This window comes from Schistocerca piceifrons, chromosome X, assembly GCF_021461385.2.
Source record: "Schistocerca piceifrons isolate TAMUIC-IGC-003096 chromosome X, iqSchPice1.1, whole genome shotgun sequence".
Taxonomy (NCBI): domain Eukaryota; kingdom Metazoa; phylum Arthropoda; class Insecta; order Orthoptera; family Acrididae; genus Schistocerca; species Schistocerca piceifrons.
Genome location: NC_060149.1, coordinates 578,987,613 through 579,131,791, shown reverse-complemented (window position 1 = coordinate 579,131,791; position 144,179 = coordinate 578,987,613). Strand labels below are relative to the sequence as shown.

The window sequence follows — 144,179 nt, the reverse complement described above, 5'->3', positions numbered from 1 at the left end:
TTGAACAAATTAATTACAGTTTAGATACATTACATTATCAGATGTGCGCAATGCTGCTTCATTACCTTATTTAACAATATACCTCGTCCCGAACCTTGACCAGAGACCCATGTCGACGCCCGCCGACTCCTCGCACACTACTCCCGACTGAGTACAACTCGCAACTGAACTCTCGCGCGGTCAAGCGCAGACTAGCAACGATAAACAACTCTCTGGTCAGAGATTCTGTCATGCCTCGCCATCGCTGGTACTGAATACATACGCGTTTCAATGTTATGCCGACATTGCATGTACGGTCGATCTGAGACCAATTGAGTTCATAGCGTATCTCTTGGAACAGGAATGCTAAAGTGTTACGTGTCAGCTTGGATCCCACTGTATCACTGCCGTCGGTTTTCTTGAATGACTCCTCTAGACATATGAAACTCTTACGTGGAAGCGTGAGTGCGTCTTGGTGCTGGATGACAGTCCTGAATTCATCGTGCTTGTTAAATGTGGCTGAAGCGTAAGGTTTATGAGAGAAGTATTCCTGACGTATAATTCTCTCATCGTACTCTACTGGACTGGTTATATTGAGTGAGAAAGTCATTGTGTGGCTTCAGGCCAACTGATTTAAGAAACTCTTAGTTCACACGTGTAATCACTTTGCTATTCGATAGTGAAGTGGCACACTGTGGATTGCGTGCACTTGCTTTATACCGTACGCCAATCTTGCCTTAGATGTAATCGTACAATGATTTTCTCACCACGAAAGTCGATAAGATGATGATTCTGCTCCACAATACGCAGCTCCAAATAGTCCAATGTCTGAGCTGTCACTGGAAGGTATATTTCATTGGCAGAGGTTTCGACAACCTTATACCCATTACAACTGAGGGAAAGAATCCGTAAATAGTGTGAATCAGACTATCATTGAGATAGAAGTTCGTTGCAATGTCACACTCGACACGGATTGTGCTGACAGGGAGTATGTCCACATTCTGATCTGACGTGTAAAATTTACTTGGATCCTTCTTCAAAACCTGCTCTTTTGTGAAACCCAGCAGGAGCCCTGTTGAACGTTTCTGGTTAAAGTCAATCGTTGCATTTACAGACCTTATTTCAGATTTATGTGTATTGATGTTTGCAAGTAGTTCAACACCTTTTCCGGACTGTTTTAAGACTTCATTTAAATCGTCGATATCGTATGCACCCGGTTCTATTTCCACAATATCTTTTTCACCATTAATATCCAGATGCAGTTTATTGTTAGTCTCAGTGATATTTGGGATGCTGTTGTACGTCTCGAGTCCAATCAATGGATTACTCCATTCACCAACGCTCAAATCAATTGGTGGGAAGTAATCTGCACACTATACAGATGATCGTTCTTTAAACGTCAAAGTGTACGGCATTGCATCTGAACCTCAACTGGTGAATGAATGTTTAAACCTCCTCCTTATATAGCGCACTTCTTCTTCTTCTTTGTGAACGTTAAAAGAAACATGATGCATAGATGTGCACAGAGGTGTGTATTAAAGACCTGATAGCGTCGATAATTGTAGAGCACACGTCTTCTGTGAGTGAAATATCGTTGTTATTCTTCTGGCGGTTGCAGGTCACCAAATGAGTCGAAATAGTAGATAGAATATAGTATAGTATGTGCATTTTTCATAACATATGATTCCCAGTGGGTGCCGGGGCCTCCAGAAACATCTAAATTCACAATGCCGCATTCACCAGTTTTCCACATAGTCTTCTGTAATGTATCACGCATATAAAAAAAAAAAAAAAAAAAACACGGAATCTCGGTATCTTGAATCTGGCTCTAGCAAACTTAAGAAAATCTGTATTTGTGAGTGGTCGATCTGATAGGACCGCTAATGGGCTTTTTTTTTTTTTTAATCTGTTAACAGACCAAGCCCTGTCCTGTATGGTTTGAAGTATAGTCCTTTTCCGATGGCTGTGGCTTCCATCGTGCGACTATGTCTTCTTGCCTCTTCTAAATGTTCTTGGGAGTTTTGCGCGTTCTTGACCGTTCGAGCTATAGCTGCAGCACCACCAGCGAGGGAAACTACCGCCGAGAGAGCAGAGAAGGCAGGGATGAGAAATGGAATAAAACCGCCAGTTGTCTTGGGTATTGGTAGAACTCGAGGTGATTTAACCGATCCTCTTCTTTTCCTTCTTCTTCTTCTTCTTCTTCTTCCCGCATCTTTCTGATTCAGTGCGTTTTTAGCTGCATACATCACTGTAGGGATGCAGTTCTTCAAACAGCTCTGCTTTCCGCCCTTGTCCTTTTACTTGTTTAGTACACAACGTGCATCATTCATAACTCGCTTGAAATTCATCACTCCTAAACTGAACTTAATTTTTCCACGCATGGCTTTATCAACTGTAAATTCTGCGATGCGTTGACCTACACCAATATCCTTTCTTCTCCGTATCGCCTTAGCCTTATCAGCTAAAATCCTATCTGCAATGTGACGACTTGATAGATCTTTATTTACAGCGTATGCAATGTCGTGTTCCATACACGCTTCGTTGAGCAGATTAACCCCCTTATCACCTTGCGCCAAGCGTTTCTGAAGTTTTGTCACAGGTCCTCGGTAGTTATATCCAGGGATGTGTAATTCCATTGGCAGTTTGTCTAGAATACCACCACCTCCTCTAATGTGTCTCCTAGCACGCATGTTATGCTACTGTGGTGGTTGTGGACTATGCAGCCCATTATACAGCAAATCGTCGGCATCAATCCAGCTGTTTTGTGTAACAGGAAAACCAAGCCATTTGACTATACTCCATTCACCCGAAACAAGAGACGTACTGTAAACACGGCAAGGCGCGTGACCACAGCGCTGCCGTTGAGGGGTGTACAAGGGAGGGGCGTCAGAAATTAAAAAATGAAAGTCGTGTTTTTTATAATTTGGCACCTGAACATGATCCAAGTGATCCAAGAACTACCTTCCGACACATTTTATTACATTACATTAAAATTTATTGTCACCTAAAAAGAGAAATATTTAAGCTTTCAGAAAAAGTTTTTTTTTCACGTTACTCTATATTTATCGCGCCCTATCTCCTAAACTGTGCTTCGCACAGCAAAATAATTTTATAATTGCCTTCAGTACTATATGTTGGTGACGTCTGCAAATTTTCTGCCCAATAGTCAGTAATAGTGAAGTAACAAATTAAAATCTCACGTCTGATGCAGAACTTTTACCAAATCATCATCCGAAATATAGTAAGCGACAAACTTTTCCCCTTTAAATTTTTTTGTGGGGGTGTAAGCGAGAAAAGTTTCAGAAAGGTTTGAATTTAGTTTTGTAGTTTGTTCGAATGCGATGGGTGCAACCGTTTGTCTTTTATTAGCGATGCATTGCGGGGTTCGCAGGCGCGGCGCTCAGTCAGTGTGGCCGTCTCAGTTGCAGGTGTGAGCTCGTTAGTGGGTGTTGTACAGAGGCGATTTCAGGTTATCTTAAGTTCATCTGTAGAGACGCTTGAAAGATTAGTTGTTGATTATTAGAGTAAGTATATGTGTTTGTAGTCAAGCTGAGCATTCACTGTTTATGTGCGCATTCAATAGCATCGCATGGTTTCTTATTTTGTATATTCACTTATTTCATTAGCATCACATACGGCTGTCCTCATTATGTCATCCACGGATTCAGCGAGCGAGGTCGACGTGTCAGTTCTGAGTCCACCAAAGAAGCGAGCAATGAAGAAATCATTAAGTTCTTCTGAGAAGCACATGGTGCTTAATGTGTATAAAACGGAACTGTTACATTCAGAGCCGTCGATGAGTGACATTGTTTCGAAAACAGCTGCAGCTGCAGGTGTTGGACGTTCTTCAGTGTATCGTGTGATAAGTGAGTACAAGGCCACACACTCTTTGAAGTCTCCCAAGAAAGGAAAATTACGACAGAAACTTTCTGAAAGTGTTGATGACTTCGATAGAAATGTGATACGAAGGAAAGTACACGAATTTTCTTTTTCGTAACGAATTGCCAACAATTGACAAAGTGCTTACAGTCGTGAACGAAGATGCAGATCTGGGCAATTTTCGGGGAACTACATTTTATAAGTTATTGAGAGAAATGAATTTCAAATATGTCCGGCGTGGGCGCGATAGCATGCTAATAGACAGGGATGACATCATTTTATGGAGGCGGATTATCTTCGAACCATTAAACGGTTGAGAGATGAAGACAGACCCATTTACTATTTGGACGAGACGTGGGTGAACGCAGGACATACCCGAAGTTACGTCTGGGTAGATGACACTATAAATTCCTCAAAACAAGCGTTTCTGTCCGGATTATCCATCGGAACCAAGGGACCATCAGGTAAAGGGAAACGTCTGTTTATCGCACACATTGGCAGCAAAGCAGGGTTCGTTGAAGGATGTTTGTGGACTTTCGAATCCAAAAAAAGTGGAGATTATCATGAGGAGATGTGCGCCGAAACCTTCGAGATGTGGTTTCAAGATGTTCATTCTCAACTTCAGGAAAATGCAGCTGTTGTTCTTGATAACGCGCCGTACCATTCTCGGAGGAAAGGTGAAGTTCCCAATGCGAATTCCAATAAGCACGAAATATCAGATTGGCTAAAATCTAAAAACGTCGATTTCGAAGACGGTATGCTGAAGAAAGAACTTTTAGATATAGTTAAAAATCACAAAACAGCGCACAACGAATACGCAATACATGAAATGGCGAAGAATGCAGGGAAAACTGTTCTCAGAATTCCTCCGTACCACTGTGAATTAAACGGCATCGAGTTAGTGTGGACCAGAATCAAAGGTTATGTTGCAGCGAAAAACAAAACATACAAAATGCCGGAAGTTAAAGTACTGCTAGAAGAAGCAGTAAGAACAGTGACTGCAGAGGATTGGAACAAGTGCGTCCTCCATGTCGTAGAAAAAGTGGAAACTCAAATGTGGAAATTAGACTGCATTATAGAGGAGAGAGAGGAGCGGTTTGTTATAAACCTCAATGAAAGCAGTTCAAGTTCGACAGAGTGAACCTTGTTTCGTCCTTTATCATTATTATTACTGGTGTTGTTATTAAAATTAACAATTAATTGTGTTTGAATGGAGCGTTTTGTTAGCAACCTGAATGAAAATAAATCTGCTTCGACAGAGTGAACTCAGTTTAACATTATTTTAACATTATTGTTAAATTTATTTCGTACATTGTTGCCCAAGTCTCTCACGGTCCGCTGTGACAGCTCGGCAGCCTGCCGAAAGCCGCCAGCTGCAAAGCGTGCGCCAAGAATTTTCCACACCCCTTCGTATCACGTGAACACCGAATGCTTTCTCTGGAAACGAGCGTAGTCGGTCACGTGACACTGTTTATGTTTCGTCCCAGCTCTCGGTGAATAGACTTAAGTGCTTTATTTCCCCGGCGTCTTATGACTCTCTCCACGAGATAAACATCCGGTTCTGAACTTTTCTGCAACTCCTGCAGCCTGCAGTTTCTTCACCTTCACTATCCTTCAATATATAAGTTATAGGATTCGTTCGTTGCCCCTTTAAAACTGTAAATATCTCAGTTGACCAGTTCGGTAGGTATGATTTCTCTAATGTCGTCTTGTGTTTTGAGATACGTACATTAAATTTCTGTTTGCGTGGATCCAGCATCTTAATGCGATAGTACACCGCATCCATGAGTCCATTATCAAGAACATCGACCGGTATCATTTTTATTGTGCTATGTTTGGTTCGATTATATTGAACAGTTATTTCTGGGAGGATATTTGTCCATTTGTATGAGCCGCGAAAGTTAAAACGCACCCACATTCGACCTTTTATTGTTCTGTTCAGACGCTCCACGATACTTGCCTTCAGGTGAGTGAATGTTGAGTAGTGATGTACTCCGTACCGTTGAATCACGGTCTTGAAATACCTATTGTAGAACTCCCCACTGTGATCGGTTTGGAGGTTGTCCTGGCAGCGATTCGTCCCTGTCTGTAGCAAACGTTCAAAAACATCGGCGACATTTCTACCTGTTTTTGTTTTGACAGGTAATGCCCAGGCAGATTTGGAGTATGTATCAACAACCATTAAAATATATTTGAAACCATTATTCTCATGTGAATATTCCCTCATATCTACAAGATCAGCTTGTCACACGTCATTCAACCCTTTAATCATAACATGCCTAGGAGGTTATATTTTGTGTCCTGGTTTGTGCAGTTCTCGAACTACTGTCTCCATACTTATTCGATGATACTTGTCTCTCTAAGCTCCGAGATTACTGAAACAACCCCATTCGAATGGACTGTATTACCTGCAGTAGCTGATGCCATGAGCAGCCGTAGTCGATCTATTAGCTCGTTGGGGTCGTCACAATATATATGCTGCGGGATCGATTGTTCACTGCTTTATGCTCAGTGTCAGTATCATCACCGCTGCTGCTGCTGTTGTTGTTGTTTTCCACTTCAAGTATTTGTTTTATAATGGTTTTATATTTCTTGTTGCTCAGGCTTTTCGTGATCTTGTGTACACTAGTCATGTGCAGTAAGTATTTCACGGTATGTTTCCCTATCATTAACTGGATAATTTATATGTTTTTTGGTAGGTCTTAGGAAAATAAGATTATTAAGCCGGGTGTTTTCTCAAACCGTCTTTCACCAATCTGTATTGTGTTATCAGCTACAGTTATAGGATGCGTACCCAACAAGTGCAGTCTTCCCCTGCTAGCGCCAAATGTTCTATCTATCTGACCGGGGGTGTGACGGATAATGAATTCGTCAATGGCAACACCCTCGTTATCGTGTGTTTTTGTTTTTGTTGACAGCTGTCGGTGAGATTCAGTAACCGGCTTAAAGATCTCTCTTAGTGTTTGCTGTCGATCCATACGCCCTAACCTCAGCAATCGTAATTTCTCACGAACTGATTTCCGCGCTTGAATCACTTTCTGCTTCGTCGACATCTCGGTGTATACTAATCAGACATCTACGCAGCGTGAGGCTTTATATATCCCGTCATTTTCTTCTTCCTCTTACTATGTACTTGCTCCCCCTTCTCAACAACAAGGAACTCTACATCAGTGGCGTAGCGTGGTTGTAAAGTTTGGGGAGACTCTGCAGTTATTACGGGGAGATAAAATTGTACAATAAACAATAATTTAAACAAATGAAACAAAATGCATCAAATAAAACAACAACTACTACTAGCACTACCACCGCCACTAATAATAATAACTAACTGTTTCAAGAAACGATGACAAATTTGTAGAAATCCAGCAGCAAGAGAAGAAGCACTTATATTTTCTTGTACACAAGTGCAATGCGTCTGTCTTTTCCTTCAACGAATAAGTCTATAACTCGGTCTACAAAGATCTGATCACTGCTTAGATCTCCAAGTAGTGTCTTTTCTATTGCTAACGTGCTCAATCACTACTACCGGATGTTGGACATTTTTCTCACTCGTTTAAGAGTACTTATGATTCGTTCACTGCTTGCTGTAGTTGCGGGTAGGGTCAAAACCAAACGCAGGAACTTCGTTGATTCTTCATAAACGGAGTCTAAATCATTGCTGACAACGTACCTTAAGAGAATTCTTGGAGATGTTTTTTCTCATCAGTGTATATGTTACACAGTTCATTTTCAAGTTGTTCTTGTTTGAAAAAAGGGCACTGTTCTAATAATTAAAGCAGTTTCAACTTTGGGAATTCTTTTTGATAGTTCAGGAAACACTTTTCGTTCAGGAGTTCAACAAACTGAATTTGGGGAATGTCTTGAAACCTTCTTTTCATCTGAACAATTTGCAAATCCAGTATCTCGTAAGTTAGTGCCCTGAGAGATGTCTTTTTGACTGTCACAGAATGATAAGTTGCCATTCAAACACAAGCTGCATTTAATGCATTCATCAACGAATGTTTCCGTTCTTAATTGTCGTAAGTTTCTCAAAACAGTTCTTATTTCGTCGTGGCAAGCAGTTATACTGACAGATTTTGACCGAAGAACATTAAAGAGATTATCAACATAAACAAAGCACCCTCAATAGAAGCGAAGCAAGTAGACAAACGTAGGATCATCAATCCGTCGTTTCATTCACACAGCACAGGTCAAAGATTCTGGGTCCCACTGAGAGTCTGTATCATCAAATAGATAATTAAAAACACTATATACCCATGAGAAATGACTAAATGTTGTTGAAACTGCCCTGGAACGGAAGTTCCAGCGAGTGTTGCTTGCATGTGGCCATTTAAATCCTTTCTCAGTTAGCAATACAGTCCGTTTTGATGATTTGCTGAAAAACGAATGAAATGCAGTAAGATCACTTACAAACATGCGTACATGTCGTATGATTTTGGAGGCAAGTAACAGTACCAAATTCAGTTGGTGTGCGTAACAATGAATAAACAGTGCATAGGGACAGAACTGCTTCACCAATTGTACCGTAGTCCTCTTTCTCTGCCCGCCGGTACTGAAGCGCCATCATATGTTTGACTAACCAATTTTCCTTCAACATTCCATTCTTTCAATACTGCATGAATAATGTTTGACAAACCTTCAGCAGTTTTATCTCCAGAAACATAGTAAAATCCAACGAATCTTTCCCCAATTTTGTCTGCAGTACAGCACCTGAATATTACATTCATTTGACTCTTGCATGACACGTCTAATGTTTCATCAGACTGAATCGAAATGAAACTGCAGTTCTGAATTTCAAATTTTATTTTCTCATTAACTGTTCAAAAATGGCTCTGAGCACTATGGAACTTAACAGCTGTGGTCATCAGTCCCCTAGAACTTAGAACTACTTAAACCTAACTAACCTAAGGACATCACACACATCCATGCCCGAGGCAGGATTCGAACCTGCGACTGTAGCAGTCGCACTCATTAACTGTGAGAGTTATCATTTCTATTACATCATTCTGTATATCTGGAGAAGTTTCTTTAAAGGTTGAAGATGGTGATAGATGGTCTCGGATTACCTTCTCTCCTTGAGCTAGTAAATCCAACAATTCCAGATAGTTACATTTCTTGCTGGAGGATTCGTCTTCTCGATGGCCGCGAAAGGCTAGTTCTTGTTTACAAAGAAATACAATTGCCTGAATAAGACGAGCCAATACTCTCCTATTGGATGCACCTTGTTCGTTGTATTTTATTGCTGTCAGACGAGCGGCTTCAGAAAGGGCGTGCTCAACTCTACTTTTGCCCAATAACTGAAATGATTCTTTGTTCTGCCGGTGATGTTTTGATATTTGATGCTTTTGTGCTTTCCTGTCAAATTTCTTTATTGTAAAAATGACCTCATTGCACCATTCCTTTTCACCACCAAACAGAATATATGTATAACAATATGATATGTTATTAACTGCATTCGCAGTCAGCCAAGCATACTTTTCGTACCAGGCTGGCTGATAAGTGCGTTTTTGTTTGGCTTCACTTAAAACTACAGGAGGTCGTTTGTTCGATCAGCACTTTTTTTCGTGCATTAATGTAGAAAAAGGAGTTTTTAATAAAAGTTCTATAAGGCGTTCAGTTGCTGGCTCACTCATGTAGGCGACACAACGCAAATATGCACTAAAATCACTCAAGAATGACTATGAACACAAATCGCGCGACTGTTCACTTCCGCGTTACAGGCCAGCATAGAAGCGGCAGAGACTAGTCTCGATACCTGCTAGTAAGTGCAGCGCACAGACCTTCGTGGAAGAGGGGAAGTGGTGGGGAGCCTAGAACGCCACTAACACAGCCAGGTAAGGGAAGGGAGGCAGAGACTGAGAGCAGTCGAGTCTCAAGCAGGCAGACACAACAATACTCAGGGTGCGGCGGCGCGGGCTAGAAAACTGATGTCTTCGCACATTTAGTGCTCTTAGTAGAAAGTTGTTAATATTTTTATTATGAATTACTGTTGCATCTTTTTTAAGCACGAATACAGGGGAGACTAAGTCTCAAAGTCTCCCCACACGCTACGCCACTGCTCTACATCTATTTTCCCCTCAGTAGCCTCGACCTTTTCAGTTAAGTCGGGTACTTTGTTACTGACATCATTAACTAACTCATTTAAAGCATTCACCATTCTAAAAAGAGTCTGGCAATATGTCACTAGCTCCCTGCGCATACCTCCAACTTTATGTACAATAGCTTGAATAATAAGCTTCATCATTTGGACTGTCATACCATCATGTGCAGTCGATGCTGACCTGATATGCATGATAACTTTTAATGGTATTGTAAGTAAGATGCTTATTCAGAATTTTTCGTACCTACAGTCGTTTACGCTCATGAAGAAATCAATGAGTCTCTGTTTCATTAGTGGTTCAATTGCGGTTGTGGGTAATGTGAAGTACAGGTTCAGTTTGTCGGCTGGGACAGTTGAATCAGCAGGAGCTTTCACTTTGCCTGTACCAAGACCACATACGTTTTTATGCGACAATTTATGTATTTCTGTTGTCGGTTGGTGTATGGGCATCCTGACTTTTTCATTTCTCACTGACTGGGTGCCTCTGTTCCGCTTCTGCTTGTAAAAAATATGATCTTCAGGCATGGAGCGTAGTTGGCATGCACAATGTGCAGCGCCTCTAAGATTCATGAGCTGTCTTAGTTATTTGGTTAGCCAAGGTGCAGGCTTCCTTCTTACTTTTCCAATCTTTGAGCAAGCGTATTTGTCATATAGTTGAGTAAGTTTGTTAGTAAATGTATGAAGTTTTCAGTTTATTGCTAAGAAGGGAATAGAAGACATCCCCCAAAATATTTCTTGTGCCTCAGTTGTAAGTTCAGATAAATTAATTCATTTGAAGTCACAGTAATCAACTGGGGTTGGGTTTCTTTCTGAGACATTCTAGCGAGTACATCACGAAAATTATGCTATAGGTGGACATGTCAAGTGCAGGTATTTGAGACGTATGAATTACTCTCTTTGTGAATTCTGTTGCAAATATTTTGATGAGACTATGACTGCCGTTCACATGAAGGGTAGAAGCAAGCTGAAGTAACGACAAGTTTCAAGAAGCAAGCATTGGCTTAAATTTCAAGTTGGAAGGATTATTGTATATAAAATTTATGTTAGTGTCACCATTTATAATTATATGCTTGTACGTTGGTTCGAGACTTGAAAGAACAGTTTCAAAGCAGGCAAACCTACCTACTGTAGGGGTTTTGTAGAGAACACATATCAGGCGCTTTCTGTTAAGGGATTTGACCTGTGTTAACATATATGTCATTCGTTTATCTTCATTATTTTGGATATGTGGAGCACAGTAGGTGATAAATCAGAGCATATATACACCACTACTCTATCCCCTCATTGGTTACATCTGTCATGTCTTAGAAAGATGTAGCCGTCTAGATTTACTGAGCTTGTGAGACTACCAGGTTTGAACTCAGCCCTCTGACAGAACAATGCATAGTGGACTGCTCTGTGGTGGGGGAGCGCAGGTTCCCAGAAGCTGAAGTGGCAGGTATCTTCAGGTAGAAGGGAAGCTTTGTGACCAAGGCCTGTAGGCTCTGACAGCAGACATCAAAACAGTTGACTGGTGTCAGTAACAGAAACTTACTAACCAGAGCTAGAATAATCTGTGCACAACAGTACTGAAAGCAAGATAAACGGAATAGAAACAAAGGACGCTATTAATGGCTATAACGACGAGTAACAAGAGTAATATGATAATAAATTGCTAAATAAAAATGGAAGTAAGACAGTAGTGAATTAATCATCTGAATCAGAGCTCTGACAGAATTGTGAAGTAATAGTGAAATAATGAACTATACTGGTATGGAAAGAATGAAAAATGAGCAGAAATTTTTTTAATTAATACTAAAAGTAAAACCTAAACAAACGACTGATGATAACAGGAAACTGTTTCAAGGAAAGTATAAGAAAATAAACTGTATATTTACGAAATAAAGACAAAAAATAGCCACACAAACTAGGGGCAACAAAGCACAGCCATTCGACTTCATCTGCACTATAGACTGATCTTTTCCCATTCTCTGTCTTCACCATTATCCTACCATCGTTTTTCCACACCTTTTTGTGTCCCAAATCTCGAGATCACACTGTTCAAAATCTTTAGTCTTTCAGAGGTGAAAGCCATACGTATTGTCAGACTTGATTTCGTGGAGATTCTTGTTCACTCTGAAGATTTCAGATCTTTTCCTGTACGATACAGAGTTCGCTGTTATGGGTCTAGGATTTGAAGATCCTGGAGTCTATCTCATTCAGTGTCACCCGCAGGTCTAGTTTCTCTCGTATGAAACTGATCACTAAATCATGATTAATGATTCATAGTTATGTTATACAAATGATGCCTTCAATCTATTAGGTAACAAGGTGTACTCATATACGAGGGTTGGAACTTTAATAGTGGTAAATATTTATTCACAGCTCGTAAAAAATAGATACGTGTTTCAAAGTTTTACTGTCCTTCAAAGTAGTCACCAGCATTTTGTATAACCCGTTGCCAGCGACGTGGAAGTCGTAGGATATTCTTAGCAGTGCCAGTTGTGATGACAGTTCGAGCGGCGCGGTATATTGCCCGACGAATTTGTAGCAGTTCTGAAGCGAATGACGTGAAGTGTTTCCATCAGTTTAGAAAGCGTGTTGAACTTACGAGGGCTTAAGGCAGGGGAGTGCAGTAGGTGGTATGGACTATCAGACCAGTTGTGTGATTGTATTGAAGAGTTCCTAGATAACAGGACGCAGCATGTCATTCTCAATGTAGAGAAGTCTTCCGAAGTGAGAGTGATTTCAGGTGTGCCGGTGGGGAGTGTCATAGGATCGTTGATATTCACAGCATATATAAATGACCTTGTGGATAACATCGGAAGTTCACTGAGGCTTTTTGCGGATGATGCTGTAGTACATCGAAAGGTTGTAACAATGGAAAATTGAACTGAAATGCAGGAGGTTCTGCAACGAATTGACGCATGGTGCAGGGAATGGCAATTGAATCTCAATGTAGAAAAGTGTAATGTGCAGCGAATACATAGAAAGAAAGATGCTTTATCGTTTAGCTACAATATAGCAGGTCAGCAACTGGAAGCACTTAATTCCATAAATTATTTGAGTGTAGGCATTAGGAGTGATTTAAAATGGAATGACCATATATATTTAATCGTCGGTGAAGCAGATGCCAGACTGAGATTCATTGGAAGAACCCTAAAGAAATGCAGTCCGAAAACAAAGGAAGTAGGTTACAGGACACTTGTTCGCCCACTGCTTCAACACTGCTCACCGGTGTGGGGTCCGTACCAGATAGGGTTGATAGAAGAGATTGAGAAGATCCAACGGAGAGCAGCGTGCTTCGTTCCAGGATCATTTAGTAATCGCGAAAGCGTTACGGAGATGATAGATAAACTCCAGTGGAAGACTCTGCAAGAGAGACGCTCAGTAGCTTGGTAGGGGCTTTTGTCGAAGTTTCGAGAACATACCTTCACCGAGAAGTCAAGCAGTATATTGCTCCCTCCTACGTATATCTCGCGAAGAGACCATGAGGATAAAATCAGAGAGATTAGAGCCCACACAGAGGCATACCAACAATCTTTCTTTCCACGAACAATACGAGACTGGAATAGAAGGGAGAACCGGTAGAGGTACTCAAGATACCCTCCTCCACACACAGTCAGGTGGCTTGCGGAGTATTGATGTAGATGTAGATGTAGACGTAAATGTAACTAATGCTCACGACCATTACAGCTTGTATTTAAAGAAAACCTGATCTACATTCTCATAATGGCGCTACTAGAGCCACTCTTATGTGACTGGTGCTAAAGTTGAATAGATATCATCTTTTAGATTTTGGAACATGCCTACCAACTTTCATTTATGTTGCACAATTCCTTCTTGGTGCCGCGATTTTTTTTCCATCAGTGTATAATATGTGCTACATATTTAACTTCCCGCTTTCCAAAATTAGATTTGGATGCTTAATTGTGATTCCCATCTCTTTCATTATCATGAATACTTCCTTTGATAATGCTATATGCTAATTCCAGATCCAATCTGAGTGAAAACAGCAACCATAACAATAAAATCAAAGGGCAGCCCGTGAACTGGTAGGACTGCCATTCAAAAAGGAATGCCGTACACTCTTTTGAATCTGGATAAGAAGGCACCCACCAGGACCCTGTTGTCAGACCTACACTGAGGTGACAAAACTCATGGGACAGCGATGTGCACATATACAGATGGCGGTTAAGAAGAACAACAATCGAATGATTTTTATGCCCAATGGAGCTCCAGATTGATGGAGTTCGAAGCGTTTTTACGTAAATCAACCAAGCTATTAACTCCAAAGTATGGTTCTAGAGTCTAGGACCGGTTCCTGGAAGATATAAGAGAGAACATAAACACACGCACTCCTAAGGCTAGAACGTTCTGCACTTAAAACGGGCTGTAATGTTAGATCGCTTGCGTTTCCAACCTATCAGTCATGTGTAATGCAGCGCTGTTAATATTCCAATGTAAGAAAGATATTTCAAGCGCAGGACATACATCCTTCTTCCCGGTTTCTCTGTGATAAACTATGTTATCGAAACGTAACACGAAAAAACTATTTCCTTAAAACATTGTCTCTGTGTGATACGAGTACAATACAGCTTTCTGGAAATTTAGAGCCCCCCCTTTTTCCCATCCGATCACGGTTCGGAAATTATACTATGCCTGCATCTGCCCTGTATAAAATGATTGTTAGTAACGGCGAATACCTCGGACACGGAAACAGATAAATGCTTAGCAGCAGCGTCCGACACGTGAAAATTAACAGTAATTCCGTCACTAACTCTGTAAACAGCACACCTGTCAGGCAAATGTGTACATGGGATTGCAGTGTCTCACAAGCACCTATCGCTAACTTAGTTGTGACGCTGAAACCTCAGTTTTACACTCAAGATGCGACAGGGGTGATGGAGCACATCCCATAAATCAAAGTTAATCTAGAATGCATCATCACTCAACCATTAAGTCATACCTCGTTACAGCTCCATCTCAGATGATCACCCCATCCACTCTCTGTTATCCTTTAATGGAGATGCAAGTAAGTTTAGAGGCGGATGGTTCTCGGTCTTCCTGAAAAGCATCAAATACCGTAGTCAACTCGCGTGTATCACTGGTACCTCCATAGACATACACTATAATGCTTAGTCGACGGATAAAAATTGACTGCCTCCCTGATTCCCTTTATTTCGATGTCGACATTTTCTCGGATTCCTCTTGTTGCCGCATACTTGTTCCCATGTACAAATTATTGGGCGCGAACCAGAAGACACGCAAGTACTTCCTCAATTTCCCCGCATTTCGATGTATATTGGGTCAATTTATACCTATTCTCTCATCATTTTTCGCAATTCTAGTGATTTTATGTCAGATCTATCCATGCGATCATGACATAACCTCTCGTTCTGTGTTCTAAAATTGCTTGCAAATGTAGCACCGCCGCCAACACCTACCCCAAATGCGCTGATCGAGTCTGTACTCGACTGTATCCACATTTGGATAGCGTTTGCTCTGCTTTCTGTATGTCGGTGTATATGTATGCCTCACGGAAGGTCCCCAGGACCCTCAGTAGACCCGAGTTAGTGTTCGAATGTGGATCCGCCGCGCATTATATCCGGAGCTATGTTGAGATGTGGATCTACAATATGCCGCGCACGGGATAGGGTTTGAAGGTCGATCCGCCACGCGCAATGTACGAATCGGTGTTGGGATGCAGATCCACAATATACTGCATCCGAGTTAGTGTTCGAGTGTGGATCTGCCACGGACTATATATTGGGATCTATGTTCGGGGGCGTATCCACCACACGTCACATCTGCGATAGGGTTCGTGGGTGGACCAACCACACATTACATCAGGACACGTATTCTATGTTCGAAGTTTGGTCCAGCAGCAGAGAGGACTGGGTCCTGGGAGCCATAGGTACCGATCCTAGACTCTAGAACCATACTTTGGAGTTGATAGCTTGGTTGATTTACGTAAAAACGCTTCGAATTCCATCAATCTGGAGCTCCATTGAGCATAAAAATCATTCGATTCTTGTTCTTCTTAACCGTCTGCTATTACATCACGACACTTTGAAATCAGTTAGTATACATCGATAAGGAGTGCTAAGCTCCTCAACATGGGCGAATCTCGAGAAATCTCGTGCACTTGGATGGGTGAGAACTAGGGAAGCTCCATTCACTCACGAGACGTGGAGTGTAGCGGTCTTCTTCTGATCGGTTGCAGATTAATTCATTAACGGTGCTGCAGGGCGGATTGGTCAATGACAGTGTAATGAGTGTCTTTCACTCTCTAATTTTACCCTAAGACAGCGAGAATGCTTTGTGACTCTCATACGCAGTGAGACAAATCGTAAATTAAGCACTGTGCTCTAGGTGTTAGAAATATGTAGACCCCCAGGGGGCTCACGGGTCTTTCGTGATTACGTGCGTGGCGAGCACGGGGCCCCGAGCTTTTGCAGCCTTCCTTCTTTCCAGGGCTGCATTTCCTTGCCCTTCCCCTCCTTTCCTCTCCTTGCTCCTTCCCCTTCGCCCTCTCCTCTCCCTCTCTTGGTGTCCTTACTTTTGTTGGCCCTGCTATCCTCCTGGTTATGTTGGTTTTGCAATTTAGTTTTGTTGCGTAATCACCTCATCCTTTTGGCACTCCCTGGCCCCCCTCTGGGGTTTGACCTCCATTACTAAATTTATCTTCCGTAGTGTGAGCCATTTGGCGAAGAGCACCTTACCTAGTGTCTCTGACGTTTGCCCTCCCAGTTCATTCCACCTTTTCTTTCATGTCGTTGTCTAATGCTAGGGTGCATAGCCAGCACGGTAGCCAGCCCATGTGGTGGGGTCGCTATATACCCTTTTGGTTGAGCCCCCTGAACACACAGGGATCACACTTCTGATACCTGAGCTAGGAGTGGTTGGTTGTCATTCTGAAGCATCGGAACTCCCGGCAATGGCTGCCTTGCCAGACGGCCCTTGCTGTGGCTGGGTGGCACCTGTGAGGAGAGCCCCTGATCGAGGTGGGTGGTATCAGGGCGGATGCTATGCGAATGAAACGCATACGGGTCCAGACCTCTGGCCGTTCTTCTGCGGCCGTCTCTCTGCGTGGAATTGATTCTTCTAGTGCTGCTTCTCCTGCCCCTTCGGTTCTAGGCGCTCAGTCCGGAACCGCGCGACTGCTACGGTCGCAGGTTCGAATCCTGCCTCGGGCATGGATGTGTGTGATGTCCTTAGGTTAGTTAGGTTTAAGTAGTTCTAAGTTCTAGGGAACTGATGACCACGTATGTCTGGTTTGCACCAGGACTGATGGGGATACTTTCACCAATACCAAACCTTTATTCTTTGTGGAACACATTAAAGGCAAGTTTGGCGAAGTGCACTCCCTGAGCAAGATGCGGTCAGGTTCGTTGTTGATCAAAACTGCTTCAGCTGCCCAGTCTGCAGCCCTTCGCGCCTGTAACTATCTTGGCACAATTCCTGTTTCCATTACCCCCCCACCAGTCTCTAAATATGGTTCAAGGCGTGATTTTTCACAGGGACCTCATCCTTCAAATTGATGAGGAACTTTGTCCCAATCTCGGACGGCGGGGTATTCACTTTGTTCGGCGTGTTCAGAAGGGTCCGAAGGACAATCACATTGATACTGGTTCCTTTATCCTGGCCTTTGAAGGGGATACCCTCCCCGAGAAAGTAAAGATTATGGTTTATTGATGTGATGTGAAGCCGTACATCCCACCTCCTTTGAGATGTTTTAAGTGCTTGCGTTTTGGACACATGTCTTCCAGCTGTTTGCAGTCCCCTCTCTGTGGTGACTGTGGACGTCTACTCCATGAGGGGAGTTCCTGTGTTCCCTCTCCTGTGTGTGTAAATTGTCTTGGCAATCATTCTCCACGTTCGCCAGATTGCCCAGTAAATAAGAAGGAAAAGAAGATACACCTATATCTACATTTATACTCCGCAAGCCACCCAACAGTGTGTGGCGGAGGGCACTTCACGTGCCACTGTCATTACCTCCCTTTCCTGTTCCAGTCGCGTATGGTTCGCGGGAAGGACGACTGCCGGAAAGCCTCCGTGCGCGCTCGAATTTCTCTAATTTTACATTCGTGATCTCCTCGGGAGGTATAAGTAGGGGGAAGCAACATATTCGATATCTCATCCAGAAACATAGCTAACACTTGGTTCAAGAATCATAAAAGAATGTTGTATACATGGAAGAAGCCTGGAGATACTAACAGATTTCAGATAGATTATATAATGGTAGCACAGAGATTTAGGAACCAGATTTTAAATTGTAAGACATTTCCAGGAGCAGATGTGGACTCTGACCACAATCTATTGGTTATGAACTTTAGATTAAAACTGAAGAAACTGCAAAAAGGTGGGAATTTAGGGAGATGGAACCTGGATAAACCGACTAAACCAGAGATTGTACAGAGTTTCAGGGAGAGCATAAGGGAACAATTGACAGGAATGGGGGAAAGAAATACAATAGAAGAAGAATGGGTAGCTCTGAGGGACAAAGTAGTGAAGGCAGCAGAGGATCAAGTAGGTAAAAAGACGAGGGCTAGTAGAAATCCTTGGGTAACAGAAGAAATGTTGAATTTAATTGATGAAAGGAGAAAATATAAAAATGCAGTAAATGAAGCAGGCAAAAAGGAATACAAACGTCTCAAAAATGAGATCGACAGGAAGTGTAAAATGGCTAAGCAGGGATGGCTATAGGACAAATGTAAGGATGTAGAGGCTTATCTCTCTAGGGGTAAGATAGATACAGCCTACAGGAAAATTAAAGAGACCTTTGGAGAAAAGAGAGCCACTTGTATGAATATCAAGAGCTCAGGTGGAAACCCAGTTCTAAGTAAAGAAGAGAAAGCAGAAAGGTGGAAGGAGTATATAGAGGGTCTATACAAGGGTGATGTACTTGAGGACAATATTATGGAAATGGAAGAAGATGTAGATGAAGATGGAATGGGAGATACGATACTGCGTGAAGAGTTTGACAGAGCACTGAAAGACCTCGAAACAAGGCCCAGGGAGTAGACAACATTCCATTAGAACTACTGACGGCCTTGGGAGAGCCAGTCATGACTAAACTCTACCATATGGTGAGCAAGATGTATGAGACAGGGGAAATACCCTCAGACTTCAAGAAGAATATAATAATTCCAACCCCAAAGAAAGCAGGCGTTGACAGATGTGAAAATTACCGAACTATCAGTTTAATAAGTCACAGCTGCAAAATACTAATTCGAATTCTTTACAGACGAATGGAAAAACTAGTAGAAGCCGACCTCAGGGAAGATCAGTTTGGATTCCGTAGAAATGTTGGAACACATGAGGCAATACTCACCTTACGACTTATCTTAGAAGAAAGATCAAGGAAAGGCAAACCTACGTTTCTAGCATTTGTAGACTTAGAGAAAGCCTTTGACAACGTTGGCTGGAATACTCTCTTTCAAATTCTAAGAGTGGTAGGGGTAAAATACAGAGAGCGAAAGGCTATTTACAATTTGTACAGAAACCAGATGGCAATTATAAGCGTCGAGGGACATGAAAGTGAAGCAGTGGTTGGGAAGGGAGTGAGACAGGGTTGTAGCCACTCTCCAATGTTATTCAATCTGTATATTGAGTAAGCAGTAAAGGAACCAAAAGAAAAATTCGGAGTAGGTATTAAAAGCCATGGAGAAGAAATAAAAACTTTGAGGTTCGCTGATGACATTGTAATTCTGTCAGAGACAGCAAAGGCCTTGGAACAGCAGTTGAACGGTGTCATGAAACGAGGATATAAGATGAACATCAACAAAAGCAAAACGAAGATTATGGAATGTAGTCGAATTAAGTCGGGTGATGCTGAGGGAATTAGATTAGGAAATGAGACACTTAAAGTAGTAAAGGAGTTTTGCTATTTGGGGAGCAAAATAACTGATGATGGTCGAAGTAGAGAGGATATAAAACGTAGACTGGCAATGGCAAGGAAAGCGTTTTGAAGAAGAGAAATTTGTTAACATCGAGTATCGATTTAAGTGTCAGGAAGTCGTTTCTGAAAGTATTTGTATGGAGTGGAGCCATGTATGGAAGTGAAACATGGACGATAAATAGTTTGGACAAGAAGAGAATAGAAGCTTTCGAAATGTGGTGCTACAGAAGAATGCTGAAGATTCGATGGGTAGATCACATAACTAATGTGGAGGTACTGAATAGAATTGGGGAGAAGAGGAGTTTGTGGCACAACTTGACAAGAAGAAGGGACCGGTTGGTAGGACATGTTCTGAGGCATCAAGGGATCACAAATTTAGCATTGGAGGGCAGCGTGGAGGGTAAAAATCGTAGAGGGAGACCAAGAGATGAATACACTAAGCAGATTCAGAAGGATGTAGGTTGCAGTAGGTACAGGGAGATGAAGAAGCTTGCACAGGACAGGGTAGCATGGAGAGCTGCGACAAACCAGTCTCAGGACTGAAGACTACAACAACAACAACATCCAGAAACGCACCCTCTCGAAACCTGGACAACAAGCCACACCGCGATGCAGAGCGCCTCTCTTGCAGAGTCTGCCACTTGAGTTTGCTAAACATCTCCGTAACGCTATCACGCTTACCAAATAACCCTGTGACGAAACGCGCCGCTCTTCTTTGGATCTTCTCTATCTCCTCCGTCTACCCGACCTGGTACGGATCCCACACTGGAGCAATACTCAAGTATAGGTTAAACCAGTGTTTTGTAAGCCACCTCCTTTCTTGATGGACTACATTTTCTAAGGACTCTCCCACGGAATCTCAACATGGTAGCCGTCTTACCAACAAATAATTTTATATGATCATTCCACTTCAAATCGTTCCGCACGCATACTCCCAGATATTTTACAGAAGTAACTGCTACCAGTGTTTGTTCCGCTATCATATAATCATACAATAAAGGATCCCTCTTTCTATGTATTCGCAGTACATTACATTTGTCTATGTTAAGGGTCAGTTGCCACTCCCTGCACCAAGTGCCTATCCGCTGCAAATCTTCCTGCATTTCGCTGCAATTTTCTAATGCTGCAACTTCTCCGTATACTACAGCATCATCCGCGAAAAGCCGCATGGAACTTCTGACACTATCTACTAGGTCATTTATATATATCGTGAAAACAATGGTCCCATAACACTCCCCTGTGGCATGCCAGAGGTTACTTTAACGTCTGTAGATGTCTCTCCATTGAGAACAACATGCTGTGTTCTGTTTGCTAAAAACTCTTCAATCCAGCCACACAGCTGGTCTGATATTCCGTAGGCTCTTACTTTGTTTATCAGGCTACAGTGCGGAACTGACTCGAACGCATTCCGGAAGTCAAGGAAAATGGCATCTACCTGGGAGCCTGTATCTAATATTTTCTGGGTCTCATGAACAAATAAAGCGAGTTGGGTCTCACACGATCGCTGATTCCGGAATCCATGCTGATTCCTACAGAGTAGATTCTGGGTTTCCAGAAACGACATGATACGCGAGCAAAAAACGTGTTCTAAAATTCTACAACAGATCGACGTCAAAGATATAGGTCTATAGTTTTGCGCATCTGCTCGACGACCCTTCTTGATGGGACTACCTGTGCGCTTTTCCAATCATTTGGTACCTTCTGTTCCTCTAGAGACTTGCGGTACACGGCTGTTAGAAGGGGGGGCAAGTTCTTTCGCGTACTGAGTGTAGAATCGAATTGGTATCCCGTCAGGTCCAGTGGACTTTCCTCTGTTGAGTGATTCCAGTTGCTTTTCTATTCCTTGGACACTTATTTCGATGTCAGCCATTTTTTCGTTCGTGCGAGAATTTAGAGAAGGAACTGCAGTGCGGTCTTCCTCTGTGAAACAGCTTTGGAAAAAGGTGTTTAGTATTTCAGCTTTACGCGTGTCATCCTCTGTTTCAATGCCATCATCATCCCGGAGTGTCTGGATATGCTGTTTCGAGCCACTTACTGATTTAACATAAGACCAGAACTTCCTAGGATTTTCTGTCAAGTCCGTACACAGAATTTTACTTTCGAATTCACTGAACGCTTCACGCATAGCCCTCCATACGCTAATTTTGACATCGTTTAGCTTCTGTTTGTCTGAGAGGTTTTGGCTGCGTTTAAACTTGCAGTGAAGCTCTCTTTGGTTTCGCAGTAGTTTCCTAACTTTGGTGTTGAACCAGGGTCGGTTTTTCCCGTCCCTCACAGTTTTACTCGGCATGTACCTGTCTAAAACTTTACCAATGCAGCTTCGACAGTTTACAATTACAATACCGATTGCTGCTTGGTCCCCGCATGTCCTGACTTTGCCCAGCACCCTTTGAGGCTGTTGTCCTTTCTGTACTTGACCGAGGCCATCTAACCTAAAAAAACCGCCCAGTCCACGCCACACAACCCCTGCTACCCGTGTAGCCGCCTGCTGTGTGTAGTGGACTCCTGACCTATCCAGTGGATACAGGAGTGTAAGTCCCTTGATCGTCTACCCTACACTGAGGCTCGTAAGAAGTATGCACGTCTTCACCCTGTGTCCATGACGTCTAGTTATATGCTTTAGTTACATCGTCACCCCTTCTTCCCCCTTCCTTACCCCAGTCCTGGACCCCTCTCCTCCCCTCCCCTCCCCTGCGACTCCCACACCTTCTCCTCCGGGCGCTGCTGCTCCCCCCCCCCCCCCCCCCCCCCAGCTGGAGAAGTGTCCCACCTCTTCGGCGTCTGCCGGTCAAGGGCGTCCCTTTCAGGCCAATGGTCTGCTGCCACCTGCCACACGACGACCGCGAGAACCACGGTCTGTTGGCCCCCAGGTAGCCTGATCTCTTTCTGTTCCAGATCTTGCTGCAGCTGGCTCCTTCATGCCACACAGCCTTCCTCGATCTCAAACAGAAAAGAAGAAGAAATAAAAGTCCCAGGACAAGGAGCCTCTGTTGTCACCATAAGTCCCGTCCCCAGCTTCACAACCAGATTCTGACCTGTTGTTCATGGATAACGCCCCTTCCTTGTCGGTGACAGCTGGTGACCCGGCAGTATGAATGGCTTTAGCCCGTTCAACCCCCATTTGTATCATCGTTCTGTGCTTATCCAATGGAATTGTAATGGATATTGCTGTCACCTTCCTTAATTCAAATCGCATATTTCGTCTTACACTGCAGCTAGTGTGGTTCTACAGGAATCTCATTTTACTGATGATCACTCACCGACCCTCTGTGGGTTCCGTGTTTTCTGTCGAAATCGGGTCGGCCCCCTGCGGGCTTCTGGCGGCGTTTGTACGTTGGCCCGTACAGACATTGCTAGCATGTGGATTCCTCTTCAAACCACATTGGAAGCGGTTGCTGTTAGGGTCCACCTGGACACCGAGGTCATTGTTTGCAATCTTTATCTCCCTCCTGACAGGACTCTTATACCTGCTGCCTTAACTGCCCTTCTTCAGCAATATCCTCCACCCTTTCTCCTTCTCAGGGATTTTAATGCTCATCATCCCTTGTGGGGCAGTGCATTTCCATGTAGACGAGGTCTTCTCATAGACCAGTTTATTACAGACCACGACTTATGCCTTCTTAATGATGGCTCCCCTACTCATTTCAGTGCCAGTCATGGTACCTTTTCTGCCATTGATCTTTCTCTTTCTTCTCCCTCCCTGCTCCCTTCATTACACTGGTCGCCACACGACGACCTTTGTGATAGTGACCATTTCCCGTTGATTCTCACGCTCCCTTCCCGCTCCCAGATGGACAGGTTACCTCGTTGGTCTTTCCAACGCGCCGATTGGCCTCTATACACTGCATAGGTAGTGTTTTCTCCCTCTTTGTCGGGTTGTATTGATGACGTCCTACGTGACGTGTCTGACGCGATTGTTCGCGCTGCTAGCCTTGCTTTACCGCGCTCATCTGGACCATTTCGCCGCCGGCAAGTCCCGTGGTGGCGTATGGCCATTGCCATTGCCATCCGTGATCGCCGTAGAGCTTTGCAACACCTTAAGAGGCACCCATCCGTTGCAACCTTATTACTTTTAAACGCCTTCGCGCTAAAGCCCGTTATTTAATCAAACAGAGCAAACGGATATGTTGGGAGCGCTTTGTTTCTTCCCTCAGTTCTACTGCCCATATGTCACGGGTATGGTCTACACTTCACTCTCTCCAAGGTTGCCATCAGCAGTCCACCCTCCCAGGCCATCACCTCCCAGATGGCCTTTGTACTGACCCGTTGATTCTTGTGGAACATCTTGCAATCCAGTTTACAACGGCATCATCATCAGCCTCCTATCCTGCTGCTTTCCTTCACTGGAAACAGCAGGCCGAAGCTTCCACCTTATGTTTTACCCCTTGTAAGTCAGAATCTTACAGCGAACCTTTTACTGAGTGGGAATTTCTGTCTGCACTTTCTTCTTCTCATAATACGGCCCCTGGCCCTGACTCCATTCATAACCAACTGCTTCAACATCTCAGTGCTCCACAACGGTAACATCTTCTCCGGGTGTTTAACTGTATTTGGTTCCAGGAAGACTTCCCTTCTCAGTGGAGGGATAGCATCGTGGTTCCTGTCCTTAAGCCTGGTAAGAACCCCCTATATGTTGAAAGCTATCGGTCCATTAGTCTGACAAACGCTATTTGCAAGTGTCTTGAACAGATGGTTGCCCGTCGGCTCAATTGGGTCCTCGGATCTTGGGATCTATTGTCCCCTTACCAGTGTGGCTTCTGCGAGGGACGGTCTCCGATCGATCATTTACTTCGCTTAGAATCCGCAGTTTGGCAGGCTGTTTCCCAGCGCCACCATTTGGTTGCAGGGCCTACGACATCGCTTGGCGGCATCACATCTTACTTACACTTCATCAGTGGGTCTCCGGAGCCCACTCCCGATTTTTATCCGCCAGTTCCTGTTCCATCGATCGTTCAGGGTTCAGGTTGGTATTGTTTTTAGTTCTCCACAGACCCAGGAGACGGGCATCCCACAGGGTTCTGTATTTAGTGTACTTCTTTTCCTCATTGCTATCGATGGACTTGTGGCGTCTGTCGGTCCTTTGGTAGCCCCTGCTCTGTATGTGGATGATTTCTGCATTTGGGTTAGTTCCTCTTCGATGGCCTCTGCAGAGCGGCAGCTCCAGGGAGCTATACGGCGTGCCTCTACATGGACCCTCTCACACGGGTTTCAATTCTCTCCTTTAAAATCGCGTGTGGTCCACATCTGTCGCCGTACTACAATCCATCCTGATCCAGAGCTCTATCTCAATGCACAACGATTGCCTGTGGTCCCACAGTTTCGTTTCCTGGGTCTTCTTTTGGACAACAAGCTCACTTGGCTGCCCCATATCAGACTTCTGAAGATAGGATGTTTCTGTAAACTTAATGTTCTTCGCTTCCTTGCCCAAACCTCTTGGGGTGCAGACCGCTCCCTTCTTCTCCGCCTTTATCGTGCTTTAGTTCTGTCTCGCTTGGACTATGGTTGTCAAGTTTATGGTTTGGCTGCTCCTTCCACGCTGCATGTGCTGGATCGAGTCCACCATTGTGGTATCTGTTTGGCCACTGGTGCCTTCCCTACTAGCCCTGTTGATAGTCTCCTCGTTGAAGCTGGGATCCCCCCCCCTTTCTGTTTGGCAGTTTCAGTTTCTGGTGTCTTATGCAATCGCTGTCTGTTCCTCTCCCACTCATCCTTCCTATTCTCTCCTGTTCCAAGACCATGGACGTCGTCCACCTGATTCCCGCCCTCGGGCGGGTTTATCGGTTGGGCTCCGCCTTGCGTCTTTTCACCATGATTTTCAGCTTCCTTCTTTGTCCTGTCTTCCACGCTCCCTCCCCTCCAGCCCCCTTGGTTAGTTCCTCAGCCCCGAATTCGGATTGATCTCCACTGAGGTCCGAAAGATTCCATCCCCCCGATTGTGTTCATTCCTTTTTCTGCCGAATTTTATGGCAGTTTCGGGTTGCTGTTGTTTTTTACACTGACGACTCTTAATCTGCTGATCATGTGGGATATGCCTTCACGTCCTCTGTTGGAACGAAAAATCATCTGCTGCCACCTATATGTGGGGTGTTTACTGCAGAACTGATGGCACTTTCCCAGGCCCTTACCTTTATTAAACAGTCCCAACACAACCGCGTTTTGTTATGTATGGACTCAATGAGTGGCCTTCTCGCTACTGACCGGTGGTTTTCGCGCCATACCTTGGTTTCTGCCATGCAGGAACATCTTGCTGATCTTCACCGTGCTGCTTGTTCCGTTGACTTCCTTTTGGTCCCTGGCCGTGTGGGTATCCCAGATAATGAGCTTGCTGATCGTTTGGCTGGGGGAGCGGTCACTTACCCTCCGTTTTCTATAACCCCTCCTGCAGCGGATTTACAGCTTCACATCAAATCCCACTTCGCACACTCATGGGCCAACTCTTGGGAGGCTACCTCCCTGTCTAATAATCTTCGTGTGATTAAGGTGACACCAGGCCCGTGGCGTTCTGCCTTTTGCCTCTCCTGAAAGGACTCGACCACGCTGTGTCGTCTCCGTATCGGCCATACCAGGCTGGCCCATGGTTTTCTTTTGTGTGATGAGCCACCTCCACTTTGTGGTTGTGGAGCCTTCCAGTCAGTAGACCACATTTTCGTTGAATGTCCCCTTCTTTTGGCTCTGCGTGCTGAGTACAGACTCCCCAACACTTTACCTTTGATGTTGGCTGACGATTCCCGGATGGTCTAACTGGTTCTCGGTTTACTCCGGGAAAGTGGTTTTTATTCTCAGTTTAAGATTTTTAATCTCATTTTGGTGTTGGGGCAGGGCGGTGAGCGTTGGGGTATCTCCCACTGTAAGCTGTGTTTGGAGATTACCGACTCCCCTCCCTGGCCGAGATCCTCTTTTCTTCCCCTTTTACTCTGTTTTTATCACTTTTTAGGATTGGTTCGTCTCCTTTTCCCATACGCACTTCTACATTCTAGCGGTTGCACGCTTTTCAGTCGCAGGTGCTCTTCTTGCCTCTACTGCTTCAGAGGTGGGATATGTCCTGCCTCTAGCATAGCATTGGGGTCGCTCGTTTGCTGACTTACCTCATTTTGTTTTTACCATTGACGACATGACTGCACTTTAACGTTTTTTCTTTGTTTTTTTTCGCCTTTTCCCTTTTATCGCTCTGACTTTTCTGAGATGTCACACAATCTACATGGACCACATTTGAAACAAGGGGCTGATGACCTTGCTGTTTGGTCCCTTTAATCTCTATCAACCACCACCCAAATATGTAGAGCACCATCTGGTATACTTTGTTGATTTATGTGTTCGAGAATTAACCTTAAATAGATGTACTGAGCAGTCATCTATCTACATTCGCAATGATACTCGCAAAGTAGAGAAGGGACGATCTAGCTATGATACTGAAATTGGGGAAATATCCTGTCACATCATTGGCCAAGTGTTGAAGTTACTGTAAATTTGCTAAAACTGATTGCGCTGTCAACTGTGATGCTTGTTGTTACAGTACATTGGTGGTGTCTTTCCCATCCTACCCGTGCATTGGCGCGCTGTCGGTTACCACATAATGATTGACTGACAGCTCTTGTTTGAGTTCGGGAATGAGTTTTGTGGATGGGTGAAACCTTCTGGGGGTTTCTAGCTGCGAAACAGTGATTGCATACATGAGTGCAATATGAGGAATCAGTCGAAAGGGAACGCAGAGCCATCATCTATTCCGTCACTGTGGCAGATGAGTTTAAATGTAGAGGTCGTCAATCACTTTTGGACATCAGTTTGGAAACTCTCCACAATGCAGCCACTCTCTTCCAATTTCCTTATGTTGTAGCTCTGTCTTTTATTTAAAATCATCCAGTGTTATGGTGACAGATTGGCAGTGGGTGTGTGGCACCTTCCAGACATGTTGGGTAGCGGTACTCGTGTCATCAGCAGTCGTCATGGCACTCATCTTAAATGACATCAATCGCGTCATCAGCTGACGTCTTTGGTAACGGTACTTTGGGGTGATGTCCTTGCTGCCTGCGAGAGGCCACCGATCAGAATATTTTAATGAATGACGTCACAGCAGCTATCTCGAAGGAGTTCAATCGCGTCACAGTGCAACGTCTTGGATAACAGTAGTTTGGGATGATGTCCTTGCTGTCTGCGAGAGGCAGTGCACCAGAACGTCTTAATGTCAGTTTAGACCCTGACAGAGACCTCAAAGTCGTGGTAGAAAAACAAAGTGTTTGGCAGTGTACAAAGCGTGTTAGAATAGAAAGAAATAATGTTTCAAACAACGAGACAGGGTCACAGGGAGCGTCTCTTGCTGCTTACAGTATGGTCTGTTGGATACGGTCATCCTCCAACAGTACAGGTGATGGAACTTCAAACTGGCCTGTGCAGTTGGTCAAAACCTGTATATTTAATAGAATCGTCCCATGTGTTCGATGCCTGCACGCATGCGGTATTTGTTTTCGATATATGGGAGGAGGGAGATGCGGTAAAAATCTTATCTAGTTATCTATCGGATGAAGTTAGTTGAGCATTTATGCACCGTAATTTTTCTCTGATTTATGGTAAAGAATAACGAAGATAGCATGTTGGGGGGATAGATGTGAATGGACATGGATCTGTAGTATTTGTATGTTGTTTGGAGAAGCACCACAATGTAGTAGCAAAGTCCACGTCCTTCCCCCAGTTCCAGTACTGTCTTTTATACTACTTCATGGCGCAGTTCCGATTTACACTGGAATGATCACGTGAGCAGAGGTGCATGGATGGTAGCGTAGAGTCTGAGCAGGCATTTGCAGGATGCATAGGGGCTACCTAAAACGACGCGTTAATTTTACTGTAGCAGATAGATCCGAGAAAGGTGGATCGTTTAGAGGTATGAGAGTGCCAGAAATATGATTGAGTAGTGGTTGTAATCATTAAAGGACCCATTGCAGGTATGTGCTTGAATGGAAAGACTAGATTACAAATCCCAGGCGGCATTTCTTGTAGATAGCGTGGCATTAGAGTTCTGAAAAGCTTGTGTACATTTCTCACGACCTCAATCAAATGGTGCAAATGGCTCTGAGCACTATGGGACTCAACTGCTGTGGTTATCAGTCCCCTAGAACTTAGAACTACTTAAACCTAACTAACCTAAGGACATCACACACATCCATGCCCGAGGCAGGATTCGAACCTGCGACCGTAGCAGTCGCACGGTTCCGGACTGTGCGCCTAGAACCGCGAGACCACAGCGGCCGGCACGACCTCAATCATCACAACGTCTACTGCTGTTTGTGATCCTTCTCAATCAACCATTGCCTATATCCCAGTGGATATATCACCGACCCTCCAACATTGCATTGAGACAGGATACGTTACAATACTGTAGAATTATCTAGCTGGGGTGGTGTGAGGAAGTCGCAAAAACCGCTTACATACCACGTTCCTTAGCCGAATCACTTTCAAAATGCGGTAATTTTGTCACGAGTTTGCATTATAGGCTACGTGTTGGTCTGATAATACACATTCCTATGATCAACATCTCGGTATTTGTCCGGAAAACACTACCTCATTCAGAGGTAATGTCGTACCTCGGTTTATAAAGCCAGTATAACTTTTATCATGGATACTTGTGTGCGCCTGTAGAAGCAACACCGCTTGTGACAGTAACATACAGTAGTTGCTGTGATCGGGCTTTTTTTTTTTTTTTTTTTTTTTTGGCCGATTACGTCTCTCTTTTTAAGACACAGTGGTTGCACTCGCAAGAAAACCTTATGAGACATGCCAACCCCTCGTTGATTTTGGGTCAGTATTATTTTGTATCGTGTGGAATCATTTATTTGTCAAGTATTATACTTAGTAGTAGTAGGTGATGTGTGATAGGTTCGCCTTGAGCATCAGGCTTATAATGTATGTGTTTGTGTTCCGAAATGTGCAAAAGGTAATGACTATGTCCAGTCCTAAGGAAGGTATGGATTTGACGTGGAATACTGTGATAGCAAAGGGAAGAGCATGTCAACTCATAAGAAATGGTACATATATTTCTATTTACAGAGCCGCAGCCGTCAACAGGGTGTATTTCCGATACTTCGATCATTGTCGAATGTCGGTCTACTGAGACCTCAATCGTAACATTTAGTTGTATGTACACGGATAAAATATATATGTGGCCGGTTTCCTAGGGAGATGATTCTACCTGTGTGTGCTTGGCGTGCAGTGCTGGTGAACTGTGCGGGGATGATTCACGTTTCCTGTTACGGTAGAAGCCCTCGGAATGGGGAGACCTACTGGAGTGCAGGAATGTAGACGTCTTAACCGGATTGTCCTCTAGACGACCGAATAGCGAACTAATACTTAGTATGGGCTGGATAGCTTTCACGATCACGTTGAAATATCACGAGATTCAATATGGACATGTATTTGCACTGCGCCATTATCCCCTCCCATGTAAATTGTTCGGTTGACTGCTTCTTCACATTTCGCGTCTTTATTTAGTTGAGAGAACATCGCTTGTTGTGCGTGCATCTAGCACATGGAAGACAGGTTTGTCGGTTCTCTAGACATGAGAAACAGGTTATTTGGCTTTGTAAATTGTGGGGATGATTAGGAATCTCTTACATCACAAACATCGGTATTCGAGAGTGGAAATATCAGTTTCCTCTATTTGTTTCGAGTTCTCATGTAAAGGTCCCCACGGACGCGAGAAGTGCCAAAGTTTCGGCTTTGTCGAGAAATAATTTCGAGTCTGTATCTTCGGAATGATGTTGCACGAGCTATCGGCAGGCTACTGCTGTGTCCTTGATATCAAGAAGTACATCGAAATGGTATAATATTATGGGAAACGATGCGGAAATACTTTTGTTCCTGTAATCCCAGGGTCTGGAGATGAGTGTAGAAACGCAACCAAGCAGGCAGGTCCGGACCAGAAATAGTAGCGCGTTTTTACCGAGGGGAAACGGCTCAGTCTTTGCACATCAGTTCTGAGAGTGACTTCGATTCACTGAGGGCTTTCTGATGTAAAAGGGGTGATGTTGTGTGGCGTAGGATATGATTTGGATGTTTACTACATCAACACAGTATGCGGTGACATACTGCTGCGTCAGAAATCAGTTTCACATTCTAATACTCAAGCTCTTGTCCTCGGTGGGAGAACAGCGTAATTGAGTAGGAGTCTTTCCATATTTGATGACATGTGGGGCATGTTCCAGGGTTTAATTGTCTATCTAATATGGTGGTCTGTGGTAAAGTAAGAGCTGAACGTCTCGTCCTCAGAAGTAAAAAAAGCTGACGGTGCTTCCACACTGCTGGCATCAGTAATTCGGCGGATAAATTCGGTAAGAGCCGATCATAATGCTAGATCCATTCACAAGACAGCCTTTGTGCCGGGACATAGGAGCGTCTACAAACTGATTCGAAGAAGATGGAGGCAAGGGCTGTATGGAGAGTTCTGAGAAAGGTTGAAGCATACCTTCCATCTGTGGCGGGGATGCTGTAGTCATCTGCCACTATGGCATTAGGACATCTCTACACCTGTAGCTGTAGGATACCGAAAATTCATGACTTTTTTTTCTCTTCTGTATGACAGTGCTTCGAATTCTGTTTGCGTAATTGTTCTCAATTGCCCCTGTCTGTGCTTAGACAGTGATCTATTTCCAAACAAGGAGAATGCTCTTATGAGTAAGGGTGTCTTTGCAAGCGTGCACGGCTTTTAGCTGTGTGGACGTTTAACGTTTCTGACATGTATATTAGCAGCAGGACGAGCATTTCACCACGAGACGTGAGCCACGCTAGGTATGCATGCACGGCTGGACACGTTACGCATGGTCCATTAGAAAACGCTTGTGCTATTGTAGAACGGATTTCTGCAGCGTCGCTAGGCAAGTAGCTCTTCACCGGAACGCTGGTAGGGGGAGGGTTCACGCCGGCAGCGCAAACAAACGCGCGCGCGGCCCACCTTGGAGGATCTGCACTTCGAAAATAGGTCTTTGCTCCTGTCTGATCGCGTCATCAATGACGCCTAGGTGATCACGTATTTTGAGAGGAATTTCTCAGGTGTGTCAGGTAGGATGGGGATGCAGCCACCTCATGCTTGAGGGACCCAAACGTGTACCTGTGCGTAGTTTGGCAGTTGACAGCCACGTCACTTCCTGGTGGTTGCCTCTAGCCTGCTCTGTAGTGCAGTGTACAGGGGGGCGGTGCCTGCGTACGTTATTTGCGTGTCTGTTGCATTATTTTGCAAGCAGGTCTGTAGGCTGTGCTATGCGCTTTTTGGACAGTTTACGAGCACTGAGCGTGTCTACACATCAGTGTGATGTATTATTTAGGAGCAGTTTGCAGGTCTGTGCTGAAATTATATCAGTGTAGTAGTTTGCATGTGTGTAGACTTTGGAATGCATTACTTTAACAGCCTACAATTATCAGACGTTTCTGTTGCGTTATTTACGAGCAGTTTGCCAGTCTGCAGACTGTGTGACGTAGCCCAAAGCATGTCTGAGGTGAGGGGAGGGGGGCTAGGTTAGTGGAGGTAGCCCAATTGAGCTGTCTTCCCGCCAAAATTCAAACTTCCAGCCAGGGAGGAGTAGTACTTGCGTCATCAACTGACGTCACGGGTGCCATCTTGGATGACATTATGTGCTGTGCAAGTTAGTACACGTTAGTGCACGTTAGTACACGTTAGCGCGCCAACATGGGTTACTAAGGGGACGTGGCGGTCGGTTGAGGATCGTGGTGGAGACTAACTATTTCCTTCCAAGTCTATGAGGGCGTGGCACTCGTGAAAATCTGACAAAATTTGAATATCCCACCTGGGAGGGGGCCATGGCACTTTTTGAACTTCCCACCACCTCCATCTTGGATTTGGGGTGGGAACCCTATCAGTATGTCTGTGACATCACAGGTATAGCGGTGCTTGCGTCATCATGTGACGTCACGGCTGCCATCTTGGATTTGGGGTGGCAACCCTACCATTCATCTACTCACGTTCTCTTCACCAATGAGTGTCACATATGCCTTCAACCAGACAATCGTCAGAGACGAGTATCGAGGCAACATGCACAGGATGAACGCCATGGACACATTGTCCAGCGAGTGCAGGATGGTGGAGGTTCCCTGCTGTTTTGAGGTGGCATTACGTGGGGCAAACGTACGCCGCTGGTGGCCATGGAGGGCGCCATAATGCCTGTATGATACGAGAACGCCATCCTCCGACCGATAGCGCAACCATATCGGCAGCATATTGACGAGACATTCGTCTTCATGGACGACAATTCGCGCCCCCATTAGTGCACATCTCGTGAATGACTTCCTTCAGGGTAATGACATCGCTCGACTAGAGTGGCCAGCATGTTCTCCAGAAATGAACCGTATCGAACATGCCTTGGATAGACTGAAAAGGGCTGTTTATGGATGACGTGATCCACCAACCACTCTGAGGGATCTATGCCAAATTGCCATTGAGGAGTGGGACAATCTGGACCAATAGTGGCTTCATGAACCTGTGGATAGTATGTCACGACGAATACAGGCATTCATCAATGCAAGAGGGCGTGCTACTGGATATTAGATGTACCAGAGTGTACAGCAATCTGGACCGCCACGTGTGAAGGTCTCGCTGTATGGTGGTACAACATGCAATGTGTGGTTTCCATGAGCAATAAAAAGGACAGGAATGATGTTTATGTTGATCTCTATTCCAATTTTCTGTACAGGTTCCGAAACTCTCGGAACCGAGTTACTGCAAAATTTTTTTGACGGGTATAGTAAGCTCTGATGGCTGACATGAAAAATAATGTATGTTGAAATCAACTGCTAATATGTCCGAAATTTGGCATAATATTCTCAAAATAGTTCCTTTTTTTCAGTGTATTGTTATCTGAATAGTTACTTTCGTATACAAAAAGAAACTTTCATAATGATCGGGCCAATATACTACTTGTCAATGCTAAGTTGAGTTTCAGCGTCTTAGAAGCACAAGGAAAGCAGGAGGAAGAGGAAGAAGAAGAAGAGGAGGAGGAGGAGGAGAAGGAGGAAGGTCACCACCAGGAATAGGGTTGCGAGAGGGGAAATATTTAGTGGTCTGCCATGCAATACTGCCATCTCAGGCATGTATGCTTTCAGATGAACTGCAGCAGATATGGTTTGAATTACACACGGAAATAACGAGATATAGTGGAACCACACTGAACAGAACAGGGGTGGCTTCGTCGCTGATTGTGTTTATTCTGAGTTGAGCTGACACTCAATAAAAAACGATAGGGCCATCACTCTACTGTATTGCTACAGCTGCTACATCATTGGCAGCACTTATGACGTTAACGTTGGCAGTACTTGTGATGCACTCACCATAAAGCGTATAGCTTGTATGTAGTTTTCTACGGGGTTTCGCCTTTCGACGAGGGAAGCACAACGGAGCGGTATAAAGAGCACAATAGTAATGAAGAGTAAGGAAAGGTGTGTGGAAAGACAGCAATGCTGGCACTTTCATCCGTCATACAGATGTATTCCCATAATATACCTGTCCCGCTCAAAGTTTGCACTTGACAGATCATGATCCAGCGTTTCGTAGTCTTCACTGTAGTTACAATACGACAGCTTCCATTACACAATAGCTGCAAGCTTTTCATTACCATTGGAAAGTTCCAATTTGGTTAATACGGCCTGTATTTACAATTTACTATGGTTGCCTTTTTGCAAAAGATATGCATTAATATTACACTATAAGCACCGAAAGTTTTAATTCTGTTTCCATTCGCTAACACAGTGGAAGCACTTCTGTATAAATCGCACATCAAACCACCTTTTTTATATACTCGGAAGACAGCAGCACAGTAATTGTAACGTCACGACCAGCTTCTTTTGCTATGCTGTACTGCTCGTTTCTCACTTGTTACCCTATTATCGTACACACTCTCAAATGTAAACTTAGGGCGGTCGTGTTGCTTATTTTTATAAAGAATAAGAAAATAAATTGGGCTTGTTGTAACGCAGTGTCCATAAACAGAACACAAATGTCACAACAGCTTCAGATTTCTATCGACAAGGAGGGAGGGGGATGAAGCACCGATCATAAGAATTAACCGTGACACAGCATGGACCAGTAATAATTCGAGTGTGGCCTTATCCGCCAACTCATATCTGCTGTCCAACTCATGAACAATTTTTTTCAAATCTTGATCATCGGAAGATCTGAACGGCAGCATATCAGTAGCAATCATCTGCACGTAAATTGAATCAAGTTCTTTTTTTTTTTTTTACTTTAGAACTGATATAGTATAACTGACTTCCGTAAAAACAGTTTTCTATGGAGCTGCTCAGTTTTTTGGTTGCACCTCATGCACTTGATCTAGCTTACAAGTTGATTTCTCATCTTTCAGTTCTATTACTAATCCATAGTTCTTTGGTTTTTCACTATGTTTTCTTTTTAAGTGGTCTCTTAAATTAACCCTATTCCCTTAATGTTTATATCCTTTAATGCAGAGGGTACACTTCACAGACTATTATCCCCGCTTTCTTGGAAAAATTCCACACAGACGATTGATTTTTACGATTCATTTTCAAAACAATAATAAAAAACTCTGTTTATGAACTTCTTACATAAACAAAATAATCTTCTTCGGCCAGCAGAGACTATTAGTGGCGCGAGTTAAGTAGTGATCGTTTACCGTCTACATCATTACGAACACTTCGTGATGACTGTGCTCTTTGTCTCACTGGTGCCACTGACAGCGATTCAACAAGTGCAGCACTATAGTTGCTTGACGAAGAATAATCCTGTTGTTGTGTGGCGCTTAAGTTACGAAATGAGTGACAAAGACGCCATTATTGACACATTGAGGCTGTCTCCTACGATACCCCGAAGAGCTAGAAGCTTAAACGGCAGCATTCTCCCTCGTGACACTCGAAAAATTATTAATCAGGTCTCAGTATGAAAAAAAATAAATAAATAAAATAATGGTGAGCTAATTCACTCGCTGCACAAGTTTCAAAGGGTTTCATTGTGAACGGGCAAGAGCTTAAGAAATATCTACAGGATTAGGAGTTTTTGCATAAACATTCCCGGACATTCACCGTCAACTCTTGGCAAGAAGCCGACTGCGTTGGGCGAGCGGTTGTAGGCGCTTCATTCCGGAACTACGCGGCTGCTACGGTTGCAGGTTCGCATCCTGCCTCGGGCGTGAATGTGTGTGATGTAAGTAGGTTAGTTAGGTTTAAGTAGTTCTAAGTCTAGGGGACTGATGACCTCAGATGTTAAGTCCCATAGTGCTCAGAGCCATTTGAACCATCTTGGCAAGAAGAGATTAGCTTTGTCTCGCATCCAGTGAGACATTCACATTTCACCAAACCACTTTTTATATTAACGTGTACAATTGAAAACACTTGTAAGTACAATGAGGACTTAGAAACAGGAGGGAACATTAGCAGGTTTGTTTAATTAATAATAATAATAATAATAATAACAATAATAATAATAATAATAGGCCTCCGGTATGTTCAGCCAGTCGTAAAAGGCGACGAAAATAACAAACCACTAATAGGGCTAACCCCCCCTTTAGTGTGATTAGTTGGTTCAGGACAGAACTAATGAAGCCTCGGACAAGCGCTGTCATGGTCGGGGACGACGCTTGAACCTTATTCCCGTCCACAATGGTAACGACACTGCTAGCCACACGGAAAATGATTTAAATCCAAATAGAGTTGTTTTGCAGGATATGCTTCCTGCAACCACCCTAGAAGGAAAACAAAGACAGAGGATGAGATGGTCAGATGAAGTTAACCGACACCTCATGTTCTGTTATTACCAAGCAACAAACTTAGGAACCAACACAACAGGATACAGATCACAAGTATACACAACATTTATTACCAGATACCCAGAGTTAAAATTTTTAACAGAACAACGACTAGCTGATCAGATCCGTGTAGTAATCAAAAATAACAGGATACCCCAGTCAGAATTAGAAAACATCAAACAACAAGTACAACAAATACTGGAACAAAATAATGTGCAATCAGAAGAAGAAGAAAATACAGTAATAGACTCAAACATCCCAGAGCAAACAAACAAAGAACAACACGCATTAATTAAACAATGAGAGGAAATCGAAATCTTAAGACAGCCACCAGAACAAGCACAAATAGAACACGAAGTGACACACATGTTAGATATAGAAGAAAAATTTCTGCTGACATATATAGAATACAAAGACACAAATACAGATATTAGACCATTCTTGCGTAGACTCATAAATAACCCACAAGTCGAAACAACAATAACAACTATCAACACAATCGTACACAACAAAATAAATGAAAATACAACTATGGAAGAATTACAACTACTGGTTTATATAGGAGCACTCACTACACTAAATATACACACTAGGCAGAGATCAGAACCAACCAACACACAGAAGGAACCCACAAAACCAGCATGGCAACACAGGCTACAGATCAGAATAGAAAAACTGAGAAAAGACATCAGACACCTAACACAATTTATAAGAAATGAAATATCACACAAAAAACGAAAAACGTTAGGTAAAACCTTACAACAAGAAGCGATAGAGCAATTAGATGAAAAGAAGCAAAAATTACAAGCAGTGGCCAAACGACTTAGAAGATACAAAAAAGGTGTAAATAGAAGGAAACAAAACCAAACATTCAACACAAACCAAAAGAAATTTTACCAGACAATAGATAACACACACATTAAAATAGACAATCCAACAAACATAACAGACATGGAACACTTCTGGAGCAACATATGGTCAAACCCGGTACAATATAACATACATGCACGGTGGATACAAGCAGAAACAGACACATACAAGATGCTACCACAAATGCCTGAAGTGATAATTTTGCAACATGAAGTCACCCAAGCAATTAATTCTACGCACAATTGGAAAGCCCCTGGAAAAGATAAAATAGCAAATTTCTGGCTAAAGAAGTTCACCTCAACACATTCACAGCTATCTAAATTATTTAACAGTTACATTGCAGACCCATACACATTCCCTGATACACTTACACATGGAATAACTTATCTGAAACCTAAAGATCAAGCAGACACAGCAAACCCAGCAAAATATCGCCCCATAACATGCCTACCAACAATATACAAAATATTAACTTCAGTCATTACACAGACATTAATGACACGTAGAACACAGAACAAAATTATAAATGAAGAACAAAAAGGCTGCTGCAAAGGAGCCCGAGGATGTAAAGAGCAACTGATAATAGATGCAGAGGTGACATATCAAGGTAAAACTAAACAAAGGTCGCTACACTATGCACACATTGATTACCAAAAAGCTTTTGATAGTGTACCCCACTCATGGTTATTACAAATATTGGAAATATACAACGTAGATCCTAAATTGATACAGTTCCTAAACATAGTAATGAAAAATTAAAAAACCACACATAATATCCAAACAAATTCAAATAACATCACATCACAGCCAATACAGATTAAGCGTGGAATATACCAAGGAGACTCATTAAGTCCTTTCTGGCTCTGCCTTGCTCTGAACCCACTGTCCAACATGCTAAATAATACAATTTATAGATATAATATTACTGGAACATACCAACAGAAAATCACACATTTGCTATACATGGATGATCTAAAACTACTGGCAGCAACAAATCAACAACTCAACCAATTACTAAAGATAACAGAAGTAGTCAGCAATGATATAAATATGGCTTTTGGAACAGACAAATGTAAGAAAAATAGCATAGTCAAGGGATAACACACACAACAAGGAGATTACATATTGGATAACCACAGCGACTGCATAGAAGCGATGGAAAAAACGGATGCCTATAAATATCTAGGATACAGACAAAAAATTGGAATAGATAATACAAATATTAAAGAAGAACTAAAAGAAAAATATGGGCAAAGACTAGCAAAAATACTGAAAACAGAATTTACAGCAAGAAACAAGACAAAAGCTATAAATACTTATGCTATACCAATATTGACCTACTCATTTGGGGTAGTGAAATGGAGTAACACAGACCTAGAAGCACTCAATAAACTTACACGATCACAATGCCACAAGTATAGAATACATCACATACATTCAGCAACAGAAAGATTAACATCAAGCAGAAAGGAAGGAGGAAGGAGATTTATCGACATAAAAAACCTACATTATGGACAGGCAGACAATTTGAGAAAATTCTTTATAGAATGAGCAGAAACTAGCAAAATACACAAAGCAATCACTCATAGAAATACATTAGCTACACCATTGCAATTTCATAACCACTTCTACAACCCTTTAGATCACATAACATCAACAGACAGGAAGAAAGTAAATTGGAAAAGAGAAAACACTACATGGCAAGCACCCATATCATCTGACACAGCTACACATTGATCAAGACGCATCCAACATATGGCTAAGAAAAGGCAATATATACAGTGAGATGGAAGGATTCATGATTGCAATACAGTATCAAACAATAAACACCAGATACTACAGCAAGCTTATTATTAAACATCCCAATACCATCAACAGATAAATTCAGACTTTGCAAACAACAAATAGAAACTGTAGATCACATCACAAGCAGATATACAATACTAGCAAATACAGAATACCCCAGAAGACATGACAATGTAGCAAAAATAATACATCAACAACTTGCCATACCACATAAACTAATAAAACAACACGTTCCCACATACAAGTATGCACCACAAAGTGTACTGGAGAATGATGAATACAAATTATTCTGGAACAGAACCATTATAACAGATAACACAAGACCACATAACAAACCTGACATCATACACACCAATAAAAAGAGGAAATTAACACAACTAATCGAAATATCCATACCAAATACAACAAATATACAGAAGAAAACAGGAGAAAAAATTGAAAAATACATCCAACTGGCTGAGGAAGTCAAGGACATGTGGCATCAGGATAAAGTTGACATTATACCAATTATACTATCAATTACAGGAGTCATACCACACAATATCCACCAGTACATCAACGCAATACAGCTACATCCAAATGTATATATACAACTACAGAAATCTGTAATTATTGATACATGTTCAATTACCCGAAAGTTCCTAAATGCATTGTAACATATACCGTAGAGTTACAAGGAAGTCACGCTTGATCAAGGTCCGCATCACTTTCCATTTTTAACCAGACATAACGTCTGAGAAAGGAAAGAATAATAATAATAGTATTTATTTTAAAACGGCAACGGCCTTGCCACAGTGGATACACCGAGTCCCGTCAGATCACCAAAGTTAAGCGCTGTCGGTTGTGGCCGGCAATTGGATGGGTGACTGTCCGGGCCGCCATGCGCTGTTGCCATTTGTCGGGGTGCACCCAGCCTCATGATGCCAATTGAGGAGCTACTCGACTGAATAGTAGCGGCTCCAGTCACCGAAAACCATCATAACGACTGGGAGAGCGGTGTGCTGCCCACACGCCCCTCCTATCGACATCCTCAGCTGAGGATGACACGGCGGTCGGATGATCCATATGGGCCACTTGTGGCCTGAAGATGGAGTGCTTTTTATTGTAAAACGCATTATGCAGGAGAATCACAAACACTTAACAAATCTTTAAAATGTAATTTTTTCCTCTACTAACTGTGTTGTATTACAACAGTTTTATTTACGTTTGTATGCCATGCTATATTTAAGTATGCTCACACATTTGAAAATGGCAGTGTCTATAATGAGCATCCATGTACCCGTGTTATTTACGCGTGTAATGTTTACCAGATGTATCCGGTTGATACGAGATGCACACAATTGTTAGTTGTAGTCACTGGAGGCGAAACAAGAAAATTCCCTCTCTAATATCCCCTCCCCCACAGCAGCCAATCTATTAACAACAAGCATTTATAAACAACATAGACTGGCTAAGGCGCTACCACATTTGATAGTCATTATATACCTCCATGTGATCTACTTTCCACCTGCACTCCACACACCATGGACATAATAGGACCTACAGGTTTTGAGGAGATAATTAAAAAAGAATTACATTATAAACTATATGACTATCGACAGTTAAACCAGACTACCGATAGTGACGATAGTGCAGACGCTATCGTTTAATCGATAGTTTGTCGATGTTTAAGTAACACTACTTCAGTCTACTCTGCTGGGTCTGAGACCTCTTGCAGTTAGGAAACGATGAAGTTGCCCCAACAATACCAGCAATTACAGAGAGTCTGAACTGCTTTGAGGATATATGCTCATGATTTGAATGTTTCTCATAAACAATGAAGACATTTGCAACAGTGACATCAAGAAAGTGCCAGAAAATTCTTTGCCACCAGTTTTCCCATCTTCTATCAATCTCATAGACTGATTTTAATATGTCAGATTTGTCCACAAGCCACATATAGGCATTGTAAACTTTTATAAAATCTGGGCATGAAATTTCTATATGGGAACCATCTTTACATTTTCAAGACGTTGAGCTTACATTTTCAATATTGTGTAAATTTGAGAGAAACTGTATTGGTTTGCGAGCTTTACAAACGATGAAATTCTGCTAGACAAGCTCAAGTATTGTGGCATGAGTGGGACAGTGCACAAATGGTTTAATTCGTACCTAACTGGAAGAGTGCAGAAAGTTGAAATAAGTAGTTCTCGTAACATGCAAAGATCAGCACATTCCTCAAACTGGGGAACTATCAAGCATGGGGTTCCACAAGGGTCAGTCTTGGGTCCTTTGTTGTTCTTATTATACACTCCTGGAAATGGAAAAAAGAACACATTGACACCGGTGTGTCAGACCCACCATACTTGCTCCGGACACTGCGAGAGGGCTGTACAAGCAATGATCACACGCACGGCACAGCGGACACACCAGGAACCGCGGTGTTGGCCGTCGAATGGCGCTAGCTGCGCAGCATTTGTGCACCGCCGCCGTCAGTGTCAGCCAGTTTGCCGTGCCATACAGAGCTCCATCGCAGTCTTTAACACTGGTAGCATGCCGCGACAGCGTGGACGTGAACCGTATGTGCAGTTGACGGACTTTGAGCGAGGGCGTATAGTGGGCATGCGGGAGGCCTGGTGGACGTACCGCCGAATTGCTCAACACGTGGGGTGTGAGGTCTCCACAGTACATCGATGTTGTCGCCAGTGGTCGGCGGAAGGTGCACGTGCCCGTCGACCTGGGACCGGACCGCAGCGACGCACGGATGCACGCCAAGACCGTAGGATCCTACGCAGTGCCGTAGGGGACCGCACCGCCACTTCCCAGCAAATTGGGGACACTGTTGCTCCTGGGGTATCTGCGAAGACCATTCGCAACCGTCTCCATGAAGCTGGGCTGCGGTCCCGCACACCGTTAGGCCGTCTTCCGCTCACGCCCCAACATCGTGCAGCCCGCCTCCAGTGGTGTCGCGACAGGTGTAAATGGAGGGACGAATGGAGACGTGTCGTCTTCAGCGATGAGAGTCGCTTCTGCCTTGGTGCCAATGATGGTCGTATGCGTGTTTGCGCCGTGCAGGTGAGCGCCACAATCAGGACTGCATACGACCGAGGCACACAGGGCCAACACTCGGCATCATGGTGTGGGGAGCGATCTCCTACACTGGCCGTACACCACTGGTGATTGTCGAGGGGACACTGAATAGTGCACGGTACATCCAAACCGTCATCGAACCCATCGTTCTACCATTCCTAGACCGGCAAGGGAACTTGCTGTTCCAACAGGACAATGCACGTCCGCATGTATCCCGTGCCACCCAACGTGCTCTAGAAGGTGTAAGTCAACTACCCTGGCCAGCAAGATCTCCGGATCTGTCCCCCATTGAGCATGTTTGGGACTGGATGAAGCGTCGTCTCACGCGGTCTGCACGTCCAGCACGAACGCTGGTCCAACTGAGGCGCCAGGTGGAAATGGCATGGCAAGCCGTTCCACAGGACTACATCCAGCATCTCTACGATCGTCTCCATGGGAGAATAGCAGCCTGCATTGCTGCGAAAGGTGGATATACACTGTACTAGTGCCGACATTGTGCATGCTCTGTTGCCTGTGTCTATGTGCCTGTGGTTCTGTCAGTGTGATCATGTGATGTATCTGACCCCAGGAATGTGTCAATAAAGTTTCCCCTTTCTGGGACAGTGAATTCACGGTGTTCTTATTTCAATTTCCAGGAGTGTATATTAATGACTTGCCATTCTATATTCATGAAGAGGCAAAGTTAGTTCTCTTTGCTGATGATACAAGTATAGTAATCACACCTGACAAACAAGAATTAACTGATGAAATTGTCAATACTGTCTTTCAGAAAATTACTAAGTGGTTCCTTGTAAACGGACTCTCACTGAATTTTGATAAGACACAGTACATACAGTTCCGTACAGGGAATGGTATGACACCATTAATAAATATAGACCTTAATCAGAAGCATATAGCTAAGGTAGAATATTCCAAATTTTTAGGTGTGTCCATTGATGAGAGATTAAATTGGAAGAAACACATTGATGATCTGCTGAAACGTTTGAGTTCAGCTACTTATGCAATAAGGGTCATTGCAAATTTTGGTGATAAACATCTTAGTAAATTAGCTTACTACGCCTATTTTCACTCATTGCTTTCATATGGCATCATATTTTGGGGGAATCCATCACTGAGGAATAAAGTATTTATTCCACAAAAGCGTGTAATCAGAATAATAGCTGGAGTCCACCCAAGATCATCCTGCAGACATTTATTTAAGGATCTCGGGATATTCACAGTAGCTTCTCAGTATATATACTCTCTTGTGAAATTTGTTATTAACAACCAAACCCAATTCAAAAGTAATAGCAGTGTGCATAACTACAATACTAGGAGAAAGGATGATCTTCACTATTCAAGATTAAATCTAACTTTGGCACAGAAAGGGGTGAATTATACTGGCACTAGAGTCTTTGGTCACTTACCAAATAGTATCAAAAGTCTGACAGATAACCAACAAGTATTTAAGAAGAAATTAAAAGAATTTCTGAATGACAACTCCTTCTACTCCATAGAGGAATTTTTAGATATAAATTAAGAAAAAAAAATTTAAAAAAAAAGAAAAAAGAAAAACAAAAAACACAAAAAAAATAAAGTTGTTATATTAACTTAAGTATGTTGTTAAATTAACCCAATTATGTCATGTATTAGAAAATTCGACTCGTTCCACATCATTATGAAATATCGTATTCATGATCCATGGAACTAGTATTAATCTAATCTAATCTAATCTAATCTGGCTGTTAATACCGTGGCTGCTACAATGAAACGGGAATTCTCCCTGAGACATATTCTCTTCATTTTCGAAGTCTATTTACCTGGATAGTTTAGTTTTCCATGGTTTTTAGAATGGACAGGGACTGTAATTGTTGTGTGCGGATGTGAGCCAAGTTGGTGACACTTCACTCTCAGCTCCAGGCTGGGATGGCTTCGATTACACAGCTTGAGGCTACAATCGATGGGCACCACTGTTGTGGGCCAACCGTGGGGATCCAACAGACATCCAGCACATCCGAATCCTATTATCAGTCCTCACCGCTGGCCAGCGCAGCTACTGCTCGCACTGAGGTTGACCTCTCACATGTTGTCGAGTGTGAGGTCGCCCCGGAGCATAACAGGCAGCGAAAGACTTCCCAGACAACCATGTTTAAGGCCTCCCTAGTTTGTGTGAGAAGCAGGTTCCAGGTGCTGTCTGTGGCTGACACTGTCTCCATACCAGATGCTGTCGCCTGTACTGTTTCAGAGGAAACCTCTCAGCCTGTAAGATCCGGACAATCACAGAGGGTGGGATTATTGATAGTTGGGAGCTCAAACGTTAAGCGTGTTATGCAGCCCTTAGGGACATGGGTGCCAAGAAGGGAAAGAAAACCAATGTGCACTCCGTGTACATACTGGGTGGATTCATTCCAGACGTGGAACGGGTCCCTGCTATGAAAAGCACAGGGTGTAGACAACTGCAGATGGTGGCTCACGTTGGTACCAATGATGTGTGTCTATTCAGATCAGAAGAGATTCTCTCTGTTTTCAAGTGGCTAACAGAAGTGGTAAAGGCTGCCAGACTCGCTTGCAAGATGAAAGCAGCGATGATCCTTTGCAGCATAGTTGACAGGACCGATTGCAGACCTGTGGTACAGAGCCGAGTGGAGGGTCTGAACCAGAGGCTCAGACGGTTCTGCAACTGTGTAGGCTGCAGATTCCTTGACTTGCAGCAAAGTGTGGTTGGGTTTTGGGTTCTGCTGAATAGGTCAGATGTCCACTATATGCAGGAGGCAGCTATACAGGTATCAGGGGCTGTGTGGAGTGGACTGGTCGGTTTTTTAGGTTAGGGGGTCTCGGGAAGACACAAGAAGGGCTTCAGTCACAAAGAGTGCAGGCCAAACACAGGAAGATCGTAGATACAGGAACCATGATTATAACAGTTGTAATCTGTCGTAGCTGTGTTGGGAAAGTGCCAGAGCTCCAAGCGCTAATAGAAACCAGTGATGCTCAAATCGTTATAGGCACTGAAAGCTGGCTAAAGCCGGAGATAAGCTCAGCCCAAATTTTTTCGAAGAACCTAACGGAGTTTCGAAAGGACAGGCTAAACACGGTTGGCAGTGGCGTGATTGTTGCAGTTAGAAGTAGTCGCAAAATTGAAGTAGAGAGTTGCAGTGAGTTAGTATGGGTTGAGGTCACTGTTGGCAACCGGAATAAAATAATAATTGGATCCTTTTGCCGACCAAAGAAAATTTGAGTTTGATAGCAAATGTGTACCCAACTTATAAAATCATAGTTGGTGGTGACTTTAATTTACCCTCGATATGTTGGCGAAAATGCATGTATCATTCCGGAGGTTCGCATAAAACATCATCCGAAATTGTGCTAAATGTATTCTCTGAAAATTATTTCGAGCAGTTAGTTCATGAACCCACGCGAATAGCAAATGGTTGTGAAAACACACTTGACCTGTTAGCAACAAATAATCCAGAGTTAATAACGAGTATCAAAACATGAGTGCTAAAAGGAATCCGTTAAACTTCGGTTACACGATAAATCAGTCAAATCTAAAGGCTGTAAATTCAAGTAAATACCTAGGAATTACAATTACGAGCAACTTAAATTGGGAGGAACACGTAGAAAATGTTATGGGGAAGGCTAACCAAAGACTGCATTTTATTGGTAGGACACTTAGAAAGTGTAACATATCTACTGAGGAGACTGCCTACACTGTGCTTGTCCGTCCTCTTTTAGAATACTGGTGCATGGTGTGGGATCCTTACAGGATAAGATTCAAAGAGTACATTGAAAGAGTTCAAAGAAGCGCAGCACGTTTTGTATTATCGCGAAATATGTGACAGAGTGTCACTGAAATGATACAGAATTTGGGCTGGACATCATTAAAACAAAGGCGTTTTTCATTACAACGGAATCTTCTTACAAAATCCCAATCACCAACATTATCCTCCAGATGCGAAAATACAAACATCAAACATAGTTTTCCATCACCTCTGTTCAGAGAGTTCCGGAACCTGTACAGAAAATTGGAATAAAGATCAATATAAACATCATTTCCGCCTTTTTTATGGCTCATGCAAACCACACATTAAGTGTTGTACCACCATACAGCGAGACCTTCAGATGTGATGGTCCAGATTGCCATACACACTAGTAGTAGAGCTACAAGGACACTGGTGCATTTTGTTAGTGTGGGTTGCCTACATCAGGGGCAGATATGCACTCAGGGGCAAACCTATTGTTCTCCTCTGATTGACAGGTACTTAACCTATTGTTCTGTTAAGTGTTTTTCCTTGTCACCCCCATTTCCTTAAAATATTCTACCGCCATTGATACCAAATAAGTAACTAGTTATGACCTCCCAGCATTTTCTGGTACACTTTTCGAATTTCATATGCTTTTGAACGCCATTTCTGGCTCATTCTTCTTTGCCACACTCCCCTTAAACTTTTGTACTGCATTTTACATAAAAATTATGCAAATTAACCTAGTGTTCTTCACTTAACCTGCTGTTGTGCTCCATGTCACCCACTCATGCACTCCTTCCCATTAACTACTATACCACTAACACCACATTGATATAAAAAAAATTATGCAAATTAATTAAATCGGTATTCTTCACATGTATGCACTCAGCATCCTATTGGTAGGTGAAATCGATGGAATATAGCTTAAACAAAAGATTGCTAATAAAAAAACAAACCAGCCACACAACACCGACGCCACCCCCGCAGCAACCGACGCTGCGAGCAACCGCCAGACGAGAGCCAGCGTGAGCCATTGCTATCACACTGCCGCAGGTGAAAGTTGGGTCTATTTTCGTGTATACAGTTAGAATTCTTCGAGTGTTATACTGACATCACAGAACTCTAAGTCGCGCTCACACTGGTCCCATACGTGGTGCTGCATAGCTGTGGTACGGCCCAGCACCAAGAGAGATGTTCCAATGCTTCCCAGAATAGCACAGGGTGCACTGTTCCTCGCGCAACATGAGAGACATGTCTAACCGTGCATAACAGCACAACATGACTGACGCAATGTTGCGAAGTGCGAGTGCGTAGCTACAAACCCTCGCAAGTGCATCTAACAAGGTTCTGAATCTTGTACTGATGTCACATGACTATGCAAAAATAAGAATCGAGTCGACCTCACAGAAATTGTATAGTGTCCCAGAAATAGTTAACGCTCGCTTTCTTGATGTCTCAGCTTGTATGCACAAAATTTCTTGCCCTAGCAAAACTTGTTTACGAAAATAGCATAGAATAACGTCAAATGCAGTCTTCCTCACAGCCCTAACTTGGTATCCCATCCATCACGTGTTACCCTTCCTGCTTTCAACTCACACAAATGTTCCCTCTGCTGTGTACAGGCTCCTATATCCCAGCACAAAGGATGTGAATGATTGGCCCTTATGGAATTTACATGCCGTATTACTGATGCCGCTGGTATTGAAGCACCATCCACCTTTTCTTTCCTTCTGCAGATGAGACTTTCAGCGGTTATTTTACACAGATCGCCATATTGCACTGGCAATTAAATCTTACAAACTAGCATACATATCGCCAAAATGGAAAGACTCTTACTCGTTTACACTTCTCTCCACCTGAGGACAGGAGCTTGAATATTAGAATGTGAAACTGACCTGCGACCCATCAATATATCTCTGTGTTCCCCACATAACATCAAATATGGAAAGATTCCTACTCCATTACACTGTTCTCCCACCGAGGACAGGAGCTTGAATATTAGTGCGTGAAACCCATCTCCAACTCAGCAATATATGACCATGTACCGTGTTGATGTAGTAAATATACAGTTTGTATCCTGTGCCAAACAAAATCATCCCTTTTACATCATTCGTACATATACTGTGAAGATGGGCTGTAGCGTATATATACTCCTCTCAGCACTAGATGTTTTCCTGCAGCCAATGATCACAAGTCATCCACCACCAACGCATGACCAGAGCACTCATAGCGGACCGAAATCGCTCCCAGAACTCTTATACAAATTCGAGATTGTTTCTCCTCGGCACAAAGACGTCACTGTTTCTGCTCCTAACCTGCTTCCTCCCTTGCTCGCTTTTCTACACACATCTCCAAACTCGGGGATTACAAGAACACATGTATTTTTTCGCGTGTTTACCATAATATTATACCATTTTCGAAGTACTTGTCGTATCAAGCACTATGCAGCATCCTACTGATCGCTAGTGCGGCATAATTTCCAAGATATAGACTGGAAATTAGGTCTCTACAAACTCGAAACTTCAGCTAGGTGGGGCGTGTTGTAAGCCACTGACTAACAAGCAACATGTCACATCTGCTAAGACATTTCCTCAGCAACTCAAAACAAATAGAGGAAACTGATATTTCCACTCTAGAATATTGATGTTGGTGATGTAGTAGATTCCAAATCATTTCCATAATTTACAAGGTCAACTAAAGTGTTTCTCATGTCTAGAGAACCAGCAAACATGTCTTCCACATGCTAGATGCACACACCACAATCGATCTTCTCTCAACTAAATAAAGGCGCCAAATGCGCAGAAGCAGTCAACCGAACAAATTTCATGGGCTGGAATAACGATCCAGTGCAAACACACCCCCATATTCACTCTTCTCAAATTTCCACGCAATCAAGAAAGCTATCCAACACATACTAAGTATTAGTTCGCTATATGGTTGTCTAGAGGACAACATGGTTAATTCATCTACATTCCTACACTCCAACAGGCGTCTCTAGTCTGACAGCTTCTACCGTTAACAGGAAACGTGAATCACCCTGCACAGGTCACCAGCGCTGCAGGCAGAGCACGTACAGGTAGAATGTTTATCCTAAGAAATTGGTCACATATATATTTTATCCCTGCACTTGCAACTAAATGTAACGGTCGCTGTCTCAGTTGAACGGCATTCGACAATGAGCGAAGTATCGGAAATACACTCTGTTGACGGCTGTGGCCCTGGAAATAGAAATAGCAGTAGCATTCTTATGATTTGACATACTCTTCCCATGCTATCACAGTACTCCACGTCAAATCCATACCTTCCTTACGGCTGGATATAGTCACTTCCTTTACACGTCAAAACACAAACACATACTTTATATGTCTGATACTCAAATGCGAACATATCATGCACCCCTTAATACTAAGTATAATACTTCATCAATAACCGATCGCTGGCGACACGAAATAATACTGAGAGAAAATCAACCATGGGTGGACATGTCTCATAAGTTTTTCTTGCAAGTGCTACCACTGCGTCCTAGAAAGACACACATAATTGGCCAGATGTTAAAGAAACTCAAACCCAACAACTATTGTAAGTTAGTGTCAAGAGGTAATGGTTCTACAGGTGCACACAAGCATCCATGTTAAAAGCTATACTGGCTTTATAAATCGAGGTACAACATTACCTCTGAATGAGGTGGTTTTTCTATCGGGACAAATACCAAGACAGTGATCGCTGGAGTGTATATTATCAGACCAGCACTCCAGTTACACGTAACTCACGATGCAACCTCATTATAAAATCCCAGAATTTTGAAAGTGACTCAGCTAAGGGACATGATATGTAAGCCGTATTTACGACTCCCTCACAATGCCCCAGCTAGATATTTCTATAGTACTTGTAATGTATTCTGACTCGATACCATATCAGATGTTCTGCGATATATCCACTGAGTTATAAGCGATGACTGATTAAGAAGGAACACAAACAGTAGTAGTAGATGTTGTGCTGATTGAGGTCGTAAGAAAATGTACACAAGCTTTTCAGATCTCTAGTGTTACACTATGTGCTAGAAATGATGTCAGACTGGTTGGTGGGTCACGTTGTCTATAAACAGCCCTTTTCAGTCTATCCCAGAAAAGTTCGATAGGGTTCATGTCTGGAGAACATGCTGGCCACTCTAGTCGAGCGATGTTGTTATCCTGAAGGAAGTCATTCAGAAGATGTGCATGATGCGGGCCCGAATTGTCGTCCATGAAGATGAATGCCTCGCCAATATGCTGCCGATATGGTTGCACTATTGGTCAGAGGATGGCATTCACGTGTCGTACAGCCATTACAGCGCCTTCCATGATCACCAGCGGTGGATGTTGGCTCCACATAATGCCACCCCAAAACAGCAGGGAACCTCCACCGTGCTGCACTCGCTGGACAATGTGTCCAGGGCGTTCAGTCTGACCGCATTGCCTCCAAACATGTATCTGACGATTGTCTGGTTGAAGGCATATGCAACAATCATTGGTGAAGAGAACATGATGCCAATCCTGAGCGGTCCATTTGGCATGCTGTTGGGCCCATCTGTATTGCATTGCATGGTGTCATGGTTGCAAAGATGGACCTCGCCATAGATGTTGGGAGTGATGTTGTGCATTATGCAGCCTATTGTGCACAGTTTGAGTCATAACACGACGTACTGTGGCTGCACGAAAAGCATTATTCAATATGGTGGCGTTGCTGTCAGGGTTCCTCCGAGCCATAATCTGTAGGTAGCTGTCATCCACTGCAATAGTGGCCCTTGGGCAACCTGAGCGAGGTATGTCACTGACAGTTTCTGTCTCTCTGTGTCTCCTCCATGTCCGAACAACATCGCTTTTGCTCACTCCAACACACCTGAACACTTCCCTTGTTGAGAGCCCTTGCTGGCATGAAGAAACAATGCGGATGCAATCGAAACGTGGTACTGACCGTCTAAGCATAGTTGAACTACAGACAACACAAGCCATCTATCTCCTTCCTGGTGGAATGACTGGAACTGATCACCTGTCAGACCAACTCAATGTAATAGGCGCTCCTCATGCATGGTTGTTTACATCTCTGGGCGGGAGTAGTGACATCTCTAAACAGTCAAAGGGACACTGTCTGCGATACAATATCCACAGTCAACTTCTATCTTCAGGAGTTCTGGGTACCGGGGTGATGCTAAACTTTTTTTTATGTGTGTATTTTGTTGACACTGACCTACATAGGGAGAAATGATCACCACGATAAAGTAAGGGAAATGAGAGATCGTACGGAAAGATATAGGTGTTCGTTCTTTCCACGCGCTGTACGAGATTCGAAGAATAGATAATTGTGAAGCTAGTTCGATGAACCCTCTGCCAGGCACTTAAATGTGATTTGCAAAGTACCCATGTAGTTGTAGATGTATATGTAGAAGTCTTTTGGGAACCCAGCTCTCCCTTTCACCGTCCCATAAGCATATATTCCCCGTTTCCTCACATCGAGCATGAGGGGTACAGAGGTAAAATAATTATCAAAATACAGCTTGTGATATTTTCCTACAAGTTCTGAACTAAGGTATTTTACAACTTGGAAATCTAAGCACTTTTCGACCTTCTGTCCAATTTTCCCAATATAGAGCTGAAATTTGTAAAAATAGCCAGTTTCATTTGCCAGTACCAAAACTTTATATCCATGTTTTATGGGTCTCTGTGGCATATGCTGCTTGAGGCTTGACCTACCTTTGAAATGAATCATTGATTCATCCACAACGAGATGTTCTGTTGGTTTGCAGCTTTCGGAGTAGCTCTTGCTAAGGTAATCCAGCAGTGGGCATATTTTAAACAGTTTATCCTAGCCTTTCACCCTCTTTTTTGGCTATTGATCACTACCATTCACATGTATATCCTGTAGTAACCACAAAAATCTATTATGAGGCATGAGAACTGAAGTATAAGAATCACAAGACAGCTTAGTCAGAAAACCAATAATCCCCATATGAAGGATATTCCTTGATAACCATTAATAAATTTATGGAAATAAATTTCTTCATTTTGTCAATATCAGTTGGTTTGAAAGCTGTGTAACTTCCAAGCTCTTGAGTTGCATACAGATTGGTTTTCTAGTACTAGATGATGTAGTAAATCATTATCAAATAAGCAGCCAAATATGTCAATAGGGTTTGCTTTGAAAGAAAGGATATTTGAATCATAATCATGAGAGAATTGAGTAGTTTCTTTAGCAAGTATCTCTTGCACCCATTTGATATTACACACATCATTGTCATTTTCAACACACACATTTTCACACACATCCCCTCCAAGCTCAACTATGGTCCCTTCAGGTGGAATAAGTTGTGGTTGTTTATCAATTATGTCTGATTCACTTTCAGTATCAGAAGCAGCTGACTCAGAGTCACCTGGAATTTCAGCATGTCCATTAGCATATACACTGAAGAACCAAAGAAATTGGAACAGGTATGCATATTCAAATACAGAGATATGTGAACAGTCACAATACGGCACTGAAGTTGGCAACGCCTGTATAAGACAACAAGTGTCTGGCACATTTGTCAGATTGGTTACTGCAGCTAGAATGGCAGGTTATCAAGATTTAAGTGAGTTTGAATGTGGTGTTATAGTTGGCACACAAGCAATGGAACACAGCATCTCCGAGGTAGCGATGAAGTGGGAATTTTCCTGTACGACCATTTCACAACTGTGGAATCTGGTAAAACATCAACTCTGTGACATCATTGTGGTCACAAAAGATCCTGCAAGAACATGACAAATGATGACTGAAGGGAATTGTTACACGTGACAGAAGTGCAACCCATCCACAAATTGCTGTATATTTCAATACTGGGCCCTCAACAAGTGTCAGTGCGTGAACCATTCAACAAAACATCATCGATATGGGCTTTCGCAGCTGAAGGCCCTCTTGTGTACCCTTGATAACTACGTGACACAAAGCTTTACACCTTGTCTGGGCCCGTCAACACCAACATTGGACTGTTGGTGACTGGAAACATGTTGCCTAGTTGGACGAGTCTCATTCCAAAGTGTATTGAGCAGATGGATGTGTACGGATATGGAGACAACCTCATGAATCCATGGACCCTGCATGCCAGCAGGGGACTGTTTAAGCTGGTGGAGGCTCTTTAATTGTGTGGGGCGTATGCAGTTGGAGTGATATGGGACCCCTGATACGTCTAGATGTGTCTCTGACAGGTGACACATATGTAAGCATCTTGTCTGATCACCTGCATCCATTTATAACCATTGCACATTTCGATGGATTTGGGCAATTCCAGCAGGACTATGCAACACCCCACACATCCAGAATTGCTACAGAGTGCCTCCAGGAACACTCTTTTGAGGTTAAACACTTCCACAGGTCACCAAACTCCCCAGACGTCAACATTATTGGCCATATCCGGAATGCCTTGCAACATACTGCTAAGAAGAGATCTCTACCCCCTCGTACTGATACGGGTTTATGGACAGCCCTGCAGGATTCATGGTGTCAGTTCCCTACAGCACTACTTCAGACATTAGTTGAATCCATGTCAAATCATGTTGTGGCACTTATGCGTGCTTGTGGGGGCCCTACAAGATTTTAGATAAGTGTATCAATTTCTTTGGCTTTTCATTGTATCTGCTCAGGTCACAAGCTCTAAATCACTGGTTTCATCTTGGCGATGGTTTACTATCCATACTGGCACTCTATAAAGAAAAAAAATCTGCATCTATATTCAATATATGAAGGTTGTTATGTCTCAGTGGTTTCAGTATGAAACCACCAGTACTTTTGAAAGAAACAAAACTACTTATTATAATTTATTGATACAACACCTTCCAAAAATCATTACATGAAGTATTTAAAAGTCTGCTGGTAACATTTTACAACTGAGTATGTATCTAAATTTGGGTTGCGTGCCCAAACACTCAGTGCAACACTATAGTATAGAGGCAGGCAACCTTCAACGATCACTTTCTTGCAGCAAGTACTTGTCACCACTGAAGTTATGTGTCAGCAGCAATTAGCATGTAGTGCTGGCTTCAAGACAAAACCAGTGGGCTGCATATGGAAGAAAAGTAAAAATATGGTTTCAGGCTGAAACCACTGGGTCAGAACAGGTTAACATCTAATACAAATTTAAGTTTTAGTGCGCACAGGATGTACCACAAGTCACGAAGGGGTTATGACTCTAAATAACTTTTTTATTTATTCTTTTCTCTTTTTTATGTTCAAGGTCCTGGAAGAGGAAGGATGGGAGACTGACCACAGAAAAATTCAACACCATTACAACAAACCAAAATTGTAGAGCTTAAATTTGAAAACCAGAGGTCAACTGTTCTCACACAATGAGCATATCACTGCAAGTTCAGTGTCAGGAATAGAACAACAACAACAACAACAGTTATCAAATTTTATTTTACTAGTTTTTGAGTTGCCAAAACATGTTAGTGATTATTCCCAGGTCAGCTAGGGCTGAAACACGATGTGCCTGAAACTGGTGATTCTGTTGTTGTTCAAGAAATAGTGTTCAATCATGATACCTTCTAACACAGTTACATATGCAATGTCATTGTCTACACTACCTGCAGAGAAAAACACCAGAAAAAAAAGTCTGCACCTGGGGCCAGATTCTTCAGTCTACCTACAACCTCCAGTCTACCTATGTGGCACTTTAAACAAAGCAACCACCAGATGATGACATTCTGGTCCACTTGTAACTATTAGTTAACTATTTACATGTTCTATGCATAATTTGAACAATTCCTTTATGGAAATTATGTGGAGCAATACATTTTATGGGATTATTAATATTCTCAGGTCAGAAGCATACATAAAACACAGTTTATACAATTACTGACAGATCAACACTGTTTATATAATCTTTGACCAAAATTTGGCCATTTCCAGTGCATTTTCCACTGCATGGTGAAGGTCATCTTCTGTGCAGGTGGCTGGACACGGTTGACACTGAAGCATATGTTGAACAGTCTGCTCTTCTCACAGTCAAACTGGGTTTTCTTTTCTTCAAATTTGCCAGGTTAGCCCATGATCTGCCCACTACTCACCTTAGTCTACTCAAGGACTTCCAGGCTGGCCAATTACCAACACGACCAGGAGGTAAAGATTCTGAAAATCTCTTCCAACCATGAGGGTGGGATGTCTCAGCCCTCCTTAGTTGCAGCCTGGCTTCTTTATCAATGATGGTTAGTTTCTCCAATGTTCTGAAAAAACTTTTCATTGACCTTAGTCATTGTGGACAAGGTTGTTGCCCATACGTGGGGTGTGTTTTTTCCTGCTCCAGTTTCGTTTTTTCCCTGTTTGCTGCTATTTATTTTCGAACAGGAACTGCTGTAATTCCTGCAAGGCGGTAGAGTCATTTCACTGGAGTTGACTTCAAGCAGCCTGTTATAACTCTGCATGTGTTTTTTAGTGCAATATTCACCTGTTTGGCATGTGTTGACTTATACCAAACAGGACAGGCACTCTCTGCAGTGGAGTAGCCATTGCAGAAGTTCAGATGGTTTCAGCTTGGCTGCCCCACTGTGTTCCGGCCAGATTGTGATTGAGAAAATCAATCGGGTGTACCTTGGTCATCAATAAATGATGGCTGATCCTTTCACATGAGAAACATCCCTGTTTTATGGGATATGTATACATGATTAGTTTTAACATTAAATAATGTATTTTTTTCAGTCCTATTAATGCAACTACAATTAAAAACTATGGTTTTTGTTAGTCTATCCATTTTAAAAGAAAAATTTGTCTACAGAATTGGAACTGTCGAGCAGAAACAATTCTTGGTACAATTTAATACTTGGTTTGCTACTTGCCAGATGTTTTATATTATTAGGTAATTGATCAAAAACTTTTTTGTTACATATCAGACTCCTTTCAGAGCCAATGACACCTTTAATAATGGGTAATAAAAGTTACTTTTTCCTGTAGCGTTGTATGTATGGACATCACTATTCTTCTCAAATTGTGATGGATGATTTATGACCAATTCATAAACAAATATAGGCCTACATATTGTGATGGTGCAGTTAAAATGCCTAACTACTTGAAGACGTAGCTACAAGATGACCATGGCTGAACACCACATATTATTCTTACTCCTCATTTCTGTGCAATCAGAACTTTCTTTCTAAGTGATGAGTTACCCCACAAATTATTCCACAACACACTAAGTGGAAATATACTAAATATGTCAGAATGTTGACTTGTTTGTTTCCAAGAATAGCTGTTACATGAAGAGCAAAAGTAGTTAAGCTAATTGTTTGAGCAGCTTAGTAATATAGTTCTTACAGCTCAAGTTTTCATCAATACAAACAACCAAAAATTTGAAACATTCTACCCTGTTTAGTGACTCTTGTTCATGTTCTCCATCAACTGTTAGTATGGCTGTTGTACAGAACTGCACATGGCAATGTTTTGTCAAAATGTTGGTAGAGTATTTTCAGGAAGCATTTTATGATTATTTGAATAACATTAGTAACAATCTCTTCTGTAGCTTTCTCTCTAATTGGCTTTATTATAACACTAGTATCATCTGCAAAAAGTACCAATTGTGTTTGATGAATGTTAAGTGGAAGGTCATTCACATACATAACAGGAGTGGGCCCAAAATTGACCCTGTGGGACTCCTGTGATTTCTATTCAGTGACTAAAATTTTCTCTCCTTCCAACATTATTTGGGACAACTTTTAGCATTCAGTTTGTTAAGTATGATTCAAACCAGATGTTTGAAAATGAAGCAGTTCTATCAATCAAGGACCTTGCAAAGGTAACAAAATACCAACTGGTGATTTTTATTATTTAAGGGTTGTAATGTCTTGTGTGTAAATGCTTAAATGGTGTTCTCACTTGGGCAACCCTTTTGGAATCCAAATTGTGAATGGGGTCCTGTTGTCTTGGAACACAGCATCACCACTGGAGAACAAACACTGTACCATGGAATGGACTGACCAGTCAAAATGGTCACGTAATCCTTGGCAGTAATGTGACCTTGCATAGTAACCATAGGGTCCAAGGAATACCATGATATAGCTGCCAAAATCATCACCAATACCCTCCCATGTTTCACTCCTGGGACATAAACTCGGCCAAAAGTTGGAAACAGTGTGAAACAAGACTCATTCGATCAAACAACTTTCTTCCATAGTCTTTTTTCCACTTCCACCATGACTCAGCAGTGAAGTTTTTACAAGTACTATATAAGACCATACACACAAATTTTAATTTCAAAACAAAACAGGCAGCCAATTCACAGCACACACTAACACAGGTCCGACATCTACTGTGGTTCACATCTGAGATACCCACTCCAGCATTAGACCAAACGTTATATACCGTCGGTCTGGGTTTTCCATAACTACCTGTCATTAGACTTAGAATATGCCCCAGTACAAAATTATAATTTCTATATTCTTAATGCTAGCTAAAATCTGCTTACATATGAAGCTGCAGGCTTTTGTGATGATTAATTTGGGATGATGTATGATGGACGGTTGCCAAATAATTATAAAATTTATGATCAGCAAGATGCACAATTTTATTGAATTTATTAATAATGTTTGAAATTTATTACTAACAAAAAGTGGTACATCATTCTTAAGGGAAATTACCTCCCCATTCTGTTAGTACAATCAGTTTTCACATAACTGTAATAGAGTTTAAATTATGGGTTACTAACTACAAAAGCATTAATTGTCTAGAAGTAACTTAATTACTCATGTGAGACATACATCTTAAACTACTATGTAGGATGGGGGACTGCATCCTAAAACATGCTGCATTTCTATTACGTGTAGCTACCTTGTCTGATTAATTAAACTACTGTGTAGTATGGGAAACTGCATCCTAAAAAATGCTACATTGCTATTATGTGTAGATACCTTGTCTGATTAATTAAACAGACTTTGATAAAATTTATTTTATCACTAAAATATGACATGCTAACAAAATTGGGTACATCAGCTGATGCACCTCAGTAAGGTCTTTTATCTGACACCTTGTTACTGTATTATTGATTGCTTAAATGGTTGTAATTTCACAATTTTTGCTTTATGATTTTATTCATCCTCATATGTTATAGTTTACATGGAAATGACACACATTTGTAATAAAAAAGTTCATCTTTTTCTGTATCTCCTATGATTGCTCTGATACAAACAGACAACTCAGATGCTTTGAAAACTAACATAACCTGTGCTCAGGTGACCAACACAAAAGAATATCCAGTCATGCTCAAGTCTGACTGTTCCATAAGACCACCTGTTGACTTTTTTACATGAAGATAATGAGATTAAATTAATATAATAGTACAGACAATGTATTACACACTTCAAGGATCAAAATACTAAGCACTACGAGGAAAGGGTTCCATATTAACCAGAATGTGAGCGGAAAGCAGCACCTGAAACAAATGCTGAAATTGTTATAGAGCACTGAACTGATGTCTAAAAAAGTTAAATGGATAATATGGACATTGAAAATACAACTGATGAAGATGTAAAGTAAACAAAACACTGTATACTTGAGGTGCTGAGTGGCTGATAGACACATAAAATTGAAAAATGTTATATTATCCATGTTGGATCTTGTGAACACCACAGTCATTAATGATAGTTGGTGAATGATGCAACCAGCCACATATAGTTCTGATATTTCCTGAGCTTTCAGATAATATCCTTCTCATACATAATACACACACACTTACATAGCTATAGTGTCCAGCCAACTGCAGCTCACCTGGCATATGAGATTGTATTGGTTGGAGTGTACAAGGACAGAAAGGATGTGAGGAAAAAGGAGGTGGGAGTGAGCTCCCTCTGGCACAGGCAGAGGGCGTTGCATATGGTGAACAATAACATAAGGGTGTGGACGAAGGAGGGTGGGAGGAGACAGAACAGAGGAATTGGGAGACTTAAGGGTCAAGGTAACAGTGAAACAGGGGCTAGTGAAGATTGAGACCAAGAGGATTGAAGTTCTAATCGATGTGTTATATGGGCAATTTCCATCTCCATAGTTCAGAGAAGCTGGTTTTGGAGGAAGGGGGGAATCCAGTGACAGCTCACCATCTCACCCACCAGAGCCACATTTCTATACCATGCTCTTGCTGAATCTCTGTCTCAGATTTCAACTTCCCTTCTCTATAACCCTCCTTTTTCCTCCCCACCACTTTTCTCCCTTCACCCACTCTACCTAATACAATCCCACACTGCAGCCTAACTTCATAGCTGGTACGATGTAGTCAGTTGTGAAAATTAACCAAGCAGGTGCAGGAGTGTTTTATATATTCTAGAGCTCTGGGGAATGACACTGGCTGAAAGCTCAGGAAAAATGTTCCATCTCATTTGTATGCCTATTGACCACTCAAGTGCCTCATCTATATGTTGAGTTGCTACTTTTATTCCTTCCATTATTTATATTCCACCAAGGACTTCCCATTGCCATATTTATATAGAAAATACAGTAGCCCAAGAATACAATCCCCAAGAATACAATCCCCAATGCATTAACAAGTAAGAAACAGGTAGCAACACCACATGTGAAGCAATATAGGTTTATTCCCTAGACACTGGCAGAAATTAAAGATACCAAACTTACTGTCCTAGACATTAACAAATTCTTCATCAATGCATGAACTGAGCTAAGATGACTGTATAAACTTCCATTTTTAGCATATTTCCAAATGGAAACTGTTATAATTATTCAATAATAAAAACTACTCATATAGCAGAGGTGGTGTTACTTGTCAAGTATTGAACCCTTAAGTAATCCAGTGGCGAATTTTGGGGTTGGTGCAGGTAGTGGAGGCTACGGGGCTGCAACCTCTCTCCCACCCCACAACCCCAAAGTACAGCTGTTTCTTCTTAATCTCCTCAAAGAAAAAGAAAGATTCTTTGCAACATAGCTTTCAGGCTTAACAGTCTCAAGAATTTTCTCAGTTTTGTAGTCAGTCTAGTCATACTTGCAGTACTGAAATGGTCAAAAACATCTTTTGACTAAACCCTGTTCATTGTAAGTTTAATACAAATGTACATATTACACACTCAAAACTTCCACTTTCATGTTCAAATGTGGTGTTTATTTGCTAATGAAGTTAAATTAAGCCTATGGTGATGATTATTCATTCAATTGCTGATGTTGTCAGGAGTGGTACTTGACCAGAAATTTTACTGACATGTACTGATCAAAACTAGTGTACCAGGGCTCATAACACCAATAATCAATAGGTTAATGTATAATTCATATAAGTTCTCTGCTGACATTGTACATAAGTGTATCTGCATAGTTGAGGTCTTTGGTTGTATAAAGATGTAATAATTATGTTAATTATTTTGGCATTTTAAGAAATTATGTTGTAACTGTATCTCTGGTTTTATATGGAGTCCTCCATGAACATAATAATTTGTGAAAACTCTGCATATTTTACTGGTCCACAAGTAGGGAAGCTAAATGTAAAAATCTGCAGTAAGGCCCCACCGCTATGGAAGTATTGTGATGGGACAGGGAAAGATGGACTTCATGCACAAGGCTCTTGATTCCTTTGTGGCGAGTGGATAGTTTAGTTTGAGTTTTGACTGTGTTACTGAGTGGTCAGTGGCAGCCTTGGTCAGCTATTCTGGCATAAATTGATGCAAGAAGAGCTTTAAAGCATGTAAATTAGCCTCAGATTAAATGTAAAGTGGCCTTGCAACCATGGTATCATTATTGGCTCTGTTTGGTTAAATTTACAATGCCAAGAAGAGCTATATCAGGGCATGGCTACTATGAAGAACCATCGTTGCTTTGTCATCAATTTTATAGCCACTGTAATTTGCCACAAGTGGTACCACCTTTAGCAGAATTGTTATCTAAATATGTACATCCAATGGACCACGTATTATGTATTGAATAATAACTTTTTGTGGAAACTCTAAATGATGTGTGCACATCTGTGATTGTGCCAGTCACATTCCTACACAGGGTCCTTTCCAAGTGAATTAATTCTGAGTATCCTGCTTTTATTAAACTGATTATTTTGGCAGTGAAATATTTTGCAGTTTCATTAACTCTGTGGAGTAGAAGTTTGGTTAGTTTTCTGTGCAATAGCAAATAATTTACTCCACATAATTTTCCATATTAAAGTTTTCCAAATTGTGTTCACAAAGAAAGATTTTCATTAATTAAGAAGCTAGCATTAAAATAATCAATAACAAAAATACAAAGTGCTTACAGCTGTTTGTAAGTAAATGTTATAAAAAGACAGCAGTATTATTTCACTTTGAACAGGTTTGAAACTTGTAATTGTTTTAAAGTAATTTTTCAAGTTGGGTAGTCAATTACAAAGCCAGTTTCACTTGGAGTCCAATGAGAGACTAGTTGCTAGGTCCCTTGTTAACTGTTGAACTAATTTCGCATTATTCATTATTTCTAAAGCTCTTACTAAAGGTAGCTATCGTTTTCTTAATTTTGTGTTTTATCATTTACAACTGATGATGGTTCTTCAAACCATACCAGTTTAAGGGATGCCATAAGCTACTTATGTGATAAATGAAAGTAAAGGCTCTTTCTGAGCAAGTGCAGCAACTAGTACAATCATTTACTCTGCACCAAAACTTTTCCCATAAATAATAGCTGAACTGGCCATTTGTATAGAGTAACTTCTTGCACAAATTTCAGAAGTCCATAGCAATCAGTTCTGTTTCAAAATCATGATTTTTTGTGATAGTTAATTAAAATAATAGTAGTTCTTGCTGTTGCCAGGCAGACTTTGTTAGTAAATTCTTATGTCCTCCTGTATTTGTTCATTATACTGCACAGTATTTTTTGCCAATAGCAAGTGTTATTGTGAGACAGATTGTATTGCTGCATTTATATTACAGTTTACTTTCATATTGGTAGGATTTCAGTTCAAAACACATTTGCTTTGCTGTTTTCATTGTTTCAAAAACTTCGCAATTATGGAGTTACGGTCCAGTTTCTTGTCACTAGGTACAGTCACAGTCAGGCTAAAACCCTTCACAGAAAGTTAACATTATCAGCAATTGCCAGTTGGGTAGTGATTACCAACTGGGTAAGGGCTGGTAGTGTTACAAGCTCTTTGCAGGCTGTACTAACTTTACAATGGACCCCTCTGCACAGTGATATTTGAAATAAAAATTACAAGGTTAAAAGTTAAAAACTGATTAGCAAAAAAACTTGAAGACTTTTAATGCTTTAGTTTCTCAAACTTTCATTCACAGTAACTTCACAAAAAAACACCTAATAGGTGAGTAGGACCAATTTTGAGTAATGCAACAACACCTGGTGGACATGTGCTGGGATCATTGGCCAATCGTTGAATATGAATTTGTTTACATAAATATTAAACTAAGGATAAACAGAGTATACAGTCTGCTCCCATTGAGCTACTGCTAAGTTCCATAGTTCTCCTCAACATATACTGGCAAAAGTTGTTAGTCTTCATGATATCTTTTTTCTACAACTGGCTTAACTTTTCTGAGTCTGAGCTCAAGTCTAGCAGGCAGACATATTAATTTATTAATTCTTTACTACCACCTCTATTTGCAGCAAATTTTGCACAGCATTCACATATGCTCCTGAATAAACCTGTAACATTACAGCATTGTACAATAAATAGTTCATGATATGACACCTATGGCTATGGGTGAGTGCCCTAGACGTTTGGGCTCATCATGTTAATTTCATTTCATTTATTGTATGAAAATGCAAATTACTATATCTATAATGAGTTTTCACAAAAATTTATTACTCTTGTGTGCGTTTTCTACCACAGCACCTAATCAGTACATGGCACGAGTTGGCAGCAATGCACATGAGTAAAAATATTACTCCACCTCATCTCAGGTTAAGTGCAGCAGCTATTATCTTGTTTCTAAGCTACCCACTCTACAAATGGGCTCAACGGTGACAGACTTATTTCACTGTGCTTTTATTAAAGCACTAAACGTACTGTAGAGTCCTTTCTGATTCTTACTGTGAGGCAAATAGTCTGTAGTATTTAAAATATTTAGTTAATTGGTCATTCTTTCTTTTGTGGCTGTTGCTTAACATGTTGGCTGCCATGAGGTCAGCACCGGTCACAGCAGAGCCTTACGCCTGATGCCATGTGCCTGCCAACAGTCACAGCAGAGCCTCATGCTGACACTGTGGCCTGGTCTAGCCTGGTGGTGAAACATCCCTCACTATGTGAGTGGCAGCCAATATGTCAAATATTTTGTTTCCCATCTACAGGATTCTATTACTAGCACAGTCTGCAAGTAGAACACATACAGATTTGGACTAGCCGTGTTTCCCTTTTATTTCAAATACATTCTCAGTGTATGAAATTTGTGTACACAAATATTCTACATCAGTATTTCCGGTATATTTTAAGCAACTTGTCTGCAACCACAGTCGGTGGCATTAAATGGCACCTGTTTTGTTGCAGGCAGCATTATTCCACCAAGGGGTATTTACTGTTTTCATCATCAATTTTTTGCGGGTTTAGTAGTGCTATATTCCAGAATTTAGCACACCACCACATGTTTTCACTGTTAATATATATCTATTTTTGTTCTGAATGCTTCTTGGTATTTCATTTGCTTGTGTATGAATGTTACCAATGTAGGTTCATTTGAGTTTAGAAAAAATGTATTTTTTCTATTTCTTTTTAAATACTTGTGTGTGCACAGTAACTGTTCCTGTGTCATCTTGGGAAACACTGTCAAAGAGCATTGAATCTGTTTGACTTACCTGTGAGTCTACTATTAATAAACATTCTTTCATTTCAACATATAGAACCATAATTTATCTTATAAAAATTATAAAATCCAAAGCAGGCACTGTTGGCAGTGCCCTCAGTTATTACATTTTTCATTTTTTGTTTATATTTACTGTTTACATGAGTAATTACATTGGCATCTTCAGTATTGCCGATTCCAAAAACAAAAAATGGAAAAAAAGAGAGCAACCTTCTTTGCTCAATTTTTTGCAAGGCAAAAGGTAAAATAGTAATATGGTGGAGACTGAATCACTCAAGAATAGTGATGGTGGTTGTGGAGGTGATCACAGTACTTCCTTTTTGGTAGCAGATAGCTGTGTTATTGTGATGAGTAATAGTGTATGAACCTAGTTCAAGTTCCTGTGGTACTAATGATAGTGAGAAAAGTGAGGACTGCATTGTGTCCTCAAAATTTAATTATAAGTGAAAATGCCACTGTGCTACTGAAAAAAAAAGCTTTGCAACAAGTTCAAATTACTCTGAGTTGCTGAAATTTATATTGAAGCCGATTTCCCATCAAGTAGTGTGTTAAGTGAAAAGTTCTCCAGAAATGTTCAATGTGCATGGTTCAGAAAGTCTCCCTGGCTGGCATACTCTAGAGTAGAAAATGCAGTATACTTCAAATTCTGTGTATTGTTTGCTATGTATTACGTTGGCCATCCATCTTCATAGCCTGTGGACTACTTGGTGCAACAAGGATTCAGCAAGTGGAACTGTGCCTTACAGTATTTTAATAACCATTATGTGCTAGAGCATCATAAAAATCCATTTTTACATACACCAAAATATACAAGAAACAAAACTCTGTTGATACTTTATTGGAACAAAATAAAATTAAAAAGACTAAAGAGAATGAAGAGAAACTGAAACCCATAACACAAACAATAATACGAGGTGGAATGCAAAATTTTTGGGACTGGTGCTGTCATCTCGAAAGTAGGAGTAGTAGATCTTTGCACCGCTAGGTGGCGAGAGCTGCATATCTGATGAATCAGTGTGCGGAGTGGCATTCAGCTGGGAGGACATGTTGTGTGTCCACAGTGATTTCTGTAATACTCTGTGTTTAGTGTGTGGCGATTTTACGAGGGATCTGCAAACAGAACAGTGCATGTGTATCAAATTCTGTGCAAATCTCGGGACTTGCAATGATTGATCAACTGTTTGGTGGACAGAGCATGAGCCGTACAATCATCAGTGGAAGAGCCTGGGCTCTCCAAGACCCAAAAAAGTGACACAGGTGAAGAGCAAAGTGAACAGCATGATCATCGTTTTCTTTGATACCAAGGGAATTGTGCACAAAGAATTCATCCCACCCTACCAAACAGTGAATTCCGCATACTACTGTGACATTTTGTGACGGCTCCATGAAAACGTGCGGCGACGATGGCCCGAATTTTGGCATCAAGAGAACTGGCTGTTGCATCATGTCAACACACCCTGTCATCATGTCCTTGCTCACCACGACCTTTTGGCAAAAAACAACATGGTGGTTGTACCCCACCCACTGTACTCACCAGATTTGGCACCTTGCGACTTCGCGCTATTCCCAAAACTGAAACTCAAGTTGAAAGGCCGTCAGAGAGGATTCAAGAAGCATCACTGGCAGTGATAAACACCCTCAAAGAACAGGACTTCCAGAAAACGTTTGGACAGTGGCAGAAGTGCTGGAACCAGTGTGTACATGCGGATAGGAACTGCTTCGAGAGTGGTGGTGACCATTAGTCCAAAGGTAAGGTTTTTAAGAGATGGCAGCACCAGTCCCGAAAATTTTGGATAGCACCTTGTTTGGCATTATGTGGGCATAGGGATCAAGGGCAAATTGGTTTGGATAACTTACTCTCAAAGAAGGAAGGAAGTTTCAAAGCTCTTTATGAACTGCAGAGAAAAATGCAATCAATACAAGTCCTGTGATACAAAAAGAAATATTTGAAACCTGCGGTTTTTTCCTACGAACAAACATTTTAGAACTATTAAAAAAAAAAAGAAAGCTAAATATCTCTCAGTCCTAATTGATGAGACAACTGGTGTCACATCTATTGAGCAAATGTCTAATGTCTTTCTATTTTAGCTATTTTAACGATGAGCAGATGAAGATGTCTGAACATTTTTCTTTGTATTTTGTTCTTATTACTTCAACTGCACCAAAAACTCCTCAGGCAATTTTGAAAACTTTGAAAGATATGAGTCTGGATTTCAAATAGCTTAGAGGGTAAGATTATAATGGCAATCACAATATGAATGGAAGAGTATACCAGCATGTATTGCTCAATTACAACCTCAAGCTATTTTGTACACTGTATGTGGCACTGTTTAAATCTTGCAATATCAGAATCTTGCCAAGTCCAAGACATCACAAACTGTTTCAGAATCACTGACAGAACATACTTGTTTCTTAACATAGCAAATAGGAAGACATTTCATCAAAGAAAACTAATGACTTTTCCAGTGAATAAAAAAAACTGCATTTAAAGAAACTATGTGGAACAATATGGGTAGAGAGGCATGTCTCTATAATGATTTTTGTCAAATTTCTGGAGGCCGTACACAAATGTTTGGATGACTTTAGCCATTGGACTTACCATGACTTGTTGAATGGTGCCATCGAATTAGTCAACCCTGTTCACACACTGAAATTTTTTGTTTCCCTTTTTGTAAGTGAATTCATTTTTAGCAACAGCATTTAAGTACATACTTACAGAAAGATGATTTGAATTTGGCTGTCACAGTAAACCATTCTCAAATGCTTCAAGAGCAGTTGTTGGACATTAGAAAAAATGTACATCATTTTGAGAAACGTTTTTATAAAGCAAGAGCAAAGTGTAAAAAACACAAGATGCCAATCATTATTCCAAGGACAAATAAATGGCAAGTCGATTGGTGCAACTCAGATATTGCTGATCCCAAAGTGTATCATGGTATTTCTTTCTTTCTTCAATTTTTGGATGGCATGATTTCAGAAATAAGGAGTAGGTTTTTAGCCCAGAAAAATAGTCTGCCTTCAAAAGGCTGAACTTGCCCAGTGGACACAGACACTAATTTTTATAACACGTGTGCCTTGCCCTCACTTGAATATCTGCAGTTTCTCTTATGCACTACACAGTCATATTCCCGTGTACTTATTCAAAATCTGTTCATAATTCTTTTAATTACTAGACTGCAAATGATCTTCCATGTCTGTAGTTATGTGTAGTACCTGCTCCTTGAACAACAATTGTTCTTTAATATGTTTCACTGGAGGCAGGGTCTGTGGCTCCCTGTCCAACAACGATGATGAACTAGATGGCTAGACACATGTTTCAATATCACTTTCACTTGTTAAGCATGTATCATCATCATCATCATACTTATGCACATTGGCCACACAGTCGAGTATATACAATACCACACATTCCACTGACTCATCTTGCAGAAATGCTAATATTTCATCTGCCACCTCTTTCTCCTTGGGTCCCTTTCTGATGAAATGTCAACTTTGGCAACTGATGATGTAGATACAATGTAATGTTTGCTTTGTTCATCATTGCCATTGCTCTGCTTTGAATCAACACCACACTATAGCACTGTTGACAGTTACTTGTTGACTAAGCAGTTCAACTACGCTCTGCAATGTCATGCTGTGCTCACCATTTGATACCTCCAGTCCCACCTCCTATTGCCAATAGCAGCCAATATTGTGGTTGCATGGTGCACAATATGTGCGGTGTCAAATACTGCAAACATCATTGGCCTTTTGCAACTTCACACTCAATGTGTTCCTTGTCAGTACGCAGCATGCAATTGGTTAAACAATGATGTCCCTGATCACTGGATTGGCAGCAAGGGGCTAGATAATAGAACTTCTTTTGCACAGCCTCCATGTTCAGCTGATCTGATATCTTGCGAGTTTTATCTTTGGGGTTCATAAACAATTATTTCTATGTGCCTCTGCTACCAGGTGAACTATCTGACTTAAGGAATGGGACTGAAGCAGTTATTGCAAGGAGTGGTGGAAGAGGCAACCTGAGGCAGCCACAATGAAGCACTGCCAATTAAGAACTCTATGGCAGGACAGGCAAGGGGATGCTAATGAGTGGAGGTGGGTGTAGGACTTACTAATCAAGAGTTGGGAAAAACTGTCCTTTTGACTCAATATTGGCCATGTGATGAATGGTCCTCACATTGAACATTCGTAAGAAAAACTGTTTGCATTGTTCTTTCATTTGATGTATTATTTACAATTCTAAGTTGAATGTAATAAATGCTACAAAACCTTAAAACCCCAATATTCATTTTGGAACATCTACTATTTTGTTTTGACATTTAATAACAAACTGTGATACCATTTTCTACACCTTTATTATTTTTTTTTACATTTAAAATATCACTTAGATCAGTTGGCTTAAGCACTTATCATAAAATATTAAGAAAATATCTCCATTTACTCTGGAGAATTGGAGACGTCACCAAAATACAAACATTTTTATGATCTCGACCAGTGTGGCCAACAACTGCTGGATGGTCATTGGTGCATATTGACATGCTGCAATACGTTACCAAAACACGTCCCACAGGAACTCTATGGGATTTAAGTTGAGGTAACAGGCAGGCCAGTCCATTTGCCGAATATGCTATTGCTTCAAGAGCTCTTCCACCTGCACTGTTTGATTTGGTCAGGCATTGTCATCCATAAAAATTACGTCAGGACTGAAAGCACTCTTCAACAGATGTACATGTGGAAGTACTACAATATCACAATAACACCAACTGGTGAGTATACTATGTTCAGAGATTTGGAGGTTGGTATGCCCATGCAACATTACACTTCTCCACACCATAACACCTGAAGCGCCAAACAATCACGGTCAACAATGTTTCTTGGTGTATAAATGTTGATACCTCTTGCCATATGATGGTATGTCCAGCACTGTTGAGCATGATCATTTTTGGGGTCCAGGTGTTGTGGTGTGCGGAGGCATAATGTGTTGCAAGCATGTACTTACATCCAATTCTTTGAACACATTGCACTCACCAATCAATGTTATTGTGACATTGTACTATTTCCCCACATGCATCTTCTCAAGGGTGCATTTGCCCTTGACTTCATTTTTATGGATGACAATGGGTGACCACACTGAACACTGCTATTGGAGGAGCTCTTGAAAGCATATTTGGCAAATGGATTGGCCTGCTTGTTCCCTTGAGTTAAACCCCACAAAGCACATGTGGGACACATAGGGGAGACATATTACAGCCCTTCAACATGCATGAATGACCATCCAGCAGTTGTCAACTGTGCTAGTGGAGGAATGGAGTACTCCACCACAAGAGCTCGTTACCAACCTTATGGCCAGCAAGGGAGATGAGGTACTGGCAGAAGCAAAGCTGTGAGGGCGGGGCGTGAGTTGTGCTTGGGTAGCTCAGTTGGTAGAGCACTTACCGGCAAAAGGCAAAGGTCTCGGGTTTGAGTCTCAGTCCGGCACACAGTTTTAATCTGCTGGGAAGTTTCTTAACTTCTATATTATCCTCTAGCAGTGCTTCCACAATCCAAATTTCATTGAACTATATTACTTAGCAGTGACACATCATTCCAAAACTATTTTCATGCTTAAGTTTTGCACACCAGTGTGTTTTCAACATACGAATCTGTTCTTGAGCAAAATCGCTGCATTTTTCCTAAAGGCCCATACATCATGCAATCTTGCCAACATTAACAAAATGAATTATTGTGTCATAAATGAAAATAAACAAAAAATGTAAAAGATGACACAGAATATTAGAAATTACATCATCCTTGCAAAATTAAATACAGCATGTAGCTGTTACTATTGTGGTATTCAGTCCAAAGACTTGTTTGACACAGCTCTCTATGCTACTCTATCCTGTGCAAGCCTCTTCATCTCTGTATAACCACAGCAACCTGCATCCTTCCGAACTTGCTTTCTGTATTCTCTTCTTGGTCTCTCTCTATAATTTTTACCACCAGACTTCCCACATGTACTAAACTTGTGATCCCTTCATGTCTCAGAATGTGCCCTATCAACAAATCACTTCTCTTAATCAAGTTGGGCCATAAATTTCTTTTCTCCCCAATTCTATTCAGTACATCCTCATTAGTTACATGATCTATCCATCTAATCTATGTGGCGAAAGATTCAAAACTAGATTTACGTTCCTGTAGCCAGAATATTAAAGATTTTGTTACTTGTGAGCAATGTGTAGTTCATAAAGAAGGAAGTCTTACGTGTCAACAAACTCAAAGCATTAATCATAAACTGTAGAGAAATGAAATGAAGCTGCTGATCAACTGAGTGACGAAACTACTACACGTGTATGTGCTCCCACTACAAAGGATATCTACACTGAGAGTTCCATCTTGAAATTGTTTCGTTCCAAGGCAACAAAAGTCAGCCTCCCAGTTTTCATGTCACTAGGTACGCACATTTCTATTAATCTCAAATTACTATTGCCAATTGGTATTTATTTCAATATTGCACACCAAGGAATGGTGTTAAATATCCAGGCATTGATCAATATGGCATGATGGCAATTGACTTGTGACTGCTGATCAAGATAATGATGGCTTGGATGATATGTTGAAATGATAATGATCTGGAAAGGAGTGGTTTCAATCCCTTAAAAGCCACAAGGGCCACCCGTGCTTCCAGGCTTCAATATATCCGAAGGTTCCAGATGTGCTGGTTTCAAGATGTACCATGTTGTTGTTGTGGTCTTCAGTCCTCAGACTGGTTTGATGCAGCTCTCCATGCTGCTCTATCCTGTGCAAGCTTCATCATCTCCCAGTACCTACTTCAACCTACATCCTTCTGAATCTGCTTAGTGTATTCATCTCTTGGTCTCCCTCTACGATTTTTACCCTCCACGCTGCCCTCCAATACTAAATTGGTGATCCCTTGATGCCTTAGAACATGTCCTACCAACCGATCCCTTCTTCTAGTCAAGTTGTGCCACACACCTCCTCATTAGTTATGTGATCTACCCATCTAATCTTCAGCATTCTTCTGTAGCACCACATTTCGAAAGCTTCTATTCTCTTCTTGTCTAAACTATTTATCGTCCATGTTTCACTTCCATACATGGCTATACTCCATACAAATACTTTCAGAAACGACTTCCTGACACTTAAGTCTATACTCAATGTTAACAAATTTCTCTTCTTCAGAAACGCTTTCCTTCCCATTGCCAGTCTACATTTTATGTCCTGTCTACTTCGACCATCATCAGTTATTTTGCTCCCCAAATAGCAAAACTCCTTTACTACTTTAAGTGTCTCATTTCCTAAGCTAATACCCTCAGTATCACCCGACTTAATTCTATTACATTCCATTATCCTCGTTTTGCTTTTGTTGATGTTCATCTTATATCCTCCTTTCAAGACACTATCCATTCCATTCAACTGTTCTTCCAAGTCCTTTGCTGTCTCTGACAGAATTACAATGTCATCAGCAAACCTCAAAGTTTTTATTTCTTCTCCATGGCTTTTAATACCTACTCCGAATTTTTCTTTTGTTTCCTTCACAGCCTGCTCAATATACAGATTGAATAACACCGGGGAGAGGCTACAACCCTGTCTCACTCCCTTCCCAACCACTGCTTCCCTTTCATGCCCCTCAACTCTTATAACTGCCATTTGGTTTCTATACAAATTGTAAATAGCCTTTTGCTCCCTATATTTTACCCCTGCCACCTTCAGAATTTGAAAGAGAGTATTCCAGTCAACATTGTCAAAAGTTTTCTCTAAGTCTACACATGCTAGAAATGTAGGTTTGCCTTTCCTTAATCTAGCTTCTAAGATAAGTCGTAGAGTCAGTATTGCCTCACGTGTTACAATATTTCTACGGAATCCAAACTGATCTTCCCCTAGGTCGGCTTCTACTATTTTCTCCATTCATCTGTAAAGAATTCGCATTAGTATTTTGCAGCTGTGGCTTATTAAACTGATAGTTCGGTAATTTTCACATCTGTCAACACCTGCTTTCTTTGGGATTGGAATTATTATATTCTCCTTGAAGTCTGAGGGTATTTCGCCCGTCTCATACATCTTGCTCACCAGATGGTAGAGTTTTGTCAGGACTGGCTCTCCCAAGGCCGTCAATAGTTCTAATGGAATGTTGTCTACTCCCGGGGCCTTGTTTCGACTCAGGTCTTTCAGTGCTCTGTCAAACTCTTCACGCAGTATCATATCTCCCATTTCATCTTCATCTACATCCTCTTCCATTTCCATAATATTGTCCTCAAGTACATCGCCCTTGTATAGACACTCTATATACTCCTTCCACCTTTCTGCTTTCCCTTCTTTGCTTAGAACTGGGTTTCCATCTGAGATCTTAATATTCATACAAGTGGTTCTCTTTTCTCCAAAGGCCTCTTTAATTTTCCTGTAGGCAGTATCTATCTTACCCCTAGTGAGATACCATATTTACTCGATCTATGCCGCACTCGAATCTAAGCCGCACCTGAAATTTGAGACTCGAAATTCAAGGGAGAGAAAAGTTTTAGGCCGCACCTCCAAATCGAAACAAAGTTGGTCCATTGTAATATGAGACACAATTTAGGTCGAATGAATGACGATACAGCTACAATAGTTTGGTTCGAGTCGTAAGCTTAGCAGTTAAGCTTTACCAGGTAGCCATTGCTATGCGTCAGGCGCTCCGTCCGTATTTATACGGGTACCCTTCCTTTTTCACGTGCTTCGTCTGGTTTGAATCGATTGCTTATTTTGCTTTGATCTGATAAGTGCCGTTTTCTTTGCTATAGGTGTTTACGTCACTCTAAGCTGAAAATGCATTACTGTACTGTGTCATGCATTGTTTGTCGCATTCTGATAGTGCGTGTTTACGGCCTGTCGCCGCTCGCGGCATGACTTGCTTTTGTGCGCGCTACCGCCGCTTAAAAAAAAAAAAAAAAAGAAAAAGAGGAATCGTCTCATTAGCGAAATAATGGCAAGAGACTGCTATTTGTTGTTACTTACACTGCTGCTTTCTTTGATAATGATCAACAAGAACCAAATAATAGACTGCGTATGATAGAACATGTTCTGAATGAGAGTTAGGCGCAAATTTTTCTCCGTTTTAAAATCTTTGCAGCCACTTCTTTAGTACATCAAATTCTGCACAGAAATTAGTCATCTTACATTTAAAATCTAGTCAGTTGCCGTGCTTCATTTCTGACTGCACCACTATTAGGCATAAGAATAATATGAATATAAACATGACATGATACGTATATTCTTCCGCGTTTGCTGTTGTCTCACTCTAGTTTCGTAGTTTATTAGGCAGACAGGATTTACATGAGATAGCAGCAAACACGAAAGAATACATGGCAAAATGTTTATATTCGTATTATTCTTATGGTGAAGAGAATACTGCATGTGATTCACATTTCATCAGGTTCCTATTAGCAACCATATCTTCTCACAGGTAGGAAAAAACTCGGAACGTAGAGTTGGCCATATTGACGAACATCCCTAACAGTCTTGCCAGTCGGATTTTCGTAGTACATTGAAATTCTGCTACATTCGAAGATGAACAATACGGAATTTGTATTTACTTCGTTGGATAATGTATGAAAATGCAGTGGTCAAAACTCAGGGTGGAGAAAAAAAAGCTCATCTTCTACCTTTTTTTTAAATTTATTTACTGATGCAGAGGTTTCGGCACCAGTATTTATCTTTGTGCCCACAAAGCATGCTTGTATAGCGCTACATATATTCGACGGCAGAAGTTAGTTGTGGCGGTACCTACCAACATTTTTCAGAACTTCCGCTTGCTTTGCACTAGATTCTAAGCCAATTTCTTTTAGCCCTCTTCTTTTTACCTACTTGATCCTCTGCTGCCTTCACTACTTCATCCCTCAAAGCTACCCATTCTTCTTCTAATGTATTTCTTTCACCCATTCCTGCCATTTGTTCCCTTACGCTCTCCCTGAAACTCTGTACAACCTCTGGTTTAGTCAGTTTATCCAGATCCCATCTCCTTAAATTCCCCCCTTTTTGAAGTTTCTTCAGTTTTAATCTACGGTTCATAACCAATAGATTGTGGTCAGAGTCCACATCTGCCCCTGGAAATGTCTTACAATTTAAAACCTGGTTCCTAAATCTCTGTCTTATCATTATATAGTCTATTTGAAATCTGTCAGTATCTCCAGGCTTCTTCCATGTATACAACCTTCTTTTATGATTCTTGAACCAAGTGTTAGCTACGATTAAGTTGTGCTCTGTGCAAAATTCTACCAGGCGGCTTCCTCTTTCATTTCTTATCCCCAATCCATATTCACCTACTACGTTTTCTTCTCTCCCTTTTCCTACTACCGAATTCCAGTCACCCATGAGTATTAAATTTTCATCTCCCTTCACTATCTGAATAATTTCTTTTATTTCGTCATACATTTCTTCAATTTCTTCATCATCTGCAGAGCTAGTTGACATATAAACTTGTACTACTGTAGTAGGCGTGGGCTTTGTGTCTATCTTGGCCACAATAATGCGTTCACTATGCTGTTTGTAGTAGCTTACCCGCATTCCTATTTTTTTTTATTCATTATTAAGCCTACTCCTGCATTACCCCTATTTGACTTTGTATTTATAACCCTGTATTTGCCTGATATACTCCAAAATGGTGTGATATTACTTCAGACAATCATTCACAGTTACTACACAATGTAACTATAGAACACTATTAATAGGTGCATTCCACAAAGCTTTCACTGCAGTGAAAATAAATTTGACCTACTTTACAGAATTGCGAGAAAATCCCCCATGACTGCTAGTGCCTCTGATGGTGCGCTCCTTCCAATTGGTGCCCCCCCCCCCCCCCCCCCCTCAGGGAGGAGGGGGTCCTCATCCGCCTTAAAGTGATTGTTCACACCTCAGGTCATACCTCCTGAACTCCTGACAGAGGGAACAATTGGCAGTTTGGGAAGGCAACAACTCAGGCAATCACCCCTCCCTGAGCCTGACCTGTACCAGGGGTACATGCAAACTCTACCTGTCAACGTAGGCCTGGGAACTACGCATTACCCAGTCACCTCTTATGTGCAGTACAAATGGGCTGGCCTTCAGGAGTGCACAGGGAGGAAGAAGAAGCAAAGAGGAACCTCAAACACTGAATTGGAGGAAGGATAGGAGAAGGAAAACAAAGAAAAAGATAAGAAAACAGTGGAGGGACTGTTCTGATGTCAGGCTACTGAAAATTCAGAACACATTCTAAAAAATATCCCAGACATGTTCCCCAAGGGAGAGGAAAAAAGAACAGCAGGAGCATAGACATGCAGCATGGAAGAGAAAAGGTGCTGCAAAGGCTGGGGGGCTCCATGGCCATCATAGCCAAGCATGAACTCACCAAAGAGTGGTGAGCCCCCTGAAGGTATAGTCGGCTCATGGTTCTATGTAAATTCAGATTTGGTACCAATCTGTTTGTAAATTGTTAAAATGAACACTTTTTCCTTGAAATGCAGTTAAACTGAAATTTTACCGTATTTTAAAGTAAATTAGTTGTTAATACTGATGTTAAAAGTGACTAAAAATTGGAAATACTTGTTCCACTGGTCATTGTGTTTATGCTTAATTTATTGTGATACTAAATGCTGTAGAATTTTGTTCAGCTAGTGTGTTCAAAACATTTTGCTGTCCTCAGTTTGATTTCAGTTATTAGAAGAGGCATACTGTTAAAGTAAAACTGCACTTTTGTATTGATCTTGACTAAAGTTATTAATAAATTAATAAGTGCCCAAATGTCAACCTTAACTCACTCAATCAGTTCTACCACTTTATCCTGTCCATTGAACCCCACACATTACATTTTGGTAGCACAGAATGCTTGATTGATTCATTATTTGAGATTAGAAGAGTTAATTTATGAATTACAACAATGGAAGTTAAAGGTTAACAGCACTGTCTGTGAGCTGCTTCAACAAATAAGTCAAATAGTCACTTGCTGGAGGCGCGACAAATTAAAGTGCCCCATGAGGTACGTTCAACTGCTGCTGCAATTAATGCTGGATTTGAGGAAATGACAAAGGTCCTTCTGAGTGAAGATACTTGGGTGCCTAATCAAATACAGAGGATGCAGGCCCGTTTTATTCACTACCTATACAGAATGACTGATTTGGTGGGTGTGGAAAAGATACAGGCACATACTTAAGTACCATATAGTAACATTAATCAAGAATGGTTCCAGACCAGTAATAGAAGATTAAGGGTCATAGATGGTGAAGTTAATTTGAGGGATCACAATAGTGAGGCAGGGTGAATGATCCCTGATACTCTGTTTGTGAAAATGCAGAACTTGTTACAGGAAATTTTAAACGAATGTTCCCATTTTTCATTGAATTCAGTTGATCACTTTACAGTGGAGCTTCAGAATAGAGCACAGACCATGGACATGAGTGACTTGGGTCCTTTGAGATACATTGCTGTTCAAGCAAAGGATAATTTGCGTAATGATTTTTTGCATAGAAGAAAACAATACATGGAAACAGTTTAGGACTAGAATTTGCAGGTTAATTGCAGCCAGAGCTGTGCAAGATTTAATTTATTGTCACTATGGACATGAACAGATGACTCATGAGTCAGTACTAAATCATATGGAGTGAGTTAAAATAAGTATGGTAAGCTCGGAACTGAAATACCAAAGAGCAGGTAATAAGTCATATTTTAGGGGGGTTGAAACCTGAGAGTAGGCAGCATGCGATATTTTGTCAAATCCCCATTACATTGGTTCAATTACATGAAGTAGTGAGACAAATGCAGGCCACAGAATTTGTGGATTCCCTTAGAGACAGCCACTGTGTAAAAGGGAGAACTTGGGAGAGTGCTGAGTTAGAGGGGAGGCTGAAGGAGCATGGCTTCAATAGAAAGGCACAGCAAGGAAGCTGTGATTTATAAAGGACAGTAGATAGGGGCTCACATAAGATAATTCATTGGAAGTGTGGCAAACAGTGACATATAAGTGAATGGATGAGTAAGGTAAGCCAAGGAGAAGAATTGTGACAATTATGCCAAGGGGGAAGCAAACTGATTAAAGGGATTCCACACTTGCCACTGGTACGTGCAGCATAGAATAAGGAACCAGTCTGCATTCTGTTGGAATTAGGCAGTATTGTCTCAGCAGCCTATTATAAATGGTTTTTGCAGCATCAGGGAATGTGGAAGAGAGAAAGTTTGTAGCAGAGTGTGGACAATATCTGACTGCTGAGAAGTTAAAGGTAACTGAAAATTTAGTCACTGCCTGTATTGGGGGGGGGGGGGGGGGGGCTGATTTTTAAAGTGGAGGTGGATCTGTTTACTGAATGGCCAGGACTGCACTTTAATTTCAAGTTTACATCATAAAGGTTCTTCTAGTTTCGCTGGCATGGGCAAGGAGGGACGATGATGGTGGCAGCTGATGTACTTAGTGTGGAGGTAGGTTGTGTGGAGTAGTCAGATTCATTAGAGGTCCAGCATTCAGATGAGTTTATGAAAGGTTCAAAGAAAATGTAAGTTACTTTCAAACATGTACCCAACCTATACATTACAGTTGGTGGTTACTTCAATTTAACCTCAATATGCTGGCAAAAATACACATTTAAATCTGGATGTACACATAAAACATAACCAGAAATTGTGCTAAATGTATCCCCTGAAAATTATTTCCAGCAATTAGTTCATGCGCATACTCAAATAATAAATGGTTGTGAAAACAAACCTGTCCTCTTAGCAACAAATAATTCTGAGCTAGTAACAAGCATCAAAATGGACAAAGGGAATAGTGAACACACGGTTGTCATAGCAAGACTGAATATCCTAAATCCACCAAAAATAAATGAAAAATATATCTATTCCAAAAAGCAGCTAAACATTCGCTTGACACTTCCTGAGAGACAACCTCCACTCCTTCCAAATTAACAATGTAAATCTAGACCAGATATGGTTTGAATTCAAAAAAATAATATCAACAGCAACTGAGAGATTTATACCAAATAAATTAACAAAACACAGAACTGATTCCCTGTGGTATTCAAAAGAGGTCAGAACGCTGTTGCAGAAACACCAAAAGAAGCACACCAAATTTAAATGAACGCAAAATCCCCACAATTAGCTACCTTTTACAGAAGCTCGAAATGTAGTGCAAACCTCGATGTGAGATGGTTATACCAGTTTCCACAATGAAACTGTCTCGAAACCTATACAAAAAACAGGTTCTGGCAGTATGTAAGGTATGCTACAGGCAAGGTACAATCAATGCCTTCACTGCACAATAGCAATGGTAATACTATCAATGACAGTGCTACTAAAGCAGGGTCACTAAGCACAATGTACTGAAATTCTTCCACCGCGGAAGATGAAGTAAATATTCCAGAATTCAGGAACAGCTGCCAACATGAGTAACTTGGAAGTAGATATCCTTGGAGTACTGAAGCAACTTAAATCACTTGATAAAAGCAAATTTCCCAGTCCAGGTTGTATATCAGTTAGGTTCCTTTCAGAGTATGCTGATGCAAAAGCTACTTACTTAACAATCATAGATAACCACTCGCTTGATGAAAGATCTGTACCAAAATTGCACAGGTCACACTAACATTCAAGAAAGGCAATAGGAGCAATTCACTAAATTACAGGCCCATGTCCTTAACGTTGATATGCAGAAGGATTTTGTGACATATGTTGTGTTTGAACATTACGAATAACCTTGAAGAGAACAGTCTATTGACACACAGTGAAAACGGATTTAGGAAACATCAGTCTTGTGAAACACAACTAGTCTTTTACTCACGTGACATGCTGAGTACTATCGGAAAGGGATTTCAAAGTGATTCCATATTTCTAGATTCCCAGAAGGCTTTTGACACCATACCTCGCAAGAAACTTGCAATCAAATTGCGTGCTTATGGAATATTGTCTCAGTTAATGACTGGATTCATGATTTCCTGTCAGAGAAGTCACAGCTTACAGTAATAAATGAAAAGTCTTCAAGTAAAACAGAAATGATTTTCGGTGTTCCTCAAGGTAGTGTTACAGGCCTTCTGCTGTTCCTTACCTATATAAATGATTCAGTAGACAATCTGAGCAGCTGTCTTATGCTGTTTGCAGATGATGTTGTATTTATTACCTATTAAAGACATCTGAAGATAACAACCAACCGCAAAATTATTTAAATAAGATATCTGTATGGTGAGAAAATTGGCAATTGACCCCAAATAATGAAAAGTGAAAGGTCATCACGTGGGTGCTAAAAAGACCCCATTCAACTTCAGTTACACAATAAATCAATCAAATCCAAAGGCTGTAAATTCAATGAAATACCTAGAAATTACAGTAACAAACAACTTAAATAGGAAATAACACGCTGAAAATGCTGTGAGGAAGGCGAACCAAAGACTACAATTTATTGGCAGAACACATAGAAGATGCAATAGATCTGCTAAAGAAACTGCCTATGCTACACTTGTCCATCCTCTTTTGGAGTACTGCTGCATGGTGTGTAGTCCTTGCCAGATAGGATTAATGGAGCACATCAAGAAAGTTCAAAGAAGAGCAACACATTTTGTAGTATCAAGAAATGGAGGAGAATGTGTTATGGAAGCACTACAGGATTTGGGTTGGAAATAATTAAAACAAAGGTGTTTCTCGCTGCAGTGGGATCTTCTCATGAAATTTCAATCACTAACTTTCTCCTCCGAATGTGAAAATACTTTGTTGACGCTGACCTGCATAGGGAGAAACAATCATCATAACAAAATAAGGGAAATCAGAGCTTGCATGGAAAGATATAGGTGTTCATTTTTTTGTGCACTGGTCAAGAGTGGGATAACAGAGAATTAGTGTGAAGTTGGTTCGATGAATCCTCTGCCCGGCCCTTAACTGTGATTTGCAGAGCAGTCATGTAGGTGTAGATGTAGATGTAGATGTAGAAGGCCATTCTGTAGAATTTCTAGATGTGTTAACCAACGAATTGGGGTTACTGGATTTTCACAGTATCAGATCGAATTAATAGATCAGATTCCAGTCAAGAAAATACCCTACAGATTGTCAGCACCAAAGATGGAGGTATTAAGGAAACACATGGAAAGGATGCTAGAACAGGGTATAATTCGACCATTTAAGTCCCTACATGCTGCTCGCAGCTTCTTGGTGCCTAAATCCAATGCCAAGTACCGTCCAGTAGTGGACTATTATGAATTAAACAAAATGGTGATATAGAGATTAGTGCCGCTACCGAATTTACACTTGTGTTTCAGATGGCTTAAGGGAGTGTGGTTATTTACCATGTTAGATATCAACCAGGCTTATAATCAAATACCTTTAGAGGCGGCTTCAAAACCAATTACTGAGTTCATGAAGAACTGGAAATTACTTGAGTTTGGTTGTGTACCTTTGAGGCTAGCAACAGTTCTTTCCCAGCTCAAGGATGCTGTGTTTTCAGACATAAAAATTAATTATGTTTACCAATACTTGGATGATCTATAGTAGCAAGATGCATGAACATATACAGCATTTGCGGGAGGTGTTTGAGTGAGTAAGGAAGGCAGGACTAACAGTCAATCCTCAGAACATTCTTTTTGTATGTTCTTTTACGTACTTCCTGCGACATTTAGTTTCAGGGGAAGGAATTTGTGTTGATACGAGGAGAGTGAAAGCCATCAATCAATTTGTAGGTATGGTCAATTTTTTAGGACATTTATTAGTGGCTTTGCAGAGAAAGCAGGCCCCTTAACAAACTTCTTAAAAAAGCAAGTAAATTTCTGGGGTAGGGCCTTCCCATGAATCTGTCTTTGTGGTCTTATGAGAAGCATTAAAGCCAGCACTGGTATTGGCTCTACCGGATTTCAACATTGAATTCATTTTGCCAACTAATGCATTGGGTCTGGGGGTAGGAACAGTTCTGCTGTGGGAACAGGAAGGGGATAACAAGGTTGTCACCTACGCCTAAAGAGTGTTCAACGAGTTGGAGAAAATATATTCTTTCTATGAACTGGAGGCCCTAGCAGTTTGCTTGGTTCAGAGAAGCTTTCATAGTCTAGTGGACACCATTAGTTCATCTTGGAAACAATCAAGCCCTCAGCTGGGTGTTTGCCAGACCAAGAAAACTGATTGCACTGCCAGGTGGGCTACCAGTATTTTAACTTTTAAGTTTGAAGTCAGTAATATATTGAATATTGTGGCAGATGGGCTGAGTCAAATGTTTGAGGGGAGTGAGAAGAATCATTGAGATAATCAGCTGCTGGTAGATAGTTGTTTGAGGCCCCTGGTGACTTCAACCCTTACTCAGATTCCTCACTTATTGATTTTGTGACATTAGTGAGTTTCTGGATCAGGAAAAAAATGCCTTTTTTAAAACTTAGGAGAGGCTACAGAAATGAAAATGCATAAAACCCTACAATCTGAGAGACAAAGTGGTTGCTGTAAGGCATGCAGAAGTAGAGTTCAATATAATTGTGCCTATGGAATTGGTTCCCTTAGTCAGATACAGGCATGAATCAATAACAAGGTTCATAAGCAAATAGCAAGTTTTGAGGTGTGAGCTGTTAGTAAACCAGGACCAGGACAATAAGCAAGAGCAGATATTTGGTGTCCAAGTAGTAGAAAGATACTTTCAGCAAATGTACACCGATTTTATGGGCCCAGTGGCTAGTTCGAAGGCAGAGAACAGATTTATTCTAATTTATGTGGGTGCCTTTACTCAACTTGTCTGGTTGTTACCCACCAGGGTTGTGACAAATCAAGCAGTGATCCAAAACTTACAGGGAATTTTCAGCAAGTTTGGCTCTTTGTGGTCTGTAGTGACTGATAATGCTACCACATTTACTGCACATCAATTTAAGGAATTTTGCCTTTGTATGGATGTGTGTCATAGCCACCACTTTATTATCCAAACCCATTGTATGCAGTACACATTAATACACTACTGGCCATTAAAATTGCTACACCACAAAGATGACGTGTTACAGATGCGAAATTTAACTGACAGGAAGATGATGCTGTGATATGCAAATGATTAGCTTTTCAGAGCATTCACACAAGGCTGGCGACACCTACAACGTGCTAACATGAGGAAAGTTTCCAACTGATTCCTCATACACAAACAGCAGTTGACCGGCGTTGCCTGGTGAAATGTTGTTGTGATGCCACGTGTAAGGAGGAGAAATGCGGACCATCATGTTTCTGACTTTGATAAATATCAGTCTCTTTAGTAGACCTGTCGCACCTTCTTAGTGTTCTGCCAATTAATTGCAGTCTTTGGTTCGCTCTACCCACAACATTATCTATGTGATCATTCCAATTTAGGTTATTTGTAATTGTAATCGCTAAGTATTTAATTGAATTTACAGCCTTAAGATTTGTGTGACTTATCGCATAACCGAAATTTAGCTCATTTCTTTTAGTACTCATGTGAATAACTTCTCACTTTTCTTTATTCAAAGTCAATTGCCACTTTTCGTACCATACAGATATCTTATCTAAATCATTTTGCAATTCGTTTTGGTCACCTGACAACTTTACAAGACAGTAAATGTCAGCACCATCTGCAAACAATCTAATAAGGCTACTCAGATTGTCTCCTATGTTGTTAATACAGATCAGGAACAATAGAAGGCCTATAACACATCCTTGGGGAATGCCAGATATTACTTCTGTTACACTCAATGACTTTCCATCTATTACTACAAACTGTGACCTTTCTAACAGGGAATCACGAATCCAGTTGCACAACTGAGACAATATTCCATAGACATGCAGTTTGGTTAGAAGACACTTGTAAGGAATGGTGTCGAAAGCCTTCTGGAAATCTAAAATATGGAATCAATTTGACATCCCCGTTGATAACACTCATTACTTCATGAGTATAAAGAGCTAGTTGTGTTTTGCAAGAATGATATTTTTTTAGTCCGTGATGACTACGTGTCAATAAATCATTTTCTTTGAGGCACTTATGTTCGAAAACCCTACTGCAAATCGACATCAGTGATATGGGCCTGTAATTCCACGGATTACTCCTACTTCCCTTTTTGGATATTGATGTGACTTGAGCAACTTTCCATTCTTTAGATATGGAACTTTCTGTGAATGAGCGGTTGTATATAATTGCTAAATATGGAGCTATTGTATTAGCATACTCTGAAAGGAATCTGACTGTTATACAATCTGGACCAGAGGCCTTGCCTTTATTAAGTGATTTAAGCTTCTTTGCTACACTATGGAAATCTACTTCTATGTTTCTCACCTTGGCAGTTGTTCTTGATTGGAATTCAGGAATATTTACTTCGTCTTCTTTGGCAAAGGAGTTTCAGAAAACCGAGTTTAATAACTCTGTTTTAGTGGCACCGTCATCAGTGACTTCATCGTTGTTATTGCACAGTGAAGGTATTGATTGTGTCTTGCCACTGGTGTGCTTTATGTATGACCAGAATCTTTTTGGGTTTTCTGCCAGATTCTGAGACAGAGTTTTCATATGGAAATTATTAAAAGCATCTCACATTGAAGTATGCACTATATTTTAAACTTCTGCAGAATTTTGCCAATCTTGGGGATTTTGCGTTCTTTTAAATTTGGCATGCTTCTTTCGCTGCTTATGCAACAGTGATTTGACCCATTTTGTGTACCATGGGGGGGATCAGTACCATCATTTATTAATTTATGTGGCATATATCTCTCAATTGCCATCAATACTATCTCTTTGAAATCATTCCACATCTTTTGTACGCTTACGTGATCAGATCGGAAGGCATGGAGACTGTCTCTTAAAAAGAGCATCTTTATCAGCTTTTTTAAACTGATGTACTTTGGGTTTCTTTTTGAGGACTGTAGGTGTTACGGTATTCAGCCTAGCAGCTACTGCCTTGTGGTCACTGATCCCTGTATTCATCATGATATTCCATATTTGTCCAGGATTATTTATTGCTAAGAGGTCAAGTATGCTTTCGCAACCATTTACGCTTCGAGTGGGTTCATAAACTAATTGTTTAAAATAATTTTCTGAGAAATCATCCAGTACAATTTCAGATGATGTTTTATGCCTGCCGTCAGCTTTAAACATATAATTTTTCCAGCATATCGAGGATAGATTAAAGTCACCACCGACTATAATTGTATGAGTGAAATGAGACTCAAATTTTCTTTGAACAGTTCAGCAACTATATCTTCTGAGTCAGGGGATTGGTAAAACAATACAATTAATAGTTAAGTCCGCTTGTCAAGTATAACCTCTACCCATACTATTTCACAGGAAGTATCTACTTCAGCTTCACTACAAAGTAAACAGCAATAAATACTCCACCACCAACTGCATTTAATCTATCCTTTCTAAACACTGTCAGGTTGTTTGAAAAAATTTCATCTGAACTTATTTCCAGTTTTAGCCAGCTTTCTGTACTTATAACTATTTGAGCTTCAGTGTTTTCTAGTAGGGCTTGGAGCTCTGGTTCTTTCCCGACACAGCAACGACAATTTACAACTACAATACCGATCATTTCTACAACTACCTTACTGTGTTTTACCAGCCCCCTTTTAGACAGACACCCTTTCTGTGGTTTCCCAAGGCCCTCTAACCTAAAAAACCGCCCAGTCCATTCCACACAGCTCCCATGATCACAGTTGGTTCTGTCGACGATGCTGCAGATGGTGAGCTCCGCCTTAATCTCGCAAGCTAGACTGGCAGTCTTTACCATTTCCAATAACTGCCCGAAACCAGAGAGAATCTTCTCTGATCCAAAGCAACACACATCATTGGTACCAACATGGGCCACCACCTACAGTTGGCTGCAGCCTGTACTCTTCATGGCATCTGGAAGCACCCTTTCCACCTCCGGAATGATTCCCCCTGATATGCACATGGAGTGCACACTGGCTTCCTTCTCCTCCTTGGCAGCCATGTTCCTAAGGAGCCCCATTATGTGCCTAACGTTGGAGCTCCCAACTAGCAGCAAACCCACCCTCGGTGAATACTCAGATCCTGCAGGCCAAGAAGCTTCCTCTGGAACAGGGTGGATGACTGCATCCAGCTCAGAGACTTCATAAGCCACAGATAACGCCAGAAACCTGTTCATCAAATGAACTGGGGAGGTCCTACAATCGGTCCCTCGGAAAGTCTTTTGCTGCCTGCCAGACTCTGGACTGATCTCCCACTTGACCACAGGTGAGGGATCCACCTCAGTGCCAGCAGTACCCGGGGCGGCCATAGCACTGGACTAATCGTGGGACACGTGGGACGACCCCCCACAGTGATGCCCCTTGGCAGCAGCCTCAAGCTGTGTGACGGAAGGCAACACAGCCTGGAGCTGTGAGCGAAGGGTAAACAACTCAACTCACATCTGTACACAGCAATCACAGTTCCTATCCATTACTGAAGTCGCTCCTGTTTGAAGCTTGTAAAAATATGTAATAAAAGAACAGCGTACTCGCCTTATTAGCAGCAAGAACTCGCGATGCACTCTCACTTACGGCCTAACCGACAACTTTTGGGGATTCATCAAGGATACCATGTTTGTTCCACCCTTATCGGCTTCTCCACCAGAGCTCCGAGCTAGAACCTATCTCGCAACTGAACAAGTTGTCTCTGATGTCCTGCAGCGAGTTTGCCAAGAAATTGACTTCTGATTGCTGCATAATGAATGGAAGCACACCGAATCTCTTTAGTTATAAAACAAAGCAATGTATATCGTTATAAAATGATACCAAAAACCATATGTACGTTAAATGAAAAAATCAGCATGAATTTTCAAAGCTGTGAAATCCTTTTTGATGCACCTGATACACACAGACAAGGCAAGAAAAACTTTTGGCTTTAATTAAGGAGCACCAATTTTATCCTGTTTAATCCATTATCAATATTCTGGAAGAAAATTGTTATTGTTCCCCTCCAGACACTGTTACCACCTAGAGCTAAATCTCATAGAACCAGTCTGGAATCTTGCACAGAATAAGATTTGTACTTGTAATATCTCTCTCTCTCTCTCTCTCTCTCTCTCTCTCACACACACACACACACACACACACACACACACACACACACACACACCAGAAAAAAATGAAACTTCACTGCAGATTGGCAGATTACAACTGTGTGCCACCAACAACCCGTCCTCACAGCTCTACTTCGACCAGTACCTCATCTCCTACCTCCAAACTACACAGAAGTTTTCCTGTGTTACCAGCAACTAACACTCCTGGAAGAAAGAATAAAAAATAATAGCTGATGCTGATGCTGTTGCTGTTATCCAACCTGGTGCAAGTTTTTCAATATAACACCACTTTGGTGACCTGCATACCAATTTTTCTAGTTTTTATATTCAAGTAGCTTTTCATTTGGCCTCACAAGACTGAGTGGAACTCCTCTCAGATCTTTCAATCAGATAAAAATTTTATGTCATTAGTAATAAACCCGAAGCTCCTAATTGCAAACAAAAAACACTAATTATTAGACTAAGTAGTCAGTTTGATTAGGCTGCTGTGACACTAGTTTCTCATACTGTGAGATTAAAGGACTATAAAGACCATGTATCACATCAAATAAGTGAGTGATGATTACTGGAGAAGAGAGACTTTGACATATGGGAAACGGAAAATATAATAAAATCAATCAGCTAAGATTTGAACAAACAGTTGGCATTATTGTCCATGACAAAAGCAGGCTGTGAACCAATAGATATGGCTGAGGAGGATAGCAACAATGACAGGTATGGTAGTTTTATGTATAATGCCAGTATATATCTTGGGCACCTAAGGTGAGATACATTGTATGTCCTGTTTTTGATATTGTTCTAAATAGGCACTCATTCTGTGGATTGTACAGGCATGTAGTGAGTGACAGCAGTCCATTTTTAAGAATGCAGGATTGTGTGCTAATCTCTCCCCCCCTCCCCCTGCTTCTTGGATGTAAACTAGTGCTGCCATACTAGCCAGGTGTTCAGTTTGCTTTACAAGGTAGTACTTGGTTTACAATGGAAATCCTTTGCAATAGTTTAAGAGAACAACTGATAGCTGGTATTTGCAGTTTTCATAAGGGTTTTAATGAAATTTGTTTGTCTGTTTAATAGAACTGCCACCTAAGTGATTGTTTTTTGTGGTTTCCTGACAAACATAACAACTACACTAAAAGTGGACTGACACATGTGAAACTCCTGACATCTCTCTCAAAGAACACAATCTTATAGACATACTCCTCTACTCCTACAATGAAGAAGTAAATAAGAGTTTAATACCTTATAACAACTAAGTTATTAAAGAAAGACCACAAATCCAGACTGGACAAGGTTGAAGCAAGGGATTACTACTGAAACTTTGAAAGGAACTACTTTGCCATTTACCTTAACCGAATTACATAAACTGTATAAAAAATTTTGTCTGGATGCCAGACAGGAATCTGTATCCTCTGTCTCCATAATTTGAGTCCAGTGCATTAACAATTACACAGTTTTTCATGGTAATCATCTGTTACATTCAGCATTGTATTATAAAAACTGACCAGTTCCCATTGTTGACTAATTCTGACATAAAAAACATCAATATCTGTACTAATGATAAATGACTGCCTACAATTACACACCTTTAAATTTGCAACTTGATATGACACGAACCTCATTCCTAAGCATGGTTGGACTAGTATACTTGGCTAATCTCTTATTCTATTTTTAAAACATTGTTTAAATTCATCTTTTGTGGTGCTTGACAGCACCTCCATCATTTTTTTTTTCCCCTCACCTCAGCAACATCAACATCAGCAAAATGCTTTCCTTTCATGTCTCTTTTGATTCTAGGAAGGAAAAAAAAGTCACATGGGGCGAGGTCACATAATTATTGGGGGGGTTAGGATCAGGCGTCATACCATTTTTGGTCAAGAGCTGTCATACAGACAGGGCTGTGTGAGCAGGGGCACTGTCATGATGGAAAAACCAGACACCCAACTGCTACAAGTCAGGCCACTTCTGACGCACACTGCTACACAGTCTTTTCAAAACTTCCAAGTAGAAAGCATTAATGCATATCCGAAGGAACACTGTATCTTGCTTCTGAACAACAAAGGCAGTGCAATGTCATGTCAATAAGAGATTGCCAACTCATTAAGCTTTTTAAGACACCAAAGTACATTTAAAGAAAACTAATTTTTGCATAGTTTTATATGAGAGTGTACACAATTAGAAGAGCAACACAAGAACTGCAGATCATTTTGGACAAATGAGATTTTGGAACTAGCTCAATATTTTAGACAATAAAGCATATTGTCTCAACATCTAAAAACTTGTCATATAATATTTTGTTCAGAACTTACTCTGCCTTCGAAGTCTAGACAGGAAAGCTCCTGCTGGAACAGCAAACTGTTCCACTGGAATCAGAAAATCATATTTTGGAACTAGGAAGCAAAAGGTTACATCTAAAATTTGATTCAGATAATGTGTTATTTCAAGACTTCAAACTACTTCTGAAACAAATCTCTTGAGATCTTACCCGCTTGAACTAGAGCGTTTGAATTGGCCAGTACTGCTAATAGTCCTTCAATTGCTACAGACAGACAAAAAAAAAAAAAAAACAGAAAAATTATTTTTGTAAACTAGTAAACATAATGCAAAATATGTGACTGCATGCATGATAGTACTAGAAACTACACTAGTTATAAAAAAATTAAGTACTGCTTACCATTCTTTACTAAAGTCATGCTGTCTCCTTCAGCTGTTACTTCCTGGGATCCTACAATCAGAAACGCATCTTCTGAAACTAGCAGAGGTAGTGTGGAACAACAAATTGCACACAAGGAAATGTGTTATTTCTAGACTCAAACTATTTACAGGAGTAAATTATAGATCAGTCTTGCCTAATTTTATCCATTCTGCTCTACATTACCAAAGTTTCCAACCTACTGCCCATAGTCTAACTTCATAATCTTCATAATATATCAAGCCGCCAACAATTTCTTTCTTTATCTCCCTACCATACCTACACCATTTGCATATGGCCCCCTGCCACTCATACTTTATGCCAACTACCTATATATTAACATCCATATATCCACAATTTTGCAACCATCAAATACTACCTTCAACATTTCACTATTTCAATTATATCTTAATGCTGCAGCATTGAAATTCTCTCTATATAGTACATTACTGCACTTGCACTTAGATGAGCTGTTGTGTTTCATTTATAAGTCAGAACTTGATACATTAGACTTACTTTGTTTTCACTTTCATGGTCATTCTACTTGCAGACTACCCTCTCTCCACATACAGAGTAACTACAGTTTACATGCTCATAATCACACGAATTACCTTAACAAAGCCCGGCCCTGCACATTGTACATTTGACAGAGAATTTTTTCCTTCCAAGCAGCAGACACAAACATTACTAAGTTTATATTTACTCATGGACACAGGAAAATATGACTTTTTACACTGACAAACAAAAATGGAATTTTTACGAATTTTTTTGCTTGGCAAAAAATCGACCACAATCTATTCAGGTCACATACATTACCTGAATATTTTGTGGTTGATTTTTCAACCACAATCTTTAGACTCATATATTTAACTCATATATTAATAAAAAGTCATCTCTTGAAGGAGGTAAACAATTTTATTCCTGGGCTTGACATTGAAACTTTGAACAAAATTCACATTTTCAAAACAATTTTTCTGTTGAAAATAAAAATTTTACCTTCTAACTAAATTGTGTAAGTATATCTACATTTCAAAATTATTTTGATAACCAAGCAAAGTGCATCCAATAACACTAAATCATTTCATACCGAAAATGTTGCAAAGCATTGCTTCCATAGTGCTACCTTGTAGGAACAACAATTAAGAGAACTTCTATTCAGTTTTACTCATTTACTGCACATTGTGCACCTCCTTGAAGTACCTTTCACAGGCGTGTGTACTGCAGTAGTAGGAGACAAGCTTACCTTGGAAATGATGTGTGATTTATTCTCACTAATAACGACTTTTGGGTGAGGTATAGTTGCAGTCTTAGATTTGGAACAAAAACTACCAATTAGATCATTTGTCACTATGCTCCAGAAGGTTAAATGTGACTGCTAGTTTCTTTGTACGGAGCATAGGCATTCACTATTGCTGCATCTGTAAAGTAATAAAAATTTTCATCCAGCCACACCTACACTTCCATGCTACATTGTAGGATGTATGATGCTGGTCAAATCTATCTACACCACCCACATAGCAGTTGTAATCAGCAATGGCTTGAGGGCAAGGGATCATTTTCTCCCTCCCCTTCTTGTCACGACATGTAACAAATGCTTTCTCTGTAGGATTGTGCATACCGCTTGCAACAATGACTGACTTAGTACCCCTGTCTTTCCATTTTGTTAGAAACACATCTCCTGACATAGCGAAGTCAGATTCCACCATACTGAGTTCTTTATTGGTTGAAAGAATTCCCTTTGGGAAATACCTCCTCAAAGATAAAATCATCCCACATCCAAAAATACCTTTCTGCAACAATTTAGATAGGAGAGGGAAGCTGGAGAAAACACGATCGTAAAACAAACAGTGTCGATAATGTTGGAATGATGATGAAAGTGACAATACAACTTTCTCTCACAGGGTATATTACATTTATCAGTCTTTCCTTCATAAATCTGAAGGTTCAACATGTATCCTTTTACAGAGCAGCAATAGCAGAAACTTTGTAGCCACACTTTATTGCTTTGAGTGGCATGTACTGCTTTAGAGGCGTCCTGCCTTTGAATGCTATCATACTTTCATCTACTGAAAGGAATCTACTTGGACTGAATGATGCTCTGAAAACTTGATTCACATGATTCAAAAGTGGTCTTACTTTATAAAGTTTGTCATAGCCTGGAGGACCTTTACTGGGCATCTTTTCATTGTCATTCAGATGCAAATAACAAACAATTTTGAGAAATCATTTGAGTGACATTATATTTACAATTCTTGGTACCTGAAAGTTGGGGTCAGTTGACCAATACTGGTGAATGCTCAGAAGAGAATGGAATCCCGTTATAATTGGTATACCATTAATAGCTTTCAGCTCCTCTAGTTCAGATTGAGAGCTGCTCTTCCACTGAATTTTCTTGGTGCAACTCCACATTTTTTGAAATGATGTTGCCACCGTGTTATTGCTGTGCCGTAAGTCTCTGAGTCACTATCTGAATGAATATCAGAACTTGTCAAAGAATGTGGAGGCTGAGTAATAACTGAAGGATCTTCACGTTCATCACAGGTACTGTCACTGAAGCCTAACTCCTCTGTCGAACTGCCACCCTACACGGGATGAACTGTATCATGGAGGCACTGACTGACCCTGGGTTCAGGATGAATCCATGAATCTTCTGTATCTGTATCACCCCGATACTCAGAATCATCCAAAGAAATGTCAGAACATGAATATTCAAGAATTTGCAGTATCTCTGCTTCGTTCAGTCTTTGTCTAGCCATTTCACTACAAAAGAAATTACACTAATGTACCAATTATTGACCACAAAGAAACTAATGACCATAAAAAAACATTGAACGCTCATATAGTACATAGTACAAGCAGCTATGACAGATATTTCATAAATAAGAATTACTTCAAAGCAAATCATCTTAACGCCAAGCACAAGAAAATGTAGGATGTCCCACTCTATACTGCAGCACGCCAAATGTGCATACAACTTGAAAATAACATCTCGGCAGAAAAGTTACTGGCTGCATGTCAAGTTCTGTGATGTTCTTTCAACATTTCTCTTACCAAAAAGCATGTATGAGAATGATGACCACACCTTCCTGGGTCACAGTTTACAAAACCAGACAGCCCTGTATTTTGGCAGAATAGCAGAAATGAAGAGCTTGCTGAACAGTGTAATTGCAAAACGCTTATTTCAGGACTACTAACTTTCGATATCAAGACACTATTGACACTTTTCCAAAGATAAAACTTCAGAGAAGGAGAAAATGGGTAAAATTTATGTAACAACAACAATACACTTGCCTGCAAAGCAACAAAGGTAATAAATGCCTTTGATGCAGTTGGCAACATTCTGTGCTTGATTTTTCAACCACAATGACAATGTCCCCCTCCCATCTGTTGAGAATTTAGTGAACTACACTGTGGCCACTTTTCCAACCACAAAACATTCTCACTGATGTGCTGGAGCCATAACGACTACATCACAACGTAAATCAATGAGAAAATGTGCCCTACGTGATGTGGTCAAAAAATTGACCGGAAACCTATAAAGGGTCAAACTGTATATACAATTCAGGTTGTACAGTAATAAGAGCTAATAGACGAAGGTGTTGAAAAGATTTTCTTCCTTTACAATGGCTGCTTGACAATTTTCTGAAGGTTTACATAAAATGGAGATACAGCATATGGGTGGTGCACACCATATTTTCAATATGGGCTCACTTACCAAAAATCATATTTTTTTGTATTAGCAAGGAAATCAAACACATGCTTGCATGGAACAGCCAATGTCAAATGACAACCATCAATAAATCTTATTTGAAACCAGAAATAGATTAATGAAACTAAGCTTTCCTAAAATGTGAGACCAATTGTGCTCCTCTAGTATTATATTTTTGAAAGTTATTGTTTTCAAACTGTAATTGACTGCTCACAACAAACTATGTAAGACCTGCCAGGTCACTAATATAAAACATTAACCCTTCTGCTGCTATAGGTGTGCTTCTGCATTCTGTGCTGAGTGTGCTTTTTTGTTGCTATATGCTTGTCAAATGCTGCTGCCTGTGCTGAGAACCAGTGTTCCAGCCATTATGAAATACTTATCATCCAATTTTAAGAAAACTATTTGGTGAAAAATCTGATTTTTGCACATCTTACTGTCTGATATCTTCCCTCAATATAGGGTTCAATTTCTTTTTATTGTTTGTCACAGTTATTGGGCCGCATCAAATCCAATAAAACATTGCTCAAATTTTAAAGAGTTTGCAGAGGTAAAAACACATTGTATGAACTTCGCTGTACTTGAAATGTACATAAGATTTCGAAATTTTATTTAAAACTGAGAGCAGAACAAAATCTAATTTTGTTCTCAAGCAATTGGATATTTTAATTGGTGAACTGTTGAGCATGGGAAGCTCATTTCCATCCCTCCACATCGGAAATCATGCTATCGTAACAGTCACCATATTTCGCAAATGCTTCAAATTATCAAAAAGAGGATTTTTGGAAATTATAACTTGCAAACAGGAACATATGTCATATGATAAATACACTAAACTTCTGTGTCTACCAAGATAGGGAATTAATCCATCCACAGTAGTTAGAAGTTGGCAAAAGAGGATGCATAAATACATAGATCATGCTTAAGGAAAACCTGGAGGCCACCTTTTAAACATGTCCTCACCATCTAGTGAGTGGCAAAACATAACGAGTTAACTCAACCACAGCAGTCAAAGGGTTAACAGTAACACTTCCTTGATGCTCGCCTAAAGTTACTTTACATCTGTTGACCCTCCAGCCAAGATAACATACTGAATTCTACCTACCAAGAAATCCTCAATCCACTCACAAACTTTGTTTGATAATCCATGTGCTCACACTTTTTTAAATAAGCATTAATGTGGTGTAGGTCAAATACTTTTGAGAAGTCAAGAAATTCTTTTCTATCTGACTACCTTGATCTGTCCTTCAGATGTTGCCCTTTTGACAGCCTAATGGGTTGAATTTAGCAATCTACAATCCATAAGTCTGCCCTTTATTTTCCACATGTTATGCAATAGTAACAGATTCTCTTGAAATTTCCTTACAGAGACTGACAGCATGGAGGGTATATCCTATCACTTTCTATTCTATTGGGGACATAGGTATCTGGTGATTGGTCAACTGTTGTTCTAAAGTGCAGCCATGGTTTCTCCACATGCTCCCACCCAGTACTAATGGTTTCAAGTCCCTCCTCTATGTACGACACTACTACCTCTTTGTTAATTTACAGAACATGTAGATTTTTCTACTTGTTTTCATTGCTCTTTGCATTTTGGTACTCACTATTCCTACAACTGCCTAACAGTCACTGATACCAGTTTCCATACCGACATCCTCAGAGAAGTCAGTTCTATTTTCTGCAATTAGATTTACTCTATTTCTGTCATGAGTGGGCTTCTGAAAAATTCATTCTACACTGCAGGGAAAAAATAGGCTACACACTCAAGGACTGTGTTCAGTGGCACCAGGGAATAATAAGTGTATACTGAGGGGTTGTACTGTTCGTGATTCATATCTTGGTCATCAGCAATTAGAAGATCAATTTGTGTACCCTCTGTGATGACTCTGCAGGCAGAAATTGTACTGAGTTTAGGGGTGAACCAAGTTTGCAGCATTCATTTAGGGTACAATCATGCCCCACCAACAAGTACATACTCTCACTGAACAGCTTTCCATTTGAACAGTATTGCATTATGGGCCTATGGAAAGCTGGACAGATGTATCAACAGATGGCTGCAAATGTTGGGCACAACATATTGGTGGTGTGTTGCTGCTTTCAGAAGTGGTCTGCCGAGCATTCCCACATCTGCAGATCAGGTTCTGAATGTCCACATTGTGTAGGCACACATCAAGATCGATGCAGTGTACAAGCAGTGGTGGCCAATCGAACATCATCCAGGGATGAAATCCAAAAACATGTTGCCCATGCTGCATCATCAGGGACTGTTAGAAATCGTCCACTTGCAGCAGGATTATGATCACGAGTGCCTCTGGCCAGGCAAGCAGGCTATTCTGGTGAAAGAGTTAAAACGGAAATTGGAATGGTGCTTCAGTGATGAGAGTAGGTTTGTATGTGTGGAAGTGTTAGACATGCACATGTATGGTATAGACCTGTGTGTTGCCTATTCCAGAGTGCATTTGCCCATGACACAGAGGTACCATCACAGACTTCATGGTGTATGGAACCATCAGTTCCAAGTTGCAGTCACATTTTTTGTTTCAGCAGGGTAAAGTAATCAGTGCCTGCTACAAAGTGCAGCCTGTTATCACCATGCTACTGCCACTTCTTCAAAAGGAAGGTGATGTGCTTTTTCAGTAGGACAATGCACACCTACATACAACTACCCTGGCCAGCAAGATCACCAGATCTCTCACTGATTTAACATGTATGGGATACGATGAAGAGGGAACTTACTCATTCTCCAGGGCCTGCAACAATCATTGCCAAATTGCAAGAAAAAGTACAAGATGTTTGAGATAATCTATCGCAGGATGATCATTTGCATGGGAGATTACACTCCTGCATTGCTGGCAGAGAGGTATACACTGTATTGATGTTACTGTTTGGGCATTCTTTACTGTGAAGTGTGTCTCATATGCGCTGAATTTCTTAACATATACTTCTACAATGATGAACTACCTATCTCCTCAATTGTTAGTAAAATGACCTTTTCATTGAGGGGGTGCATTTATTTTTTTCCTGTAGTGTATGTAGTTCTGGAGAAAGAATGTAGTATTACTGCAGAGAATGTTGTCATGTGGAGAGTGGAATGGTGCTCAGCTGTCCTCAGTAATGAGAGTAGGTCCGTCTGTACTGGAGTGTTTGACATACAGATGTATGGCATAGACCTGTGAGCTGCCTACTCCAAAAACTGCAATTATACAAAACAACTGTCACGATTGAACTCTCCCACGATGACAGTACGATTGGGAAATATGTACTTGCAAGATGAGTTTTTCTCTAAGGTTTTCAGTTATCCCTAGAGTTGAGTATGGTGGTCAATAGAAGGGTCCAAGTATATACTGATGCCCTTGCTTGATACTATCTTTGGCCAAACACTCTGACATGTAGCTTTAATTGGATTCAAGTTTCTTATCTACTGCAACAAATACACCACCTACATTTCCCTTTAGTGCAACCTCCAATACACACTTACATTTACACTAAAAGAACCAATTTCAGGTTTTAGCCAACTTTATGTACCTATGATTATGTGAGCTCCACTACTTTTAGAAGTGTTATAAGCTCTTGGCACTTTGTAGTGAATTCTTCAGCAGTTGATCATTGGTAATTTAATAGTTTCACTTGTGGGTGACATTATTATACTTCAAGAGTCTCCTAGCTATTATTCTCTGGACTGGATGAAGGGATGTTTGACCTAAAAAATCATTACATGCATGACACATGGTGTCTGTTGTTCATTAACTCATTCACATATTACGATGGGTACAGGCGTCATAGCAGTTCCATGTACTGCAATACAATGACAGCTACACCATGCTGTAGATGCAACATCTGACTCCTCTGTAGCTTACTTTTCTGTAATAGTTCTGCACCCACAATGCTAGATGGCACTAGAGGTATGTTTTTGAAATTGAGGCATTAATTCGAGCCTACATGTATTTAGTCTGTGATCTGTGTGCCACCTGAATGGCAACATGCTGGACCCCAACAAAGCAGAAACTGTGAGAATTTGGTGCTTTTGGGAAGAAAGTGATTTTTAGTGATTCAAGTAGTGATACAGACTATGCCACTGCAAGCAATACATAATATAGTGAGAAAAATGGTAACATTTTGGACAACTGGGAAACCAGTGCAGTGACACTAGAAACATGCGCCAATGTGACAACAAAACATGCTATGGACTTTTCAAAAGCAATTCACTGGGGCTGGGACAATGTAGTTAGTCATCTAAAATTAGTGTTTGCTCCGTGACACCCAAAATGGAAGCAACGGTTCTATGGCATCTAGGACAAAATTCTACAGAAATTCAAGTCTCTAATGGATTGTTAACAAAGGAATTTCTAACAACAGTCATAATTTTGTTGGAAGAGAAACAAACTCTCATGTACTGAAAACAGCGACTACCAATTCAAGTAGCGACAAAGAATGTTGGTTTCCTGTAACAGTTGATGAATTAGAGGCACATTTTGCTCTCTGCATCCTCATTTTGCTAACACCAAAATCATTTAAAAATGACACCTGGTCAAAAAAAAAATTATTGAGACTCCAATCTTTGCTAAAACAATGTTGCTGAGAAGATTCAAGGCGATCTCTAGATATTTGCACTTTCCTACTAACTTGCCAAAAACACACACAATAAACTGAGGAAAGTTCACCACTGCTATACAATTCAGAGGTGTGTGTGTGCGCATCAAAGAGAGCCAGATGAAGATAAATAAAGTACATTCTACAGAGGTTATGTACTATTATAATCTAAAGACATATACTGGAAAGAAGCGAGAAAATGGTGGCATGACTGTGAAATTTCCAACAAGTGAAAGTATTGTGCTCAAATTGTGAAATTGGGGAATGGAGAACTACTGATATTGACAACTGGTACAACTTTCTCAGCTTATTCAGGGAACTGCTAGACAGGATCACTCATGCTGCCAGAACTGTCTACATCTACATCCATACTCCGCAAGCCACCTGACGGTGTGTGGTGGAGGGTACCTTGAGTACCTCTATCGGTTCTCTGTCATCAACAAGCAAAAGTATGTCATGCATCTTCAGTGGAACTAACCTGAGGAAGAGGGAACTAACATATGCATCATCAAACAATATTCTTGCAATGAAATGGGCTGATGAAAAAATGTTGACTCCTTGTCAACTTTTCATGAGAGATGATTTTGGATGAAGGACACTCAGCATCATGGGCATCACCACACTGACGAAAAGTCATCATGCGGTTCACATGGTAGTGGGAGCAGGAAGGAGGGGCATGGGAACCAGACTGTCCCCACATGTGGAGTAGTTTATAATGCATTACAGTCTGCCTACCTTCCTTAGTAATTTAGAGATGAGGCCCAACAGTTCACAAAATTTCAGAACATATGTAACATTGGTGTCGGTGTCAGTGAGGATGGTGGGCACATCTCCAGCCAAACCGAAGACTGCCCTAATGTCAGAATGGAAGACACATGTAGACAAAATATGCTGAACTAAAAGTAGCACACCACAAATCTCAAAGAGTGGTTGATCCTCCTTCAGGAGGAGGAAACTGTGGAATAAAAGGCTATGTCATATGTGCAGTCTGGTGAGCAGCACTTCCTGTCATCAGTGAGGTTGGCATGTAGTCCACCATGGCTGTGTGGTCAATTTGAGTGATCAGTTTGTTTTCCACCACCTCCAACTATTCAGTTTCATAATGATGCACGATTTGTCTGTCAGATAATGAAATGATGGCATGCAAGGGGATGGCACATCTACATAAAACACCATCTTACATGTTTCTTTGAGTGCTTTGTCGGCTATGTCATTTCACTATATCCTGATGTGTCCAGGTACCCAGAAAAACATTACCACTTTGCCTCAGTGTTGTATCTGCTTTAAGGAGTCATGGATGAGCTGAATGAACTGGTGTGACTAGTGCACCAAATGAATCAGAATACAGTAGATGAGAAACTTTGTTCTGTGAGGCCTGTGAAATAGTTCCAGGAGGCACACGTGGAAAATCGTTTCAAGGAAAACAGTTTAACAACAGAGGACATTCCCTTGCTGGGAGCCATCTGTATAAACAACAATAAAACTATGGTAAACACTAAAAATTGGAAAAAAACGTGTCATAAAAACATACTCTGGGGTACAAGTTTCCTTGTACAGTGTCAAGCTTAAAATCACTTTGGGCAGCTAAAGACGCCAAGGCAGCAATTTGTTCCATCTCTGGCTGTGTATTCAGTGGCCTCATATATCCAGATCCTTGAGACAGTTAGTAGCATGTATCCTGATTTATTTGGTCACATGGGGCCAATTCCTGAAGAGCTGCTTAAAGCTTGGGTGGACCACCACACTAAATGTCAATGACTGAGGCAACACTGCGATTATCAGTGGCTGTCGAGTCTGGAAGAGGTGCTGCAGAATCCAGAGTAGTGTTTCACCAGCCTCTTCACACAGACTCTGAACTGCACTGTGATGTGCGCCAGTGGATAAGCCCTCATGGGGGACAACATCTAACATTTTGGGGTAGAAAACACAGGCTAATCCATAAACCATGTCGCTGAAATCCAACCATGATCTGGCAAATGCCCTGTTAAACTGCAAGAGGCAGGATCTGTTATCTTACATATTTCCACTGAGGCATTTCAAAATATCAACGATTTGAAGCCCTTTGTATGCAGGTCTTTCAGATGTGAGAGCCAGGTTAATTTCAAGACAAATAGAAGGTCCAAAAAGCACACAGTGTCTTTAAAACGTAAAATGTTGTCCCCATTGTGAGCTCAGATTAGTTAATACTTCAACGTGTATGGTTAAAATTAATGTGCCTAGTGTTCTCTGGTGAGAACCTAAAACCAGTTTTAATGGTCCATGTTTCCAGCCTCCTCACAGTCTGCTGAAGTTGCTTTATAATGGTCACAGTAAAGTGGAAGATTGTGAAGACATTCACAAACAAACACCATTTAAAAGGCCTCCTAACTGCAGAGGAGATCCCATCCTAGTCAGTAGATGAATCCTCACTGGAAGGTGATCACTGCAATGCAAATCTGTGGCCACTTCCCTCTAAAATGAGTCTGCAATTTCTGGGATGCAAAAACAATGGTCAACAGCTGTAGATGACCCTGTAGCTGTAGTACAGTGTGTCAAATAACCGAAGTTCAAAAGTCACATAACCCCAAAATGGATAAAGTACTCGATAATTTGATCCCTGAAGCAAGTGGTAGCCAAGCCCCGCACCACATTGTGTGCACTGAAGTTAACCATAAGGAGGAATGCGTGTGGGAGTGGCCAGAAGAGCTCTGTCAGTGGATCTGCATCCAATGAATCATGAGGTGGAAGATGTAAAAACCATACTGTGATTTTAACCAATGTGGTAACCTCTACTGCAGCAACTTGTATGGCCACTGTAAGATGGGCAGGAGTCGAGTGGCATCTGTCATCAACAAAGACAGGCAGCCCAGCCTTAGCCCTCATCTCAAGTAAGATTATACTCCTTTAATTCAGGTTCATCAGTGACTTCTAAATGAATTTCTCGCAAGCAGATGCAAAATGGTCTCTCCTGAGCCAAGAACTGTAATTCTTTCCAATGAATGTAGAAAAAGCATCTAAGACCAAACTGTTTTATCAATTACAACCAAAGAACGGGTGGAGTTGACATGCATGACCAGTGGGTCATCATATGCACTTCACAATATACCATACACTACTACACTATGTGTAAATATTTGTGACACATGAAGAATGATTCATGGTGTACATAAACAATGGAGCTGTGGGTGAATGGTTATGATGTTACAAGACCTTATAACAAGTATATTTCTTCATTTTTTGTAAATATAATTATGTCTTTGTATAAAACAAAGCTATACAGTAAAAATAAATTTTACTGTGGCCAGGTAAGCTACTAAGCATGGCTAGTTATGCATCATATCAGAGTGGCCATTCATGACTAAATAACAATTAAGTGTTCATTTACAAAAATGTTGTCAATTAGAGTTCAGTACGTCTGTGCAGTTTTGGTGAGAAAAACAACAAAAAAACTTACAAATATTAAGTCAGATTTCCATTTTTTACTTGAATTTTTCACGAAATATTAAAAAATTTGCTGATTATCATTTGCCTTTTTTGTGCTAGAGGACCTAATTAACACTCCATTCTTCTAGAATATTTGAAAATTTCCCCATGGGGTTCTATGTACTGTGATAATCACAAGTAAGTTTACCAGCTGCAACAATTCATAAGCACACGCTTTCAATAGTTGACCTCAGCAGAAAATAGTGGTTTTTCTTTGTTTAAATGTGATACATAACAACTTCTCTGCTCTCATTATTTTACCTACAGGAATTGTCCGCTAATTTATAGTCCTCTATGTTTAACATTTGCATTCCTGCTATTGTACTTAGACAAACATAATACGACAACTTCCTTTGAGAATTCACAGCATGTAAACAGAGAAGACCACGACTTCATTATATTCACTTTTTAGTGTGGTAACATTCTCATGCAACCTAGTATGCTTCAACAGACAGTGTATGCAATTCATTTACCTTTAACTCTTATCTTTCTGAGTGCAGGAAAACTCAATACTTTCAGCTTGCCTTATTTGACACACACACACACACACACACACACACACACACACACACACACACACACACACACACACACAGAGAGAGAGAGAGAGAGAGAGAGAGAGAGAGAGAGAGAGAAAGAGAAAGAGAGAGAGATATTGTTTAGTTTTACTGAGCCAAGAATTGGATAACAGACTATATTTTTTATAACAAAATTAAATTAGGGGCTTTCTTCACACTGCTTGCTTCCTTAGTACATTTCTGTAGAATGTAAGAGTTATACTTCTTAGAAGTTACAAGCACAAGGATTGCATTGGATTGTGCTATTGTTTTTTGGTTGGTTTAAAAAGGGGGGGGGGCACCAACAGCTAGGTCATCAGTCCCTCATTCTGATTAAAATAATTCCACAAGCATGGGAGTAAAATAACTGAGACATACAAAACACAGCTGGAAGAAAGGAGAAAACCACAAGACTAACAGAAGGGCAACAAACACTAAAATGGACAAAATCAGGCAAGAAAACCACAGAGACACGCAAGAAACATGTAGAAGAGATCAAAACAAGAGAGCAGATTACCATGGCTGGTTGACCATGAGAATAAAAGGGAGCAGCCAGCCACTCTGCGACACATTAAAGCCTCCAACCTAAAAGCACTAGAGTGTAGGACACAGAGGGACAAAGGACATGTGCTAAAACTTAGATCGAATGATAAAACCCACCCACATGAATAAAACGTAAAACTAAATCTGCAGTTGAGACATTGTCACCCAACACCAAAGGTAGGGTGCTGGGAAAGTTAAAAGAAGTCCACCACTGAGCAGCTAAAAGTGGGCAATCCAGCAAGAGGTGGATGATCGTCATCAGTGAGCCTCAGCAACACCTAGGTGGGTTCTCACAACGGAGGAGGTAACCATGCTTTAGCCACGTATGGTCAATGTGAAGCCAGCAGAGGACAACTGATTTCCTGCAAGAGGACCGCATGGAAGACTTCCACACATTCGTACTCTCTTTGTGACATGCAGTTTGATGCATGTACTGTTATGCCATTCCGTCTCCCAAAGCTGAAAAACCCTGCGGTGAAGACAGAACACACGTCAGTTTCAGAGGTGCCCATCTCCAGAAGTGGTTTCCACGTAGCCTGTCTGGCTACCCTGTTGCCAAGTTCGTTGCCTGGGATTCCGATGTGTCCTGGGGTTCACACAAACACCACTGAATGATGGGACCGTTCCAGGGCATAGATGGACTCCTAAATGGACACTACAAAAGGATGACAAGGGCAGCACTGGTAGATAGCTTGAAGGCTGCTCAACGAGTCAGTACACATGAGAATTGACTCACCTGGGTATGAGCGGATGTGCTCAAGAGCACGAGATATGTCCACCAGCTCTGCAGTGAAAACTATGCAGCCATTTGGCAAGGAGTGCTGATCAATATGCCCTTTATGAACATACGCAAACCCTACGTGACCATCAGCCATCAAGCCATCAGTATAAACCACTTCATGGCCCCAGTACATGTCGAGAAGCAAGAGTAAGTGACAGTGGAGAGCCACAGGGTTAACGGAGTCCTTAGGGCCATGCCAAAGGTCCAGAAGAATATGCAGCCTATGTGTACACCATAGAGGTGTACATGAATTGACCTCAAGGAGAGGTGCTAACTGGAAGGACTCCAGTTCAGACAGAAAGGACCAGATGCAAACCACAATTGTAAGATCTGACCTGGGCCGCCGATGCGGGAGATGATTCGCCGTGATTGGGAAAAGGAGATGGTAATTCAGATAAGCAAGAGAACTATGAATGTGTGCAATGTAACTGGGGAGCAGTTGTGCATGCCTAACCTTCAATGGAGGGACTCTGGCCTCCACCAGGACACTGGTCACCTGACTTGTTCTAAAAGCTCTCATCGCTAGGCGAACGCCACAATGGTGAACTGGGTCGAGTAAACGCAATGCTGAGGGCACCGCTGAACCATAAACCAGACTCCCACAGTCAAGGCGAAATTGAACAAGGGTTCTGTAGAGCTGCAGCAGTGTAGAGAGATCTGCACGCTAGTTGATGTTGCTCAGGCAGTGGAGGGCATTGAGGTTCTACCAGCTCTTCCACTTAAGCTGATGAAGGTGAGGTAGCCAAGTCAATCAGGCATCTAAAACTGGTCCTAAGAATCGCTATATCTCCACTACAGTGAGTGAATTGTCTTTAAGGTAAAGTTCTGGTTCTAGGTGAATGATGCGACGAAAGAAAAGAAATGGATGACACACGACTTCCAGGCTAAAAACTGGAAGCCGTGGACTAGAGCCCATGACTGCACCTTGTGAATGGTTCCCTGTAGGTGCCGCTCAGGAGCACCAGTACTGGAGGAGCAGTACGAAATGCAGAAGTCATCTGCATACAGAGAAGGTGAGAACCAATGGCCCTACAGCTGCTGCTAGGCCGTTAATAGCCACTAAAAATAGAGAGACACTCAATATGGAGCCCTGTGAAATGCCATTGTCCTGAATATGGGGGAAACTATGGGAGGCACTGACTTGGACACAGAAAGTACAGAGTGACAGGAAGTTTTGGATAAATATCAGGTGCAGGGCATGGAGACCACACTCATCCAATATGACAAAGATATGATGAGGCCAGGTCGTATTGTATGCTTTACGTAAGTCAAAAAAGACGGCAACTAGATGTTGGCATCTGGAAAAGGCTGTTCAGATGGCAGACTTGAGGGACACAAGGATATCAGTGGCAGAGCGACCCTGGTGGAAGCCACCCTGACATGGAGCCAGTAGGCCACGTGACTCCAGGACCCAACCAACTGTCGACACATCATACATTCCAGGAGCTTGCAAAGAATGTTGGTGAGGCTGGTGGGCCAATAGCCATCCACATGAAGAAGGTTTTTACTGGGTTTGAGTACCTGAATGATGGTGCTCTCTTGCCACTGTGATGGAAAGACGCCATTGCATCACATCCAATTGATGATGATGAGATGTCGCTTGTAGTCAGACAAGAGCTGTATAGTCATCTGACTGTGGATCTCATGTGGCCCAGGAGCTGCATTGGGGCAATTTGCAAGGGCACTGAGGAGATCCCACTCCGTAAATGGAGTGTTATAGGGTTCACTGTGGCATGCAGTGAATGAGAGGACTTTCCTTTCCATCCACCATTTGAGGGTGCAAAAGGCAGAGGCTTGAGCATAGTGCTCAGAAAGTGCTCGGCAATTGCGTCTACATCAGTAGATAACACGCCATTTATGTTAATGCTAGGGACACCTGTTGCGGTCTCATACCCAAAATGATGTCTGATCTTCGTCCAGTCTTGGGAAGGTGACGTATGACACACAAAGGTCGACACGTACCTCTCCCAACACTCCTATTTCTGTCATTTTATAAGCTGGTGAATGCAGGCATGGAGCTGCTTAAAGGCTATTAAGTACTGGAGGGAAGGGTGCTGCTTATGTCACTGTAGGGCTCACTGATGCTCTTTAATTGCCTCAGTGACTTCCGACGACCACCAAGGGACTTTCTTTTGCTGGGGGCACCCTAAAGAACGAGGGATTGCGTTTCCCACCATACAAACAATCATTGTAGTGACCTGCTCAATGACAACATTGATGGCACCATGTGGGGGAGATTCAGCGGTGACAGCAGAGGTGACGACTTCCCAGTCTGCCTTGTTTAAAGCCCATCTGGGTAAGCACTCATGGGCGTGACGCCAGGGGAGTGACAGGAAGATGGGGAAGTGGTCACTACCACACAGGTCGTCATGTGCTCTCCAGTGGATAGATGGGAGAAGGCCCAGACTGCAAACCAAGGGATCAATGGCTGAATATGTGCCATGTGCTATACTGAAATGTGTGGGGACACCTGTATTTAAGAGGCAGAGGTCCAGTTGTGACAGTATATTTGATCCCCCTACCTTGGCCAGTAAGCATAGTGCCACCCCACAAGGGGTTATGCGCATTAAAATCACCCAAAAGTAGGAAAGGTTTAGGGAGTTGACCACTCAGTGCAGCCAATACATTCAGGGGTACTGCACCATCTGGAGGAAGATATACATTGCAGACAGTTATTTCCTGTGTCGTCCTTATCTTGACAGCCACAGCTTCAAGAGGGGTTTGAAGAGGCACAGGTTCACTACATACTGAGTTCAGGACATAGACCCAAAATCTACCTGACACTCTATTACAGTCGCTACGGTTCCTGTAATATCGCTTACAGCTGGGGAGGGCAGGGGTCTGCATTTCCGAAAACCAGGTTTCCTGCAGGGCAATGCAGAAAGTAGGTGTAAAGCTTTACAGTTGCCGTAGCTCAGCCAGGTGGTGGAGAAAACCGACCCAATTCCACTAGAAGATTACGTGATCATGAGACTGCGAAGGTATGAAACACTCAATGAGGCAGTCTACGCCTCAGGGTCACCTGCTGCCACCAGATGAGTACCTGTACGATCAACATCCATTGTGCCTCAGGGCCCAGCGAGATCTAAGTCCTCAGCGGACACCAGAATCTCCACCTCATCCTATGACACAGAGCTTGTAGGCAGTGGTGGTGTAGGTGTCATCGCAGTGCCTTACTTGTTTGGGGTCTTTTTCTTTTTAGGTTTCTCTCGCTGCTCGTTAGGTTTGTCTGGCTGGGAGGGCTTCATTGATTCAGCCTCAGGGACTGAGGAGGATGATGGCGCTCCATGACCAGCTACCTATATTTGCTTCAGCCACTGGTAGGAACCTGGGAAGGGAGTGACCCAAGGGATCCCTTCCTGGCGAGAGGAGCTGAAGAAGACTTACACTTCTCTGGCTGAGAAGTGGGGACTGAAGTCCCCAATGGTTGGGGGAATGCTGCTCCTAAAGTAGGTTGTGGTGGCATAGGTTGGCGTCAATCACAGTATGTGGCCTCTCATATTTTCTCTTTGCTCAGTGTAGGTCAGTCAGTCCAGGGTCTTGTAATCCATTATTTTTCTTTCTTTCTGGAGAATCCTGCGGTCTGGCGAGCAAGGCGAATGGTGCTCTCTGCAGCTGACACAGATGGGTGACGGGGACAGGGAGTATTGAGATGTGAAGGATGTCCACAATCCTGAGAGGTGATGCTGGAAGTACAGCAGGAAGACATATGGCTGAACTTCCAGCACTTAAAGCACCGCATCAGGGGAGGGATATATGGCTTTACATCACAGTGGCAGACCATCACCTTGACCTTCTCAGGTAATGTGTCACCCTCAAATGTCAAGATGAAAGCACCAGTGGCAACCGGCACGGTGGATGTGCTGAACGAAATGGACAACCCACTGCTCTAAATTGGCGTGCAGCTCATCGTCAGACTGCAAAAAAAAGTCCCAGTGAAATATGATACCCTGGAACATATTTAAGCTCTTATCGGGTGTGATGGTAACAGAAACATCCCCCCGCTTGTCACAGGCAGTAGTGCCCATGACTGGGCAAAAGATGGTGTTCTGATCAAGACCGACCCTGACCGCATTTTGGGCAAGCCCTCCACCTCCATAAACTTGTCCTCTAAATGCTCCACAAAAAAGTTAGTTTTCATTGATAGGAAAGATTCCCCATCAACTCTCGTACATACAAGGTACCGAGGTGAATAAGCTTTGCTGCCATCCTCAGCCTGGTGTTCCTCCCATGGTGTAGCCAGGGGGGTGGGAATGATTTGGGGTCATATTTCTTAGCATTGAAGTTATACCTTGATAGCTTAGAGACTGCTGGTGTTTGACCACCAGCAAGAGATGACGTAGTATGCTTCATGGCGTGTCATCTGCCCTGATGTCACCCACTCCGACGAGGGGCCCTCCCCAAGGGCTCTACCCCGGTGCAGCAAAGGCCACCTGGCAGGATGGCCATTTCCGGGAGTCCCGATGCCCCAGAGTGATGGGCATCTACTCCTTGGCATATGTGGGGAGTTAACGGTGCAGGCACCAGCGGAGCAACCCCTATATGGTCAGGGGGCTACAACCAACAGGGTACATGGCGGCCTCACCACAACAGACTGGCTACTGAGCTGGATGTCAGGCACAAATGAGCTAAGAAGTCCATTATTATCGACAGTGCAGAAAGTGATACTGCACAGAGGATGGAGGAAAACGCACTCAGGTGGGTGACCTCACACAACAGCTGGAGAATGAGTGGAAGTGCAGCTCCACGTTAATGGAGGATGCGAGAGGTCTCAGCCCATGATGGACACTATGCATCATTTAAGGTGCCCTTCGCCAATTGGCTCGGCCTTCAGGAAAATTTTGAAAAATGGAGGTCAAACCCTACAGGGGACCATCACATAAAGGCCGAAATGTGTCAGACTCCTTTTAGTCGCCTCTTACGACAGGCAGGAATACCTCGGGCCTATTTTAACTCCCAGACCCGCAGGGGGGTATTATTCCTTCATCATAATGCAGAATTAATCCCTAATCTACTAATATATAAACATATTTTTAGCCATGACAGCACTACTGTGACATTAACAACATAAAATAGACCAACATCTTTCATTCGATGACAGACATTCTTGTTAGGACTGTACTCATTCAATTTTTCACATGTTAAATAGCATGTAAAAGAGAACTGATGATTCATATTTGATTTGAGGTAGGTTAAAAATCTTTCTGTGAATGAAAGTGCACATTTCTCTATTATTTAGAAGAATCTTTCTTCAAGCAGTTTGCTGCTCCAAAAATTCATCTGGCATTTTTCAGCTCTCAGTAAATACCAATGATATGCTGCCAAGATATTAAGTTTTATAAAGCAACAAAAGACATTTAAAGAAAACTAACTAACATGGTATTATATGAAAGACTGGAACAGCAGACAACCAGAATAGTAACAAAATAGCATTAGACCATTTTGGCAGTTGACTGAATACAAACTCTGTTTGAACTAGCACAGACATGGTGATACACAACTTTTCACGCATTAATATTGAGTTATTTCTAAATTCTAAACTATTTATATAATACTACGTATGGAACATACCCCATGCTCCATAGACAGCCCTTCCATCTTCTGTAACTGCAAATTGTTTTAACATTGGAATCAGAAAATCATTTTTAACTAGCAAGCATAAAATGAAACATAATATAGCACACTAGCAGATGTGTTATTTGTAGAAATCAAAACTTGCTATTCAATAAATGACTCAAGAAACTACCTTTTTCTGCTAGAGCAACCCCATTGACTTCTGCAGCTCTTAGTTGGTAATATGCTGGAAACAGAGAAATCACCTTTAAGAATTATCAAACTGAAGGTAGAACATAAGTTTGTACACAGAGAAAAGTGTTCTTTCCAGAATCCGCAACTAGTTATACAAGGAGGGGAAAAAAGCTGCGAGTAGTACATACCTTCTTTAAGTGCATCGAACTTGGCTTTTACAACTCGATATTGCTGGGACCCTACAATCAATCAGAAAAACCATCATTTGGAATTAGTGCAGATAACATTAAAAAACAAGACTCCATCCAGAGAATTCTGCTATTTCCAAAATCTACAACTTGCTATTCTGCTATTTCCAAAATCTACAATTTGTTGGAGACCATAACTCTCTCCACAACTTACTTCGATGTGGTAGTGCAGCAATGTGGCGTCCTACAACTCCTCGCGGGTTAGCCACTGGAATGAGAAAATTATTTTTGGAAAAACAACAGGTAAGGTGAAACACAGAATTGAAATAAAGAAGTGTGATATTTTTTGAATTTCAAAACTATATTCAAAACAAAATGCCAAATGGATCTTACCTGGTAGTAATAGTCCAGTAATGCCAGCTTGTGAAATTGCTAGCAACCTTTTAACTAGAATAAAAAACATCATTTGGAATTAATACATATTACATTTGAAACCAAGATTGCACAAGGGGAATTTTGATATTTCTAGAATATAGGAATTCTTATATAACAAACCTAAATGAATGCCATACCTTTCTGTTGTGAAGCTCGAAGATCGGAAAGCGCTAGAATTAGAAAAATAATCTTTTTGAACTAATACAGAAAAGCCAAATAAAAAGATAAAAAATGTGAAATTTTAATATTTCTACAACATGAAACTTTCTCCTTTAAATGAAATTGAGACACTGTACCTTGGTCCAAAGCAGCCACTTCGTTAATAAAAGTTTCTACTCGCTGGGCATCTAAAAAAATGCAATTGTCTTTTAGTGCTGGCACAGGTAAGGGAAAGCAAAAAATTTCAAACAGAAAACTGTCTTATTTCTAGGTTCCTAAGCTTGTTAAGTATACAAATCTATCCAACCCTCACATTGTCCAGTTGGTGCATCCACACTAGGCACTGCTGTTTCTTGATGTTTTTCTACAAGAAAGATGAAGAGCACCCATTAACTGAATGTGAGTAACACAGTGTGAGAATTAATATCTGTCAATGTGTAAAAATACGGCAGTGTTAAATTCATTATTTTTCACAAAATACAAGTTTGTAACATAAATCTACCCTGCCCTCACCTTGTTCTGTTGTTGCATCCACACTAGCCTCAGCAGGCTCTTCAATATGTTCTGCAAGAAAGATAAGAGATTCCATTAGTCAGATTTGAGCAACACATTGTGAGAAATAACATCAATCATTAAGTAAAAATACGGGGTTATTCTAAATGATGGGCCCATTTTCAAAAATTCGTATGTATTCAATTACAAAAAATGAACAAGCTTTATACCAATGAAAAGAGGAAGTTTCAAAGTTTCTGATGGGCGGAAGCAGATTGGGGGGGGGGGGGGGGGGGGGGAAGGGGGTGGGTGAGGTGGGTGATGGTTTCAGAAATAGTCAGTAGAGTTCGCTTGGCAATTGGGCTGTCATTCCGTTTCACTGTCAGTTGTGAGTGAGATGGTGACTGTGGAGCACAAGGTTTTCTGCATTCATGAGTTCGCAAGAAATGAGTCGCAAACTGCAGTGCAGCAGGCATTTCGTACCAAATTTGGTATTCAGTCACCAACTTGCAAAAGTATTAGCATTTGGTTTAAGCAGTTTAAACAGACTGGGACTGTGTGCAAGTGAAAAGGCACAGACCAACTACATGTGTCAGAGCATGATGTCCAACTGATTCAGGAAAGTCTACCAATAGAGCCAATCAAGAACTTGGAATACCCCAACCAACTGTATGAAAAGTTCTGAGATGGTGTTTACTGTACAAGCCATACCTATTACAACTTTTGCAGGCTCTCAACCCGAATGACAAAGGGAAGTGTCTCGCATTTTGTGGTTATATGCTAGGAAAGATGGAGGATGACGCATTTCTACAGCATGTAATTTTTAGAGATGAAGCAACATTCCAAGATAGTGGAAAAGTCAACAGACACAATGTTCACATATGGGGTTTGGAAAATCTACATTCACCATTGCAACACAAAAGAGACTCATTGAAAATCAACGTGTTCTGTGCCATATCCCGTACAAAGGTTTATGAACCATTTTTCTTTGCAGGAAGAACTGTAACGGGAATCACATACATGGACATGTTGGAACAATGGCTGTTCCCTCAAGTTATGGAAGTTTCCCAGGACTTCATTTTCCAACAGGATGGACCTCTATCCCATTGGCACCATGATGTATGAGGCTTTTTGAATGACTTCCTTCCTCAGCGTTAGATCGGTCGCAGGGGACTTGAGGACCTGGCTCTGCACTTCTGGCCACCGAGATCTCCTGATCTCACACCTTGGAACTGTTTCTTATGGGGTTGTGTGAAGGAAGCTGTCTACATTCTGCCTCTACCAACCACTCTGAATGATGTGCAGAATCGTATCTATGAAGCCATGCACTAAGTAACAGTAGATACGCTTTCTGAGTGTGGGACGAATTTGGCTACTACGTCAATGTTTGGCATGAAGCCAATGGTGGCCACATTGAACATGTATAATACTTACCACATTTCTAATTATTAAATAATTATTACAAACTAATTAATTACAAATTATTAAATTGATATCAAACATTACAAAAAAACTTTGAAACTACCTCTTTTCATTAGTACAAAGCTTGTTATTTTGGATTGTACTTGAAAAAATACGAAAATGGGTCCATCACTTAGAATAATCCAGTAGTGTAATTTGTAATTCATTACATTTCGCTAAATACAAGTTTCTCACTTGCTAATATAGTTTAGTAACACAAATCTATCCAGTCCTCACCTTGTACAGTTGGTGCATTCACACTGGCCACTGCTGTTTCTTGATCTACATCTACATCTACATCTATATTTATACTCCGTAAGCCACCCAACGGTGTGTGGCAGAGGGCACTTTACATGCCACTGTCGTTACCTCCCTTTCCTGTTCCAGTCGCGTATGGTTCGCGGGAAGAACGACTGCTGGAAAGCCTCCATGCGTGCTTGAATCTCTCTAATTTTACATTCATGACCTCCTGGGGAGGTATAAGTAGGGGGAAGCAATATATTCGATACCTCATCCAGAAACGCACCCTCTCGAAACCTGGACAGCAAGCTACACTGCGATACAGAGCGCCTCTCTTGCAGAGTCTGCCACTTGAGTTTGCTAAACATCTCTGTAGCGCTATCACGCTTACCAAATAACCATGTGACGAAATGCGCCGCTCTTCTTTGGATCTTCTCTATCTCCTCTGTCAATCCGACCTGGTATGGATCCCACACTGATGAGCAATACTCAAGTATAGGTCGAACGAGTGTTTTGTAAGCCACCTCCTTTGTTGATGGACTACATTTTCTAAGGACTCTCCCAATGAATCTCAACTTGGCACCCGCCTTACCAACAATTAATTTTATATAATCATTCCACTTGAAATCGTTCCGTACATATACTACCAGATATTTTACAGAAGTAACTGTTCCAGTGTTTGTTGTTCTGCTATCATATAATCATACAATAAAGGATCCTTCTTTCTATGTCATTACATTTGTCTATGTTAAGGGTCAGTTGCCACCCCCTGCACCAAGTGCCTATCTGCTGTAGATCTTCCTGCATTTCGCTACAATTTTCTAAAGCTACAACTTCTCTGTATACTACAGCATCATCCATGAAAAGCCACATGGAACTTCCGACACTATCTACCAGGTCATTTATATACAAGGCCGTTCAGAAAGTAACCTCTGGTTGATTTAAAAAAATACACCAAGTTAAATAAAAATATTTTAATATATACATCGTACAACTACATCTTTGCACTATTTTTCTACATAGTCTCCATAGCGATTGAGGCACTTATCGTATCTCTTCACAAGCTTTGAAATTCCTTCTGCATAAAAATCACCCGCTTGTGCCTGGAGCCAGCCTGTGACCGCATCTTTGAGCTCTTCGTCGTCATCAAACCGCTGTGACCCGAGCCATTTCTTCAAATGCATGAAGAGGTGATAATCACTTGGCGCCAGGTCTGGGCTGTAAGGTGGATGGTTGATAACGTCCCACTTGAAGGACTCAAGAAGGGCCGTTCTTCTGCGAGCAGAGTGAGGACGGGCGCTATCGTGCAAAAAAATGATACCGGAAGTCAGCATACCACGGCGTTTGTTCTGTATAGCCCGTCGTAACTTTTTTATTGTTTCACAGTACACGTATTGATTAATGGTCATACCACGTTCCATGAATTCAACCAACAACACCCCTTTGGCATCTCAAAACACCGTTGCCATCAGTTTTCTGGCAGAAAAATCTTGCGAGGCTTTTCTTGGTTTGGTAGGCGAATTTGAATGTGCCCACATCTTTGATTGTTCTTTTGTCTCAGGGTTCACGTACTTAATCCAGGTTTCGTCACCGGTCACGATTCTGTTTAACAATGGTTCTCCTTCGTCCTCATAACGTGACAGAAAGTCTAATGCAGAGGCCATTCTTTGAGTTTTGTGGTGGTCGGTAAGAATTTTGGGCACCCATCGTGCACAGAACTTGCAGTAACCCAATCTTGCTGTCACTATCTCGTACAAGAGAGTCTTAGAAATCTGTGGAAAACCAGTGGACAACTCCGAAATTGAGAAACGTCGATTTTCACGAACTTTTGCATCAACTGTCTGAACGAGTTCGTCAGTCACCAATGATGGTCTACCACTCCTCTCTTCATCATGAACGTTTTCTCGTCCACTTTTAAATAAACGTACCCATTCACGGACAACTCCGTCACTCATAACTCTTGGTCCGTACACGGCACAAAGCTCACGATGAATAGCTGCTGCAGAATATCCTTTGGCTGTAAAAAACCTTATGACAGCACGCACTTCACATTTGGCGGGGTTTTCTATTGCAGCACACATTTCAAACTGCCACAAAAACTAAACTAGCGCAGGTACGACGTTCACTCGACCACGGCTTGATGCCGACTGACCTGTTGAGTACATGAACGCACAGATGGCATCGCTACTCCCCCCACAACCCGCACTGTGACCAATCGAAGGTTACTTTCTGAACCGCCCTCGTATATTGTGAAAAGCAATGGTCCCTTAACACTCCCCTGTGGCATGCCAGAGGTTACTTTAACGTCTGTAGATGTCTCTCCATTGAGAACAACATGCTGTGTTCTGTTTGCTAAAAACTCTTCAATCCAGCTACACAGCTGGTCTGATATTCCGTAGGCTCTTACTTTGTTCATCAGGTGACAGTGCAGAACTGACTCTAATGCCTTCCGGAAGTCAAGGAAAATGGCATCTACATGGGAGCCTGTATCTAATATTTTCTGGGTCTCATGAACAAAAAAAGCAAGTTGGGTCTCACATGATCGCTGTTTCCAGAATCCATGTTGATTAACACAGAGTAGATTCTGGGTTTCCAGAAATAACAGGATACGTGAGCAAAAAACATGTTCTAAAATTCTACAACAGATCAATATTAGAGATATAGGCCTATAGTTTTGTGCATCTACTCGACGACCCTTCTTGAAAACTGGAACTACCTGTGCGCCTTTCCAATCATTTGGAACCTTCCATTCCTCTAGAGACTTGCGGTACACGGCTGTTAGAAGGGAGGCAAGTTCTTTCGTGTACTCTGTGTATAATCGAATTGGTATCCCGTCAGGTCCAGTGGACTTTCCTCTATTGAGTGATTTCAGTTGCTTTTCTATCCCTTGGACACTTATTTCGATGTCAGCAATTTTTTCGTTCGCACGAGGATTTAGAGAAGGAACTGCAGTGTGGTTTTCCTCTGTGAAACAGCTTTGGAAAAAGGTGTTTAGTATTTCAGTTTTACACGTGTCATTCTCTGTTTCAATGCCATCATCATCCCGGAGTGTCTGAATATGCTGTTTTGAGCCACTTACTGATTTAACGTAAGAAGAGAACTTCCTAGGATTTTCTGTCAAGTCGGTACATAGAATTTTACTTTCGAATTCACTGAATGCTTCACGCATAGCCCTCCTTACGCTAACTTTGACATCGTTTAGCTTCTGTTTCTCTGAGAGGTTTTGGCTGTGTTTAAATTTGCAGTGAAGTTCTCTTTGCTTTCGCAGTAGTTTCCTAACTTTGTTGTTGAACTACGGTGGGTTTTTCTTGTCCCTCACAGTTTTCTCGGCACGTACCTGTCTAAAATGCATTTTACGATTGCCTTGAACTTTTTCCATACACACTCAACATTGTCAGTGTCGGAACAGAAATTTTCATTTTGATCTGTTAGGTAGTCAGAAATCTGCCTCCTATTACTCTTGCTAAACAGATAAACCTTCCTCCCTTTTTTTATATTCCTATTAACTTCCATATTCAGGGATGCTGCAACGGTCTTATGATCACTGATTCCCTGTTCTGTACATACAGAGTCAAAAAGTTCGGGTCTGTTTGTTATCAGTAGGTCCAAGATGTTATCTCCACGAGTTGGTTCTCTGTTTAATTGCTCGAGGTAATTTTCGGATAGTGCACTCAGTATAATGTCACTCGATGCTCTGTCCCTACCACCTGTCCTAAACATCTGAGTGTCCCAGTCTATATCTGGTAAATTGAAATCTCCACCTAAGACTATAACATGCTGAGGAAATTTATGTGAAATGTATTCCAGATTTTCTCTCAGTTGTTCTGCCACTAATGCTGCTGAGTCGGGAGGTCGGCAAAAGGAGCCAATTATTAACCTAGCTCAGTTGTTGAGTATAACCTCCACCCATAATAATTCACAAGAACTATCCACTTCTATTTCACTACAGGATAAACTACTACTAACAGTGACAAACACGCCACCACCGGTTGCATGCAATCTATCCTTTCTAAACACCGTCTGTGCCTTTGTAAAAATTTCGGCAAAATTTATCTCTGGCTCCAGCCAGCCTTCCGTACCTATAATGATTTCACCTTCGGTACTTTCTATCAGTGCTTGAAGTTCCGGTACTTTACCAATGCAGCTTCGACAGTTTACAATTACAATACCAATTGCTGCTTGGTCTCCGCATGTTCTGACTTTGCCCCGCACCCTTTGAGGCTGTTGCCCTTTCTGTACTTGCCCGAGGCCATCTAACCTAAAAAACCGCCCAGTTCACACCACACGACCCCTGCTAACCGTGGAGCCACCTGCTGCGTGTAGTGGACTCCTGACTTATCCAGTGGAACCCGTAACCCCACCACCCTTAGGTACAAGTCGAGGAATCTACAGCCCACATGGTCGCAGAACCGTCTCAGCCTCTGATTCGGACCCTCCACTCCGCTCTGTACCAAAGGTCCGCAGTCAGTCCTGTCAATGATGCTGCAGATGGTGAGCTCTGCTTTTATCCCACTAGAGAGACTGGCAGTCTTCACCAAATCAGGTAGCCGCCGGAATCCAGAGAGGATTTCCTCTGCTCCATAGTGACACACATCATTGGTGCCAACATGAGTGACTACCTGCAGATGGATGCGCCCTGTACCCTTCATGGCATCCGGAAAGACCCTTTCCACATCTGGAATGACTCCCCCCGGTATGCACACAGAGTGCACATTGGTTTTCTTCCCCTCTCTTGCAGCCATATGCCTAAGGGGCCCCATTACGTGCCTGACGTTGGAGCTCCCAACTACCAGTAAGCCCACCCTCTGCGACCTCCCGGATCTTGCAGACTGAGGGGCAACCTTTGGAACAGGACAAGCAGCCATGTCCGGCCGAAGATCAGTATAAGCCGGAGACACAGCCTGAAACCGGTTCGTCAGACAAACTGGAGAGGCCTTCTGTTCAGCCCTCCGGAATGTCTTTCACCCCCAGCCACACCTCGAGACGACCTCCTCTCTACCAGGGGTGAGGGGTCAGCCTCAATGTGGACAGTAGCCCGGGCAGCCACAGCCGTAGTCTGATCGGGGAATGTGTGGGATGAGCTGGCCGTCCCCAACAAAGCCCCGTCTGGACCCCCACAGTGATGAACTCAGCCCGCATCCAAACACAGCAGTCGCAGTCCCTATCCATGCCAAATAGTGTTGTGCAAAGAACGTCTGAACTAATCTACAGAGAGCACAAACAATTTGACACAAAATTTAAATGGTTATTAAAAAACAAGACTGCCTAGTAAATGCAGTAATGCTGCTACTTGCGCACTGCTGACACAATGCTCGATGGCAGAGGGCTAACTGTACTATCAGTAACGTACAAAGACTATTTGAAAGAAACAAGCAAATGACAGATGACTACGTTGATGTTCTACAAGAAAGACAAGAGCATCCATTAGCTAAATGTGAGAAACACTGGGTGAGAAACAACATTTATCAAAGTTTAAAAATATTGTATTTTCAAATTCATTCTTTTTCACAAAATACAAGTTTACATATAAGTAAGACACTTAAGAAACACAAATCTCCCCAGCCCTCACCTTGTCCTGTTGGGGCATCCGCACTGCCTTCTGCACGTCCTTCACTTTGTTCTGCAAGAAAGATCACAGCTTCCATTAGTTGAATGTGAGCAAATCTGTGTGAGAAATAACATCTATCAATGAGTAAAAAAGTTGCACTTTTTAATTCATTGCCTTTCACAAAATACAGGTTTCTAAAATTGCTAATATAGTTAAGTAACAAAATCTATCCAGCCCTCCCCTAGTACTGTGGGTGCACTCATAATAGACACTGCTGTTTTATGATGTTGTTCTACAAGAAAGATTAGAGCATCCATTAGTTGAATGTGAGTTATACATTGTGAGAAATGACATCTATCAATGCATAAAAATACTGCAGTCTTAAATTCATTATATTCGAAAAAATACTACCTTTTGTTTACAATAGCAGACTGAACAAACTTGAAAGGTCAGTAGGACTAGTAATTGTCACATTTTGATTTACAGTGAAATCTTTAAACCTATAATGTGTAAATATAGGCAGTTTGCAGAGTATCAAACAATAGTAATGCATGATCATTACAACATCTTGAAGAAAGCCTTTGGAGGTTTTTACTCTGTTTTATAAGAGAGATATGGGCTTCCATTAGTTTCATGTGTCCTGTAGAGCGTACGAAATAATATCTATCACTATGTAAAAATACTGCAGTCTTAAATTCATTATACTCTACAAAATACAAATTTCTAGGTTCCTAAGCTAGTTCAGTGACACAAATCTATCTATCTCTCACCTTGTAATGTTGGTGCATCTGCATGGGCCACTGCTGTTTCTTGACGATGTTCTACAAGAAAGATAACAGCATCCATTAACTGTACGTAAGCAACACATTGTGAGAAATAACATCTATCAATGTATAAAAATACTGTAGTTTTAAATTCATTATTTTTGACAAAATACAAGTTTCTAAAGCACTAATATAGTGAAGTAACAAAAAACTATCCAGCCCTCACGTTGTACTGCTATTGCATCCACACCAGCCACTGCAGATTCTTCAATATGTTCAGCAAGAAAGATATGAGCTTTCATTAGTTGAATGTGAGCAACGCAGTGTGATAAATAACACTATCAATATATAAAAATAGTGCAGTTTTAAATTTATTATTTTTCATTAAATACAAGTTTATAAATTGCTAGGGTAACAAATCTATTCAGTCCTCACCTCCTTGTCCTGTTGCGGTATCCATACTACCCTCTGCTGGTTCACCTGTTTGATCTGCATGAAAGATAAGATCTTGCATTAGTTAGATGTGAGCAACACAATGTGAGAAATAACATCTTCAATGTGTAAAAATATTGCAGTCTTAATTTCATTATATTCAAGAAAATACTAACTTCTGTTTACAATAGTACAATGAACACTCTTGAAAGGTCAGTGGCGCTAGTAACTGTCACATTTTGAATTACAGTAAAATCTTTAAACTTTTAATGTATAAATGTAAGCATTTTGTAAAATATCAGAAAATAATGATGACTGATTATTACAACAAGTTGGAAGTGTAAACTGGAGTGCCTAAAAATTAAGATTGAATGCAGGTGTTGCACACAACATCCCAGCACCACTCTATGTTGATCACTGTTCCACCAAGATCAATATTTATTGTTTTGACAAATAATATGGTTATTTGAAACTAACGTACAATATGACTCTCGCCACTGAGAGGAATAATATCAGCATGTGAGAAAGTTCAAATAGGGTACAATGAAAAATTTCTGGATAATTGATTTCTTTTAATACAGGGGTATTTCTTATCGCACAGCTCATGCAGCTACAATAGTGGTGTGAAACCAGAGGATGAGAGTGTCTTATGAAGCTATAAAATTAATGCCATGCCATGCCATGCCATACAATATTACCCTGTTGTGATATGACTCATCTAGGTAGCAATGCTGCAGCTGAACATAAAGCTCCTACGGCATTTTTGATCTGATACTGGAGAAATGCAACAGGTGAAGCCCTTTCTGTGTGAATGGTTTGATCTGCATAGCATTTCTGCTTTTAATTCGTACTATTATTTAGCTTTACAATGTCCAGAAACCACAACACCTCAGTCTACAGTGGCCATGAGATTTCTATTTACTGTCATTAAGTGTGGCAAAATTTGTGTTCATAAAAGTATTATTTCAGTAATTCCATCAGTGATATCAGCAGAGAGCAAATGCTAAGTGAAATGATGATGCACACCGCTGGATATGATACACAGTCTGAACTTTTAGAAGTTAAGGGCACTTTTAATTGCAATCACAACATCAGAGAAGTTTTAGAGCAGAAGATGCTACAGTTTGTTCTTAGGTAATTTTACATTAAATAATTTGGCAGGAAAATGTGCAGCCAATGTTACAGCATTCATGACAAGGGTAATTAGTGTGTTGTCATGACACTAATCTCTGATATTAAATCTATTTCAGCTACATAAGTACGTTTTGTGTTGTCATTATTGTAAATTTACAATTTACAAATACAAAAAGTATTGATATAAATGAACTGCAGTATGAACATCTATAGTTACATATAAGGTGTCACTGCAAGACTGTCAACTACACTTTCAAAATAAAAAAAATAAAAATACGGGATTGGGGGGGGGGGGGGGGGTGGCTTGTTACAAGCCCTACACCACTATAAGCTTATCATTTTCAAAAGAAGGGTCATTACTGTACATCTATAGTTACATATAAGGTGTCACTGCAAGACTGTCAACTACACTTTCAAAATAAAAATAGGGGATGAGGGGGGTGGCTTGTTACAAGCCCTACACCACTATAAGCTTATCATTTTCAAAAGAAGGGTCATTACTGTAGTTTGCTTGCCAATAAAAGAAAATGTCATGCTGCAGTTTTAATAACCCCCCCAAGACATGCAGAAGGAACATAAAGACGTGCCGATATGAGAAACACTGACCATGTTTGATTATGTTGCCACCGGCAGGGATGGCACTAATATCACAGGCCAGTCACGTGAAAATCTATAGGGGACCAACATAAGGCCACCCAGTAGCTAGTTTACTCTGTTTTTCCTTCACTAACTTCTACTATCCAACTCCAACTCTACCTCTATAAAGTAAACTATGACCATCACCAAAGGACTGAACTGGACTTGCGTTTGGATAGTAATTGCTGTGCTTTCTGATTACTGAGTGGTTAGAGTGATGTGTCTATTATATGCACTCCATGAGCAGGTGTAACATTTCTGTAGAGAGTTCTTATTTTGTGAGTATGTGGTTCCCACTAGCACAGGATTTACTTGGAAATGGGGTCAATATTATAATTACAATACACATGCACAATGAAGCAATCATGCTTAGACTTATATTCATTTCAATCACGAACTATTATTGTCTGGTTTTGTGGACTAATGAGTAATGTAATCTCTTGTAACATAATGGTAATTTTGTGTTCAATGAAAGTTTGCTGGCCATAAAATGAGGGTTACATATGCAGTCCCAGATCAACCCTATCAAAAGCAAGTAACTCACACTTTGCTACTGAGCAACAGATTCATTTTCAACACACTGTTGCATTCACGTAATCTTATGGCAGTAAAAATATAGACAATTACATCAAGATACATACAAATGGTGCCGATGAAATATTGCATAGTGAAAATAAACGCAGAGAAATGTTTGTTAATTTACATTTATTGAGTTTATGATTCAAAAAAAATCATAAATTTAACTTTAAAATATATTACTGCACACACTGGCCAATACCACATCACATTCAATATTGTGCTCACACTAATGGCAAAGATCAATTCAAGTTGGAAATTTATTCATATCATGAGCCAATACGATTAACAGAAGTACAGACCCTAACAGTATCTTGTCTTTGATGTACTCCACACCAGCTGTCACTCCCATGTGGGCCAATTGGCTTAATCTATGCCTCACTGCATTACCTGCTACCTGCTGGTCTATGGGCCACTGTTAGACATAATGATTCTGGGGCTCAAGCCAGTGCCACCAGGAGGGGACCATCTTCTTTGTCTAGTCACTGGGCATCTCCAACAGGTCATGGTTTGATGCCCAAGTGCCAGCAAGCCAAATACCTGCCCAACCATCAAAGCAACCAGCTGGCTAGCACACCTGCACACTGCAAACCCATCTGCAAGGTCACCAGTTGCTGCCACTTCATTGAGGTAGCTCTCCTGGCCAGAGTCCTTAGGCTACCGCAGTCATGTATTCCACTGTACACTGCGCTAAGGTAGCAGCTGCTGCCTAGAGGCCACCAAATCATCACCATCACCCTCTGTACAAATGTCTTGCTGAATAAAGAATGTTATTAATAACTGAGCTTTTCTGATTCCACAGCCACTGGGGAGCTGATAATTGCAAACCATTACCTGCATGCACCATCCTGAAATGACCATTTTGGCATTAATGGTGTCTGCACCCCACACACTCATTACACTCGGTGTCAAGAGAAAGCCAATGACAATGAGCAATGATGTGGGACAGCATTCAGAGTCTTCATCTTAACATTGTGAGTAGGAATGTATTTTTTTTCATGCTATTGTCTTAACAATGATTAACCCTCTGGATTGGAGGGTTGGCTGAAGTGCAGCTAGTGAAAACAGATTCAGTCTGCAATCTGAGTGACTTTAGGGGGAACACTAGAGAAACTGCTAGTGGCTTGCACCCAGTTAGGTATGGGCAGTGTAATTTGTTGGGGCCTAGTGCTCCAGGTGCTCAGTCTCAAGCGTTAACCTATTTCACTTGTAGTAGGCCAGGGAATTATGCAAAAGAATGTAAGGAACATGCATGGTTAGCACTCTGGCATAAGAACTAGGAGTAGTTTTAGTAGTGTGTGATGGCGGTATTAGTATTAAGACCTTTCCTGTGGCACTTTTCCTACTTTTCTCTTACTGTGTATACATATACTTTACAGTGAGCAAACCAGGACAATATGGGTAATGACTACAAAGGCAGTTCTGGGTTTGTTGGAGTAGATGGCACAAATGTAAGCAGTTAACATGGACTTACAGAAGCAGATAGATGCAGTAAGAGATGATAGATCCTCATCCAGCCATGGCCAAGCATACCACTAAATGCTATGCTAAGGTAACAGCTGCTGCCTGGGCCTTTGTGCACCAATCAGTCACCATCGACCCTCTATAAGCATCTTACTGAATAAAGAATGTTGTTGCCAACTAAGCAATTCCAATTCCAAAACTACTGGGGAGCCAATAATACACAGCCTATACACAGGCAACCTGAGACATCCATCTTTGGATTAATGGTGCCCACAACCCCAAACCCACTATTTCTGGGAGAGCAATATACCAGAGAATATATTATGCAATATGAAAGATTCGACAATCTGTTTCAGTCATGCCAAAAGAGAGGCTTCTGTTTCAGTTCGCAACATAGCCAGTTACGAGGGTTGACTGAAAAGTAATGCCTCCACCTTCGTAACTCTTCAACAGTTGGCAGCATTGGTATGCAGCACATACTGGCCTGTTCCATAGCCTCTTCACTACAGCTCCAGTACGTGGGAAGCATTAGCATTGAACAGTTGTGTTGTTACAGTGTAAAGTAGGGAACCCTGGGCAGATGGTCAGTCAATGCTAGTTAAGCATCGTTCACTCAATGAATTCTTGACAGCAGAAGGTGTCACCACAAAGGAGATTCATCAGGGAATGAAAGCAGTTTATGGTGATTGTGTTGATGTGAGTACTGTGTGTCAATGGGGGAGTAAATTTAAAGATGGTGAGGCAGGAACATCCGACCTGTGTGACAGACAAAGAGTTGGATGTCCTGTGACAGCAATCACAGAGTTCCACAGGTGAAATGTTGACAGACTGATTCAAAATGATCATTGTATCACTCAGAGAGAAATTGCAATCACAATTGGCATTTCACAAGGTTGCATTATGTTTTTATTTTTTATTTACTCGTCAAGTTCCGTAGGACCAAGTTGAGGAACAAATCTCCAAGGCCATGGAATGTGTCAGTACATGAACTTACAACATAAAAGTAATAACACATAAAAATAAATGTTCATGAACCTGAAAAAAAGTCTGTCCATGAGTTTAAGTAAACACTATCAGCAATACAATAAGAGTCAGCTTAATTTTTCAAGGAACTTCTCGACAAAATAGGAGGAGTGACCCATGAGGAAACTCTTCAGTTTCGATTTGAAAGCGCGTGGATTACTGCTAAGATTTTTTAATTCGGGTGCCAGCTTATTGAAAATGGATGCAGCAGTATACAGCACAACTTTTTGCACAAGAGTTAAGGAAGTCCGATCCAAATGGAGGTTTGATTTCTGCCGAGTATTAACCGAGTGAAAGCTGCTTATTCTTGGGAATAAACTAATATTGGTAACAAGAAACGACAATAAGGAATATACATATTGAGGGGCCAATGTCAAAATACCCAGACTCGTGAACAGAGGTCGACAAAGAGGTTCGTGAACTCACACCACTTATTGCCCGAACCGCCCGTTTCTGAGCCAAAAATATCCTCCTAAAATGGGAAGAGTTACCCCAAAACATAATACCATATGACATAAGTGAATGAAAATAAGCAAAGTAGACTAATTTACTTGTCGAAGTATCACTCACTTTTGATACCATTCGAATAGTAAAAATGGCAGGATTAAGTCTTTGAACAAGATCCTGAACGTGGGTTTTCCACGACAGCTTACCAGCTATCTAAACACCTAGAAATTTGAACTGTTCAGTTTCACTAATCATATGCCCATTCTGTGAGATTAAAATGTCAGGTTTTGTTGAATTGTGTGTTAGAAACTGTAAAAACTGAGTCTTACTGTGATTTAACGTTAGTTTATTTTCTACAAGCCATGAACTGAGGTCATGTACTGCACTATTTGAAACCAAGTCGATGTTTCACACAACATCCTTTACTACCAAGCTAGTGTCATCAGCAAACAGAAATATTTTAGAGTTACCCATAATACTAGAGGGCATATCATTTATATAAATAAGGAACAGGAGCGGCCCCAATACTGATCCCTGGGGCACCCTCCACTCGACAGTACCCCACTCAGATCCCACACCACAACCATTATCAACATTGTGAATAATGACCTTTTGCTGTCTGTTGCTAAAGTAAGAGGTAAACCAATTGTGAGCTACTCCCCTTATTCCGTAATGGTCCAACTTCTGGAGCAATATTGTGAGATCAACACAATAAAATGCCCTAGTTAAATCAAAAAAATACACCAAGCATTCGAAACTTTTTGTTTAGCCCATCCAGTACCTCACAGAGAAAAGAGAATATAGCATTTTCAGTTGTTAAACGACTTCTAAAGCCGAACTGTACATTTGATAGCAAATTGTGCGATATAAAATGATCAATTAACCTTACATACACAGCCTTTTCGATAACTTTTGCAAACACTGATGGCATAGAAATAGGTCTAAAATTATCTACATTATCCCTTTCTCCCTTTTTATAAAGTGGCTTTACTACTGACCATTCCTAAAGGAAAAATTACAAATATGGCTAAATACAGGGCTAACATGTGCAGCACAGTACTTTAATATTCTGCTAGACACTCCATCATAACCATGAGAGTCTTTAGTCTCCAGTGATTCAATTATTGACTCAATCTCCCTCTTGTCTGTATCACAGAGGAGTATTTCAGACATCAATCTCGGAAAGACAGTTGCTAAGAAATTTATATGATTTCCTGTAGAAACTAAATTTTTATTTAATTCACCAGCAATGCTCAGAAAATGATTGTTAAATACTGTACATATATCTCATTTATCAGTAACATAAATATTATTACTGCGAGCTGACTTTATATCATCGACCCTATGCTGCTGATCAGACACTTCCTTCACAACTGACCATATGGCTTTAATTTTATCCTGTGAATTAGCTATTCTATTTGCATACCACATACTCTTTGCCTTGCTAATAACATTTTTAAGCACCTTACAATACTGTTTGTAATGGGCTACTGTAACTTGATTGTCACTACTTCTAACATTCTGATATAATTCCCGCTTTGTTCTACATGATATCCTTATCCCACTAGTCAGCCCACCGGGCTGTCCATTACTGCTAGTACCCCGTTTAGAATGTCCTAATGGAAAGCAACTCTCAAAGAGCATGAGAAATGTGTTACGGAACGCATTGTATTTATCATCTATATTATTGGCACTATAAACATCTTGCCACTCTTGTTCCTTGACAAGTTTTAAAAAACTCTCTATTGCTGTTGGATTAACTTTCCTACATAGTTTGTAATTAAATATGACATTGGTTTGAGTACAAAAGCCTTTTAGTGTTAAAATTTGTGCACCATGGTCTGAAAGACCATTCACCCTTTTACTAACATAATGCCCATCTAGTAATGAAGAATGAATAAAAATATTGTCTATGACTGTTCTACTGTTGCCCTGCACCCTAGTTGGAAAAAACACAGTTTGCATCAGATCATATGAATTTAGGAGATCTACCAACATCCTTTCTCTTGCACAATCATATACAAAATTAATATTGAAGTCACCACATATAACATCTTTCTGGTACTTCCTACAAAGTGAATCAAGAACCCTCTCTAGCTTAAGCAAAAATGCTCTGAAGTTGGAGTTAGGGGGCCTATAAACAACAACAATTAGAAGTTTAGTTTCACTAAATTCAACTAATGCTGCACAACTTTCAAATATCTGCTCAGTGCAGTGTCGTGATACGTCTATTGACTCAAATGAAATACTGTTTTTTACGTACAGAGCCACTCCCCCACCCCGCATGGAACTCCTTGAGAAACAGCCAGCTAATCTGTAGCCTGGTAAAGGAAGCCTCTGAATTATTAAATCATTTAAGTGTTGCTCTGATATACCAATAATTTCAGAGTTAACATCTATTAGCAGTTCACTAACTTTATCTCTAATACCTCTTATATTTTGATGAAATATACTAATTCCTTCTCTACTTGGAAACATCACATCCTCTGAAGGTTAGCCCTTAGTTAGAGGGACTTCCTTTAAGCAGGTATAACTATCAGCTGACTTCAATCTAAAAAAAGGTGCAGCTCTAACACCAACTACTACAGGAATTTTTCCATGAGTGACACCACTACCACCACCACCCACTACACTGTCACCTGTAAGCTTAGCCAGCCTCCCCTTCTCATACCTATTGAGGTGCAGGCCATGCCTAGTGAAACCACATCTACCAACAGACCCAACTGGCACCACTGAGATGTGATCCATGCCCTCCACCATCAGTGCCCTCCTCATCCCCACATTAACGCGCCTAACAGCCGCATTAAGGTGAGGCCAATCATGATGCTGAAACAGGTGCACGAAATGCACATTAGTGCCACCAGTTTGAGTAGCTATCTTAACCAAGTCACCACTGACATCATATTCCCTGTCCCTATCAAGACAGTTCCCTGCTCCACCCACTATCACTACCTGATCCTCCTTCGTAAAATTCTTACATAACTCCCCTATGCTTTCAGTCACCTGAGCCAACCCTGCACTAGGCTTCATAAATACTGGTGACCTGGTACTCACTCCTCAACACTTCCTGCAACTGCTGGCCCACACCTTTACTGTGGCAACTACCTAGCAGCTGAACCTCCTTTCTGCTAGACTTTGCAACTAACCTAGGCTTCCTAATTGCTGAGGACTGCTGCAAGTTCCCTACATCTACAGCTACATGAGGCTCCTCTCCACTCAACTCTGACAGTTGGTCGTATCTATTGCATGTATGAAAAGTAAAACTGTCTTAATACCTCCTCTTCCTAGCTACCTTCTTGCCAACTGCCAGTTCCCATTCCCCACCACCCTTCACCCTCCTCAACCTATCTAGTTCCTCCTTTGCACATTGTAAATGCACCTGAAGGGCACAGACCTTATGCTCCTGCTCCTCTATTAACTTGTTTCTACTACAGATTCTACATTCCCAGGAGAGGATCTCCCTGAAATGACCACTGGCTTCCCCACTGCATTCCCCCCCCCCCCCCCCCCCCCCCCAATGAAAATACTTTGAACAAATCCCACACTGTAATCCACTAATCACAAACCTACAACAGAGCCCACACTTTTCACTCATGGTAAAATTTTACAGTTACTGATAAAAAAACTATACATCTACGTTAACATGATTCAGTTACACCAGTAGAACTATTTAAGAACTAACAATAATGGTCTCAAAATTCTCTGCCTACTAAGAAAGCAGCTACTTGTATTAATACTACTACGACACAGCCAATACCAATACCAGCAAAACTTCACAAAATTATTAGCTAAAACCAAAAAGTTAAAACGACCACTGTAACACTAAGTGAAGTTAAAACACTGAATGCAAATTTTACTGAAATATTTCACTAGGAAGAATAATAAACATCAGTTGAAAACTGTTGTTGTTGTGGTCTTCAGTCCTGAGACTGGTTTGATGCAGCTCTCCATGCTACTCTATCCTGTGCAAGCTTTTTCATCTCCCAGTACCTACCGCAATCTACATCCTTCTGAATCTGCTTAGTGTATTCATCTCTTGGTCTCCCTCTATGATTTTTACCCCCCACGCTGCCCTCCAATACTACATTGGTGATCCCTTGATGCCTCAGAACATGTCCTACCAACCGATCCCTTCTTCTGGTCAAGTTGTGCCACAAACTTCTCTTCTCCCCAATCCTATTCAATACTTCCTCATTAGTTATGTGATCTACCCATCTAATCTTCAGCACTCTTCTGTAGCACCACATTTCGAAAGCTTCTATTCTCTTCTTGTCCAAACTATTTATCGTCCATGTTTCACTTCCATACATGGCTACACTCCATACGAATACTTTCAGAAATGACTTCCTGACACTTAAATCAATACTGGATGTTAACAAATTTCTCTTCTTCATAAACGCTTTCCTTGCCATTGCCAGCCTACATTTTATATCCTCTCTACTTCGACCATCATCAGTTATTTTGCTCCCCAAATAGCAGAACTCCTTTACTACTTTAAGTGCCTCATTTCCTAATCTAATTCCCTCAGCATCACCCGACTTAATTAGACTACATTCCATTATCCTTGTTTTGCTTTTGTTGATGTTCATCTTATATCCTCCTTTCAAGACACTGTCCATTCTATTCAACTGCTCTTCCAAGTCCTTTGCTGTCTCTGACAGAATTACAATGTCATCGGCAAACCTCAATGTTTTTATTTCTTCTCCATGAATTTTAATACCTACTCCGAATTTTTCTTTTGTTTCCTTTACTGCTTGCTCAATATACAGATCGAACAACATCGGGGAGAGGCTACAACCCTGTCTCACTCCCTTCCCAACCACTGCTTCCCTTTCATGTCCCTCGACTCTTATAACTGCCATCTGGTTTCTGTACAAATTGTAAATAGCCTTTCGCTCCCTGTATTTTACCCCTGCCACCTTTAGAATTTGAAAGAGAGTATTCCAGTCAACATTGTCAAAAGCTTTCTCTAAGTCTACAAATGCTAGAAACGTAGGTTTGCCTTTCCTTAATCTTTCTTCTAAGATAAGTCGTAAGGTCAGTATTGCCTCACGTGTTCCAGTGTTTCTACGGAATCCAAACTGATCTTCCCCGAGGTTGGCTTCTACTAGTTTTTCCATTCGTCTGTAAAGAATTCGTGTTAGTATTTTGCAGCTGTGACTTATTAAGCTGATAGTTCGGTAATTTTCACATCTGTCAACACCTGCTTTCTTTGGGATTGGAATTATTATATTCTTCTTGAAGTCTGAGGGTATTTCGCCTGTTTCATACATCTTGCTCACCAGATGGTAGAGTTTTGTCAGGACTGGCTCTCCCACGGCTGTCAGTAGTTCCAATGGAATATTGTCTACTCCGGGGGCCTTGTTTCGACTCAGGTCCTTCAGTGCTCTGTCAAACTCTTCACGCAGTATCATATCTCCCATTTCATCTTCATCTACATCCTCTTCCATTTCCATAATATTGTCCTCAAGTACATCGCCCTTGTATAGACCCTCTACATACTCCTTCCACCTTTCTGCTTTCCCTTCTTTGCTTAGAACTGGGTTTCCATCTGAGCTCTTAATATTCATACAAGTCGTTCTCTTATCTCCAAAGGTCTCTTTAATTTTCCTGTAGGCGGTATCTATCTTACCCCTAGTGAGATAGGCCTCTACATCCTTACATTTGTCCTCTAGCCATCCCTGCTTAGCCATTTTGCACTTCCTGTCGATCTCATTTTTGAGACGTTTGTATTCCTTTTTGCCTGTTTCACTTACTGCATTTTTATATTTTCTCCTTTCATCAATTAAATTCAGTATTTCTTCTGTTACCCAAGGATTTCTACTAGCCCTCGTCTTTTTACATACTTGATCCTCTGCTGCCTTCACTACTTCATCTCTCAAAGCTACCCATTCTTCTTCTACTGTATTTATTTCCCCCATTCCTGTCAATTGCTCCCTTATGCTCTCCCTGAATCTCTGTACAACCTCTGGTTCTTTTAGTTTATCCAGGTCCCATCTCCTTAAATTCCCACCTTTTTGCAGTTTCTTCAGTTATAATCTACAGGTCATAACCAATAGATTGTGGTCAGAGTCCACATCTGCCCCTGGAAATGTCTTACAATTTAAAACCTGGTTCCTAAATCTCTGTCTTACCATTATATAATCTATCTGATACCTTTTAGTATCTCCAGGGTTCTTCCATGTATACAACCTTCTTTCATGATTCTTAAACCAAGTGTTAGTTATGATTATGTTGTGCTCTGTGCAAAATTCTACAAGGCGGCTTCCTCTTTCATTTCTGTCCCCCAATCCATATTCACCTACTATGTTTCCTTCTCTCCCTTTTCCTACACTCGAATTCCAGTCACCCATGACTATTAAATTTTCGTCTCCCTTCACAATCTGAATAATTTCTTTTATTTCATCATACATTTCTTCAATTTCTTCGTCATCTGCAGAGCTAGTTGGCATATAAACTTGTACTACTGTAGTAGGTGTGGGCTTCGTATCTATCTTGGCCACAATAATGCGTTCACTATGCTGTTTGTAGTAGCTTACCCGCATTCCTATTTTCCTATTCATTATTAAACCTACTCCTGCATTACCCCTATTTGATTTTGTGTTTATAACCCTGTATTCACCTGACCAGAAGTCTTGTTCCTCCTGCCACCGAACTTCACTAATTCCCACTATATCTAACTTCAACCTATCCATTTCCCTTTTTAAATTTTCTAACCTACCTGCCCGATTAAGGGATCTGACATTCCACGCTCCGATCCGTAGAACGCCAGTTTCCTTTCTCCTGATAATGACATCCTCTTGAGTAGTCCCCGCCCGGAGATCCGAATGGGGGACTATTTTACCTCCGGAATATTTTACCCAAGAGGACGCCATCATCATGTAATCATACAGTAAAGCTGCATGCCCTCGGGAAAAATTACGGCTGTAGTTTCCCCTTGCTTTCAGCCGTAGTTGAAAACTAAAGCATCAAATTTACTAAACGACTTCAACACACTGAAAACTCTAAAAAACACACAGCGAGTGAACGATTACAAAAGTTTATTAAGTCATTATTTCGCCACAAACAGCACGCAACACTGCTGAAATCTATTAAATTTAATAACTGTATTACAGAGCACATATAAGTTTGTCAGTACTTAGCTTATAACCACTACAGCTGCAGTGCACGCCGTAAAAAGTAAACACACTACTGAGGTGCAAGGCTTAGACGAACGACAAAAGCACACTCACAAATAATAGACCACTTGAGTCAATAACACAGGAAGAAAAACTGAGATTAATGAAAATCCACTAATAAGTTACTTTTATGGCACAATATTAACACAAATAAACCTTAAAATAAGTAAATGAAGTCTAAAATTTATAAAATATTAGCGAGCTATTTCAACAGCAGTGCAGCAGACGTGACGTCACACCAAAGATCCTTTGCTTGGCTATCAGAAGATCTCTATACAATGGATACCCCGGATGCTAACTCCTGAAATGAAAGCGCACGGCATCCTCCATACAGTCCAGATTTAGCACTGTCTGACTTCCATCTGTTCCCGATAATGAAAGATGATCTCCGGGGACATCACTGTGCTTCTGATGAAAACAATGAGAGAACTGTGATACGGTGGTTGCCAAAACAGAGTGTTGACTTCTTCTGTGACAGCTTTAGAAAATTTGTTCATCATTGGCAGAAATGTATCCACTGGGCTGGTGATTATGTGAAAAAGTGAATATTGGTAATTAAAGATCATTTTCTAAGGATTATTTCTGCATTTGATTTATTAAAATATTCCTATTCAAACCCAGTTAATGAAGGAGGCATTACTTTTCATTCAACCCTTGTATGAATCAAAAAAATAAAAATTATTAGTAATCTACAACTATACAAAACAAAAGGGCTTTAATTTGACTGCCTACAACTTTGTACAGATATATATGGACACTAATATTAGGACATGAAAAAGTGGAATAAAAGTATATGAAATAAACAACTTAACTATTAAAAAATCCAGTCATCATACACTCGTCAAAGGTTTACTGTCCATCTGCTCTCTACAGTCGAAAACTATTTTCACTACCAACCCTCTATGCCAAAACTAACAAAAAGGAAACACTGAACCTTGCCCCTTGTAGTTTATGGGCCTGTCCATCCATTATGTTTTCCTACTAACTCTCAACTACCTTCAGATTAACTTAAGAGATTTCAAATTTGCATCAAGTCATTCTCATAGGCTCCTTTCACAGTAGTGCCAACCTCTCAATGGAAGAGAGAGAAAAAACTTGTAGTCTTCAAGCATATGCTAACCTGTTCATCTTTCCAGCAAATAATAGCTCTACCACTGTGGTGATGAATTACCTGGTAGGAGGTCTCCACAAAAGGTCGAACTCTTCCACTGTCATACCTTGCACTGGTCATCCCATTACAGAAGGCCAGCATGAACTCCCATTTCGTACATGAATCTCTGGGAACATACAAGTTACCTGCCTAGCTTCTACTTTTAGGGATGAGAATTTGTCTCATTCCAAAGACTTGAGAAAAACCTCCAAAATATGGAGAGTCTTGTAAAATTGAGAAATGTTAATCTCTGCTGCCCTCTCTTGACTTGGATGCATATCGATGGAATATTATGTCAGAACTTTTATCTACAAGTATGGTTACTCAAATAACCTGTGAAATGACTAGCCACAACTGTTGTGGTTATAAACAAGGATGTTATGTGCGCAAAATTAACAGCTGCACTTATCAAAATGTGGCTTTCAACAGCTGCATTTTCAGTTGCTTTGAATGTCTGTTCTAAGTTAACTCAGCAATAGCAGTTTATTTTGGAGATTAAATGCAGTAGAACTAAAACCAGTTTAGATGGAATTCAGAAATAGATGAATTTTTCTTTCAACTGAATAAAGCTCAGTCATCAGGATAAAATATATGAACACAGTTTATTCAAATATTAATATCATAATGTTCACATATTAATGGTTCGCTGATTTTGCACCTAGCACCTTTTTAGGTGCAGTCCAAACATATTAGCTCAGTGCTTGTTTGGAGATGCAGAGCATCAAAAACTTATATTTCATTTGAGGAATAAAGGGCAACATCACACATTACTGTACAGAAGGCAAAGATACATGATACATGAATAGAACTCGGTTTGGATTGGAAAGTAGTGGAAGTACCCTCCTCCCTGCTCTTCCATATGATGGCTTGCTGGGTATAGATGTAGATGAAAAGAATTTTATCTGTCTACAGGCCAGTGATAATGAGAATAGTGCTGCATTCTACAAGGTGGTTTCTGGACAACACTCCAAAAAAGCTGAAGACATTTCAGTCATCTGCTTTACAAATGCTCAGAATTCACGTAACACATTAGAATAGTCCACTACAAGCAATCACATGGTGAATAAAAGCAAAACAATTTATCCATTTCCACAAAGATGGGCAAAATATCAGCAGCAGAGACACTGAAACTGACAGAATCGAAGACTTCTGTTTATGACTGCACTTAGTAAGGCACAACGTATGCCTTTTTAAAAAAATGTTTGTCCCTTTTTGTAAATAAAAATCAAAACTTCAATTTTTAGTCTCGTGTGTATTGATACTGTCACAGTAATTCATTCCCACACAACCGTCAACGTCAACTTGCCTTCTGTGGCAGAACACTTCTTTTAAGTTTCCTGATAAATTCAACTGATGTTAGCATGAGGTTTTTCAACTAGTGAAAGAAAATCCTATGTGTCTAAATATTTATTGTACTTGTGAAACAGATGACTTCTTAAAATTTTATTTTATTTGATGCACAGCTTCCTATTCATATGTAAAATATATGTGAAAGCATCTACAATCTGGAAGGAACATCCTTGTTAAGACAAGGATTTGTTTCCTAATCAAGTTTAAAGGCTGAAATATGTTGGTATCCAAATAACTTTTACATTTAGTGTACGCAAAGAGTGAGCAAAACTAGGTGAGGAAATAAATACTTAGGGCTACAACAAAGAAAACTTATCTAGTGCACATGTACCACACTTATGTCGATACAATCAAAAGATTATATCCCTAACATACATACAAAACTTTCAACCCCCCCCCCCCCCCAAAAAAAAAAGAAAAATAAATTTTAGAATGAACAGTTTCTAGTTGACACCTGAACGCCTAGAAATATTTCTAGATTCTTCAAATGATGAATCATGCTGACTGAATCTAATATCAGACAAATTTACAATGTTCCACTTTATTTGCTGAGACATTTACAGAAATTTCTCAAGCACATGATTTTCTCTAGTTGCCATCAATACGCACTACAAGTCTTGTGTGTGGTACAATTCTCAATGATCTGTAGTGCATGTATTGTAGTGGTTTTTTCACTACCTGGCATGCTGCTGTTCACCATCTGAAATCCAACCAACAGCAATTATTTGTTATTTGCTATTTAGCAGTTATGGGATGTTCTTTTAATATCTTATGTTTGTATTTTACAGAATATTTGGTGTTTGCATAAACAGCTGCACTCTACATCCAGGAGGTCAATTCTTTTCTGACTGCATGTTTGCATTCATAATAAACATGCTTCCAGTACAATTTGTTGTATTTAATTGGTGACCCTGCCTTCAGATTTGGATTTATCATGGTTTTGACATGACATTGTTTGGTGGAGATGCTGGACACTGCAGACATCTACATCACGGTGGCTCCACTCAATAACATGAAAGCCACTGCTTACACGGACAGGAACCAAATACAAGCAGTGCCGCATTAAGTTAGCTGCACATGAGGCATCCTTCAGTGTTTTCTGTGGACACTGGTCAGGACCAGATAAAATGGCTGAAAGGACTAGACCAAGTCACCAAATATAACAGGTGGGATTATATGACGTGGCTGGCAAGTGCATACTTTTACACAGATGGCACAGCCCAGGAATCATTCGAGAACAATGAAGAGAAGCTTAACAGTTGGGACAAATTAAAGCTGAACTACAGAAAACAGCTGGTGACAATCGATAGCAAGTCCACTCAGCAGAACAGCAGGACCCATTGTAATGGCAAAATGACAGTCACACATACAGAATGTTCTGGCCTTTTGCAAAGTCTGATGAGAGACATATGATTGTCTCTCAAATTCTGTCCCTATAGCAGTTGTGGAAGAAGGCTGTGACCTTGCTTTTCTCATTCACCAGGTTGTAAGAAGACATACAGCATTTTATGACAGCTATAACTGTCAGACTGAATACACAAAGAGAGAGATCAGCCACGCATATCAACCCCATACATCAGGATGGAAGAGAATGTTGAAGAGGAAGTGTCTCAATCTTTGGCACCCATATCCATTGTCAGTCGAATCCACCTTGGAAAAGAGACTGTGGCAACTCAGACTTATGTTGCCACCATCAAATCACAAACCAGGGTCTGACCAACACAGGTACAACCAACTCGCCCAGTAAGTACAACACCCTGCCACAGAACAGACATTTGAAGGATGAAAAACTACACACTTGACCGGGTTCATGGAATGAGCTGGGCACATTGTGCACTAGTTTAGTGGAAGAAAGTGAGTTTTTGACGATTATTACTCCACAAGATGTCAAATTTCAGAAGAATCCTATTCACATCAGTCAACTGCAGGTAACTATAGTCGATGTGTATGCCAAAAATCATTACCATGCCCTCAGTGAGGTCACTTCCCAACACACTGTAGCCATTCTCCTTTTGCCATATAGAGGTATCAGCTGCTCACCTGCCTGCTGAATTTCTAAAAGCTGAACGAGGTGACCATCTACAAATGTGAGGCTGCCACAGATGAAAATACTTCATGGAGGACAGGAAATCTCTTCTACATCATCATCAATTCATCAATGATCAACAAGTCCAAGTCCAAGTAGACTCAATGGCTTCCTTTCCTGTATTATCAGATGCTTATCATTGTCAGGTAAACAAGACTATTCTCCATGATACTAATGCAACTGTGCTCAAGGTTGCAAATATGAAATACACCCAGACAACAGTAACATTGCAAAAATAACTATCAATGACAAAACACAGTCCTTAGCATTTGTTGTTTTAACAGAATATCATTGTGATGTCAGTCTTGGATAGGACTTTTTGTAGGCATCAAAAGCAGTCATGAAGAGCGGAAGGTCAGTGCTCCAGATTGACAAAGCTGTTCAAATAGGCACCCATAAAGATTGCTCTGGGCAGTTGTTCATAATTTAAGATTTTGCAATCCCATCATCATCGATGAGATTAGTTTGTAGTGTCAGTTGAGATGCTCAGTTAAATTGTGAAGCTTTTGTCACTTGCAAAAAGCTGCTCAGGCTCACAAAAGAAATCTACAAGTCAGAGATATCATAAGGATTGTAGGTAGTCAAGGAGAACTTTGGGCAACTAATTATCAAGAGCACATTATCTCTGTAGGTGTGTACATAGAGGGACAGCCAAACCACTCCATGAAAGGTATCAGTGTCACAGAGAAGAACTGTGCTCTGCTACCACTACGGATAGTGCAAGGGAGCAAGCTACTATCAAACTGCCAATACAATCTGGCCTGACAGAGGATAGTCAGCATGTGATAGCTATTCTGTGCCAATTTTTGGATACTTTCAAATCTGGTGTGAAGAAAAGTTGGACCAAGCAGCCTGTCATAAAATACATCAACACTGGGGATCATCCAGTGTGTCACCAGCAGGAAGTGGAGAAAATGCTGCAAGGTGACACCACTGAACCTTCTGGGAGTCCTTCGTCTTCTCTGGTGGTCCTTATGATGGACAGTACATACCATTTCTGCATCGACTGGCAATGACTGGACAAAATCGTGAAGAAAGATTTCCATCCACTGCCGTACATTGATGGCACTATCGATTGCTTGAAACGTGTGAAGTATTTCTCAACTATGGACACACAGAGAGGCTACTGGCAAATCAATGTTCAAAGTTACACAGTTTGGATTATGAAACCCTCCAGCCACATCTGAGCATAAGTTGGACAACTTACTTCTACACTTCAAATGCATACTGTGTCTTTGCAATGTGGATGACACTGTAATCTTTTCAAAGACAGCTGAAGAACACCAAGGCCATCACACAACCCTATATAATTGTATTCAGAGTCTAGGTCTCCACCTGAATCCTAAAGAAATATAAGTCTTTCTTTGTCCTTAATGAAGTGTTAACATCCTCTCCAGTACTAAAATTGTGTGACGAGAATCCTGAGACAGAATTTTACAATGACACTAGCATTAATGGGATAGGTGCAGTTCTACTGAAAATTAAGGAAGGCATTGAAAAGGTAATAGCTTATGCTTTCAGAATACTCTCCAAGTCAGATAACAACTCTACAACTGAGAAAGAAAGCCTTGAAGCTGTCTGTGTCATCAACAAACTTGGCCATATTCATTTGGCAAACCACTCACTCTTTTGATGGACCACCATTCCCTATGCTTGCTGATGAGCCTGACAGATCTGTCGGGTCATCTGCCAAAATTGCCACTGAGGCTTCAGGAATAAGTCACAATGGTATACAAAAACTGACATAAACACATGGAGACAGACTGCCTTCCAAGGAATCCTTTGGCAGATAGCACTGCAGCATTGCAGTTATCACTGCATTACATGATATAGCTGCTGAACAGCACTATTTAAAGCATACAAGCCTTGAAGGAGGAGGAACTGACCAAAGGAGAATTCAAATTATTTACTGCAGCATTGTATAAGAGGAGCAATGATGCGATGGGGCAGAAATGGTTGCTCATCATACCAGCTTATCTGTCACCTTGGATTCATTAATCTGGACAGAATCAGATGCAGGTATCACTGGCCAGGCCTCTACCGATCCGTTAAGACACTCTGTGAGCCACTGTAAAGAATGCCAATGATGGAAGTACAGGGCAAAATGATCTCCGGAGTATCTGGTACCAATGCAATCTGCAGTAGCTCCATTCCACTGAAATGAAATCTACGTCTTGGGAAGGTTTCTGCAGTCACCAAATAGGAATTGATGAACAATGGTTTGCACTGACTACCTCACCTGCCATGCTGTTCAATAAAGCTGTGTTAACTTCTGAAGCTTCAGAAATTGTGAAGTTCCTTGAAGAAGACAATAGTCTGAAACATGGTGCACGCAATGTGGTGATCTCTGATCCTGGAAAAGTTTTGTCTATGCTATTATAGAGGTAATTTCACATAGCGACTTCACCCACAGACAACAACTAGCTACCATCCATTGATGGATCACAGAATGCTTTAATATGACATTGGCAGTTATGCTCTCAACGTATGCTGTGAAACAGAATTTGGGACGATGACATACAAGGCAAAGCAAGACACCACAATTCAGTAAATATTAGCAGTTCCAGTGTACCGTAATGTATTCACCTATTTTCACAATCTTCTCACAAATGATCAAGGTGGTAAGTATTACATACAAAAGTTTTATGTTTTTATTTTTAATACTTTCTGACATGTTCCACACCCACGAGAATCATCTCATTTTTGGGTCCACGGAACGAAAACTGAATCCAATCAAGTCAAATCTAATATGCTTCATGTCACTCTTTCTGCTGCATGGCCATGAGAATGAGACAACAATGGATATATTGTTCCCATGTCAACTGAACGATACTCAGGATGATTACGTGAATCATCTCATCACCAGGATTGAAGAAGCAATGCAACTGCCTTGAATATGGACTCTGGACATCAAGGAGAAAGATAAAGAGCAACAGTAACATCAGTAAAATACAGCGCAGTAGACTTGGTTTGGATTTTTATAACCATGCTACAAGATGGACTATCAAAAGAGTTACTGAAGCACTAACCTGGGCCATACTGTATCCTCTGTCAGACATCACACTTGGAGGCAAAGAATTAGAAAAAAAATCAAAAAGCTTGCATGTCATATCAATAGTTTATTCATTCTGAAAATAATACTCATGTGTCACAGCATTCAGTTCTGGGACCACTCTTGTTCTTGCTACATATACATGAACTCTCACCATTCATTGAAATAGCAGAAATGCTTCATAAAGAAGTCAAAAGTGTAGTGACTTCAGCTATGTCTTCTGTCTGAAGCCCCACTGCAGTCCAGAGGGGCAGATTGCCAATGGGAGGTTCGAGGAAATTGAAGACCCACCCTATAATCATGAACCTTCAACTGAGTGGCCTACCTATGAAACTCATCATAGTTAAGAGGATGTAACACCAGAAGGATCCACAAGCACCACCATAGACAGGAGTATTGAGAAGACCTATATCTGGGGCAATGTAGTTGGTTCCAGCGATAAATTCTGAAATAGTGGGTCAGTGTTTGTCCACGAGAAGGAGCAATGCTGCGAGCTGTGGTGTATGCAGTGTAGTCTAATGGTTAGCATTTGCTGCTTGGTGTGCTGCGGGTCACCAGTTCAACTCTGATCACTAGCAGTTATTTGTTGTTTAGTATTTATCACCTCTGGAAGGTTCTTTGCATCTCTTATGTCTGTATATCCTGGAATATTCCCCGTTTCTATAAATAACAGCATTCTGTAACATTCAGTGTTTGTATAAATAGCTGTACTCTTTGTCTAGGAGGTCCTTCTCTTCTGGCTGTACGCTGGTGTTCATACTTCCAGCAATATGTATTGTATTTCACTGACGGTCCTGCCTTTGGATTTGGATTTTATTTTGGTTATGATATGGTAATACTTATAGAGAAGAATAACAAAAAAAAAAAATCAAAAAGCTTGCATGTCATATCAAGAGTTTATTAATTCTGAAAATAAAATTAAAACAATATGAAACATAGATGCAAAATGGTAAAGTCTACAAAGAAACATGATGGACCTAGTAATTAAAGATAATGACCACATGGTTCAACTACCAAAAATATATTAATTATGTGTTTGGTATTTTTATTATTTATTCAGTATTTTACTATTTAGTATTTAACAATTAGTTTCTAAATATAAATGATAAACTTGGTTCACAATCAGTAAAAGGAAATCAGTACCACAAGCATTCAATCAATTCGAGATCCCAACAACTTCTGCCAAGGAACTCAAGAAAATAAATAACTTCTTAAAAGCAAAAACGGTCACTGGGTTGATAAAATTTCATGCAAAACATTAAAGTCATAGTCTTCTGATATAGCTACTGTACTCCGCCTTAGATTTAATGCATCACATTCACTAGGTGTGTTTGCCATTGTTAAATTCCCGTTTAAGAAAAGTAGTAGGGCAGGTGTTAGTAACTACTGACCTGTGTCACTATTAATTTCTACTCAAAACTTTTGAAAATGGGTTTAAGAATGGCCAAGCATATTTTCAAATTTAATATTGTGAAATAATCACAAGAGGGATTCTAGAAGGGCCTCTCCACTGGAAATGCCTTGTTGTATTTCACTGACCATCTATTAAAACAGCTGAATGACAGTCCTGCACCTACTGGGAGTTTTCATGGTCTGCCTAGGGAATCTGACTGAAAACCACAACATTCTCTAGTAGAAAGTTGAAATTTTATGGCTTTCTAGGTACAGTGAGTAAGTGATTCACTTCACATTTAACTGACAGGAAGCAAACGACCATGTTACACAGCACATTTAGCTATCATGATTAATCTCCTACTGAGTGGGGAGGAATTTCTACTTGTGTGTCACAACATTCAAATCTGGGACCACTCCGGTTCTTGCTACATATAAATGAACTTCCATCGTTCACTGATTAGTTTTGGGTAAATGATCTAGCACTTAACTTACTCTTCAGTTACGATTCAAGCATCTATATCAAGCCTAACAGACCCAAGCTAACAGAAAGAGCAATAAATGAAATACCTTCTAGTGGTACTGATTAATTTTGGGTAAATGATGTAGCACTTAACTTGCAGAAAACACAGTTCTTTCAGTTCTGCACAAGGCAAGAAATAACATCAGAAGTAATGTAGCATTGGGTGCAGGAAACACAGAAAACTGAGTGCTCAAAATCCCTGGGTATGTATACTGATCATAACATGAATTGAGAACTGCCCATTGTAGATGATCTCAAATGCTTGAGTTCAGCAAAATTTCCTCCCCAAGTAATTGTCAATATTGGTGATGGAAGTGTTAGAAAATTAGCTTATTTTGCACACTTCCATTCACTGGTATCACATGGAATAATTTTCTGGTACAATTCCATACATGGACACAAAGCATTCATTACACAGAAACATGCTGTAAGAATAATATCTTGCCCATCTTTGAACTTTGTGCAGGCACCTGTTTAAGACATTAAGCTTACTAACAAAACACCGAAAATGCATTTACTCTGTTATGACGTTTATTATGAACAATCAGCCATAATTTGAAAATACCAATTACATTCATGAACATAACCCTATGAACAGAAACGGACTCAACTGTTCACAACTTAAGCTTTCTCTTGCACAGAAAGCAGCAAAGTATCCAACCATAAAAAAATTTGACCCACTCCTTTTGGAATTAAGTGTACTGGCAGCTATGAAAGTTTTAAAAACAAATTGGAATTATTTCTGTGTGACAATTCCTATTCTACAGTTTAATTCCTGAAAAATACTATCTTTATCTGGTTGGGTTACATTTATTATATTTTACTGTGGATAAAGATTTTCATAAAGAATCCAGTTATTTTCACTTATGGCCATTGTAACTTCAACGCCAGGAAGGACAGCAAATAAAATTTTACTTATTGGATGTAATTTTCCTTATGTTATGTACACAGTACAGAATGAAGAATAAGTAACTGAATTTTTGATTTGAGTGTGTACAGGATGTAAAACTTAGTACATAGAACAGCCATCTCTGGCAGAAAAAATTACTCTAACCCAGTTGGGCATCAAGGTGAATTGAAGGGCTTATTTCAGTAGTGGTACAAGTCCTTTTTTGTTCATTCTGAGATACAGAGTCCTAAAGTTAAATGATCGCTGAAAAATCTGCAGTTGAGATATCAGAAATATTCAAGTATATATACTTGAATATTTCTGGTATCGCAACTGCAGATTTTTCAGCGCTAATTTAACTTTAGGACTCGGTATCTCAGAATGAACAAAAATGGACTTCTACCACTATTGAAATAAGCCATTCAATTGAGCTCAATTGGCATGTGGATTAACATTCCGTCTTTTAATTCTGTACCAGAGCTGATCAATTGTAGTGGTTGACTAGTGGTGGTGTGCCAGTCGCAACGTAAGCCATGACCACATCTTTTCAGTGGGAGAGTGCTGGCGAAGGTAACAGCAAATGCTATCTGTATTGACGTAGGTTATGACAGCATGAGAAGCATGCAATCTTTTTTTTACCTTGTTAAAATACAATGTCGGTCGATCTCGAAGTTAGGACAAACTGAATACGAGTTCATCGTGTTGAGTACCAAATGGTACACCAACAATCATGGTACGATGTTGAAAATACGTTAGCAATCTCTGCCCTCATTTAGTTTAAGAGTAATTAGCATTCCTAGTCAAAAAACATTGTGTCGCATGAATAAAAAAATACATTCTCGGGAGAAGATTTTCAGAGCAAAAGAACATTCTCTGACAAAGTTCTCAACTTCATATGAATGTAAAATTCGACGCATATTGTATGCCGAGGGTGTTCTTTCTGACTACCGCCCGCCCCCCCCCCCCCCCCCCCCCAATTTCTTGAGAACGTTTATGGTGATGGTGATGGTGGTGGTGTGTGTGTGTGTGTGTCTCGAGTCCGGCACAGAACCCACGCGTAATATTACATTTCACTTAACTCGCTCAAACACACAAACTCTTCATTGTAAAAATATGGTACTGTCGCCAGTGTCTTCTGAAAGAATTGTATTACATTTGATATTACTTTTATGTTACGCAACATATTATTAAGACGATTACGGGCAGTTCGCGAAAATGCATATACTGTCGATGATACAGAGTTTTCGACATGCGGGAAACTTTTTTGCTATTGAAATTTGGTTAATACATTATGCGAACGAGATCTTACGAATACATCACATTTTCATCTACTCCAAACCGGAAGTCTCTCTAGAATTTTCTAACGCGATATAATTTTGGTTGAATATGACGCATAACTTCTCTCCGCAAGTACTTAAGCGGTCGCCCGCCCGGTTTCGGTACAAGAAACAGCGCTAGGTTTGTAAAAAAAACAGTTATTTACTTTTCTGATCCATCTACTTATTTCTAACATAACAAAATATAAGTTTCGTGCTGTGAGCAAACATGATGACGAACATCTGAAAATATCAATCTCGTGTGTACCTAAGTTGTCTCCTGTACATCAGTCTGAAAACCTGAGTCTGTTAAATAACACAAAAATGTTTTCATTTTCGCTTCGTTCGAAAGATCGCGCTAGCTTCTCATGATTTCTGGGAAGAAAGTGTGCGAGCTGAATAATGTTTTAGTTGCTCAACGTACATGAACTTCTACAGTTTCTCCCCCTTATTTTTTCGGGCTACGTATATCTTGTTTTGCCTTCCGAGCAAAATGAATTCTGCTATTTTTACTTAAGAAAAAAAAAATGGATAAAACTTAACCTCAACACAGCTCACTCAACTCTCTTAAGTCTGCTACAGAGATCGCTTCAGAAAAAAAAAACAGAGAATGTTCTCTGCTTGTAAGCAACTTCTCTTGCTTAATTCATACGAAACCAGCGAATGATGATGTCACTGAGCAACGTCCCCGGCCCTTTTACACAAGCTGCAAACATTTTCGCTTGTAGAATATTCTCCGACTCGCTTTGTTCATGCGAACCTGAGAATTTTCTTTCCGAGAATAAACACCGTTTTATTCATACGACCCACTGTTCATGAAAGAGAATACCAAACCTAGTGCAAACATCAACATTTGATATAGCCTATTTCCGACAATCACTTTTCAGCTAGATTCGGCGGAGGCGCAGCTACTGGAGGCATATTAGCACAAGTAAATACGATTATGATACATTTGTTGAGGTTTTCGGGGGAGAATTATCGCACCTGAACACTATTTAGACGTCACGCCCGTTAACCCGCTGTCACAGCCGGTCGCTTCAGATCACGTGATCTGAATTCGCATAGCTGCTCTCGATTGTTTTCTCGCGGAACTGCGGTATTCGCAAAAGAGTCTCAATTGTTTTCACGCGGGAAGTCCATATACAAAGCGCGGTAGCTTATGTGCGTGGATGGTGGCGTCCACATTTGTACGAAAAAGACATTTATGGAACTCATAGTTTGCAGGTTTCAAGGATATCTTGTATACTGCAGGACAAAAAGAGAAGTGCGAAACAACGCAAAAAAATGTTGGTTTAAAAAAATGTCATCACATAGTACAGAAAGTGGGTTAATCCCATAGTGCTCAGAGTCAGTACAGAAAGTGGGATTTCACACACACATTACAAGGAGCACGAGAAAATGTAATCTGCATTCTATTGATATTTTGGAATTCATTTATTACGTCAAATTGCACCCACAATTACTAAAAGGATAAGTGTTGCGAGATGCCATCACACCCTGTTAAACATTGGTTTGTTTAAGGTTAAGTTTAGGTGCCAGTCCAGTGTGATAATCGTATCTCCCTCAATACCTTTCCCTTTAAGAGTTATAGGTTTTCTTTACAGTTTGATTTTGGCCTTCAATAGTGCAGGTGCCTTATTTATATTGTGGTTAGCTAGTCAGATCACATAAATACTGACTACTGATGCTTACAAAACTTTTTCACGCACAATCCACAGAGATGCTTAACAATAAAAAAAGCCTGCAACAAATACACAGTCAAACAAACAACCCTAATATGTTACTTTATGCACACTTCACAAAAAAAGCATTTTGCCACTGGTACAATGTCTAAGTTTTCAGTCCATTTCTTTATCAAACATTACAAATGGCTGGAAACATCAAATAAGTTCGACTTGCTAATCAATGTGACTTTACCCACATGTTAATATGCAGTCCCATTGTAATCCATTTCACTGTAAAATGTTAAATATAAATATGTTTAAAAATCCACTTTATACATATTGTACAGGGCATGTAATTTACAATTGCTATTGAAAATCCATGTCTGGCACACGATAAATGTAAATCCATGTCCGGCATACGGTGATTACAACACAAATGTGAGATGATGTACCTCCAATCGCTCATGCAATACAATTCACACCGCTACCTCACTGTTTCAAGTAATCTTTCGTCATTCATTATAAAATTACAAATCGTAACTAAAGAAATAACGAAACCAAACAATTTACAACAAATAACAAAGATGACGAATAACAACTGATATCAACCAGGAAAAAAATGACGAAACGAAATATGGAAGATGAGCCCAAGGCTGTGTATCAGGACTAAATGAGGGTGGGGGGTCACGTGATCAACAACCGACTATGA

General features: G+C 40.9%; 1 protein-coding gene across 3 annotated transcripts; it reads right to left on the bottom strand.

The window, feature by feature from the left end:
• Nucleotides 1-57,670: 57,670 nt before the first annotated feature.
• On the bottom strand, nucleotides 57,671-142,852 carry LOC124722052. 3 transcript variants are annotated; one of them, XM_047247245.1, is made up of 18 exons: nucleotides 141,130-141,192; nucleotides 117,594-117,647; nucleotides 117,385-117,423; nucleotides 117,165-117,215; nucleotides 116,416-116,466; nucleotides 109,167-109,217; nucleotides 108,967-109,017; nucleotides 108,791-108,841; nucleotides 108,632-108,664; nucleotides 108,453-108,506; nucleotides 108,274-108,327; nucleotides 108,060-108,110; nucleotides 107,870-107,923; nucleotides 107,695-107,730; nucleotides 88,464-88,514; nucleotides 88,275-88,328; nucleotides 88,099-88,152; nucleotides 57,671-58,504 (listed from the first exon to the last, which is right to left on the bottom strand). In XM_047247245.1, exons 2-18 carry the CDS (start codon nucleotides 117,616-117,618, stop codon nucleotides 58,476-58,478), a joined length of 789 nt encoding a protein of 262 aa, XP_047103201.1. In that variant the 5' UTR covers nucleotides 117,619-117,647; nucleotides 141,130-141,192; the 3' UTR covers nucleotides 57,671-58,475. The 3 variants fall into 3 exon arrangements, with proteins under 3 accessions (XP_047103201.1, XP_047103200.1, XP_047103202.1); XM_047247244.1 differs by lacking the exon at nucleotides 141,130-141,192 and adding an exon at nucleotides 142,791-142,852 and having other exon boundaries at nucleotides 57,672-58,504; XM_047247246.1 differs by lacking the exons at nucleotides 117,385-117,423; nucleotides 141,130-141,192 and adding an exon at nucleotides 142,791-142,849 and having other exon boundaries at nucleotides 57,672-58,504.
• Nucleotides 142,853-144,179: the final 1,327 nt, after the last annotated feature.

Bases quoted from the DNA above. Each gene is read 5' to 3' on its own strand.
- LOC124722052 (XM_047247244.1), bottom strand. From the start codon at position 117,618: ATGGATACCGCAACAGGACAAGGAG. The intron at 107,731-107,869 runs GTAGTTTCTTGA...AACAATTTGCAG, and splicing joins GGTTGCTCTAGCAGAAAAAG to TTACAGAAGATGGAAGGGCT. The intron at 58,505-88,098 runs GTAAGTTCTGAA...CATTTGTTTCAG, and splicing joins GTCTAGACTTCGAAGGCAGA to GTGCTGCTTTCCGCTCACAT.